The sequence below is a fragment of the Sphaeramia orbicularis genome, chromosome 17 (genome assembly GCF_902148855.1).
Source record: "Sphaeramia orbicularis chromosome 17, fSphaOr1.1, whole genome shotgun sequence".
Classification (NCBI taxonomy): Eukaryota; Metazoa; Chordata; class Actinopteri; order Kurtiformes; family Apogonidae; genus Sphaeramia; species Sphaeramia orbicularis.
This window is the reverse complement of record NC_043973.1, coordinates 36797962-36904447: the sequence shown is the minus strand read 5'-3', so window position 1 is coordinate 36904447 and position 106486 is coordinate 36797962. Positions and strand designations below refer to the sequence as shown.

General features: G+C 37.0%; 5 protein-coding genes across 10 annotated transcripts; 2 read left to right on the top strand and 3 right to left on the bottom strand.

Annotated features, from left to right (window-relative positions):
* Nucleotides 1-7456: 7456 nt before the first annotated feature.
* On the top strand, nucleotides 7457-18099 carry LOC115437702 (histone-binding protein N1/N2-like). The gene is made up of 13 exons (XM_030161013.1): nucleotides 7457-7577; nucleotides 8146-8226; nucleotides 9967-10070; nucleotides 10175-10510; nucleotides 10619-10716; nucleotides 10792-10865; nucleotides 12625-12698; nucleotides 14387-14575; nucleotides 14650-14810; nucleotides 16124-16183; nucleotides 17241-17315; nucleotides 17393-17913; nucleotides 18056-18099. The coding sequence occupies exons 1-13, from the start codon at nucleotides 7474-7476 to the stop codon at nucleotides 18066-18068; spliced, it is 1890 nt and encodes a 629-aa protein (XP_030016873.1). The 5' UTR covers nucleotides 7457-7473; the 3' UTR covers nucleotides 18069-18099.
* Nucleotides 18100-22458: 4359 nt separating this feature from the next.
* Nucleotides 22459-44623, bottom strand: gpbp1l1 (GC-rich promoter binding protein 1-like 1). 4 transcript variants are annotated; one of them, XM_030160266.1, is made up of 12 exons: nucleotides 44505-44623; nucleotides 41273-42663; nucleotides 39327-39441; nucleotides 37061-37187; nucleotides 32827-33155; nucleotides 31485-31560; nucleotides 31169-31365; nucleotides 29984-30127; nucleotides 28828-28983; nucleotides 26406-26530; nucleotides 26221-26323; nucleotides 22459-23092 (listed from the first exon to the last, which is right to left on the bottom strand). In XM_030160266.1, exons 3-12 carry the CDS (start codon nucleotides 39384-39386, stop codon nucleotides 22922-22924), a joined length of 1488 nt encoding a protein of 495 aa, XP_030016126.1. In that variant the 5' UTR covers nucleotides 39387-39441; nucleotides 41273-42663; nucleotides 44505-44623; the 3' UTR covers nucleotides 22459-22921. The 4 variants fall into 4 exon arrangements, with proteins under 4 accessions (XP_030016126.1, XP_030016124.1, XP_030016125.1 ...); XM_030160264.1 differs by lacking the exon at nucleotides 44505-44623 and adding an exon at nucleotides 44235-44498; XM_030160265.1 differs by lacking the exon at nucleotides 44505-44623 and adding an exon at nucleotides 44273-44498.
* Nucleotides 44624-44812: 189 nt separating this feature from the next.
* Nucleotides 44813-46908, top strand: LOC115437657 (transmembrane protein 69-like). 2 transcript variants are annotated; one of them, XM_030160956.1, is made up of 3 exons: nucleotides 44813-45052; nucleotides 45184-45229; nucleotides 46147-46908. In XM_030160956.1, the coding sequence occupies exons 1-3, from the start codon at nucleotides 45033-45035 to the stop codon at nucleotides 46840-46842; spliced, it is 762 nt and encodes a 253-aa protein (XP_030016816.1). In that variant the 5' UTR covers nucleotides 44813-45032; the 3' UTR covers nucleotides 46843-46908. The 2 variants fall into 2 exon arrangements, with proteins under 2 accessions (XP_030016816.1, XP_030016817.1); XM_030160957.1 differs by having other exon boundaries at nucleotides 44814-45000.
* A 1847-nt stretch (nucleotides 46909-48755) lies between these two features.
* On the bottom strand, nucleotides 48756-61337 carry ipp (intracisternal A particle-promoted polypeptide). Of its 2 annotated transcripts, none has more exons than XM_030160953.1 (10): nucleotides 61289-61337; nucleotides 60499-60890; nucleotides 56688-56899; nucleotides 55460-55679; nucleotides 54972-55127; nucleotides 53985-54152; nucleotides 53770-53907; nucleotides 51814-51936; nucleotides 51468-51688; nucleotides 48756-50469 (listed from the first exon to the last, which is right to left on the bottom strand). In XM_030160953.1, exons 2-10 carry the CDS (start codon nucleotides 60839-60841, stop codon nucleotides 50245-50247), a joined length of 1806 nt encoding a protein of 601 aa, XP_030016813.1. In that variant the 5' UTR covers nucleotides 60842-60890; nucleotides 61289-61337; the 3' UTR covers nucleotides 48756-50244. The 2 variants fall into 2 exon arrangements, with proteins under 2 accessions (XP_030016813.1, XP_030016815.1); XM_030160955.1 differs by having other exon boundaries at nucleotides 60499-60885; nucleotides 61289-61326.
* Nucleotides 61338-69373: 8036 nt separating this feature from the next.
* LOC115436749 (phosphatidylinositol 3-kinase regulatory subunit gamma-like) lies at nucleotides 69374-75519 on the bottom strand. Its single transcript, XM_030159669.1, has 10 exons — nucleotides 75141-75519; nucleotides 73206-73317; nucleotides 73001-73099; nucleotides 72715-72895; nucleotides 72479-72595; nucleotides 72243-72385; nucleotides 71943-72119; nucleotides 71735-71809; nucleotides 71462-71632; nucleotides 69374-70988 (listed from the first exon to the last, which is right to left on the bottom strand). The coding sequence occupies exons 1-10, from the start codon at nucleotides 75193-75195 to the stop codon at nucleotides 70715-70717; spliced, it is 1404 nt and encodes a 467-aa protein (XP_030015529.1). The 5' UTR covers nucleotides 75196-75519; the 3' UTR covers nucleotides 69374-70714.
* Between the last annotated feature and the right edge of the window lie 30967 nt (nucleotides 75520-106486).

The following is a 106486-nucleotide window of genomic DNA, read 5'->3' as shown; positions in this document are numbered from 1 at the left end:
TGGTGATAAATCTCTGAAGAAAGCTTAGATATAGAGAAAATTTAGTTTGGTAACTGACACAGAAGTAGTACTGGGTCTTTATGGGTTAACAACATTTCAGCTACTTATCCTATAAATACACTGAAATAATTCAGGTAGAATGCAGTTTTTCAGTTTTTCAGCTTTTCAGCGTCATCAGATATGACCCATTTGGATGTTCAGAGACCCCATACCGAACATGAAAACACAAAACACTGTTATCTTCTGCAGCTCTGACTTAACAATAAAACCCATGTAGTTTGGTGAATGGCAGCGGTTGTAGACTTTACTGAGAGCATCACTTTTTTCTGTTTTATTCTGAGCTTTTATGAACATCTACATGATCAGGAAATTAAATATAGGAAAATAACTGATTTCCACTGAAAAATGCCAAATGTAGACAATAATAGTGCAATAAATGGTGATAAATCACTTAGGAAAAGTACCATTTAGAGAAAAGTTCATTTAGAAATAACTCAGATCAAATAAATCAAATAACTTTAAGGGTTAAGACATGTCATACAAATTATCATTGTTTAATTTTATTTGTTTATTTTATTATTATCATGATTGCTGTATTTTAATATTTTTATATTTATTTATGTATTTATGTATTTATTTATTTATTTATACATATATGTACACAGTTTCATAAGAATATATGTATGTTATTTATATATATATATATATATATTTATATATCATTTGGTGCAAGTCTACGTGGTGCGAATGGGTGTGTGTATGAGTGTTTATGTTGTTTTGATTCATGTTTTTTTTGTAAAACTTAAATACCAATAAAAAATATTGTGTGTGTGTGTGTGGGGGGGGACTTATAGGGTTAAAACTCTACACTCTACACATGATATGAAACTCCAACCAGAGAAACCATCTGAACAGAAAAACAAAGAGGAAGTGAAGCTGCTTTCCACACATGATGTTTTTTTTCTGTCATAATAGTTACTAATAATCTAGTCGATGATCGTGATAGTACTGGTCTTTTTTGGACATTACTCATATGCATATATCTAAAATGAACCACATGTTTATAAAAAATGCTTTAAGTTACATATTTATTATATATTTATCATCACTTAAACAGAAGTAAAATCATTAAAAATCCTACTTTTTATTCATGTGTGTATTAGATTTTATGTCCTCAGTACATGGTAATCAACTTCCACACAAACTACAACCCATAAAATAAAATAAAAAAACTCTAAATATTCTTTAAATATGTTGTGGACCAGATATAGACAAATGACCATGGTTGTCATGTTTTATATTGAATGATTAAATAATATTCTTCACTAAAAAAAAAAAAAAAAAAAAGTACTTTTGCTTCAGCTTCTTCCAAGTTGATAGAACTATCTTTGAATTTACTCTGAGCTGTTACAAGCATCTACATAGTCAGTGAATTAAATGTAGGAATATATGTGCTCTTCACTAATCAGTGTACAATGCAGAGTATAATATCATTATGAATGGTGAGAAAATGTCATTTGGAGGCTCAGTGTAACTTTGTCAAAAACCATATGGAAATGAATAACACGTTTTTTTGTATACATTCTGCCATAGAAAAAAGTGATTCTGATGTTATGCAGGTGTAAAAATACACTCTACTCCAAATTAATTTAAAAAAAAATAGCAATAGTAGCAAAATTAGACTTCTTTTTAATTTTATAACACTGAATGTATTCATCTGTATTCTCCATTGCAACAAAAGCCTTCACTTACCAGTTGATTTTTGCGTCAAGTAAAAATAATGACAAACATCACTGTTTTCTTTAGTTCTGTCATTTCTTTGTAGTTCTGTAAATGCACTGAAACTTTGATTTATTTTCCACATATTCTGTACAAACTAATCCTAAAGAGCTTCTTAAACAGTCACCAGTTTGAGGAAAGGTGGAAGGGTATCTTTTGGCTCCAGACAGTTTCGTTTTTTTTAATTTGTCCTAAAATGGCTGTTTAGATTGCAAAGGTCGCTGACCCATGTTCTCGGTCTGTCACGGTTAACCCTTTCATACTTAATGGTCACTCCAGTGGACAGTTCTTCTCCAGCTGTTCTCTTGTATATTCATGGATTTTGTTGTTTTAGTTCCATATCAGCCGACACAGTGGACACTTATGCACCATCCCATACACTGACATTCAGACCATTACCATAACTTTGCTTCACTTGAAAAACCTGATCTGCAGTGACATGTTTGAGTGTAAATCAATCGCTAATAAAAATTGGGAATATGATAAAATGTGAGAAAACATCAGATTAGCTGCATTAAAAATGTTTTGATTTTATAGTTTTCACACAGTATATCACTTTCTGATATTTGCATTCTTTCCTTCAAAAATTAACCCTTTCATGCATAGTGGTCACTACAGTGGACAGTTATTCTACAGCTGTTTTATTGTATATTCATGGATTTTGTTGTTTTACTTGCATATCAACCAACACAGTGGACACTTATGCAATACCCCATACATTACAATTCACACCATTACTGTTCCTGTTCTTGCTAAACCTGATCTGCAGTAACATATTTGAGTCTAAATCAATTGCTAATTGTTATTAGACTGTAATTTAAATTTCTTTTAAAACAAAAAGTTTTTTTTTTTTTTGTTGCATATTATCTGATTGAGTAGTAACTATTATTATAGTATGTTAAAATGTGAGGAAACATCAGATTCACACCATTAAAAATTATTTTATTTCATAGTTTTCACACAGTATGTCAGTAAATACATGTTTCTTTGCTTCAAAAATTAAATGTATGGTGTCCAGCTGAGGGGACATTTTTGTAACTCCATGAAAAATAGTTTCATAAAGAAATTTCAATGACATTGTTTTTTCATGCCTAAAGAGGAATACAAACATTCAGGAAAAAAATCTTTATTTCAGTAATCGTAATTCATGCATGAAAGGGTTAAACACATGGTGTCCAGCGGAGTGGACATTTTTGGAACTCCACAAAAAATTATGAAGGTAGATTTGTTTCTTTATTGCTTTAACCAAAAAAAAAATTTTTATTAAAAAAAAAAAAATTCAATAAAAAAAAAAAAAAAATCACTTCAGTCAAAGAAAAAAGTGTTCAAATGCAATTTTTTGGGTCATAATTTTTTTTTTCATTCAAACACTTATTTTTATTGACATTTGTTTTAGTTAAAGCAATAAAGAAACAAATATACCTTCATAAAAAACAGGCTTATTTTTAAAAAAAAATCAATTGCATTGTTTTTTCATGCCTAAAGAGGAATAAAAACACTCAGGAAAAAAATCGCGACTACGGTTCTCATAATTCATGCATGAAAGGGTTAAAGTACTAAAGGTTGAGAAAGTGAAAAACACTAAAGGGGAAGCTGAAATCAGTCAAATAAAAATAAATAAATAAATAAAACAGGTAACAGTAATGATTCTAGCAACCAAGACTTTTGTTGTTAAGTGTCTCCATGAGGAATTCTAATTAAATTTTGAGATATAGAATGCCTTTAGTGCAGGAAATGAAGCTGTAAATCTAACGTGTCTTCAAACTAAGAAGCCTGTATTTGTTGTTCAGAGAATATAAGATGGTCTGAGTCTATAACCTGGGAAGACGGAGGCTGTTATCGGCTCAAACATCACCTCCATCATGCCTCCTTTCTGTCGCTAAGCAATGTCTGCTGTTTCCACGGGCAACGTCTGAAGGACCAGATAAGAGGGGAGACGCACAATAACCTCCTGTTAGAAGCTCAGCCGCGGACGGTGATCAAATGCTGCTCTGTGTCCGTCTCCTGTCTCACAATGTGGACATAATTAGTGCATAATGCCTCTGCGCTTAATCCAAAGCAGGTTTGGAAAAAGATATTTGAGGGACCAATCAGCATCTTTTTGTAAAATGGATGATGTGGTGCAGTGAAAGATTGTTGTGAAGCAAGCTTTTAGGATTGGGTTGTAAACTGGTAAACAGAACAGAATATTTATTTATTTGTATGTGCTTTTTGCAACAGAAATACACATACTAAATATGCTTTTTAAATCAGGTAGAATGAGAGAGCTTTAGTCACATGACCAAAATTTATAAATGGCCTAATTTATAAATATCAAGATTTAATGATAAAAAATAACACAAATAAGGTGAAAATTAATATTATATATAAGGTATGAAGTAAATAATCACCATAAATAATGATTTAACATATTTCCCCAGCTTTACCATTAAAATATGTGTTAATATCTTTCTTTTTTTTATCTTGTTGTTTTCTTAACAGTTAAGTTTTCTGATTGGGAGCCATCTTTTGCTCTCTTAAGTGATTCTATTCTGACTCCTACTAACATAAACGTTTTTAGAATAACATAGAATAACACACAGCACCTCTTTAAAGATGATGCAAACACTTTTAATTCAGATTTCATCAAGAACAGAAAGTAAAGTCTTTTCTGGATCAGACAAAACTCTGCTTATACTGAAGAAACATCACGGACTGACAATGAAGATGTACAACATCCTGTTTATTAGTGGGTAAATCTACACAAAAACCTGGTTACTGAGAGGGACTTTGAGTTAATTTTAGGATTTTTTAAAAGAAATTATACCTGTTTGTCAGTGTTGTTTTATTACATATTAAATGGATAATGTATTGTATTTGTTGATTCTGGTTGCATTTATTGAAAGAAAAGAAAAGAAAAGAAAAGAAAAATAAAAGATGAGAAAAGGAAAAAAGAAAAGAACAGCCTACACTCCACTTGTTGCCATTGCTTGAACATCAGCCCATGAATCCCTGCTGCACATGGATAATTGAACGAGTGTGTTGTGGATTTCCCCGTTAGACGACAGCCTTAACGCTGTGTTTCTAATGAAGCTGATTGTCTCAGTGTGAGGTTCGTTGGTTGCCAGGTCCAGACTTGTCTTGATGAAGAGTCAGCAGGAGGTGAATTAGACGATCACCGTCCACACAGCAGGAGATGACAGCTGCCTTTATGCACCGACTGAAACCCACATTCACAGATTCATCATATGGGTCATGTGTATTCACTTATTCATGCTCCTTCATGTTGATTTAAGTGTTAGTAAAACAAAAAACATAGCCTGTAGATTGAAGGATATTGAATCTTTTGGAACGTTTTGATTTAAAGCTGCTGTGATTTTGATCAAAATGATTTGATATTCATTCATTTGAAACACTGCTTATTAATTTAATACGTATTTTAACTAAATTTAACACACTTAGAGTAAAATTCTTTCACATACTTTATAGATACAGATACAGATGAGCTTCACTGATCCCCTGTAGGATATTCACATACTTAATCAGTTCAGCTAAATAAAAAGAAAGAAAAAATGAATCATGATGCTTTATGGACATAAATTTATCACATTTATGTTTAAAGTGAATCTGTTATTTTCTTACATTAAATTCTGTTTTGTGCCAATTTAATTCTCTCACAATTCACAGCATAACACAAAATGAGTATAACTAATAATCATAGCAATGATTAAAAATGACCTTAGAATGCTTATAAGTGCAAAATACAATTAAATCCATTGGTCAAGTACAATATAAGACTAAAATGTGCTTACATGTATTTACAAAATACAATAGGCTAAATGACATTAAAGCCTAGCGCAAAAAGCTTAAAATGTAGAATGGCAGCTGAAAATAGTATTATACAAAGCAGTGAAAATCTCTTGTAAATTTTTTTTTGGTTAATTATTCTTTTCACGTTTTCTTTATATTTCTCTTTTCTCTTTTTCTGTTTTTTCATGTTCTCTTTATATTTCTATTTTTCTGAAGATTTGTGTAATCTTAAGATTGAATAAGGTGCTTTTGAAAACTTTTCCAATAAAACTAAATCTGAATGTAAAAAGACATCAGACTCCATTCTTTTAATTTAGAGCCGTGTACAGTAGTGAAAACAACACAGCAATGCTTCTAGCTTTTGTCACTTTCTTTCATTCTAATAGTTGTTGGGTTTTTTTTAGCACTTCTCATCCTATTTCATCACTTTTTGCACCAAAACTATTTTTTTTAAACAATGATGTAAACAATAAATAAGACACAAGACAAAAATGATGTAAAACAGAGAGGGCAAAAAAAAAAGAAAAAAAAAGAAAAAATTGGATAAAGATCCAACCTGGCAAAAATGGTGTAAAAGATGAAATATGATGAAATCCACATAAAATATAATACATAAAATACATACATAAAAATAGAAATATGGCCATTAACCCTCCGGTATCCCGTCCACTAAGGCCCTTACTAAGCACCAAGTGTGCCTTTTTGGCACACTTGTGGAATAATGTCAAAAAAATTTTCATTCAGTTTGTTTTTAGTTCTTTTACACTTTTTTCTATTTCATCAACTTGAGCTGTAAATAAAAATACCAAATACTCAATAATTCACAAATTTTTTAACCCTTTAAATGCCGTGTTTGTAATATAAATAAACCATTTTTTTGGATGCAAAATACACAAAAAATTATTTTGTTTCAATATACTACATTAAAAGTGGATCACATATTTGATTTTTGCAGCCTGTCTGGCATATGTCAATGATTAACTCCAACACTGGTTAATTTGCATTATTATTTTTGGCGCTAGGTCAAATGTTCAAAAATACCAGCATCTGCCACCAAGTGTGCGTAAAATGCACACCTATAAATCAAACTATTAAATATTATATATTGATTTATTTTTCTGCTCTAATTTGATTTTATTTTTGTAAATCCAGGTCAGCCCTAATCATACATATCAAATGGAAGAAATACTGTGTTTTAGGCACACTTGGCAGACAGATTTGTCAGTCTTGTAATTTTCTTTTGTTTACAATGTGCACATTTTAGTTGGTGGCCAGAATTGTAAAGATCATGTAAAAATGAACAACTTTTGAATTCTAACCTTATTTAAATTGTGAAAAATAATATGAAGTTTTTTAAAACGAAGTGCAAAGTGTGCCTAAAAGGTGCACCCGGATACCAGAGGGTTAATTATGCTTTTTTTTTTTTTTTTTTTTTTTTACTTTAGTTCCTGAAGAGTCACTAACTGTGTCATTTACTGAATTACTGTGTTACATGAATAAGCTGTTACAGAAAAGTCATAAATTAATGCATACAAAAGATAAAATATGACCCTTCAGTGTTTACAGAGGTTTTCCTGGTCTTTCAGTCATCTGACAATAATGTGTCCTGTACCTTTAAATATCTTCCCGCGCTGGCTTCAAAGCGGAAGTACGTCAGAAAAGGTATGAATACTTGGCGCGGAATTGGAAACTCAGAGCAGTGTTTCTGGGCAGCAGCAGAGGGAGGACCAACCTCTGGAAAAGCACCGGATTTCACCTTCTTTTTCTTTTTTTTCTCCTCCACGGTTTGTAAGTATTGAACTCTGACATTAGCTTTTAACGCTATCTTCCAGAAGCTAACCTTTACTAACCAGTGTTATTGGTTTTATTTCTGTTTTTAAGCCATTTTCTTTGGATCCAGTTAACATGGAGGAGGCCAACAAGTTAATTGCCCTGGGTAAGAAACACCTGCAGGAGGAGGAGGAGGTGATGAAGGCGGTGGATGTCCTCCAGGAGGCCTGTAGCATGCTGTGAGTCAAACAAAGACCCCTCCTGTTCTGTCATTTTCACTCAAATCACTGACAGGAAGCAAACACAAGCAGTTTAGAGCTTTCCTCATCTGTGTGTGCAGCTTTTGGCTTCAGCTGTTCCTCTTCTCAGCTGACTTGTGTTAATTGGTTCAATTAACTTCTCTTGCCTCTTTAAAAACCACCATTGTTTGTCACATTTATTATGAAGACTTATTGTCCCATGTCACTTTCATGTTTCAGTTATTTGTACAAGTATGGTTATGCTGTAAATTTGTATTCCAAAATAAAATAAAGGTCAAACCAGTAGCTGAAGGGGAAAAAAAATCACCAATAGTTTCTTCATGGGTGGACTAAAAATGAACATACTACACTTTTAATTTAAAAATGAACATACTACACTTTTAATTTAAAAATGAACATACTACACTTTTAATTTAAAAATGAACATACTACACTTTTAATTTAAAAATGAACATACTACACTTTTAATTTAACACTTAAACGCTTCTTGATGAGATGTTTATTTGTGTATAAAAGAAAATTCCCCTCTTTATTTATTTTTCCCCAGAGCTAAACAGTTTGGTGAAAAAGCAGATGAGTGTGGACAGGCTTACTACTGGTACGCTGTAGCGCTGTTGGAACAGGAACGGTAAGTGCAGTAAAATAAGATTTTTACTTTTTTTTTTTTTTTTCTCCTGATTAAAACTGAAATCACCATGATGCAGGTGAGTCTACAGGCTCACCATGACCAGTATGAGGGTCTCATTAATCCTGACAAAGGATTAATTCTAATTATTTCACTGACTGTAACTGAGGACTGAACAGAACCACAACTGGTGAATCACAGCTCACTTGTCTTTAATTCTAAAGTTTCTTTAACCTCCTAAAACCCAGGAAATGTCAGCAAAGTATCAGCTTTTTTTTTTTTCGTTTTTGTTAAATAAGTGCCTATATTGAAAATATCATGATGCAACAGTTGTTTTTTTTTTTCAGATGCAGTCTTTAAAATTTTTATAGAATGTCCTTTGTGGTGGACAGTTTTTTTTTTGTTTTGTTTTTTTTTTTAATAAAGTTGTGAAACTCTTTGTCCAAATGTGGACAGAAAACCCATAGCCGGGTCTGAGGAGGTTAAATGTCTTAATGTGAGCCACTTGGATTCAGATTGGGTTAAAAAGACAATTTACAAAAACTGAAATCTACAGATACAGAAGGATGAACACAAATTTTATGACTGAAAAATAAATGATGGCAGGAAACGGTACTGGAAACGTCTACCAGTTACTAATGTGTCAAATTTGCAATGCAGACTAGATTTACCCATAAAATTCTGTGTTGACTCAAAGCAAACTTGCTCTGACCAGAAAAGTTTTTGTCCTCCACCAGCACAAACGTCTAACTTTACATTTCACGTCTTCAAAATGTCTGAGCATTCAGTGGGAAACCAGTGGCACTGGATGCTGGAACATGTAGTTGTTGTTTTTTTTTTAAAGCTCTTACAGAAATGCAGCACAATTGCAAGTCATCAATGCCGGTGCGTCTCTTAAATTGTTATGAATTTTTTTTTAAATATTGCATTTCAGTGAAAATGCCTCTACTCCCACTTTCCTTTCACATTTCATCAAATGGAGTAAAATAAAAATCAGTGTGATGACTTAAGTCTGTTTCTGCCAAACTTCATTCATTCCTGGACTGAAATGATGTCCTTGATCGGTTATTTGTTCAGTCTGAAATAACCTATGAAATGCTGGAACACAAGCTGAAGAATGGCTTTTTTTTTCTGAACTTTGGTAGGTTTAAGACTTTATTTCCCTGTTGGAAAAGGCAGCAAAATACTTAAAAAAAAAAAAAAAGACATATGCTACATTTAGACTGGTGTTAAAATGAGCACAAAAACTAGCTTTGAGCCTCATTCCTCCCATAAATGTCCTGACTCTCTTATGGTTGTGGCTCCTGAACTGTCACACATCCAGACCCTCATCAGCTTTTCCTTGACTTTCTACCTGTGATTCAACACAATGATCACTCTTCTTTAGGAAATATGGAGATTTATTTTGTATAAGGTTTATCAGTGTATAATGCATTAGCCTTATAAACAGAGCTGCAATGATTACTTGATCAATCATTTTTTAAGTCTTGCATCAATCTCTAACTATAATTAAGCGGGTTGAGTAGTTTTATAATGTCAAATCTGATAATCCCTGGCTTCTTTACTCTTTTGTAAACAGATTATTTCATTTGTGGACCAAATAAAGTATCTGAAGAAATTTTGAAATGCTGTTAAACATTTAATGCCTTTTTTTTTTTTGACTGCAACAATCTGAGAATAATTCAGTTGCGGTCCTAATCATACAGCAGATTGTCTAGGTAACATTTAACTGGTTGTTTTTAGGATGGAGAACCGTGTCCTGGGTAACGCTCTGGCTGGAATCTGTGTTGAAGTGGATGAGGAGAAAAGTGAAGACTCCATTGTAGAAGGCACAGAAAAACTTGATGGTGAAAAAAAAAAAATCCATTTAATTCTGAGCTTGGTTTTGTTATAAAATATTAACCAGAAGGACAGTTTACACACCTTGTCTAAACTTTCACCTTAATCTTAGAAGAGACCATGGATGAGCTGAGAGCCCAGGTGTACGACGCCATGGCAGAGCGAGAAGGCGAAACTTCAGCACAGAAGAAAGATGACGCCACAGCCGAGAAGGATGAGGACAAAGATGACAACGCAGCAGAAAAGAAAGACGAAGACTCGACAGCAGAGAAGGATCGGGAAAAGGCTGAAGGCAACCAGAGCGACACTGCAGAGAATGATGAACAGAAAACTGTAAAAGAGGAAGATAAAGACAAGGTTAGTGATGGAACAGAACCAAACGGTGAAGAAAAGGAGGAAACGAAGAAAGAGGCAGAAGAACTGGAAGAGGAGTCGAAGGAGGCAGAAGGTGACTTTTCCTTCCCTGTTATTTGAGCTACAGCCTGATTATAATTGGCACTTTATGGTTGTGATGCTGACTTTGTCTCAATGCGGTTTGTTTGTTTTTTTTTGTCAGATGGCGAGGAGGAAGATGAAATGGAGGTTGAGGAAGAGGGCGGTGAAGGGGCAGGGGGTAACGCTGAAGGTCAAGATGGAGAGGACACTGCTGGGAAGGTAGTTGACATTCAGCTCAGCTCGGCCTCAGCTGAAACGGCGTTTGCTGGAGGTAATGAGGTGACTGTTTTTCAGGAGAGTGACGACGAGGTGGAGAATCTGCAGCTGGCCTGGGAGATGTTGGAACTCGCTAAAATCATCTACAAAAGGTGAGGTGGTTCAGTGAGGCTCAACGTACATCAAACTTCTTCTGAAAATAAGTTTTTGTAGCATTGAGATTCCTGTCACCTGAATCACCGTGTGGGGGGGTCATGTAATACTGTCTGAGTATCCTGAATCAGTCTTGACGTCCTCTCAAAATCAAGCTTCATTAAGTTTTTAGCCCCGAGTCTGTTAACCTATAAATCAGGGGTCTCAAACGTGCGGCCCACCAAAGGTTCCAATCCGGCCCCTGGGATGAATTTACAAAGTGCAAAAAATTCCAGTCAAGGCTGTTAAATTCATTTTAGTTCAGGTTCCACATACAGACCAATATTATCTAGTCAAATAATAATGGCATAAAAACCTACGAAAACTAATGACTTCATATTTTCTTCTCGGTTTGTGAAAAAAATTACACTAAGTCTATAAATAATGACAACTTCAAATTTTTCTTAGTGCAAAAAATAACATTAAATTATTAAATAGTTACATTTACAAACTGTAGTGAAATAATAAAATGTGAATAATCTGAATAAATGAACAACCTGTAATGTCTAAAGAGAATTAAGCACAATTTTAACAATTTTCTGCCAGTTACTCAGTGTTTAGTGTCTCTGTGGCAGATATTTCAGGGCAAAAATATCAGACAAGCCACTCCAGGACCCACAAAAACTGAAGTCAAGGTCGTCATCCAGACTGATGGACGAACAGTGTCTTTGTAGATCCGATCCATAATGCACTTGTAGAAATGATAAGTTGAGGCAGAATATTGTTAAAATAGTACTTATTTTTCCAAAGAAATTTCAGTTTTTTTTTCAGGTTTTTTGCATCTTTTTTGTTTGGATAGTTTATAAAAGTATTTTCATAATTTAATGTTTTGGGTTTTTTTTGCACTGAAACAAAGAGAATAATTTGGAGTTGTCATTATTTATAGATATAATTATTTTACTGGTCCGGCCCACTGGAGCTCAAATCGGGCTGAATGTGGCCCCTGAAAGAAAAGCGTTTGAGAGCCCTGCTATAGATGCTCTTTCTGCACTAAAAAGTTGTCAAACATTAGGCGATGGCAGCCCTTGAATCATTTAACAGATTCCACTTCATGCTCTGTAGAGAAGTGATGGGGATGGTACAGACTGAACAGTTTACTCACATGTCTCTTTATTGTAGCTTTAGCGCCCCCTCCAGGCAGGACTGTCACTTAAAGACTTGTATTTACAGAATATCTGGTCTTGGAGTTAAGTCCAAACATCAAATGTGACAAACTCTGAATTTTATCGACTAAATCCTCAAATCTAAGCTTCATCTTCACTCAACAGGAATGTATTAAAGCAACTTAAATCTAAGGAACGCATTTGCAGCAAATAACTTGGATTGTCAAGAACAGAAACTTTTATCAGTGCAGCAGCTAATTTGCTATCCTTTTGGTCTGAAAGTTGTCAAAAATTTCAAAGAAAAAAAACTTAAAGCTTTCAGTGACTACATCAAGCTAATGAACATCTACTAGTCTGCATTCTTTCCAGAATTGAACATTTACAAACATTTCAAATTCACTTTACATCCATATGGAATGTCATATTCTGACATAGATGTGAGCTATATAGAGTTCTGGTTTTGTGAATTCTCTGGGCATACTGTATAGAGTGCATCTATTTATGTTGTGACACATGATGGTGTACTTTAATTGGCCATGTTAACAAGTTATTCTGAATACAGACTTTTTCCAAATTATGGAATGGACTCATCTTTAACTTTTTTCCTCTCTTTAAGGAAAGACACAAAGGAGGATCAGTTGATGCTGTCCCAGATTCACCTGAAATTGGGTGAAGTTTCTGCTGAATCAGGTGCACTATATTAACAAGCTAGTAAATGTTGTGAAATTAACTTACATACTCATGATGGTACTAAGCACCAATTTGGCTGAATTAATCAAACAGTGGTTAAATACACTTGAGTTTCCCAGCTCATCTTTGACTATTGTGATTTATTTCGCTCAAGATTTAACTTAAGCAGCTACTTTAAAGGATAAATTGATTAAAGTTGTTGCAACAGAGCTAAATGTAATCTTTTTTTAATATAAGCTAAACTGGGGTTGAACTCTAATCAGTCTTGAAGTTTGTAGCAAAAGCTGAAGTGAAACTGTTTGTCTACAGTTCAAACAATTTACCAGTAGGTGTAGTAGAGTTTTAAAAAAAACCAACAGACCTAACATTCATGATATGCACGTCTGTGTAATTTAACTGAAAGGGGCATGTTCTAAATAATAGCAGTGTGGAGTACAATTAGTGAAGTCATTTATTCTGTGAAAAATCAGTGAATTGGGTCTTTTTTTTTTTTTTTTTTTTAAGGATGAAGCAGCACATGTATGTACATTTCTCTGAAAACCTGATTAAAAATGGGTCATTCCAGACATTGTTCAGAAGAATGTACTTTGATTAAAATGTTGATTGGAGAGGGGAAAACTTATAAATTAGTGCAGAAAATGATAGGCTGCTCAGTTAAAATTCTCGATTTTTAAAATGGAAACCAAAACCACAGATGTGGAGGAAAATTGAAGACTACCATTGGAATGGATAAAATGGACAAACTGGCAAACATGCAGCCAAGGATCAGATCCAGGGAGACTATTTATTTGTTTATTAATTAGGGACAGTGCATATTAATGAACATCTACAACAACTGCAGCTGTAAATATGACAGATTGTAGCAGCAGTGCTAATTTCAATCTGTAGTCCTTAGGCAGGTGACAGGAAAGACAGCTGACAAAAAGGCAAAACATCATAAAAAGACAGCAGACAAAAAGGTCTGAAGACTGAAGTTACCTGTGCGTACTGACAATTAGAAGATGCCTGTGTGGCACTAATCTAGCAGTAAGAAGCCCCCACAAAGTCCCACTCTTACAAAAGACATGTGCTGAAGAGCATGCAGTTTTCCAAAGCACACGTCAACTGACCTAAAGAGAAATGGAGAAACATTTTGTGGACTGAAAGGAAGATTGTTCTGTCCAAGGACTGCAGAGCTTTTGAGTGACCCCAAACACTGAATTTAAGCCACAGTAAACTGTGATATCAGTGGTGCAAGCATCATGATATGGAGACGTTTCTTACTATGGTGTTGGAAATGTTGTCATATTCATCCTGGGCTGGAATACCCGTTCACAGGTGTCAGAAGTTGGACACAGATGTGAAGCAGTTCTCAGAAACAGTTGTTATAAAACTAATCCTAGTTTAGTGATTCACAGGAATGCTGAATCCTAAAAATTTTCAGTTTAGAAATATTTGAGTTTGTAAAGAAAAATGCAAACAGCTTATTTTTTTTTGAACAGCCCAATATTGATTTTTCTTCAGTAAAGTAATAAAAAAATTTCTTGTGATTTAGAATTTAATGTGCTGTGTTCCTAATGCAAGGAAATAAAAAATATCTGGATTTTGAGCTTTACTCATGTTTTTAAAACACACTGCTACTTTGAAATCAACTGTAGATGTGAAATGCCCGTTTTCTCTTTTTTTTTTTTTTTTTTGTTTTTAAAAAGGAAACTGCAAAGATGCAAAGGAGGATTTCAATGAGTGTCTGAACCTGCAATTGAAGCACCTGGAACCCGACAGCCGCCTGCTGGCTGAGACCTACTACAACTTGGGTCTGCTCTACACCAACATCAGTCTGCACGAAGATGCCGCAGAGTCATTGAGCCGCTCCATCGCCATCATAAACACCAGGCTTGGTAAATGACAGCAGCGGTTTCACATGAGACTACGACGTCTGACTGTTTCATACTAACATCATCTTTGTCTCCAGAAAACCTGCAGAAACTGATCGATAATGCTGCAGGTCCAGAGGATCTGCCCGACGAGAGGCAGGAGATGGCGAACCTGCAGTCTCTGCTGCCGGACATAAAGACAAAAGAGGCGGAAGCCATTCACAACGCAAAGATGGCCAAGATGGCACAAGAGCCACGCGTGAGTGGGCAGAGGATGGGTTCTGCACTGAAGTAGAATGCTAGACTTAAAAAAAAGCCTGAGTTCAGATCATGCTTTCACATAGGATTCTTGTTCTAGAGCAGGAATGTCAAACTCATGTTAGTTCAGTTCCATGTTCAGCTAAACTTGATCTGCAGTGGGCCGAACCAGTAAAATAACATAATATATAAATAGAGTCAACTCCAAACTTTTCTGTTTTTACAGGGGAAAAAAATTAAACAATGAAAATGTTTACATCTACAAACTGTCCTTTCAATGTGAACTACTTGAACAAACTGAAAGAATAAGTGTAATTTTAACAATATTGATGCTTCAGTTTATCATTTCCACATGTTCATTATAACGTACAGATCACAGTGGATTTACAAACATTTAATATCAGGCAAAATGTTGTTAAAATTACACTTATTTTTCTTAAGACATTTCAGGTTCTTCACATTTTTTCAGATTATCCATATTTTTTGTGAAGTTGTACTTCGTTTTAGTGTAAATGCATGAAAATATTTACATTTACAAAGAGAAAAATTGGCAGTTGTGAGTATTTATAGATTATGATAGTATTTTACTGGTCTGACCCACTGGAGATTGAATTGGTCTGCATGTGGAACCTGAACTAAAATGATTAATTTCTTAATATCTATTTTTGCATTTCACAAATTCATCCTAAGGGCCAGACTGGAACCTTTGGTGGGCCAGATTTGGCCCCCGGGCCACATGTTTGACACCTGTGTTCTAGAGTCTCAGAACCTTGGTGGTCTGAATCAGTCCATGTCAACATCAGTCTAAGTGGAACAGTGCAACTCTGCATGCCTCTGATTTATGCTTCTACTTGCCTCTTGGCTTCACACCTTCTGGCATGGTTCATGCAGAACAACAAACTTTTTTTTGTTCTAGCAGAGTACCAATGTTTCAGGTTCTAGTGTGAACTCACTGGTTCAGGAACTGTCAGAGCCCTGCCAGTGTGACAGTACTAGGAGTAGCAGGGAAAGGACATGCATTATTGAGCTGTTTCCTCTTCAAGGTGACTTCATTAATACCCGTAGGTAGATTTGTTCTGCAGTCTATACTCATTGTCTGATGGCTTTAGTTTCCAGATGTCATCTTTGGGTTTTTATGGTAGATTACAAGTCATCAAATAAAAATGTGATTTTGCAGCCACTTGTAAATACTATTGTCTCGTATAAAATGTCCCACTACATAAACGCATTCGTCAGAGGGTGAGTTCAGGGAGCAGCTACTTGAACTACAGCACAGTCTGGAAAACCTTAATTCAAGAACTCTTTCCTTGTTAGGATGAAGGTTCCTCTTCCTCGGCTGGTCCCGCTACACAGAACAGAGAATCAACATCAATGGTAAATTTGAATATTTGGTGTACGAACTGTTTATACAGGATAAAATGAGTATTCAGCCTGTGCTGTGAGGGATGTTTTCACTCTAACAGCAGTTAAATGAATGATTCTACCCTGACTGAAACGATGCAGGGTTTAGTCTTGGGGCGGCTGTGGCTCAGGTGGTAGAGCGGGTTGTCCAGTAACTGAAGGGTTGGCGGTTCAAAACCCACTCTGTCCTAGTCAGTCTGTTGTGTCCTTGGGCAAGACACTTCACCTGCCTCCAGTGTCACCCACACTTGGTGGTGGGAGGGGGCCATAGGCGCAAATTGGCAGCCATGCTTCTGTCAGTCTGCCCCAGGACAGCTGTGGATACAAATGTAGTTTACACCAGCAGAGTGTGAATGTGAGAGCGAATGAATAATGGGTCAGTAATGTAAAGCGCTTTGGATGTCTAGAAAAGCGCTATATAAATCCAATCCATTATAGTCTTAAGGCCTTAATTATCCTTAATGTGTATTAATCCTTAAATTAGACACTCAAAAGCCTTTAAAGTTCCAGACATGATAAATGACTTTGCTAGATCTGCTTTGGACATCTTTACAAAATTTATCACATTTGTAATTGGTGACTTTTCTCTTAATGGAGGGAATGAGTAGAACCTCTGACACTCATTCATGGGTGAGAACTCGAATGTCAGTAGCAGAAACATTAATCATAGACCAATAGAAATATAACATCAGCTGGACTGAAACATGGTCTAGTTTAAGATGAAGCCATAAATGTGTCTTCATCAAACGTGCAGATACTGTATAGTCTGAGTTCAGTAGAAAAGTGTACTTCAATTTCCCTGCTTGTCCAAGAAGATCACTACTGTCCAAAAGTCTGAAGTTTAGATCATTCTGTGGCACTGTACTGCACAAGGCTGTTAAAGTTTAACAGGTTTGGAGAAATCTGACCTTAATTTTATGTTTTCAATCTGTTACCAAACATGACACAATATGCATCTTTAAACTTTCCACACTTCATGTAATGTCAGTTTCAATATTCATCATTATGTACTCTTGGTTTCATCGTACAGGTAAATGGTTCGTCAGCTGATGAAAATCCCTCTGAGACCCAGGCCACAGACATCTCCCACCTGGTCCGAAAGAAGGTGAGGTCAAATGAATCTGAAGTTCTGTTCTGTGATTGTATTAAAATGCAGAGCTAATGGTTACCTGTGAATTTCAGAGGAAACCAGAGAGTCCAAAGCAGTGTGTGGGCAAAAAGGCGAAACAGGATGAAACCCACGAAGACGAGGAGCCTCACACCAGCGGGACGCAGGGACAGAGCAGCGGAACCCAGGGACAGAACCAGACCCAAAGCAGCGACGCCCAAAGCAACGGGCCCGAGGGACAAAGCGGCGACACCCAGAACAGTGGGACTCAGGGACAGGGTAGCGGGACCCAAAACGACGATACTCAGGGACAGGGTAGTGGGACCCAAAGCAACGGGACTGAGGGACAGAACAGTGGGACCGAAAACAGTGAGACCCAGAGCGGCGGGGCCTGCAACGAGACCCAGGGACAGAGCAGCGGAACCACCCACGAACAGAGTAACGGACCCCTCAGCGGACCTCACGGGCAGAGCAACGGAACTCACGGACAGGGCAACGGACCCCTCAATGAACCTCAAGGGCAGAGCAACGGAACTCAAAACCAGAGCAACGGACCCCATAACGGAGCTCACGGACAGAGCAGCAGCGTGGAGGGGTAAGGCGTAGTGTTTAAAGTCTTAGAATTGGCACCAAGCTACGGAAAAGTCCCATAAATCTTTCTGTTAAATGAGGCAGCGACGTGTCTGTGCTTTTATGGATCATGTACAATGTTTCCTCAAACTTCTCTCCTCTTCCAGGGAGGGAAACTGATTCCCAGTTAAACTTCACCAGAAGGATTCACCCATCTGCCTATTAAGTTTTTGCACTTTACAGTTTGTAAATGTTCATCCTTGTTCACATGTTTAATCTAAATAAAGATCTATTTGATAAAGCTTTGTATGAAAAGGTTGTCAGTTCTGTATCTGGTCATTATCATAGGTGTGGTGGACCGAACTGTTCTCCCATTCAGGGGTGTCGATCATTTTCTTTGAGGGGCCACATACAGCCTGATGTGGTTGGATTGCTAAATAACCTATAGACAACTCGATCTGTGTTTCAGTGCAAAAAGTTAAATTAATGTCAACATTCACAAACGCTTCACAAAAAATGAATAACCAGAAATTCAAGGAAGCTCACTTAATGTTATGCCTCAGCTTATTTACACTTACAACTTGCAGATCAGTGGGTCTGTAAGGGTGTTTAGTAACAGGCATAACATTAAAAACTAGAAAAGCACTCGGAGAGCGCAGACCTCTGCCAAGGCAGATCAGTGCCCCGATTACCACCAAAATTTAGTCATTTGTTCCTTGTGCCAGTATCAACATTTCCTGAAATTTTCATCCAAATCCATCCACAACTTTGAGTTACCTTGCACACAGATAAACCAACGCTGGCAAAAACAGAACCTCCTCAGCGGCGGTAAAATTGGAACAAAAATGAGTTTGATGCCCTTGACTGTTAAAACTTCAGTGTAATTTTTGGACTTTGCCAATCCCCCCCCCCAGGCCACACATGGACCATATGTCTGACATCCCTGGAGTGGTTTGATGCATGTTAAATGGTCCTGTTTGAGATTCCTTAACCTTTAAAAATCTGCAGCTCAAACCACAGGCTGAAGCAGAAATAAAGTCCCACTGTTCATTCAGTCTGATTTCCTGGTAAATCTGAGGGTTTTGGGCATCATAACTGGAAAAGTGTGAGGATATTGAGGCCACTTCTCTTAAGTTAACACTATGAAGCTGATGGAATTACCCACAATTCATTGTTATGACACTCAAACTTGGGGTTATGGGAAAGCCTGAAGCGCTGAAGAAACAGGATGTGCTGGAATGCTCAAATTTACTATGAAACACCACTTCAGCATGGATTTAAGACCGACACTTTTTACAAAAATAGGACCAATGGCCCTGTAGCTTACCGGCCAAATTCAAAGCTTTGGGAAATGTATCCAGACGGCATTTATTATCACCCAGTTCTGTGTATTTATTCTATTACAGAAATAGCCCATGTTTTGGTCATATTCCAATCAGATCTGTAAAAAATTTAAATTCCAACTTGATATCATTGATACTGATTTATTGGATCAATCCACTTCCTATCTGTTATAATGGGAAAATTTTTCAAAGTTGCACCAAATCCAGAATCAGATCCGGATCGAAATAATTTCAATCCCTTGTGTTGACATCATCATTCAGAAGCTGTATACCAAGTTTGAAGTCAATCGGAATCGTAGTTTCGAAGAAGACGATTGAAATTTTTGTAACGGACAACAGACGACGACGACAGATGCCGCATGACGACAATAGCTTACGGCCAGTCGGCTGGTAAGCTAAAAACTAGTAAACTGCTCAGTTAATTTAGATGTTCTAAACTCCCATTTTTTGGATATAAGTGCAGTTACTTTTCATTTTGCTGGTGTAATTTGAGCTATAGCCTATGTTTGTCTTTTCATGATGGGATTGTCATTTTTCCATCCCTGATTTGTTTTGCATGCTGTGAAGTTCTGTTCCATTCCCTCTGGATCATTTCAAACTGTTAGACACTACACGGCCCAGGTGACCTCCGTCCATGAGGGTTTAGTGATCAGGGCTGCTCAGAAGAGTTGTATTGCATGACAGTTGAACTGACCAGTGACATAAAGCCCCCCAAAGGCTGATTTATACTGTATGTTAAAGGAGTGTTTATCTTTTTTTTAAAAATAGAATTATGTATTTTAAAACATTTCCCTGTGGTCTCCATAAACTGTAAATGCTATGCTTGGGTCTGAATTCTTCATTCATTCAACTCCACAGGTCCATCTCCATGAGTAATGACACCAGAGAGGTCATTTTGAGCGCTGGCCCTTTAAATGCAAATGAGCCACTTCAGGCCCCGCCCCCTCCAGAGTTGTTGGCTGTGCTGCTCTGTCCAGTTCAACCAATAACTGAACATTTTCGGTAACTGGCTAGAAGTTTGGACCTATTTTCAGTATGGACTACAACCGCTGCCACTGATAAACAATTATGTCGTACTCAGAGAAATGTTCGTCGGAAGTCTTGACCTTATATGTGCAAATGTTGTGACGTAACAAATGAAGCCTGAATTAAAACGGGTCGTAGTCCTGGCCTGGAAGGCATTACATCATTATCAGGCTTCTGCAGAGCTTGATGATGAGCTGATCATTAATTGAACCAGGTGTGGTGGAAGAGGGAAATATCTAAAACCTGGAGGATACCACCCCTCGAGGACCGGAGTTTGACACCTGTGGGTTAACTGGATCTCAAATTTTACCTGTAAAATATCTGAACTGTTAAAAATCTCCTAGAAAGTCCACACTTACTGTTGCAGTGAGTGTTTTTAGTAGAGACACAACCATGTTTTTCATCTGAAAAAATCTTAATTTACCAGAATTCAAAGCTAAACTGTCATATTTAACCCTCTGGTATCCCATCCAGCAAGGCCCTTACTGAGCACCAGTGGTGGAGAATCCCAGCTCCATAAAGTAAAAGTCCTGCCATGTACCGGTATTGGTTCTACCTGTTCACTTAACACAGGTGATTCCACTGATTATCCCACCTACCTGGATGAGGAGTTGTGCTCATCGAAATGGGCTGGTTCAGTGAATGGTTGGAACAAATACAAGGCAGGACTTTTACTTTATGGAGCTGGGATTCTCCACCACTGCTAAGCACCAAGTGTGCCTTTTTGGCACACTTGTGGAATAATGTCAAAAAAAATTTCATACAGTTTGTTTTTAATTCTTTTACACTTTTTTCTATTTCATCAACTTGAGCCATAAATAAAAATACCAAATACTCAATAATTGTCACATTTTTTTAACCCTTTAAATGCCGTGTTTGTAATGTAAACAAACCACTTTTGTGGATGCAAAAAACTCAATTTTTTTTTTTTTTTTTTTCAATATACTACATAAAAAGTGGATCACATATTATTTGATTTTTTCATCCTGGCATATGTCAATGATTAACTCCAGCACTGGTTAATTTGCATTATTATTTTTGGCACTAGGTCAAATGTTCAAAAATACTAGCATCTGTCACCAAGTGTGCGTAAAATGCACACCTATAAATCAAACTATTAAAAATTATATTTTGATTTATTTTTCTGCTCTAATTTGATTTTATTTTTGTAAATCAAGGTCAGCCCTAATCATATCAAATGGAAGAAATAGTGTGTTTTAGGCACACTTGGCAGACAGATGCTAGTCTTGTCATTTTCTTTTGTTTACAATGTGCACATTTTAGTTGGTGGCCAGAATTGTAAAGATCATGTAAAAATGAACAACTTTTGAATTCTAACCTTATTTAAATTATGAAAAATAATATGAAGTTTTTTAAAACGAAGTGCAAAGTGTGCCTAAAAGGTGCACCCGGATACCAGAGGGTTAATACAAATCATGTTTAGTGTAAGATTAAAGGCTTGAAGTTGTCGTTCCACATAATCTAATTTTACCTGTCCAATCTAAACCTTTATCATTTGGTTGAATCAGCAAGAAACTAAAAACACCTTGAGTAAGACTTACATTTCTGTGACACCAGCAAAATATTGTCCTTTTTATTCATTTTTCACTGCTGTAATTTCCCAGTTTGGGATAAAGTACATCTATTTTCTACCACCATAATTCCTCGTCACTTTAAAACTGTTATAAAACTGATTTAAACGTCAGACATGACAAAGATAAAAACCATCAAATGTTTAAAGAATCAGAAAACTCCTACACGGCATTTTTCTGCTGTAAAATCCTAAAAACTGCAGTATTTTGTGGGAAACGCCAAAGAATGTGCTGGTGATTAAAATCTCTCCAACTTCACACAAATAAACAATATTTCAGCTGTTTAGATTTACTTTAGGTTATTTCCTCTTATATTTCTATTTTAGGGCCGTTTTTGCTCAAACAGTGAAATTAAACTTGTGTATTTGCTTATTTCCAGCATAAATCAATAATATCTTGGAGGCAGAAGCAGCTCTGATTCTTGGCATAGTTTGAGATGCAGCAGTGGCTGTAAAAACTGCACAGTAAGATGTTGGATCTGTATAAAATGCAGCGTTTTAGCTCAAATTAATTAGTATCTTGCCATCTGATGAGGATCAATATTTCATCTCCAGTGTGGACTTAAGGAAACTGACCTGTACGCTGAAGTCAAACACCACAGTAGCCAGATTCATATTGAAACATATCAGCTTGTCAGGAACCAATTTTTATTAATATCATTAATAATGTGTCATCAGCATCATCAATGAAATGAGTTAGTCTGTTTAAAGCAGAATCAAGTGTGCATTCATTGCCCTTCTTTTCTTGATGAACACTTCAGTTCCACAAAGCGAGGAAGAAAAAGGAAGAAGGGGAGTGGGGGTTTGGGGTGGGGGGCGGGTCAAAGGGCAGGGACTGCAGTGAAGGAGGAAACGCAGGGAAAACGACGTCTGGCGGAGCAGGAATCTCCCCCTTCACTGGGATATGATTGGTTTTTCCCTTGTGCAAGAACGACAACAAAAAAATCAAAACAAAAAGAAATTCAAAATGGTGCTCTAAAAACAAAGATGAGAGAGGAAGAGGGGGATTTGCTTGCTGGGATGTGGTGTTGGCTGTTGTGTTGGTGGGGTTTTTTTTGTTCCGTAAAGCCACGTTAGGATTTGATGCAGTCGTCGTCGTCAGAGGTCTGGCTGCTGCTACTGGTTTCGGACTCGGAGCCCTCTTCGACGTGCGCCTCCGCCACACTCCTCCAGGGGGTGAAGTGGAGGGTCACACCCCGAGCCCTCGGAAGAACCCCATTCCTCTGCAGACCGTTCCTCTTCAGCTGCCAACAGAAACACAACATGCGGTTTTGGTTTTTTTTTTTCAAAATTATATTTATTGTCATTTTTGTTTTATATACACACTCACAAAATGACAATAAACAAAACAAAGAACATATCAACAGAACAACTAAACAAAAACAAAACAAAACTTGGCCCATAAAAATTATGTTTTCATTTCAAAATACAAATGCCCTTTTAACAATTGTCGAGGCCTCCAGTCCCATATAGGTAAGAAAAAGTTCCCAAGTCTTTAGAAAGACATCATCCTTATGGTGTAATTGACATGTGAGATAGTCAAGGGAAACAATTAAACACTGTCTTATGCCATTGTGTCCGGGTGGGAATCTGATCTGAGATCCAGTTTACAAGCAAACATTTTGTGGCACAAAAAATAAGCATTCAATATAGTTTTTTGTGATATTTGTTGGCAACAACAGGATCAGTTAACCCAAGCAAAAGAAACAGAGAACACAACATGCTGTTATCACAGGGGCCCAACAGTCTCAGACCAGGGGGGTCAAACATACGGCCTGTGGGTCAAAAACCATCCTGCCAACAGGGTCCAATCAGGCCCATGGGAGGTGAAAAAAATTACACTTAAGATATAAACAGTCAAGAGTGTTGAAGTCATCCCAAGTCCAATGTGATCTCAAGTAAAAAAAACAGCATAATAACCTTATAATGACAACTCCAAATTTTCTTCTTGGTTTAATGTGTAAAATTACAAACTATCATAATAAAATGTGAAAAACCTGAACCACTTGAATTGTCGTAAGAAAAATAAGTGCAATTTTAACGATATAATGCCTGTTACTGAATGTTTTGTGCCTTTGTAGATCCACTGTGATCTGTAAGTTGTGTTAACCCTCAAAGACCCAAACAGCCGCTCGCAAACAAAATCATCCACTCATGTAAAATATTTAATACCTGTTGAACCACTAATAGTATCACTACATGTAAATAAGTCAGATAAAATGCAGTTTATCAGCTTTTCTTAGTCATCACATATGATCAGTTTGGACGTTCAGAGGCTCCGTAGTGAACGTGGAAACACCGTCATCTTCTGCAACACTGATTCACCAGTAAAACCCATGGAGTTGGATCAACTACACTTGTTTTTACGCAGTTATTCTTTGCTGAAAATGTCACTTTTTCTCCAGTTTTCTGTGTTTCATGTAATATCCCTCAACTTCACTCATGAACGTGTACTTAATCAGTAAATTACATATTGGGAAATACCTGATTTTCACTGAATAATGGAAAAAACAAGATAATGTAATAACAACTGCTGATAAATCAGTTAAGAAAGGCTAAATAAAGAGGAAAATTCATCGGAGAATTGCCACAAAAGTAGCAATGGGTCAAAATCGCACTTACTCTTAAGAAATTTCAACATGTGTGTTGCTCAGGTTAATCATTTTAATAATGTAATTTTACTTTTTTCACACTAAAACAAAGAGAAAAATTTTGATTATTATTTATAATTTGTCATGTTATTATTGTACTGGTCTGACCCACTTGAGATCACATTGAGGTGTGTGTGTGTCCCCTGAACTAAAATGAGTTTAACACCCCTGATTTAAGAAACTTTATTAAATCAGGGCATGGAATAAACGAAAAAAAAAACAAAAAAAAAAACCAGATGCAAAACACATTTACTTATAGAACTAAAAAAAAGTTGAAAGAGCAGTCAAATAAGATGCCCCAGAAGTGCACAGTGTAAAAAACAGCTGTCATACATGAAGTAATAAAGGATAGATATTGTATAAGTCAACATGTTTAACATTCGTCAGATTATGATAGGCGCAGGTTTCTTTTCTTTCTTTAACGTTTTTAGTTCGATCAGGTCTGACCTAGATAAGCAGCTGATTTTTAACAAACCTTATGTTTTTGAGTTCTATCATAACATTTTTTTATCAGTTATTAAACATGTTTGCCTGTTTTTATTGTAACAAAACATTCTGTAAGATTTTTAATATAACATCATATCACATTTTTCAATATTGTTTAACATCACATGATCTAAAATGATGCTGCTTATCATTGGAAAAATGAGTTTTTATTAGTTTTTATTTCTTTATTAAATTTCCATACTAAGACATTCATGTGTCTTTTGCTGGATTCATTTATATAAAACCCTGATGTTTGTATGTTAATTGTTTGGTCTTTATTCTATATATTAAATGTGTGAAGCTAAATACGGACATTACAGGGCTACTTTGAGATATATTGCAATATCAGAAAAAAAAAATTACAATTATAATACTGTAAATGTATTATTTTACACATTTTAACACCAAAGGCCTTATCGTTAGCTGTCTTTGAGCTTTTCTGCCACAGTTCAGTTTCTTTTCCAGACCAGAGCCAAAATGAATGACTACACCACACCTGGAGGTTGGTTTTATTGGTCAGATGTGTCTGAGGCAGGAAAAAAGAAACTGAATCCAGAAACGTCTGCTTTTCTGAACTAGAAACATTTTGCAGCTCGTTGCCTCTGTTGTTACAGTCTGAAGGCTCCATCTGGCTACAGGGATCGATTAGTTCAACTGAGTCAGATCGATGTTGGATCATATTAACAATCCAATGAACTGAGCGTCATCTAAACAGTCCAGGTGCATTTATAGTATTCATTTGTGCAGCACCAAGGACTGAAACAGATTACAGGCTGAAATCACCCAAAGACTTGGTCATCTGTGGGAACCTTGCCTAATCTTCTCACTTCCTTTTTAGAAGAAAAGAAAAACCTCTCAGATCTCAGAAAATCCTGTTTTATTTGCTGCATCTGCAAACTAGAACAGTCCTCAGAAAAAAAAAGGTTGAATCATTTATTAACTTGATGTTTCACTGTTCTGGGTTTATTTGATTTTCTACCTTACATTTCAACTCCTCCTTAATTTACTGTTTTACTGAATGTATACTGTTGATCCAGGCTCTAGTGATTCCTTCCATTTTTCTTGAGGTTTCACTGTTTTGATCTTTTTTATTATTCTTAACTACTACTAAACACTACTGTAAATGACACTTCTACTTCTACAGTTTGGTTGGCTGAATGCAGAAAAACATCAAATATTACTGAAGATTGCAATGTGTTCCTTTCAGTTTAACTTGCTGATCCCTCAGTTCTCACCTGTTCAGTTTTCGTCTGGAACTCTCTCAGCTCGTCTTCTGTCAGAGGCAGGAAGTTGTCATCGTTTTCTGGGTACTCCTGCCAGCCCATGGCCTTCAGCAACCTTGAAAAGTATCCATCATGTTCTGCTTAGTCAACTGCGAGGTTGTGTTTGTGTGCGTCTGACAGTGTGAGCGGCGTCCTACCTGTGCTCTGCCTCCAGGGAGCTGGACAGGTGTTCGGTGTCTGAGTCACTGAGGGAGTAGGACAGACCGTTCTCGTGGCAGACCTCCTCGCTGTAGGCTTTGGGCTCTGGGGTGCTGCTTTCACCCTGCGAGGAAATTCAGACAAGATGACGTGTTACATAGTTTCAGCGATCTGGGGTCGAGTCCAAGACGCCACGGCTGTTCCAGCATAAAACACAGACACCTCCTTTCTACATCTAGTCAAATATAGAACCAAACAAACAACTAAAATGAACAGTCAGTACGGTTACATGCACAGCTCAGTCGAGCCGCAGTTAGGGGTGGGAATTGATAGGATTTTATCAATTTCAATGCCATTGGCGATTCTGCTTACCAGTCCAATTCCTTATCAATTCTCCTATTGATTCTTGAGAGGTTTTTTGAGTGGGGGGAAAAAAGTAGTTCAACAGGTCATAGTGGAGCTTGTTTGACCAGCAACATTAACACTTGTACGCAGATGGTCAAACACATTCCTGGAATTCAATTCCATGTCGGGTCGACAAATGCTTGAGCATGTTGCTGGTATTTGCACCCTGACATGAAATTACAGCATTACACTGATTACACACGACATTATTCTTGTCTCTTCTGGTGAAATGTAGCCAAGCTTTGGATCACTTTTTCGTAATTACATAATGTACCATGACGTAACGCAGGGAAAACCAGAAATCATGGTGCTGGGAAATGAGAGAATCATTAACAAGAATTGATAACGCTGGAGGTGTACAACTCCGATGCAACTGATCAATTGGAACCGGTTGTAAGTCAGAACCGGTTTTTGATTCCCACCCTTAGTGGGTTGTAGTCGGTTGTAGCTCGACTAAAATAATCTTTTTAAGACTGTCATTATAAGAGGCTGCCTAGGTGTCTTCATGTTTTCTTTGCAAAATAAGTGTCAAAAAATGTCGTCTTTGCCAATTCTTTTGCACCTTTGTTTTCAGGAAGAATGTAACTTTCAATATCTGGCCATTAATTATCATTATTATAAACAATAAATGGTTAAAACAGTATGTTTTAGTAAAAAAAAGAAAAAAAAAACGGCCTTGAAGTTTTTAGCATATTTATGATCACAACCTTTTTGAGATTGCAGAAATAAACTTTCAACTATTTTACATCTGCTCAAACATGCTTTGTGGTCTTCAACATTCAGTGTCCATATTATGGCTTCATATTTTTTGTTATTTCCAGGCATTTTTTTAGCCTGTGTGGAAGTCTCTGAAACAGTTCCTCTACTTATAACAGAGTCCCACATTGCTGCCGTAAAGTGTTAGTGTCAGAAAGCTCTCAAATGCCGTTTGAATTTAATGGATTATGCATATCGTTCAGGAGTTACAGTAATTTGAATCTGTATGTAAACTGGGACAAAGACAAAAGTGTGATTGATTTATTGTTGAAATCATGTCGCCTCCACAACAATATGCACTTTCAAATTAACCTACGTCGTCACAGACCACAACAACAGTCAATAGTGAGCTACCAAGTCATCAGCCCAGAGGTAAACTGACGTGATCGTGGACAATGTTGCAAATATGTGCATAGTGTACTTTCTGTTTGCTCTTTTTGTGTGGATGAAATACATGATGCTCAACTTCCAGGTCAGGATGTGGCGTAGAACACCTCATCCCATTCCAGTCCAACTGGTCTGTTTACATGCTGGAATAGATCGACTTTCAATGGCATTATATGAGTATGTTAATCAGACTATTAGATTTTGATTTCAGTCAAGCTAAGGTGTTTACATGTACTTTAATTCCAGTTTTATGCAACAATTATTTTTAAGTGTCATGTAAATCTACTGTATTTAGATCTTCTGTCCTTCATGAGTCAAGGTGAAGACCTAACACAGGGTTCCTTCTGATGCGACTCTATTGCCTTTACAGAGGTGACGTCCTGCCATGGGACCTTATTTCATAAGAACAGGGTTCCTACAGCTTTCTACAAGTTAAATTTAAGACTTTTTAAGACCATTTTAAACTACATAGAAGAGAATTTAATATCCATTTCACAGCCTATTTCATGGTCATACTGGCAAAAATTTGTGGCCCCTAGAATTTAGGAAAATGTATTTATTTACTCAAACGCCTTCATTCCCACCGTTCCAAATCATTTCTTGCCAATCTGTCTCCTTTAGTCTTCAGGCGGGTTCTTGGTATGTCTATAAACAGGCGATTTGAGGATGATATATGGGAGCAAAAAATAACTTTTCTTTTGGAATGCAATTACTCTCTTTCTCATGAATGAATCAAATCATATTTTAAGTCTTGTCAGAATAGTATTCAGGACATTTTTAAGGCCTGAAGTTCAGGTAACTGTTTGGACCTGTTGTACTGTCATGACCTGTGACTCTTGTGTTGTGTCCTCTGTGACACAATGATCCACCTACCTCCCCTGATGTTCCGGGGCTGCTGCTTGTTGTCAGTTCTCCAGTGCCCTCATCCTTCAGAGCTCGCAGGAACTCACTCTTACGATCCGGACCACGGCGCATCAGCTTCAGCCTCGACGGGGCGATGTCTATGGGAGGAGTCGTGCTGGAAGGGTGCTGCAGACGGAGATAAGGAGGATCTAACTTAAAACGGTCTCTTTTTTTGTTTGATTTATCCTACCAATGATGGGAGTTTTTTTTGCCACATCTCAGTGTTCTCAATTAAATGAATAAGAACTTTCAGCATAAAAACCTGAACTTTGATCAAGTGGTATGGACAAGTAGTAGAATATTTAATGAAACCCACAGGACTCAGCTGGGTTTAGTCTGTCAGTTTATTCAAGAAACTTGATAATTTTGCATCTTTTTTGAGCCTGTCTCATAAGTACAGGCACCTTTAAAGTTAAACCTCCACAAGTACAAAGTTAACCCTTTAGGTGTCTGGAGTTGTTTTTTTTTTTTTTAAATATTCAATTTTGATATCAACATTTCAAAAAGTCTGTTTCATTCGATTATGTTGATTGTTACAATATTGCGACCTTGGCATTTAAAGGGTTAATACTGGATATTATTTAAGTTTGGTGCAACAGAATTAATCTATTGATGCAGGATTACACTAAAAACTGAGTCTGAACTGAGTCTAAAAGTCTGAGCTTTAAGCGGAATACTTTTTTAAGCTTAATGCAACATAATTTAAAGTTAAACCAATTTACTCAAATGTAAAATAAGATTCCAATAACATTTACTATTAGTTAACAGAAATGAAGCTTTGTACACTCATTGCCCACTATTGTGTTGAACTGAATTTTTAAGTTTACAACCATAGGCTACAACATTTTTATCCACTGAATCGTAGACAGAGTTCAGGCTTGTGCAAAAGAAAACTTCACTAGGACATGTGGGCAGGCATTTTAGTCACAAACCACACAGACGCATAATTACTATGTTTAGATAAAACCTGTGATTTACTTACACAGGGAGAGATCAGCTAAACATGTCCTACACGCAGCCATCAGAACATTCAGTGTTAGGCTCTTTTTTACTGTTTCATTTGATCCCCAGATGTTTGCCCCACCTGACGGACATGACAGATTCCCGTCTTTGTCCACGTCCTCACCTCTTTTGTGGTGTTGTGCTGTGGTGCACTGACTGGGGTGCTGGGTTTGGCTGCAGAGACGGGGCTGGTGAAGACCGAGTCTCGGCCTGGCATGTGAAGGCCGGGCTTCGCGATCTCTCTTCCACCGGATTTCCACTGGGTGCTCTGTGAAGAACCAAAGACCAGGGCCGTCAGCATCATAAAGTTTTAGTTGATGATTAATTGGCACAGGAATAAGCGTGATGAATGATTTAATGGCCTTTTTATGGCACCAGTCTAGCATTACAATCTATACACATACAGTACAAGAAGAAGAGCAGTTTCCTGGCACTGAAAGCTGGGACACAAACGCTGCATTTCTGTTTGTCATTTAGGATTTGTAGAAGTTAAAAATATACAAAAAAACCTCATTATTATAAAATTAGTATCCAACAAGGCTCCGTACAGTTATATTTTACTCACTCTAGAGCTGTGGCAATTAATCAAATAAATGATTAGATGTCAACTATTAAAATTAATCAACAACATTTTGATGACAGATAAGCAGTTGGAGTGTTTTTTTTTGTTTTTTTTAAGAAAATGAAGTGTAAATTATCTGATTACAGCTTTGTTTCCTTTCTCTTCTGTGCCAAACTGAGAATTCTTCAGCTTTGGATAAAACATCCTTTTTTCCACCATTTTCAACATTTTACATGCCAAACATAATTGAGAGAATGATCAGCAGATTATAACATAATTGCTCCATAACTACTATAGCCCACAATTAAAATTTTTCTGATGGTCAATTTTTTTTTTAATGTAATACAAATGTTCAAAATCCAGTTAAGGGCATCTGTCATAAACATGTTTGTCAAGTTGAAGTAATTTACATGTACTCATTAAAGATCTGATCTAAGTTTGCTACTTGTTTCAGGCTCTATTTCACAAATACAGCCAGGACAATGGTCTAAAAACAACATGAAATAAATTTCACTTTTTTCTAACTGCATAAAAACCGTAGCGTGCACCATCACCACACAAACCCATCCCAAATAATCCTGGTGAAAATGATGGTGAAATAGTGATGGAAATATGGGATTTTTGAGTTTTTATACAGGTGAATGCAGCCAATTGTACAAAATTAACTGTAACTAGCTTCATGGCTGCTTCATCTAATCTCATATCTTTGCTGAATGTCATTATTTTGCTCATCGTATTGAATCCTACTTTGGTGGGAGCCACAGCTGGCTTTGGGACCAAGTTCTTGTAGACGCTGGAGCCTGCGATGGGAGCTTTGCTGCCGTTGGTGGGCAGGGCACTAGCCGTGGCGAAACCTGCAGAGAAGGCTGTGCTGGGGTCCTCCTTGGAAACCTTCTTGATAACCAGCATCTTGGAAACCATCTGTTTTCCACTCGGGGGGTTTTCTGGAACAAAATCAGGACCGTCGTGTAAGAAGAAGGGCTTAACTGATGGGATCTAAATGGCTAAGCTGCTTCTAGTTTTTTTATTTAGTTTAACTCCAGTGTGGCCTGGATGCTCTTACCCCACACTCCAGCATGGGGAGCTACTGCTCGCATCTGAGTCCCAGGCTTTCCAGTTGTTTCAGGGTTGAGGGAAGGCTAAAGAGACAAATATACCAACTTACTGTTAAGGTCATATTGTGTAATATTATGTTCTGATAACATTTAAGTAACATGACGTGTCTGATGAAATAAATATTTGTGAGAATTCAAGCAATTTTGTGAATGTTTCTAACAATAATACTACTTAACTCATCACTCATATTTCTAAGAGGAAATCTGTATTTTGTTATTATGTGCAATATGACAAAATAATCATTATTTCACATTATTTATTTTGTTTATTATTCATTATGTTTATTACCTATACATCATTTTATATGAATTCTTTTTTTTTGTTAATTTTGTTGTGTTAGAAATCAGTCTTTACTGGGGCTGGGCTTTTGATATTAGTTCTGATACTGGTTCATTAAACAATATATATTTTAATGTCTTTAAGATCTTCAGTTTTATTTCTCAGTTTTTTTGGATTTTTTTTTTAGATTCAAGGCTGTTAAAAATAAACCTTTTTACTACAATGTCCAAGTTTTCTATTAAAAAAGCATTACTATTAAAAGTGTAAAAAAGCCAGCAGAAGGTATTGTATGCACTGACAACGGGGAAATTAGCTGCTTCAGCTTGGAAATTTCATACATAACATTGTACAATATTCAACAGTGTCAAAGGAATTCAGTCAAGTTTGGTCTCATCCCTACCGTTTACAGCAATATTTTCAGATACTTTCTGCATGCAGTTTGGGTGCTGGAGTGTCTTGTTCACTTATTATACTTTTTTATAATATGACTTTTAATTTGTTGTATAGTTTAATACTGACAGTGTTTCATGTTTCCATTTGATAATTTACTTACCAATATTTATGTTAGGCCCGTAGGCATTTGAACAGTTCTACTGAAGAGTATTATATGTGGGGGTTTCATACTTCAAACCATATTCATATTTTAGGTATGTATTTGTAAATGTAATTTCTATGTATATTTTCATTTACACATTGACATTTAATGTTTTGTGACAAGTTTAACAAAAAATTTCCCTAAAAGGTTCTCAAGAAAAGGAGAAAAAGAAAAATATGATGAAGTGGCTTCTATTCGTCAAGTATATAATCCAAAATGTAATAAGAAATCTGCAGTTTTGTGGTAATTTTATAACCGCTATTCATTGAAGCCAAAAGTTCATGGCTCACCATTACATTTAGAATTCATATTTTCAGCATTACCTTCAGTATCTTATCTCTGAAAGGAGGCTTATGAAAGAATAACTATGTCAGGGTCTGCCTACATGCTTTCAGAACAGATCTGAGCTACTCACAAAGTCCTCTTCCACAAACTTCAGCTTGTCGTCCTTGGTGTCTTTGCGTTCCTCGTTAGGGAACTTGTCCTGATACGAGGCGCCCTTGCGGGGATGGAAGTTGCCGTTGCGCTGCCGGTGCCCCCCCTGCCTGTCCCTTTCGCCTCCTCCCCGTTTGGGGTGACGTCCCTGGTGGTGGTGGCCATCCTGGGCACCCCGCGGAGCTCCATGCCAGCTGGGTGTCTCCTTCCAACATGAGCCCCCTGCCAGACCACCGTGACCACCTTTGGCCACCCCAGAATCCACCGAGTCATGCCTCAGAAGCAGAGAGGGCTGCTGCCATCCGTCACCTTGAAACAGAGCAAAAACACACAATAATGAAGTAAGTATGAAAAATGGCTTTAACACATAAATCATTTATGTCATTTACCCTTTAACTTAAGTGTCATAATCAAGAAATTCGGTTGACAATCAAGTGTCCCACAAATAAATGTGATTTGTCTTACTGTGTTGATTTTTTATGCCACTACTATGAATTTAATGTTATTTTTTTATTAACATGATTTTCCTAAAATTCTAAGACATAAGCGCAGCATTGTGGTTTTCGTTTGGTTAATATGTTGTGGAAAGACATATATATATATGAAGAACTGCTTCACAACATCAAGCCGATCTACAACCTGTGATGTGTTTGTAAGAAATATACAGTGTCGTCTTAGAATGACATATGTGGACAAAGGAGCCAGATTCCAACGTCACAAATGGTGCTAACTATGATCTAGTGCAGGGCTATTCAACAGGTGGCCCCTCTACCCACAAATAGTAAATAAATAGTTAGCAGCCACTAAACCATACATATAGCTATTTGTGACACTTGCCATTTACTTTAGTTTACTGTATCGTAGACAATCCCAATTAATTAACTGTATCAATAACAGTAAAAAGGGGAACTATAGCCAACATGGCTAGTATCCTGCTGTAGTCCCCAGCCTGATGACAATAGGCATCCTAAAAAAACAATATATTACAGCACATTAATTAAAAAGAGAGAGTTAAGACAGCTAAGAGACAAGATAAATCAATAAATAGAAAAGAGAACCCAGTTTTGTGTTACTTTAACGGAGAATGATAACTGACCAAATGAGCTTTTCCTGAGTGGGGCCGATAAGTCACCCCGTGTGGTGCTTCTGGTGATCTGACAAGTATTTTGCCTCACTTTAAGCCATTTTGTGACACTTGGTGTCATTTTGCAGCACTGCCACTGTTTATGGAAGGCCAGAGAGGCTGGCTTCAATATGAAAACACCGTAGCTACATTCAACAGAGAAGAGGTGCAAAGTTGATAATGAACATAGAAAATTTCACAAAATTTGATCTGTCTTGATCACAGACCAAGCAATATTCATGATCATAAGTTGTTTTAGATGTTATGTTTACATTTCCTACTTGCACTAAAAGCAAGCAGTTACTGTGATGGTATGTATTATATTAAAATTTAACACAAGTTAACAGTTAAATAAAAATGTTGAAAATGCGATGGCAATATTAGAGTAACACTACAGGGGTCCGCCCCACAGTCCATAGCATTCCGACAATTTGGCTCATGGGAAAATACAATTGAATAGTCCTGATCTGGTGTGTAGCTTTTACAACTATAATGTGGAAATTTGAAGTCTTCATTGATGGGGACTTAGAGAATAGGAAACATCTGGTATCCAGCAGATAAACTTGAGTCAACATTTTGCATTTTTAAAGATTCTGGTTTCTTCAAAGAAGAACCCAGAGGCAATGAGGCCAAACAAAACAAAAAACAAACATATCAAACTACAGGGTGTTTCATTAGGTTTTGTTGACTTGTATTCCCAGGAGACGAAAACAGGCGCTGAACCAGGCAAACAGGAGGCAGAGAAAACTGATCGCACCAGACATTAAACACTGTCTGCATCTCAATCAATTTAGGAGATTATCCCAATGACTGATCACTTTTTCACTGGCAGAGAAGGAACATCACCAATAATCAATAACATATTTTAGAGATGCTGCACCTCAACACCTCCAAGCATCAGTTTCACAGAGGAAAAGTGTACAGAGAGAAATTGGCGATGCTGTTTGTGAGCAGTGAGGAGTCGAACAAATCTGTCCACTTGTGAAAATAATGTATACATATATATTACAGGAGGAATAAAGCGTGAAAGGTCATATTGTGCACGTCGCGCATAAAATAAATCATAGCTGAATATGAGACAGGATGACAAAACCATCCGTCTGCGGCGACAACATCCCAGCCCTCATCTTGTCTACTGTACAGGTGGCCTCAATTATGTCTTTTCCAGCACAGTGCCTTGAATCCCATTGTCTTTCACTTGACATCCAGTGAACCATTTCATTAGCCTTGACATTATGAAATTGGAAGCAAAATGTCATCCTCAATGATTGAAAAGGCAAGGAGCGTTAATGAATCTCCAACAGAGGAGCGATGATTAATCAACTACTGTCAACTACTGAATTAATAGCCAAGTTAATAATGGCTGTGATTATCACAATATAAAAGTTCTTTGTCTTGATGGTTTACTTTGTTTTAATAGAGAAAATAAACCTTTTCTAGGTCTTCCACATCTGGTTTCATCTTGTTACCTCACATATCGTTTTGCCTTATTCCTTTTTCATCTTGTTATGTTTTTTATTTTAATTTAAAACCTCTTCGCTTTCTTTAAAGAGGTTATTTGCAGTGTTGATATCACAAAATCTCAACAACAGGAGAAAGTCAAAATGCACTCACAGCTACCAAAACAACCAATGAATCAACATCATGTATCCACAAACTGTACCACTCACTGAATAAAGTATAAGGCTCATTGTTTACACACATCTGTATCAAGTTTTCTTCAAATAAACCTCATAGCTCTGCTATCTTAGCTCTGTTTTGAGACAGAAAACAGCCACAGTAAATCCACAAAACACCTCTGTTTTCTGTACGGTTTGTGTTGTCAATAGCTGCACTACAGATCTGTTTGGAATCGTACAAACAAGGTCAGAACTGTCACAGTTTAGTCTGAAACAGGGATCAACCAAGGGCATCTCAGCAAAGATAATAACATCACATAATAACTTTATACCTTCATGTTAAAGTAATGCTGCCATTTCAGTATTAAACTCCATTTTTCTCATTTAGAGCCGTGTCCAGTTGTGAAAACAACAGTGCTTGTAGCTTTCATCACTTTCAGTCTAAAAGTTGTTTCTTATGCCGCGTTTCCACTACGTGGTACCACCTCAACTCAACTCAACCTTTCTGCATTTCCATTAAGTAAAAGGACCTGCAATCTGGTACCCGGTACTAGTTTTTTGGTATCTGCTCCACCGAGGTTCCAAAATGGGGGAAGAGATACTAAAAGGTGATGTATAAATACTGCAGACCACTTATTGGTCAGAGAGTAGTGTCTGCATCATTGCATCATCAATGTGCGAACCGCTATTTAAAAAAAACAGATTCATTTACAGTAAATATACCAGTAGGCTAATCCACATGATGGCAGCCCACAAAACTACACCATGGTCGGTCGAGGAGGTTCAGACATTTCTGTCCTTGGTGGCTGACGGAAAAATTCAGCGTGAGCTTGACGGGACACTACGCAACAAGCGAGTTTATCAGCAACTCTCTGGGGAGACGTCACGGAAGTTACGCGCTGCGTCCCTATGACGTCCAGGTACTCTAAAGTCGGTAGTATCCTGTAATGGAAATGGTCTCCAGGAATACTATCTAGTACCTGAGTCGAGTCAAGCTGAGCCAGTTCAACGTAGTGGAAACGTGGCATTAGGGCTTCTCATCCCATGTGGTCACTTTCTGATGCTTTGGCAAAAGGCCCTGTGTAAATAAATTCAGCTCATATCTCAACCATCCATCCCATCAGCATCTTCGACATAACTTCAGAGTTCTTTAATAACTGAAAATAGAAATACTACATATAGCTCCTTTAAAATTAATATTTATAAATAAGTAAACCAAATTCCTATTTCCTTTCTATTCATTCTTCATACAAACTCTTTTGTCATAAGCTGTCTTCTTCACCACAACCAACAAAAGGAGAATGTGCAGTATCTATTTTTGTGATTATACACCTGTCTCTCCGCTAAGTCAAGGAAGTCAGACACAGAGTGATGAAACTAAATGAAACGGCCAGCGGCAGCAGCAGCAGCCTTTATTCAACAGATGTCAGTCATATGCTGTAATAGTAAAGTAATTGTTGTGTGGCGTTTACCTGCTGGAGCACGCAGGGAGCCGTTGTTGAAGAACCCATCAGAGGAGTTGTGGCGGCGGCGGCTCACAGAGGTTCTGCCGTCTCTGTGGAGGGGCTCACCTTGTTTCTCAAGGTTGGCAGCAGGGGACTGGAGGAGCATGAAAAGACAGAATTTTAGAACTCAAGGACTCAACACATAAGCTACAAAAACAAAACTTACCCTTATACATTTTTTCAGTACATTGTGTTTTTCTCTACCTTATCTCTGTCCTTGCAAAGACACATCAACAAGCTCCTTCAAATACTCAATACAAGTTCTTCTCACAGAATCTAAATAACTGAGTGAAAATGTCAGTGTGGGATCTATTCTTAGACCGAACAAAGACGCACATCTCAGGCACTAAAAACAATCTTGGAATGTTTCATCATAAAAAAAAAAAATGTGGCAACTGCTTTGGGAGCAAAAATGATCAAAAACACACTGAAGAGGCTTCTTGCGATTAAAAACAGTTGCATTTGGTAACTTTATGCACAAATGCTTGGATCCCCTTAAACAACATCAGTATCATCACTTGATTTGATTGATAGTTGATCAAAAACTGAGACTAAGACTCGCAGTGAAATAATCTGTCAGTTCCTTACGTTGCTAATTTTGACACTTCAAACACATTGGCATCTAGGGCTAAATGTTCACCTGCTGCTTCCTGCATCCAACCTACTGACAGGTCCCACTGTAATAAGATAATCAACATTAATACCACTTCAGAGTGTTATGGCTGATCGGTGTAGGTTTCTTTACTTAAGTGAAATGCCATATATGTGAAATATCAATAAACGACGACAGTAACAAAAGGCACCTGTCATGAAGGTGCTGATGTGCAATATTCATCAAAAACAAAAAATTTTTTAATAAAGCCTCACTGACAGGTACTGAATACACAGATCTCCAAAGGAAGCAATAAATGCACATTTTCTCAGATAGCAAAGCACAAGCCTTGACTGAATTATTTGATCTATTTCCCTACGTTATTCAAATTATTCGAAGACAAAATCCTTAGAGCATAAAATGTAGCTGTGACACTGACAAGACTGTGAGCACTGAAGCCTGCAGGAAAGTGACAATGAGGTGAGGTCTTGTGTCAGCAGGACAGTGACTGTGCACTTGTTTCTCTGTCTTGACTCTCGATTTTGCAGACAGGACACTCAAGCTGGGAAACTTCCTGACACACAGATTAGCCTCAGACAGGAGCAGGACAGTCACAGTCTCACTCAGCAGGACACTAAGACAGTCAACACAACCTCAAACCAATCAACCCAAACTGCCAACTAAATCCACTGTTGTACATGTGCAGTTTCACCACAGCTTTGTTTTAAAGCAACATCATTCTGGACATTAAGAATGGAGATAAACATAATTACCATCTGGTCTAACTACAACAACATCATGGTATGTGTTCAGACGAGTTCACACACACTAAATTAATTAGGCTAGTTCAATAAAGACACAGTGAGAAAAAAAAATGCATTTCAGTAGCTTTGAATAAGTTAACTTTAAGATTTGTAAAGATGAATATGAACGTCATTTGATACCCATTTCACATTGTACATCTGAACTAATGGGCCCTTCATTTTTGAAGTCTCCATATAAATCTGTATCCAGTCATGTAATGAAAACATCTTTTCCCTTCCACACTTGTCAGCATCAGCGAACATCTGAAGCGGTTCACTTTTGCCAGTGTGTGTGAAATGCATCTCCACTTCAGCATTAGCATAGATTGAACCATCTTCGACTTTAATAAAACTGGATAACTTGTAATTGAGATCAGACTCAAAGTAATGACTGAATAAAGCAGGACAAGAACATCAAACTAGCAGTGGCTCTGATTTTTGTTTTGAGCTTTTATTCTCCAGTAGAGGAACCAAGGAGCCATGTTCTGTTGATATTAAGTGCACTAGAGAAAAAAAAAAAAAACACACAATATTACTGTTGGAAAAATTATCTGACCTTGACTAAGTTAGAATTTCTCCAGCATTTAAGGATTTTCAACATGTAAAAAAACCTAATCTTCCAAACTTTTTGTGTATTTGTGGGCTGTGACAGTTCCTCAGTGTACGAACCAACAGTAATCACCATCGTGTTTGATTTGAAGCCCCGTGGCACCTGGAGTACCTGGTTCTGGGATTTGTTGTTTGAGTCACTCAGATGAAAAGTAAGTTCATTAACTGCATCATTTGTCATGCAGCTTTTTAGCAAGGAAATCTTACAACGAAATTCATGCATGCTCACCTTGGCAGGCTGGGGCGTGGAGAAGTTAAGCCAGGCAGGGACAAAGTCATGCTGCGCCATTTAGGTCCAGTGTTTCCGGTCAGTGGATCGAGGCATCAAACCTCATGGCCAGGATCTAACAGAGGAAACAGATGTTAGGAATCACAACATACTGGTAATTCTGAGCATGAGAACATGCATTTCAAGGCACAAAGTGTTCATCTACTGTTAACCTTTGATGTCATATATAAAGTGATCAACCGAAAGTCACTGTACCCACTACAGGACAAGATAAAAGTGTCCTATTCTTGGAGTTAATAAGGCTCGACTTGCTGCAGAAGTGGCTCTGATGTAAATAAGTGCTTGACAGACTGAAAGAAAAATGTCTTGTGCAGCATAATAGCAATTCCAAATATAAATTTGCTATGTCTGTATGTGGTAAATGTATGCAGTGCGTTATGTTAAATTAAAATAAACTTTCTAATTGGATTTTAAATCATTCAATGTGTATAAGGTCGAAAAAACACAGATGCCTAAAATATGTGAGAAAACAACTAGGATGTGGCCTGGAAAAAGATTATTTTTTGATTAAAATAAATTATCTTGTATTGTTTTTTTAATATATACTTTTTCCTGGGGGTGAGTAGAGCTGTTAGTGAATTAGTTCCTAGTTGAGGACTGTTAGCCGTTTTAAATAAACGGTACGTTAATACTGCTTGGCTAAATAAAACTATATCTTCTTAATGTAAACACTATCATGTTTAATAATGCATCAGTTTAGCTGGCTGCTGGTACAACTTCCATTTTAGTGAGAATAGTTTTTCATACCCAAACAAAATTGGTATTTTAACTGGAGTTTGGCAAAGAATTGTTTAGCATCATTTGAGTATAAATTTAGTGGAATAAATCTCATCTGTATCAGTGAAGGCAACATGCACACATGGTTCCCAAACATTTTTACAGATAACATTGCCATGACTCTTCAGGGGCTGATAATATAATTTCTATGACAATTCACAACCTTTAAGTAGATGACCAGAAGTGTTATTTACTTAATTATTGTATGAGGCAAATGGCAACCTTTTTTCCCTTCTCCAGTTGTCCTTATTTTCATAGACAAAGCAAATGCACAGAAAAGCTACAAGGTTAATGAGCAATTTTCTACAGACTGTAATAATAGTTTAAAAAGTATGCAAATGTATTGCTTTTAGTCAAATACTGCCAACAAATTTATCACGACACCTTTATGAATTAATGTGGTCCAAATTTCACATTGTTTTATTAAAGGCAATCTGCAGCATGGACAGTATATCCACATTTACTTCCTTAATATTGCTTAACTTGTGTTTCTACTTATGTGATCATACTGTTGACAATAATCAGAATACTTGATTAATCACTGGGAAATTATTGGAGCAACTGAAACAGGCTGCATGCCAGCTGATGCATGCACACTTTTAGACATCACATAAGTAAAAGAGCAGTTTTTCCTTGTATCTACACAAATCTCATTAGGTCACCTACTTGATCTCAAGATGATCAAGATGACTGACTCCCCCCAAAAGATGAGGTATTTGCATCCTTAAAAGTGACTTTTCCTGAACTGTTGATTTGATTAGTGATACTACAATAACAGTCAAACTGTTTGTTGTAAAATTGGGCTGAAAACTAAAACTGAATATTTGTACAGAGATAAGAAATGTAATTTTTAATATGTTAAAATAGGAAATTGACATTAAAAAAGGTTTTGGAAAGAGTGTTGAAGCCAGGATTTCATAGTGGAAAAATTCTGAAAGATTTTCTGCTCTAATTGCAACTGGACTTTCTCTAACTGAATCCAAAACGAAATCAAATTAGGACCGTGTGAATCAGAAAACAGCGATGACACTCAGCCCTACAGCAGTTCATTTCATGCCTCCTAACCGCATGTTCCTAGCATAGTTAGTGAGGTGGGACTTTATTATTACCCCAGAGTCTGTAGCTCTGAAGTCCTCTGCCTCCTTTCTCGGTCCGGCTGGGTTCGAGTCCTCAGGCCTGTTGGCACTGATCACAGTGTGTGTGCACTGACGGATGGGGAGCAGCACACTGAAAACCTCCTCTCCACCTCCACCAGGACAGCACAGCCCCTTTCCCCAGAGGCAGACCCCTTCGTCCAGGGTGAAACAGACAGACTGATCAAAATGTTGCAGGAATTAGTCTGGAACGACAATCCAGATCCAGGCGGAAGAAAGGAAGAAGTCGATTTTGAATTGGAGGTTTCAGAAGAACAGATTTTTCTTTTTTGAACCAGATTCCCAAGCAGCTCCTGTCCCGGTCACGTCTCTGAAGATTTCTGATTAGTGCTACTGTTCTGAGTCCGGGTAACTTGGTTATCCAGGCAGACTGATTCTTCACTAGTTCATTTGAACCATTAGCTCTTATTGTCTAGACTAAAACTCAAAACCTGATTGGACTTTGAGCTGATTGGCAAAATGAACTGATTCGTCAGGTGATTTGTCCCAGTGGTGAGGAAGAGCCAGGCTGTCTTTGTTAAAATACGGAAGGAGTTTGTGAAAGATGTCGGTCCTGGAACATGGACAGCAGTCTGTAAAGCAGTTCCACTTTGACAACAGATGACGTGGAAAAACACAGGTGTTGTCCTGCCACACTGTGCCAGAATTTCTTTGTGGTGACTTATCTTTTACCGAATCATTTTAAGATCTACTGAAATGCATGCAAAAAGAAAAATGAGTTCAGAGACAGTCTTTAATTGGCAATGGAGGTCACTGAAAACCACTGCTCACCTCATTAAACTGGTGAAAAGACTGTCTGCGTGTGAAGAAAATAATACTCAGATTCAAAGTCACATGACAATGAAGGACGTAAAGCCCTATGTTACATTGCTGGCATTTTCAGTTTTTGTTAGTGAATGTGAGATGCTGCTGAATGATGCATTATAATGCCGTATTTTTCGTTATGTGTTTTAGTTTCACATTTGTAAGATGCCCATTTAATTATCCGCGGTTTTCCAATTAAAGCAGATATAGGATATACCTCTGTTTTCATAGATATGCAAGTTTAAAAGCAAAATAAATTTATCCACACATCAAAGGCCTTCGTTTAGTATGATGCACAACAGTCCTTTTGCTACAATGAAATGTCTCCAAAAAGTTTCAATTCAGCAAAATCAACTTCTTTTTCTTCGGAGGAAAAAAAAAAGAGACGTTGGTTGAAAAAAATACACGCGTCCAAATTCTGCTGCAAAGTGGTTCTGTCCGTTTCTTCTAGAATTATTTTTTTCCTCACACAGGAAGCTTCAGTGCAGTTTGTTTCTTTCTTGCTGGGAGTTCATGTGTATCTGCACAGGAACAGACTGGATCTGCATTAATCAGAAACAAAATTGCTTAGAATTCAACACAGTTTCAAAATTACACAGATACCTAGATCAATTCTGTGGGTTCTGATGAAATCTATTCCATTTTACTGTTTTAGTATGAAGTCCTCCCAAATTTGTTTAGGTTGATCAAAATTAATGGAATATTACAACACATTGGGTACAAGATAACCTATAGTTGAATTTTAAAGGCTGGTATGATTACAAAACTATGTTCCAAGAAAAAGCAAAGAGAGTCATACATAGTAATATGCACCCTTGATAAATAAATGAATCAAGTAAATAAATCTGGATCAGTGAGCATCTGAATCAGGGTAATGACTTAACAAATCTGAAGCTGAATATCAAACTGCCAAAAATCTAAGTGACGACAATGTTGATTTTTCTCTTTTGAGTAAAAAGTGCTCTTGTATTACAATGTGGTGCACCAAATAATTAGGAGACAGCAAATATTTGGCTTCTGAAATTGTTCAATCCATAATGAATCGAAATTTTCCCATTTGTTCCTTTATTTTTGAGGCAACTAATGACTTTGTTGCCCAATATTATGAGAGACTTCTTCTCTAAATTTACTTTTTCAGCCTAAAATAGCTTTCGAATCAGAAGAAAATGCTGCTTAGACACTTCAAATGCATTCTCAGACGTATGAGGGGGAAAATCATGACTCAGGCATTTCAAAAACCACTTCATGCTGAAAGCTGGCCCTTTCAAAATGAGTCGACTTTGGTAAATGAAATATTTATATCAATGTAAAAATAACTTGAACACTTTCAGTACTTCTCTGCAGTCTGCTCCGCATCTCAACGTGAGTGTCAGTGTGTTGCGTTGAATGAAACTGGGTGACAATGTAAACAGCAGAGGTCTACAAGGAATATTTTTTAAGTACTCAATCCTATACATGTTTCCGACCCGCGTTTATGACGAACCTTAGCTCCCAAACAAAAATAAACCATTTATTCACAAACAGCTACTGTGGGCTGAACTATTACGTAACAGCTCAGCATCAATGAGTTTGCCACGGACACGGGCTTCCGTGGGCAGCGCAGACATGTAGTCAAAGTGAAACAAAACCTTATAACAACTGATAACGACAGAGGTGCATTTGTACCAGAGCCATTTTACACATCATGGGATTTTCGTATGTCCACAAATACTGCAGCACACCAATTAAGACACAGTACATGCACGTTTCACCTAGCTAACTAGCAAAGTAATACTGTGTTTTGAAGTGCATCGATGTAAATTCAGACATTTAAGAAACAGCGGGGGTGTTTAACAAATAATTCACAATAAGCACAAGTTAATAACGTTATCAGTTCTTTCGTAACTCTGCTGCTAGCTAACCCTGCTTAGTTAACTAACGTAAGCGCAGCAATTGTTAGCCAATAGCTGGCGTTACCTAGCCTGTTTATTACAGCACGAAAACAGGTTGGCAGTTTAAATGAATTATAACTGTTGGAAGGTTTAGCGACATAAAAACACGTTTAACATACACAGAACAACTAAAAATCCCTATTTAAATAGCTGTCATGAGTATACTATAGAGGTAAACAGACCTGGCTTCGTTGAAACAACACAGTTTCAAAATGGCTACCTTAGCAGCGGCAGCACACATTCATCAGCTTGCTAAATGCTAGCGTGCTAACTTGCAGTGTTTCATGACGATACCGTGTAGCTTCTCCTGAGCAACATAGTCTACGATGGAGAATTATCCGAAGGTGTGCAAAAAACCCCTGAAAACTCCAATGAGATTATTCTTTCTCGCAGCGCAAAACCTCGTGAATAATACGACTAGAAGTGTTTGTTTGGGTTTTCGGAGCGCTTACCACTGGCGCTGGCACTGAGGGATTCGAACAGTCTCTATGAAGCTACATTCAAGACCCACCGTGGTTATGCAACCTGCTGAGGTTCTGCAGTGTTTTTAAAGCTGAAACCACCTCAGAGTGCCACACATAGAAAACGCTCTTCCGTATAATTAACCCAATGTATTCTTATCTGAGAGAAGAACTGTTCACTGTTATTGGATTTCCATTATATTTTCTGGACATGGTGTTGGTATCAGTTATGGTGTGATTTTGATAACTTGAACATAACTTCATACCTCCCCCGCCGCTGACAGCCAAATCAATCGATACCAGAAACAGTCGCGTTTAGCTAGTTGGAGAACATCAGACAGGCAGGCATTTAATTGATCATCGATAGAAACCAGTCAACGACCTCTAGTGAAGCTAGTTAAAACCACAACGTTTATCTGCGTGTTATTGTCTTTTGTGTGTCCGTGGCAGACACTCGAATGACACACTAGTAAAGGCAGACTCTTCGGTAATACCTGCAGGCTCACAGATGACAGTGGAATGGCTCAGTATTGCATCATGTAAATGCAGTTACAGTGTTAACCTAGCAAGAACATTAGCATGTGTTGGTTGTATCTAAGTTCAAACTGTTGAGTGCATGTATTATAAGAGTGCAGTATTTTAATTCTAATAAGAAATGTGTTCTTTGCAGATTGAAAATGTTTAGAATTGCATCAACAAGAAGCATAATTTCTGAGGTAAGAGAGAAAAAACGGTTTGTCGTTTAGCTTGGTTGCAAATAACTACAGTTTAAACAGGTTTATGTCAAATATGGATTTATTTTATTCTTAAACATTGTATTTCACCTCTCTACTGGTTATTTCAGGGTGGCAAAAACTTCATGTTTATTTTCATTACTGAAAATATTTCAAGATTTTTCAATATGGTCATGATAGTTTTTCATAGGTGATATGATTAAAAAAAAAAAAAAGTTGAACTTCGGTTTTGTTACTTTTTCTGATTCTGATTTGAATTGATAAAGCACTTTGTGACTCTGTCTGTGAAAAGTGCTCTATAAATAAAATTTACTTTACTTACTTTTACTCATACTGAAACCTAATCATGATTCAGAAATGCCTTACTCAATGCAGTATTTGTTAAAAAATAAATAATTAATTAATTGGAAATGAAATAAAACAAATCAGCATAGGTACGAAGTGACAGATGATAAATATCCACAAAGAATGTACAAAAAAAATATGTATTTTCAGTTTTTGTCTGATCATAAAGGAAGGACTTATGCTGATTTTTGCAGTTAGTCTCTTTTTTTAATGACTGTTTGTTGAGTTGGGTTATTTTTTTCATCAACTAGGCCTGGATGATGTGATCAAAATTTTCATCTCGATTTTGTTCCATGTCATGGACGATTAGAATTTTTATTTTTCCATGAATTTCAATTTCGACCAGCTGTATATGTAAAGTGTCATGAGGTAACTTTTATTATGATTTGGCACTATGTAAGTAAAATTTGATTGATTGATTGATTGATGAATGCAAAACTAAGTATGATTCAAAAATATTTTTGCTTTACTCTATGCAGTATTTGTTAAATATAATAATTAAAACACTAATTCACTTATGTGTGTTTTAATCTCTTTTAATGACTGTTTTCCAGGTTGCAGCTTGGAGGTGTCTTCAGCGGACAACCACTGCACCGAACTACTCAACAAAACCTCAGCTGTGGTTTCGTTCTCCCTCACTGTCATTCAGATCTACTTCCACCAACAGTTTTTTGAGGCTCAGACCCGTCAGCTGGCTTCCCTCATGTCTCTGCCATGGGACTTCACAGGGCACTTCAGACAGAGATGAGAGTAAGAAGGGCTTTAGTTTGGGGGCTCTCTCCAAGGCTCCGAAGCCAGCCCTGTACCTCGGTTTCTCAGGGCTCATCCCTTTCCTGGCGGCCCCTGTGCTCATGGCTGCCACACAGTCCTTCTACCCTGAAGTGGCTTATGCTCAGATGGTTTACGGAGCCTCCATCGTCTCCTTCCTCGGAGGTGCCCGCTGGGGTTTCGCCATCCCTGAAGGTAGTCCTGCTAAGCCTGATTGGATGAACTTGGGGAACAGTGTGGTGCCGTCTCTTTTGGCCTGGGTCGCACTGCTCTGTAGGGACAACATCGCAGAGGGGGCTCTGGTGGTCATCATGGGTCTGGGTCTGTCTCTGCACTACGACCTCACGCTGCTGCCCGGTTACCCCGCCTGGTTCAAGGCAATGAGGACTGTCCTCACTCTGGTCGCCACTTTCTCTCTTGTAGCAACACTGACACTTAAGAAATTCTGCCCTGAGAAGAGACTCAAAGAACTTCAGAAGTGATTGAGGAGAAGAGTTTTAACTATGAGCTTTGTAGATACGAATAAAGCAGATTTATATCAACATGTGCCAACAGGTCTCTTCTACTTCTGTTTCTTTAAGTTAGAGTTGATGTTGGAATTTTATATTTAAAGATTGGTTTATTTACAAACCTTAGAAAAGTTGTGACATCTAAAAATCTGACATTATGTCATTTAAATATTTGATTCATATTTGCGAGGTATTTTTCCTGACCAACTAAACTGTACTTCATAAATAAAACAAAATTTGATTTGTGCAACACACATAAAATTAGGAGAGACTTGTATACTAGTGTGTTACATCACATTTACCTTTTATTATGGTTTTATTACATTTTTCAATTGCATGGAAACACCAATGTGTTGCTGTTCTTATTTTAAAATACAGGGCAACATCTCCTAATTTTGATGAAAATTAAGTTTATGTGTTCCCACTGTTCAGTCAGACAAACCGCTTTGAATAGATACTGATACAGATGAACTTCACTGATTGACAAATTCACAAAGAATCTAAAAATGAAAACCACAAGCAAGCAAAATTCACCTGCTTGTGGCTTGACTACTTTTCTACAAGTTTCATTCCCTTTTGTATTTATTTAAAGTTGTTTTTTTCACAGTGGTTCCTTAAATTCCCCAAAAAAGGGAATAAAATGTAGAACTTCACAGCTGTTTAGAGGAAATTTGTTGAATAATTTATTGGTTTAGATGAAAAGCTTGAAATAGGGCTGTGAAATACATCACTTCAGCCTGCTTATCACTATATATGCATGCACAGTAGCTAAACAATCCACAACCTGAAAATGAAAACAACAAAAAAAAAGATGCAATAAGAAGAGTAAAATGAGACAAAAAGGGAATTATTTCAGCAATAGAAAAGAGGAACTAAAACAGCACTTTATTAATAGTTCCTTCATAACGAAACTAAAATGTGAAAGAAATGTGTTTACATTAAAATTCAACAAAATCTGGTTCACTACAATAAATGCAATGCAATTTTTAAGTTTTAATGATCATTATTTTCTTTGCAGATGCTCTTTTAGTAAGTCCCCTCACTGTTCATGTCCTCTGGTGAAAATACTTTGATTTTTTTTTTTTCCATATTTCAATATTATATTTCTGAAAAAACACTGCAATCTCATTTCCTCCCAATACTGTGGAGACCTGCGTTGAAATGTGTTTGAGCAAATTATTCAAATATACCAATTTTACTTGTGCAAATTTGAGACGTGCAGGTCATTTGTATACTGTGTCTTCAGACCATCGTCCAATGAAATTGAAACCACAGCTCAATAAACACATGCACTTATAAATCCCTGATTATATTTTACTCACATCCTTTGCTGTTTTATCATTAATCATTTTATTAGTTTCTTTCTAAAGCACTTATCTTCTTTGTTTTAAATGTGCTCTATAAATCAAGATTTATATACTAGTATTAGTGTCTCCATAGCACTGGGATTGAGGTCAAAGTGTGTGACAATGGCAGAAATGTGTGTTTTTATTGCCTGAAAGTAACATCTTATGAAATGGAAATAATTAACCAGGGCCAATTATAAATTTGGTTCATGAATACTAATCCATTATTATGATGTTTAGCAAAAAAGGAAATACAAAGTTGCAGAGTATAGATAGTACAGTCGATGAAAAGAGGAGCAAAAGATGGAAATTAGACACCAGTTCTGAATAGCTTTATAATCTGAGGAACCATTAATCCACTGAAATGTGTGGCTGTATTTGCTGTATTTTGTGTTGATTCTTTACAAAAACCACTGAAATGTGCTATTTAGTGAAAACACAGTTTTACAATACATCATCTCAGTTCACTTACCAGATTCTAATCATTACGAATAAGAAAAAGACAAAGGCTTTAAGTAAAAAAAAAAAATCCAAGACAAACAGGTTTATGAGCAATTTATTAACTCTGCGAAGCACTCACAAGTGCTGTAACCTTGTGTTGTTTTCAAAGGGATAAAAGTACATGATAAGGAGTACTATGTATGTGTAACAGCTCCACTCAGCTAGCTGACATACTCAACTGTATCCACAGGAAACATAAGATAATAAGTAACATAATGTAAACACAGGAATGACTGTTTTTTTGATTACTGTGTTTTATTATTTCTGTGGTGAAGGTTGAAATGTGAATGGAATGCAAATTCAGGTTGTTTCAGTGTCACTGGTTAATAATCACAACACTATTTACTTGTTTGGATTCAAGTGTAAGTAATGACTAAGGCTGCGTTCACTGCAGGCAAAAGTGCTCTGAATCTGATTTTTTTGCAATGTGATCTCAGTCTGGACAGTTATATCAGAATCCATGAAACATTTCATTGGCCTCGTTTTTGGCTAAATGTTTTTGGTAAGTCATGTTTTTTGCCAAATTGTGAAATCAGCGTAATTTTACTCTCCTAACACCGCTGCTCCATTTTATGCAGATATCACATTTTGTCCAAAAATATGACTTAGGCAATTATGCTATGAGGCGATGTGCATCTCTATATCATCTCCTGTGCTGTGTATGAAGTTTATTATTGTTCCATTGTTTATGTTTGTCAGTTCAGGACTACGATGACACTGGAATCTGATTTTTGTCATTAAAAAATGTGAGCAGCCTAGCAAAAGAAAGTCAGATTTAAGCAATAAATATGAAATATGCACTAAGACCTACAGAGTGAACGCAGCCTAAGAGGCACTAGTATTTACAGTATCATACTGAAAATGTCTCCAGTGAAAACTGAGTGGTAAGTGCAGCGAAGTAACGAGTTGTGTACTGTTCAAGTTTATAATTATCTACAGAAAATCCCTTCACTCATCAAGTCTCCATTATTAAATAGGCTCAAGTGGTTTGAAAAATCTTCCAAGTAGCAATGCACACACCTCAAACATGTCTTTTAAAAGAAATTTTACCTAAAAAAAAAAAAAAAAAAAAAAAAGCAGTGCTTTGCGCATCAATACCAAGAACAATCTCACAGTCCTTAGAAAAGCTCTCTGGTCCATCAAAAATAGAAAACTTCTGCTGTGAAAAAGTCTCTCTCTTCACAAGAATTGCTTTTCATTCCAACAAACAAGACAGTTAATTAGTGAATCAAAAATCACTAGAGAGATGATGAGTCATTCACTGGAACATTTAGGTGGAAGCAGGTTTGGCAGTTTCCAGTTGCAGATCTGGTGATATTTTCACATCAGATATGCAATGTTCATTCAATGCTGTGGACACTTAGAAAAGAAAACACACGTCCAATCTATTTTTAAATAACAAACAGGCTAAAGTCAAAGACAACTGGAGACAGAGACACACTCCGGTGTCTCCTAAGGTGCAGCTTTTCCAGTTTGGGGATGATTTGGTGCCAACGTGGTCACAGTTTGAGTCTGGCTCTCGTCTGTATCAGAGTACAGCGAGTCCGCCGTCACAGCGACTTGTGATCATGTTGCCCACTTCAGTCCAGGTGTCCAGGTGAGGGTCGTAGATCTCCACAGAGTCCACAGTCACTGGTGCTGAGAAGTCTCTGCTGCCAGCTCTGCCTCCGACGGCGTAAAGCAGCCCGTTCACCGCCGACACCGACACTCCTGCACGAGCTGTCGACATTGAGGCGACTTCCACCCATTTCTCCTGTGGACGGACAAGGACAAAAACAAACAAATATTACAGATCAGTACACAACCACCTCTGTTTTTACTACAATTTTGAATTTTTGGATTTCTCTGTCTTTTGCCCTATGGTTGTAAGGCATTGGTTTATATATGTGTGAATATAACATGGATGTTTGTATACTTTAATCAAGATATCCAACTTAAATTTAGGTGAAGGATGATGTGCAGTGTAAGTATGTATGTGTAGAACAAGTGATGTTTACATTATCTGTTGAATGTGTTCTAAAAGTGTCAAAATCCAACTGAGTTGAAAAAAAATGTGAAATTTTAATTTGTTTTATTCAGTCTTTCAGATTGTTTTTTGATTTCAGTGTAGTTTTAATTATTTTTGTTTACTTAGATTTATTTTGGGTAATTTAGCTAGTTTTAGTTCATTTATATTTAGTTTTAGTGTCAGATTTTCAGGCATTAGGAGGACAAAAGAAAGGCAGGTGAAATCAAACATGACTTACAAAAACATTATTAATTAAATGCTCAGTATTGTGCAAAATCATTTGATTTTTATGAACCACTGTGATTTTTTTCATTTCAGTTTCTATTACATCGTCTACTGTAGTTTCATTTAGTGGTTAGTGTTTTTGTAAACTTTTGAAAATTTCTGCTTATGATCAACTTTTTCCCATTGATAGTTTTTGTTTTAGTCTTAAGATAAGATAAGATAAGCAGCAAATACAAAAATAAAGTGCAGAGAAAACAGAAAAAAAGTAAATATACACTTGTGAAACATAAAAAATAATGAGAAAAAGAAATTTGTATTGTATGAATTAAGATTTAAATGTAAATAATACATACATATTAACAATGCATATATAGCATATAATCAAATGTCATCTAAAGTTGCCAAAATTGTAAACTCTACTGCACAAACACAGAACCAGTGCTGTGATGACCCCCTCTGTACAACCAATAGTTCAAGCTTTCATCTGTGACAATGCCCCATAATAACCCCGCTCTTACCTCTTCAGGACAGTACTTCTCCACTGTCTCCAGTGCTCCCAATGCCTCATTCCATCCTCCCACCGCATAAATGCAGTTATTGAGGCAGGCGACGCCCACATAAGCTCGACGTGTGACCATGACGGGTAAGGCGCTCCATCTGCGGGAGATGGGGTCGTACACCTCAGCTGAACGCAGCTCCATCCCCTCATCACTGATCCCCCCGATCACATAAATGAAACCTGGAAGGAGACGACAGCAGCGTCATCGTTGGATAAAAAAGACGAGTAAACAGAAACATAGTGTTGAAATCTGTCACATGAGGATTGCACTTTATTCCATAGATATTAAAAAGAAGACGGGAAACCTTGTAGTTCACAGCAGCCGAAGTAGTAGCGAGGAACCGCCATGCTTCCGATGACCTCCCACTTGTTCTCCTCTGGGTCGTAACGCTCCATAGTTTTCCCGATCTCAGAGCCAATCCAGCCACCTTAAGGATCAGAGTGGAACCTCAATGTCCATGTAAGTATCCATTTAGTCATATTTACTGACTTATTTATTATTATTTTATTTTTTACCAGGTTCCTCTGAACACATTCCCCCAAAATCTGCTCCAATTAAACATCTCATTGTTGGCTCTACAAAGATAAAACTATGACGCTTAGATATAAGAAATAGTAATATAATGTTGCGCAAAACTGTTTACTTATTGAATATGTTTTGAGCTGGACTCATTTGCTTTGAATTGTGGGTAAAGGAGTTCTTTTGTCCAACTATAAATCACGGGTGACTGTTTCACCACTTCAATCCTCTCATCTCAGTTTGTTCCAACCGTAAACTTTTTTTTCTCATGGGAAGTTAAATTTTACAACTAGAAGATGTTTTTCATTCATTTATCCATTTTCTGAACCCGCTTTATCCTCACTAGGGTCGCTGTAGCCTATCCCAGCTACCTATGGGTGAAGGCCTGGTAAATCCTGGACATGTCGCTAATTCATCGCAGGGCTGACATATAGGGACAAACAATCAGTCTCACATTCACACCTATGGGCAATTTAGATTAACTGATTAACCTATTAGTGCATGTGTTTGGATAGAAGATTTTTTTAACTGATAAAATTCAGATACTGTATGAATTATAAACATAATCTGAAATGAATCATCCAAATTCATGTGGTTTATCTTGCATATCGTCTCTTCATTCGCTCTCAGTCCGTTACCTTTGAATAAATAATTGAGAATCTCCTCATTGTTTTATATTTCTTGCCATTACTGTATGAACTTAAAGGTGCTGGAGACTTTTGTGACCAATTTTTCATCAGATCTGTCAAACCTCAGTCATATCCTCAGTATCATGAATCTGTTCGTCTTTCTGTCATTACTCACCTGAATCTCTTGCATTACGGTGAACTGTTTCTTAGTGCCATCCGCCATAAACAGTCCATTTGTTTACAAACTGACCCAGGACGTCACTCGGGCATCTTCGGAATTTTATCGCAACATGCATTGTGGGAAGCGAAGGTTCGCGCAGCCACCTGACAGCAGCGGCTGGAACAGACACAATCGGAAACGGCAGGAACTCCCTTCCTTCTATGCATATTCCTCCAGCCGTTTCTGCATTTCCACGTGTTTGTTTCATCCATATAATACCATATGGCCGCGCTGCCGCTGCTGCTGTCAGGCGGCTGTGTGAACCTCCGTTTCCCACAATGCACGTCGCGACAAAATTCCGAAGATGCCTGAGTGATGTCCCGGGTCAGTTTGTAAACACACGGTTTGTTTATGGTGGATGGCACTTCGAAATTGTTCACCGTAATGCAAGAGATTCAGGTGAATAATGACAGAAAGACTTACAGGTTCATGATACTGAGGATATGACTGAGGTTTGACAGATTTGATGAAAAATTGGTCACGAAAGTCTCCTGCACCTTTACTAAGGTTTTCTCATTTCAAGGAATATTATTAAACCATATGCACACAACACAATTATGTTCTTTGTTTTCATCATTTAAGTCTATATACAAGTTTAAGACACCTTCATAAAACTGTTTCCTATTTATATTTATTCATTATTAAGTGTTCTGGCATTGAAACTTTGCTTGCTTTAACAAATACATAGTTTTTGAGGTTCTTTTTTATCTTAAACAGTAAATTTTGAAGGCAGTGCTAACTTAGTGACTATTTAACTTTAATATAATTAGCTAAAGCCCTAGAGTAGTAAAATCCATTATGGTTCACTGTATGTCCTCTCACTGAACCTTTAACTGTGCTTGATTTGCTGTATTTTGATGACACCTTATGCTGGTACTTTCGTGGACTTTACCAAGTGCATACAGAGCTCCATGACAGGGACAAACCCCGACTCCACAGCGAGGGAAGTTCAACGATGCCACAGCGGCCCACTGCTTCGTCACGGGGTCGTATCTCTCTGTGCAGTCGAAAATCATCGAGTCTTTCTCCCCTGGTGAAGGAAACATTCAGTGTCAGATTGAAAGTAGATTTTTTTTTTGAAGAAACACAAACAGACGACTCTCTTACCTCCCACTACGTAGATCATTCCCTCCAGTACAGCAACCCCCAACCCACTGCGGGCCTGGTGGAGGGAGGACACGGTCGTCCAGTACTGGTTAAAGGTGTCAAAGCGTTCCACACAACTCAAGGCCCGACTGTCACTCCATCGACCGCCCTGCAGCCGAGTGTAGCCTCCTGGGGAAGATTTTCATAGTCAACAACAACTAAAGCTAGCAGTGGAAAAAAAAAATTTGTATTAATTGAGATAAAAACAAAAACAACAGTCTCCAAAGAACAATAAAATTAAATACTAGTGCAATTAAAAATCATTATACCCTGTAATTTCAAAATGTAACATAATTGATTCATTTTTTTCCATTCTTTGTTTATTCAGAAAAGCAGGTCTTACAAAACTTCCCCATCGAGTACAATTCAATGTCCACACCTTAAATATGAACAAAGACGCCAATCCTACTTTTTTAGAATATAAAACAAAACAAAAAAAAAAGGGGGGGGGGGGGGGGGGGGGCTTGCTTCGCTTCTTCATCAACAAGGGAGGACACAATAGGGAGTGTATGTTTTACACTAACCTAAAGAGAAATGTATATCATATAAATGTTTTCACCACATATGTAGCATAATTCTTAATAAGATACTTCTGGACAATATGGGACCAAATTTAATCAAATTTTTCCATCCCACCTTTTCAGCTTCTATAAATCATGGCTTTCCTCTATTACCTGAACAGTTTGAAACTATATAAAAGCCCTATTCACTTACTCAAAATAAAAAATAAAATGATTTACTTGCTCATAAACCTAAACAATCAAAACTAAAAGACTGAATGAAAATAAAACTAACAAACATAAAAAAACAGCCCATGGTTTATGTCTGGTTTTACTTTTTCCAAAAGGAAAACTTCAATTTTAAGGCAACCATAAACTTTCCCACAAGTCCCCGCATGTCAGAATATAAATTATATAATATTCTAAAATAAGACATGAGAAACCGAACCTATAGCGTAGAGGTATTTCCTTGCTTTTCTTCTGGGTCTCATCTTGGCCGGTTGTAGCTGACTGTAGATCTTATTTTCTTTGGGAGACTTTGTGACTTCAGTGTATTCCTTCAGCAGAGTCTGCAGCGCCACCCGCAGGCTGAAGTCACTAATGCCTGGTCCAAGAAACAAAGACAAAACGAGGCTGAAAATGATCCCCATGTATATGACTTCATATTGTATAGTGTGTACATATTAGAATTCCAGTGGCTGGAGAGAAGAAATTCACAAGAAAATAATAAATACGTGTCAGACATTATGTGGCTTTAAGCATATCGCATATGTACAGACCACAAAATAATTTTATAGGAATATTTTTAAGCTACATGTTAAACTTTTATTTATTTTCACATTGTACAATGCAAGGCCCAAAGTAATTTTCAAGGTGACGACTCAATTATACTTTTAACCACATCTTGATGAATTATTAACATGGAATATCTCTCACCTTCTATGTATTTGAAAAGTCTTTGCGGGGACAGTAAAGGGAAGCGAACCGGTTCTAACACCTCGACAATGTGTTTTTTCCTCTTAGCCACATCTTGAAGAACCCAGTCCATCGCTGCAGTGAAAACCTGGTACTCGTCCTCTATTCTCAGCTCTTCACTCCTCAGCAGCCTCACCAGCTGATCTTTCAACAGGCCCCTAAACTCATCAGTAACACACACCTGAAGGGAAGCAATGACACAATACGTAAATGTGTAAACTACATGGTGAAATGAATTACAATCAATGGCAAAAATGCAGTTATGATGTAATGCTATAAACATTTATAAAAGCATAAATGTTTGGTTTTTTTTTACACCTGAACTGGAATCAGTTTTGAGACTAAAATGTTGGGCATTTCTCTCTAATGTGGGCTAGTGAACACCTACATTTGAATAAATTGTTTATCTATCATAATTACATTTCATGATGTTTATTTAAAATAGAGATTAAACTGGAATTAAATTTGTATTAGAGGATCAAGCACTTTTCTACACAATGCACAATTAAAAATCCTTCATTAAAACTTTAAACCATGAGTAAAAATACAAACATCAGTATCAAAATCCAGGTATGTACCAAAAGTAAAAGCACAGAATGACCCATTTCTGAATAAAATAATTTCATATTTTAAAGTATTTTCTGTGACCACCTTTTTTTTTTTTTTTTTTTTTTTAACATTTTTATTTATCATTTTTCCATAACAATTACATCCTTAAGGCATGTCTTATACAATTTGTGAACTCGCCACCCCCCCATCCAGGTGGCCTGTGACCAACTTTTTAACATTTTTATATCTTAAATGTTACAAATGGTAAAGATGGGGCTCATTATATATACTGTTGTGTATCTTATGTTATAATAGTACACCACCATTTATTTGCTGATTTTTATTTCATGGAAGATAATATTCATATGCGGATTATCTAGTATCTGCAGTTACTTATAATAAATATCATGGAGTAAAAAGCACAATACTTGTTTCCACAATGTCTGGTAATAAAAGTGTAACATGACAGAAAATGGAAATTCTCAAGCAGAGAAGAGGTACATCAAAATTGTACCTTAGTAAAATAAAGTTATCGTCCAGCACTATCAATTTGTGCATTAACCAGGGTAAAATTCAAGTGCTAAACAACAATCTAGCCAGAGAAATGCAATCTGAAACATGTATTTGTATCGAATCTTACCTCCAGGAAGTGAACATGGATATAGTTCTCAGTGAATTCCAACATGTCCATGCAGGCGATCTGTTCCAGGAACTGAAAAATCCCCACACAGTTGGACGGGTCCATGTGACCTTTAAGAAACTCTCCACAGATAGAAACAACTTCATTCAGCTGTAGCATGTCTGCTGCCACCATCAGCTCCTGGACATTTTCCACAGTCACACTGATCACTCCTGAGAGGAAGGAAACACGATCTACGATTAGACTTTATGGAGTAAGATAAGACAGTGGTGAAATGAAATCTGAGGTACTTGTACTTTACACGACTGCTATCCTTTTATGCAACTTTATACTTCCACTCCACTGTATCCCCAAGAGACTTTCCTCTCCAAAACCTGTCCTGTGACAAACTAAAAGGTAAAATGTGTTCCTCCCTCTGAGCCTAACTAAACTCCTTAAAGCATTCTTAGATTCAACTGAATGCCCATTGTGACAAAACTGAAAAAAGATTAGTTTGTTGTTGTTTTGGAGAAACATAGTTCTTACTGGAGAACAATTCTTCAAAATGCGTGATGATCTTATGGATTGTGATGCATTGCTTATTAAACTACTCAACTGTACATGAACGCTTAAAGATCTATACAGCCACCAGTAACCAAAAACATCTACTAATCTAAAATGTTTAGTAATTTTGGAACCATTAACCATATCAACAGTTTTAAATAATTCAGAATGCATCAGATGTGTCTTTTTTGGATGATCAGAGGCCCCAAAATGAATGTGGAGACACTCTCATTTTCTGCAACACAGAGTCAACAGGAAAGCCTGTGTAGTTTGACAAATGGCAGTGGTTGTGGTTGTACTTGTTTTTACATTTAGTTAATGATATATTTTGCTGAAAGTTGTCCATGTTTTGATATAATAACCTTTGCATTTACTGTGAATTTTTATAAACATCTACATGATCAGTAAATTAAATATAAGAAACTACCAGATTTTCACTGAAAATTAAAAAAAAAAAAAAAAAAAAATCAACACCATAGTAAATAGTCGTAAATCACTAAAGAAAGGTGATGTAGTTAAGTCAGAACCAAAAATAGTTCAATGTCTTTAAGGCAGTGTTTCCCAACCTTGGGGTTGGAACCCCACGTGGGGTTGCCTGGAATTCAAATGGGGTCATCTAAAATTTCTAGTACTTGATACAAATAAAAAGTTACTAATAAAAATATGTAATGAGTTGAGAGAGACAATCACAAAACATAAAAGACATGAAAAACTGTGAAGCTGAAACTGAAGCTCTGTGGTTCTGTTTATCTTTCAAATGTTCACTGTGGTCAGTTTCAGATGCTGCAGCTCTTTCATAATTCATAGTTTGAGTTATTGTTTGTTCAGTATTAATTGTCAGCCTTGTAAATCCAAGCTGGACTGACTGTACATATCCTGACCAAGGAAAATAAAATTCTCCCTTTGTGCAGTAATCTACACCTGGCTTTTCTGCCTCCGTCCATAATGATATACATTATATAGACTAAATGTTGTCTAAAATTAACGTTTATTTGCAACATAGTATAGCAAACTACTAGAAATTAGTTTTAGCAAAAAACAGTCTCCGTTTTAAATGTCTGGGGTCACCAGAAATTTGTGATGTTAAAATGGGGTCACGAGCCAAAATACGTTGGGAACCACTGGTCTAAGCGATAAATATCTATAGATTTATGTGCTACATCTTATATCATAAAAGGGAAGTGGACTCTGTGTGTGTGTGTGTGTGTGTGTGTCTCAGGAATCATACAAAATCCGTAAAAAGTTGACTGCTGCAGTTTGGCATACTTATGTATTTTTGGTCAAGGAAGAGACAGCAAGTTGATTGGACCAATAGTTTGGGAGTTACTACTAATTTTGGAATACAATAACCTTACAGTATCCTTGCTCAGAGTCATAGAATCATAGAACTGAAGTGGGTTACCTTGCAACAGATAAACAATAGGGCCATGTTGCCATGGGGTCAAATTTCATGTGCAGAAATAGGCATGCTAGCTGAGAGGTCAACTGAAAATGCCAGTGGAATTTACCAAGAAAGTAAAGGAATGAACTGTACCAGAGGATCTAGAATGTGCTAGAACACACTAATGTAGCAGTAACCCAAAAATATCCTAAAAATATCGTATCATATATTACAGTAAATCACCTACAGGGATTTTACTGCACAATGGTTAATTTTCACACTTTAAGCACATTCTCATTACAATACTTTTACATAGGCTAAGTAAGATGTTGGACTTTGTTATAGCTACTTTTATTTAAGTAATGTATCTCGGCTAAAATTTACTTAGCGGGTCAAATGAGTGGCCATTTTTGTCAAAAAAAAAAAAAAAAGTTGTAAGAAACACATAGAACTGTGTTGACATAATGCTAATCCATTTGTGCACAGACTACTGATATTCTTTGACAGTGGAAGCTCTATTTTCATAAATATTGGATTTGGAATAGCACGTGTATGTGAAAACTTTTGCTGGTGGACGGACATGACATTACCCATGATACTCTGGTCAGTACCAGTACTTCATTAGGAATAAACTTATAGACTTACTATTGATAATTCTTCTCTTATTCATAAATGTTAGTATTGTGGATCTAAAACAATACCAGCTGACACAAAAACACTAAATGTGTCAGTGGACGGATGTGACATGGTTGTTGTGGATCCCATCATACTGATGCTCTGCAGCCATGTCACCGTTAACACTAATGATCCCTGTGCAAAAACTAGGATCAGAATTATTTATTGGATAGTTTATCAACAGACTAAAGAAGAAAGAACAATATAGAATTGCTATTTCTTAAAAAAAAAAAAAAAAAAAAGGTTATTATTAGAAAACTGTTGATTTAAAAAGTGCCGTGTGCCATTCTTCATGTATGTATTGGTGTAACATAAGCAGGATGGATCAGCACCATACTCTAGATTGAACCTGTACAAATAAAACATGTGATATGTAGGAGAGAATCTGGGAAGAAAAACTGGGGAATCTAAAAGAATAGAATATTTGTTTTTCAGGTAAATTCAGTTCAAATAGAACTTGGCCATTTGTGACATGAAAATATAGCATTAATGGTGATGAAATTGGACATTTTTGAGCTGAAAACATAGTTCATATGAGCATCAACATGTTGAACAGAACTGAAATCCTGTACATTTGCAGAACTTGCATTTACCAACACAAAGTTCCTTTGGGGATTCACTTAGATTGATTTCACTGGTCTACAAGTTTTTAAAAATTATTTGCTTCAGAGATTAAATGTGCTAAATGTTTCGTATTTTAATAAGATTAATTGGAAAATGTATGACAAAAGTGCTGGTTTGCTGATGTTTTCAAGGTATATGATAAAGTGTTATTACACACATATATTGATTTATGTACATTTATATAATAGTTTTATAAATCTTCCACTAAATAGAACCTGTAAAGTGAATGCATTCTGATGTGCAGACAGTGTTTTGAAGTAGATCTTGTAGCTCTGAGACAAATATTCCTTTTGAGTCAAACCCATTCTCTGGTTAATTCTTGAGTTTCACATTTTGACCCAAGGCTGTATCTTGGAAAGTTCAGCCAACCAGCATTTTTGACTTGATTTTTCTTTATCAGTGACTCTCATGTGGTAAAATGTCATTACTTTTATTCTGGAAGCATTTTCCTTGTAGACCAGTGTTTCTTATGCACAAAGACAAAACTAAGACCTCTAAGCACATTTTAGCCGATCTGAATACTTCATCTACCACTGTGTAAAGTACTTTCTGGAGTAGAATTAAATAATTCTAAGGATGGACCAGAACCTGTGTAAATGAAGTCCAGCAGAACCTCAAAGACCTCAGTCTCTACTCCCAGGATCTGCACTTCCTCTTTCTCTGCCTCGCTCATCCCCCCGGAGAACAGGGCAGAGAAATACGGGCTGCTGGCAGCTAGGACCAGCCGGTGGACCCTGAAGACCCGGCCTCCGACCCTCAGACCCACGTCGCAGAAGTCCGTCCGCAGCCGCATCTTGTTCATCTGAGCCAGGATGAGTCTAGCGTAGCGGTCCGAAGCCAGGAGAGCCTGATCGGACGCTGGGGTTGCCATGGCAGCCGCTGCATCACCACCACCATAACCCACGGCCGTCGACGCAGAGCTTAAGGACATGGCACCTGAGCCAAGTCTGTGTTACCATGGAGACGTCAAACCCACTGCTCTACGGCATCACAAGATAAAACCACACAGTCAATGGAGAATCTTGTGTAACACCACAACACGGCAGCTTTAACGACAAAATAATACGCAACAAACTGAAAACACTTGGGTTTTTGACTGTCGATCGATAAAACACACAGAAGCACCCGTACATAAATAACTGTCAATCTTATCTTTGCAATAATAATATGAAAACACACCTGACGCCGATGCTAGCTACACATGCTAGCAAACAGCTAAGGCGAATAAAATCATCATGTTTTGCAGTACAATAGTCACCTGAAATGAGTTAAATGAAATGCCTGCCAAGTCAAAGCTTAGACTGCAAGTTCATTCAAAATTAATGACACGTATCAAACCACAAATGTCAAATTTATGCTTATTTTAGCCGTGACTCACCCATAAGTTTTACTGGTGGATGCCCTGCAGACTGTCAATCCATGTTTCTGGGTCGACTACTCTGGTCTAGCAGATGATCTCAGGCGTGGCTAATCAATAGAAGAATCGAAATTGTTTGGGGTATTTTTGTGATTTATTATTATTATTATTTTTAGAAGTTCTCATAGTGGCTTGTGTTGTCATTCCCTGGGAATATAAGTTAAAATTAAACAAGTATAAAATCGGGTATGTTTCATTTTTATTCATTTCTCTCGTATGTTTACAATGTATAGTCAGTTCACTATATCGACACTGCAGGTTTGTTATCACACTAAACACCAGATGGCAGAGTTGCCTTTTTGCAAACTGCAAAACAAATGGAAGTCCTTGACAACAAGCCACAAAAACATACCATGTAAATTACCATAATGTGCTTACCATGTCAGCCCCCAGCACTATGGTAATTTTAGATGAATCTCTCCTCCAGTCTGTTGGCTGTAATCTTTTCTTTACAGACTTGACCATGCCTACAAACTGTGCATCAGTCTGTGGCAATGAGTAGTCCAGTTTGTTTTAATAAGCACTCTAGCATCCCAGTAGTTTAACTATTATGTTGGAAGTCTGTTATTACTCCGCCTGAGTTCTTTTCTGCTCTGGTAACTTTAGGTTAAAAAGCGTGGACAACTGTGTGAAATATGTGGGGTAATAATCCAGCTGGATTATCTTTCACACAGTTGAAATACAAGTTCTGTAACATCTGTCACTGGGCTTGTATTTCCAGCATTTTTAATGTGTCTGTCAGAATTACACCCAGTGATGTAGGCTACTAAGAATATCAGGTGGCACCAGCAGCAGCCAATTAAAACTCAAGGTTAGCCGTGTGCCAACCTGGCCACCCATTCAGCTACACCCTCGGTTGAGTTGCCCTGTATTGTTAAATTTCCAGTGTGTCCTGTTTCTCTAAAGGGCATCCAGCATGGCTATTATATTAACTGAACAATTAGCTCATTGGATACAGCTTAAACGTTCTCATAAGCCAATAAGGTCAAGCTCACCCTCTGAACTTTGTGGGTTTTGAAGAAACCCACACACACTCCTCATCACTTTTATGTTTTTTGTCCTTAAAGCAACAAGAATTTGTGCCATGAAATGTTGCATGTCTGTCTCGAGAGATTACATCTATTTTATTATTGACTATAAATATATTTTGATGTTTTTCCTGGAAACTAATTCATCTGGGTTTTAACTTTTCACTCCTCAGACAGACTGTTAAACTTTAGCGAGCAAAACAAATATTAAAAATCTGAAAGATATTTTTGACACTTTCATCCCTTAAGGAGGTTTTTTTTTTTTTTTTTTTTTTATCTCAATCGCAGTATCATTGTTGTCCCTTTCCACCCAAGCCTGAAATATGTGTTAATCAGATTATTTTTAGCATATTGAGGTGATCAGTGCTGCTTTGCAATTCAAGAGCCTATCTGGTGTTTCCTTGAGGCGTGACAACAATCTCCATTCGATCAACAGATGACATATGCTGGCAAGGGTTGTACATGTTCCATGAAAGTTCAACATGTAAATAGGTCACTCAGCTGAGGTTCATATGTCTGATATAAGTTCAAGTTCAGATTCTTGTTTCATGTCATAGCTGCTGTGGTCTTTGCCGGAGGCAAATATATGGCCCATAAAAATTTAATTAATGACTGAATTTATGCATTATTTTGTCTGGTTAGACATTATGTGTCTCATCTTGTACAATGAAAACAGTTTTTTCACTTTACCTTTTGTCTTTATGCTGTTGTCTGGGCAGGTGTCTCTTGTAAAACAGGTTTTGATGGGTAGGTGAGGTGCTGAAATGAACTTGAATATGTTGACACAGTCTTATTTTGGTGAACATTTTTCTGATGTACTGTAATATACTTTTGTTTCTATATGGAAACAGTTTTGCTGTTCTTGAACTCAGTTCAAGGGTCATCATATGGAAAGCAGTCCCCATAATTACCACTCTGTTTAAAGCACAGGGTATGTCTGAGTCTTTCATTGGGGCGTTTCTTCCACCAGAAAAGGAAAACATCACGAGATGAAACTGACAGATTAAGTGAGGGTTCTTATGGGAGAAGGTGGAGTTTGGAGTTATGATTAACATTAAATCATACCAGACAAAGCAAAGCAATTAATCAAAGAGATGTTTTTATGAGAATTTTTTTATGATCAATCAAACTGCAAAAATAAATGTTGTATTGATGGAATATTTTGTGTGCTTTTCTACAAGGAATGCAAACACATTTTCAGTTACATATCTCCTTTAAATGTTTGCACTGCTATTGCTTTGCATAGTGCCTGTCCTCAGCGGACAGGACCCGTGAACTACATTACCTCTCTTTATCTTTGCTTGGCTTGAGTTCCCCACCTACTGTGTACATATAGTGTCAAGGTAAAGTGTGTTTCTGATTTGAACTCTGAAGCCTCACTTCCATCAGTCCTGTGCCACATTGGCTTGCTGGCCTCGTGCCTGCTGGTTCTTTTTTAATCTATTTGAGAGCTGAAGTCTTGCAATGAGATTGTCCTGAGAGCTCTAGGGGCACTGAGGTACTTCATTTATTACGACTGAAGTCATTAGTGAGGATTTTTTTCTTCAAAGGTAGGCTTAAGAAATGTCATGCAAAATGTTTAGCAGAAAGGAAAGTTGTGTAGCTGTCATGTTCTACCTATTTCAAGCAGCTAGGACCGCCTCTCATCCATGCAAAAAAAAAAACTGGCATCTGCAAATCTCATTTAGTAGTAGATCACAGGATGGATCTCTGTGGGATGTTTTATCAGCAAACAGTAGCATGTCATCCCTTTATAGAAGCTGGCTCAGATTTATCTCACACTTCAGTGCAATCTGAATCTCTACCTCAATCACTATTCCAGACATCTTGATTAAAAAGAAACCAATTTCTTGTATAATTTTGGGCACAAAAAGGTTTTCTGCAAGTCACAAAGCCTCATTGCACCACAATCATTTTACTAATTTTAAAATAACAAAATACACCTGTCATGTTACTTTGAATACAGATTGTTGTATAGATAATAAACTGATGGTTAGAATTGGTGACCAAATTTTTTTTTAAACAATATCTTATAGTACACAATTAACAATATACTCAACATCAAGCAAACAATAAGCAACATATTCCCCCCAAATAAATAAATGAATGACAGCAAAAATAAAAAAATAAAAAAATAAATAAATATAAAATAAAATAAAATAAAATAAGCATAAATAAACAGCATACAGCTCCATAAATCAGCACCATTGTTAAAATTAATTGGTCTCATAACATCTGAGAAACTCAATTAAAGGTGACCGTATTTTCACAAAATCCCCTCCCTTTCCTTTAACAATAAAAGTGAGTCGTTCCAGTACAATACAAGATGCCATCTCCCTCACCCACATATGTACTGAAGGTATGTCCATTTTCTTCCAGTATAAAGATATCATCCTCCTGGCCTGCAGGAGTCCAAAGTCAATGAGTGTTGACTGACTTGAAGTAAAAACACAGCTGTCTGGAAATATACCACACACACGTCTTTGCTTGAAAAGGCACCATCACACCCACAATTTTGGACAAAGTTTGTATAACTGATTTGGTGACCAAATTAAATTTGATTGCTTAGATTCAGTGTTTTTTTTTTTTCCTGGCTACCATGAGAACATGCATATGGCTCAACAGTCCTGAGGCGTTTATTGTACAACAGGCCTATTTTCTGTAGCACTGTCCGACTGCAGCCTGCATTCAGACATTTTATCCTTTAGCCTATTCTTATAAAGGATTGCCATCTACGAGAATTAAATCTGAAATGAAAAATAGAACAGTTTACCTGCTGATATTAGATTTGCTCCAATACCAAAAACAAACTCATGTTGTTTCATCAGTGTAGGTTTTTTATTTGTTTTAACCCTAATAGGTCCAGGAAAGTTTAGCTTTACTATTTAGTTTTTTTCAGTTCTGTAGTACCAATAAGCATCACATGTCAAACATTTGATTGAGGATGTCATCAAGATTCATCTGGTTCATTCAGTGTTTCAATTTCACATTTGCTTTGTTTGAGGATGTACACATTTACCAGAAATGTTTCCAAAAGAACTTCAATAAAAATTTTGTGTTTCATGGAACATTTAAGGAAGTCAGAGCAAATTATTGGCTAAAATTAAGAGATTACGATTAATGAATTCTACAGAGTTTTGGGGCTTGAACACAGTGATGCCTGTGTATGAGCAAAAAGGATATATGTGATACCACTGGCAAGGTGAGAAACTCCATTTTGCCTAACTTTTTAAAGAATATGAGCAGGATAAATTATTCAGAAGTTATTGAACATTTCTGAGAAATAACCATTTTAGCCATGATGTTCTTGATCTTGGATTGTTAAACTGTATGAGATGGTGCTATACAAATGACTTGAATGAAATTGCAAAGCAGCACTTATCACCTCAATACTGCTAAAAATAATCACATATCTCAGGCCATAGATGGTGCAGCTTGAGTGGAAAGACCCAATAATCATGTCACGATTGAGATAAAAAGCTTATTAAGTAATGGAAATTCAGAAAGAGAAGAGAAACCCTTGCAAAACCATGTAGAAACTTTTTAAGGATTATATTAATGTAATTTGTAGCCTGCAAAATTGTAAATATAATTAGATATAATGCAGAAATACACTTGGCCTAGATGCGTGTATATATTTTTCAGAGGTACAGGGATGAGGGAGGGCTTGGGGATCACTGGGTGTTATAAAGATGTACAAGTATGTGGTATGTGTGTGTATATGTATACATAGGTGTGTATGTATATATGTAGGTGTATATGTGTTTATATTTAAGGGGTGGCTATGGCTCAGGTGGTAGGGCGGGTCGTCCAATAACCGAAGGGTTGGCGGTTCGAATCCCGCTCTATTCTAGTCGGTCCATTGTGTCCTTGGGCAAAATACTTCACCCTCCTTGCCTCCAGTGCCACTCACATTGGTGTATGAATGCGTATGAATGTTCGGCGGTGGTCAGAGGCGTGAATTGGCAGCCATACTCCTGTCAGTCTGCCCCAGGGCAACTGTGGATACATATGTAGTTTACCACCACCAGAGGGGGAATGTGAGAGCGAATGAATGAAAGCGCTTTGGGTATCTAGAAAATGATAAAAATCCATTATTATTACTATTAATAATAATAATGGATTAGATTTGTATAGTGCTTTTCTAGACACCCAAAGAGCTTTACATTATTGACCCATTATTCATTCGCTCTCGCATTCACACTCTGGTGGTGGTAAACTACATATGTATCCACAGTTGCCCTGGGGCAGACTGACAGAAGTGTGGCTAACAATTTGCGCCTACGGCCCCTCTGACCACCACCAAACATTCATACACCAGTGTGGTTGACACTGGAGGCAGGGAGGGTGAAGTGTCTTGCCCAAGGACACAACGGACTGACTAGGACAGAGGGGGATTCGAACCGCCAACCCTTCAGTTATTGGATGACCCACTCTACCACCTGAGCCACAGCCACCCCTAGTATTATTATTATTATTATTATTATTATTATAGATCTGTGTATGAATATGCATTTACATATATGTGTTATTGTATTATGTGATTATGTAAATCATATTATATTTGTTCATAATTCAATAATACAATAATACAAAGCCAGAAACCTAATTATTTACAAGTAAGTATCAGTCATATTATGGCATAGTGTATAGATATGATTAGACTAGGAAGGTTATTATTGTTATTAATTATATAAGGAGAAGGGGTGGGAGTTTATAAGTTGTACTTCTTCTCACTCCTTTTCGAATATGTATTATATGTCTTATGTTTAAGTGTTTTGTTTATTTACTTTTTTCTGTTTGTAAATACATCAATCAATCAATCAATCAATCAAATAAAAACACATGCATACAAGGCTGACAAACTGTTATGCTTCTGGATGTGGTGATACTGGGGAAGCTTCAGTGAATGTGGAACTGTGTGTTTAAGTGGTTCTGCCTCCATGCAGTTTGGCAGGCAACAGGATCTCTTGTCTTCAGCCTATAAGCCAGCTATAATGTGCTAGTAAAAAAGAGCAGGGCAAAAAATCCCTCTCTTATCGATTCTGCCTCCAACATAGCAACTGGACGCTGATTGGGTGGAGCGGGGCACGTTCGCCGTCTCCCATTGGCTGACCGTGCAGCGTGAAACCGTTGAATCGGACGGAGACAGAGCAGAGGAAGGATCTGATTGGCTGGGGCCAAACTGAAAGCAAAAACCCTTTTTCCCTGAAAGCCTGCGAGACAGTTGATGGTGTGTGTATTTTAGGCGTGACTCCAAAGGTAATTCGTCCTGCTACCCCCGCCCCCGCCCCCCTTTTCCCTTTCCTTCCAGCCAAGACGTAGTTAAATTGAGAACTATAAAGCAAAAATGACTATGAATTTAAACGAGCCACTTCTAGGACTAGGTTGTGCTGACAGGGAAAGAGAAAGGAGAAAAGAAAAGAAGTGTGGGGGCAGGGATTTTTCAGATTAAGCTAACAGGAGGAAACTAGCACTGGAGAGGGTAAGCTAGCTAACTCTTAGATTTAGCCATGATTCATGTGTTAGAAAAGTAGTAAAGACCCAACTTGACCTTTCCAGACTTCATTTCTGTATCGCCCTAGTTAACACATGCACTTTTACTCTTTCTTCTTTTATTTCTGTCTTCTCTCTGAGTTCCCCACACTTTATCTACCCACTCTCTCCCAGTGTTTCTGACACACTTGCAGCCTGAGGGGGTGACTCAGCGTTGGTACGGCCTGTCCTATCTATCTCCAGTGCATCTGGTCCATCCTAGCAGAGCACGCATGCTGCCTCTCTCCACCAGTTCTCAATGCTGACACAGGTAAGAAGGAGTAATCCGTGGCCTGGAACTGAGGCTGTCCACGGTACATCCCTGCCTTCTGCATCTCATTAATCCCAGGCTAACACAGACCTTATGTGATGGTTGAAATAGGCCACCTGTTGTGTGTGCCGGTCACGAAGGGCCAGTGGTGGTGTTATCTAGGTTCATAGTCATCATCACCAGTGGCTGATGTGTGTCTCTGATGGTTCTAGGGGTAAGTTTGGAAAACCTCAGAGCTCACAGTGGTGTGATAAAACTTCAGGAAGCTGCTCTCAAGCTGGCTGGTACCAAATGTTTACAGTTGAGCTGCATTCCTTTTACAGGAGACTTTTGTGCAGGCCAAAAATGTTGCCTGCATATCCCAAGCAATGTAGGGTCTACATTTTTTAGTGACTCTACAAGACAGGCAGACAGAGCAGGGAAATGGCTCACACATATCCTGCTATTGTGTTTATCACTTCCTTTCTCTTCCATCTGTCTAGTGTGTCCTCCAGTGCCCCCACCACTGACCCAAAGATAAGCTCATCAGACTACAGTGGCTATACTGGAGACAGATGGTAAATTTCAGACAAGTATTTATCACACAATGTGATTCTGAGCTTTGTTTTTGTCAGTTCCTCCTTGGATGTCATGGAAAATCCCACAAAAGTCAGGAGGTAAAAACTCCTAAAATCATTTTAAATCAGAAAACATAAGGGATTTCTATCATATTTCATTGCAGATGGTATGAAGACATTTAATTTGTAGTTTGGGAACTTGTTCCTGGAATTTGTGGATGTAACTATGTATTATAATACTCAAGAGACCATGTGGTTCTATGATTTTTTGGATAAATCATGGTGTTTGGTGCAGGAGTGTCATTGTTTTAAGAGTTTCAGTGATTTTTTTTTTTTTTTCCCCCCACACATTTGGAGGCAAATTGGAGTTTCTTAGCCTATTTTTGCTCCTCATTGCTAGTTCTAAGCCTTACTGTCCCAACTTTTTTGAAATACATTGCAGTAATTAATGTATATTTTTAAATTACATGATTGGATAACACATTAAATATCTTTTCTTTAATCTGTATTCAATGAAAGTTAAAGTATTCTGATTTATTTTTTATGTGCATTTTCCATATTGTCCCAGCTTTTTCTGATTTGGCATTGTACATGTTATTATCAAATGAAATTGGTACTGTTAATTGCAACAGACATTGAAAAAAACTGGATCACATAAGTTGACAAAACCCTCATCAGTTTATTGTCTTTCAGCAAGAAAAAGGTCAGGATCTCACATTGCTTAGCTTCACCCGAGGAGTTTTCTCAATCCCCCAGTGGAGTTATTTTATAAGAGGCTAAATCACCCTCCTTCCATAAACCAACCTCCAAAATACATTTTACAGTTTCTCTGTACAGAGTATCTATTGTCCTCAAACTTGAAAAATGTGCCAAGTTCAACATGGATTCCTTTCCTCTTAAGCTATGTAGGCTGCATGTCATGAAAAACATTCATAGCTCGAGCAATGCCACAGTTCAAGTAATGGAGGCAGGATACTTCCGGACCTCTGGCAGTTCACACAAACATAGGAGGCCACATCATACCAACACCACCAAAGAGAGTGCATTTTTGTGGCAAATGTCAACCTCTCATAACAGCGTCACCTTCACCACCACCATCATCATCATACATTGCAACATTAGAAATACTGTTGGATTGCACTTTCTTCAAGCTTTCATCTTGTGGCATGTTTATAGAAAAAATATATATAGAATACAAAAAGCTTATACTTCTTTGAGTAACAGAATATAACATACAGTACTTCAGATTATGTTTTGATCAGCACATCAGCAGGTGTACATAAATTGCCCTCCTCTTGCCCGAATGCAGTTTCCGAAATAAATAGGGATGTATTTTTGCTCACTATTAAGTGCTTTGGTCACTGGGTATAACTTTAAGTATTTTAAGAGTTTACAATGGTATTCTCAAGGATTGCAATGCTACATAATTATCCACTGTATATAAATGTCTATTAAGAAAGGGGAAAATTGTCAAGATGCACCACAACTTTTCATATATTCACATGTACGTAGTATTTAGGCCAAAAAATGGTTTGGTCGATCAAATCAATATGACATAATCAGCCTGTTTACAGCACCATTTTTCCCCCCTCACAGATGCACAACAGAATAAATTTTCACCTACGGAAATGGACACTTCTAAAAACATCAACTCTGGTTTAATAAGTCAAATGAAGGTGCAGCACCTGATGTCAGTGAGCAAATTTGTGGTTGTCAACATCCCTATCAAAAAGGTGTCCATTAAACAAACGGCAATATATGAAGTACAAAAAAAAAATCCAAAGCTTAAACAGTCTCTTGTAAAAAAAAAAAAAAAAAAAAAAAATTAAAAAAAAAAAGTTTAAGCTGACATTCAAGTTCCGGTCCCACTTCAATCTGTGAATTTCCATTCACAAAAACTGATGGAATCACTGTAGTGCAAAATTTTACACAATGCACCTCGATGCAGTCGTTCTTGCAGGATACAGTAAACATGTCCTTTTGTCTCTCCATTGGTTTACATTTCAGGAGCAGCCGGCGGGAGCCCCGCTGTGTGTTTTGGAGTCTGTAAGAGTTTGTGTTCCTCCGCATGTTGAGAGGGTGTGGCTGGAGCTTTGGCGTGTACTGGATGCGACAGCCGAACATCCAGGGCGTCATTGTGTTGCGCTAAGGAGTGCAGGCGATAGTGCAGGACAAGGTCTTTGAGTGAGCAGTGGACGTCATAGGGTTCGGCAAAACCATATCCGTGTGGTGTGCTGTAGATCATGCAATGCTTCACTTCTTCATTTACACTGTAATAAATAGAGAAAATAGTCACATTAGTGCCTGAAATATACAGCATATCAACTAGGGGTCGACTGAAAGTTGATTTTTAAAGGCTGATATAATAACGATAGTATGGGGCAAGGAAAAGGTAATGATAATCAGCTGAGAGTATACTTGCTCCATCCTAAAGAATTTTGACACATGCATCTTTGACTTTCTTAGAAACACAATAATGATTGAACTAAACATTTACATCTGAGTAATAACTACCTAAAAAATCAAAGATCTGAATCACTTAGTCAGAGTAAATCATCAATAGATGTAGAACTGTCAGACTAAACCTCTGAAAAAAATCTTGTTACAAGTTATTTATATTTTACAGACAATTATTTTCCCGGTTTAGAAGTCATAATGTTAACCATCAGCCACTATTGGCACCAACTTCTGCTCTATCTGCGGCACAACCAATTAATCTATAACGTCAACGAGCTGTACTCACACAACAGAGCAAGCGTAGCATCCCTGTTTGCTGCTTTCACGGATTAGGAACGTTCCCGAAGCTTTACCCTGAAGCATCTCCTCAGCCTGTGTCCGACTAAGTTCACCCACAAACCAACTCGTCTCATCCTGATGTGGCAAATTCTTCTCGTCGCCCTTCAACACGTATGTGCTGAAACACAAAAGTCATATTGTTACACATGTGCAGCCATTCGGGGCCTTTTTAGCAGTGGAAATATTAAAAGTAAATTCTTGAAAAATTCAGATAACTTACTCATCAAGGCTGTCACTTTGTACCCCCAGCCATTCATTTATGCGTTTCTGCCGTACACCTTTGTGATTAAGCCAGCTGCAGAAAGGAGAGGTGCAATGAAAGGTTTAGTCTGGACATAAAATAATAGTCACAGAGCAGCCACAGATCTTCTTTTATGGGCTTGCAGTAATTTACCATAAACGTCACAAACTATTCAGACGGTACTTACTTTAGATACTGGTCTCTGATGTTGCGTAGCTGGATGAGGTCAGGTCGCAAGCTGTTCATCTTCCTATCTGTCTCTCTGTAGTCCTCAACCTGGGTTCTCAAGTCTTCCTCCAGATGGATTTTGCTGTCATAGATCTCCCCAAGACGGCACTTCAGCTTCTCATAATTTATCAGAAAGCTGTAGAGGAAACGCAAAGGTCACAGGTCAGAACATGGTGGGAGGACAGGGGTTACAAGCACCTGAATCTGAAAGCATTTGGGAAAACTTGCTGTATTTTTGGATAGTGACATTATGAATTACTTTTCCAGATCGTTGTCGGCTCCCTCTGACTGATTGTTCCGTTCGAACTCCTCTCCGTAGCGCTCCTGTTCGCGGCACTGCTCCTCAAAGATCAGCATTGTCTCGTTAAATGCTTCAATCGCAGTTCGCTTCATCTGGATCTCCTGCATTGCATAGATTAGATAAAATCAGACCAGTAAACCACGCTCTTGGGAAACATGTTGATACTTCTCTCTATGCACAGAGCGTGTATTTACCTGTGAGGTCTTAGTGAATGTCTCATATAGACGATCAAACTCCTTGGATTTCTCTTGATACTGACAGTGAACCTCCTTGAGTTTTCTTCCTGCGACATCGACTGTGTCTTCCTTCACCTGATGTAAAAAAAAATAAAAAAAATAATGAACTTCATTAAATGCTCCTCAATTTTTTTTTCTGTAATAACATTTAGCAGTTTCAAGTTTCTGGTGGACTGTCCTAAGAGCTCACTAACCTGCTGGAAGCGAGACACAGGATGGGTGAGCATCAGATCCAGTGTGGCGTTGTATTCAACTAACGGATGGTGCTGGTAGTGCCAAATGAGCTCCACCACCGAGCTGAACGTGAGGGGGTCTGAGAAGCCGTACTTCCCATCACGGTGGTAAATTTTAATGAGCTTGTTGTGCCCATCTTTCCTGCAAAGGAGAGCCAACAAAGTACAAAGTTAGATTTTCAATGTTAAATATAACTAATGTTTGTGCATGCGCTCCATTGGGATAATTCGCTTTTTGTCTGCGTACCTTAATGTTAGCGTAAAGTCGCCTTGCAGCTTTGTGGATGCATCACGCACCAGGAAGGAGCCGTCAGGTGTGTCTCGAAGTTTCTCGTTTACTTCATCCCTGAGGGCAAGTCAGTTAACATTAATGATGAAACGTACACATACATGACATGATGAAACAACACTTGAGAGACAGATGGGAAGAAGAAGATGTAAAGACACTTTACCTTGTTATGTCTCCCCAGTACCATTCAGCGTCTTGTAGCGAGTACGCAGGTGGCGCAAGGCAGTTGTTGTTGATGGTGGAAGACACTGGCTTTGTTGACCTGGGTGGGAGAGCTGCAAGTAAAACAGACACAACAAAAAAAAAAACGTAAGTACGGCATGACACTTTCTTATCTATTAATTCCTCAGTAAGGATTCATCTATAGTGAAGAACTGCAAACAAGACAGCTGTAACCGTATGAACTTTGCTGTCAAGGATGTGTGTGCACGTAATGTAAATGAAATACTGTGTCACACCCTCTCACCCCACCACCCCCTCCATGAGAGAGTCTGCCATGTTCCATGAACAAGCCCAGACATGTATCCAACAGGTATCACTTGCTAGATCATTATCAAGATAACTAAGTGTGATCAGCAATTAGGGAGGAAATGTTGCAGTTAGTGGAGCATGTAACATGTTGTTCATTATTATTCAGAATGTTCTCAGAGTTAAGTTTTTAATCACATGCAGCTGTTTCAAAGTAGACAAAAGTCAAATCTGTAAACTTTGCACCCGCCTTTGGCAATGTCCTGAATGTGAGTTGTATTAAAAGCATTAAGTACACCATAAATTATTTTTTTTAAGGTTCTTGGACCACTGCTGCAATTTTATAATCATTGCACTTTTACAGGTCCTCATAAGTTTTCCATCAACGTTACAGGAAAAAAAAAGTCTGGCCTGAAGACTAAGCGTTTTCCTAAAAATGAAAAAGAAGGGCAAACCGCATCAAGAGGAGGTAAAGGCGATATATTTCACTGCAGGACAAAAGTGCCTTTCATGAGGCAGTTAGGGAGAATACAAGAGCACCCTCAGAGAGGAGAAAATGTGGGTTTCTCCCACCATCCGCTCTCCTCTTTTTCTGACCTTAAAATAAACAAAAGGCAGGTGCAGCAGCAGCAGTGGCAGGCATACACGAAAAGCTGCGGCTCCTGAACTCAGCAAAATTAAATCTGCACACCTTCCTCTGCTTTCTGCCTGCTGCCAAGAAACTACTGGCTTCCAAAAACACATATGCACATACCACAACAGAGAGGGGCCACAGAATTTAGTATCAAAATAACAACAATAATAAAGAATGTCAAAGGTGGAGGTGGAGTTTTCTAATTGCATCTGAATTGATATTAAAGGTGAATTGCAGAGTCTATAATATTAGTTTAATTATAACATGCAGTTCTGTGCCATTCCAATGAGCTAATACAATGGGATAGTCACTTAGATGAGACAATAGCCTGCGAGCGTTCGACTGTTACGACAATGTAATAACGCCTCGGTCAAATGACAAATGTAAATAAAAAGATGGGACTGTTCGTGAGTTGCCGGAGTTAAGTCATGAGACGAGCTGTCTAGTCTGGTTGCCTCTAGCCTACTTTCAGAGCTAGCGCACAAATTACGCACGGCTGGCTGCAGAGGAGAACAAAGCGGTCGTTTCATGCGGCTGTTCATTAACGTACTCTCCGCTGCGTTCCCTGCAAAAAAGAAAAAAGAAAAAACCCCTCCGACTGACATACACTTTCACTTCATCTGTAAATGCCCTTCGATCAAAAGCAAGGAAAAAAAAACTATATATTTTGCGTCCAAGTTTGTGCGAATGTGCGCTGGGACAAAAGAAAGCAGCCGAGCCTCTGCGCCGCTTCACCGAAAAGTATTACGTAATTGGCAAGTGAATTGCGCTATGCATGCCTGGGCAATGCCACAGGGGGAGCGCAGCGCCCAAGACCTGTCCATTAGAAGGCTTTACTGACACCTGCACGGCTTTTATAACATGTCAACCTCTTTATACACATCAATGAAGAGATGCCAAAAGAAATAAAAAAGGATCAAATGGATAAAACGTTGCCTGCACACCCCCCACCCCCCAACACAGATCAGACAATGGCTGTCTTTAACCCTAACTTACCTGGCGGTGCTTGATCCATTTCGATGTAGAATAAACCTTCGGGAGGATAAACCATTCCTGTTTCAAAAGAGTAGTCCAGGTTGCTCTTTTTGCGCGTTATTGGAATTAAAAAAAAAAAAAAAGCACGATTCTTTTTTGCTGCAATTGAACCTAATTTTAGGCTACTTCAGTGCAGGCGCAGACGCCACGTCCTACATAGATTTGGACAAAAAGAAAACTGTCTTGCTTGCGACTCCATAAAATATCCCCAAGTCCGATTGTATTCTGATAACATAGCCTGTCTAGCTGTGACTTTTCGGAGGAATAGATTGTCTGTCCATGTCCTCTTTCTTGGTGTGCGGTGGAGCTCTACTTTACTTCATCTCGGAAGTGGAGCGACTTTAAAGGGCTGTTCGTAACATCATCTTGGTTGCGTCCAACTGGCAGCCACAGAGGGGTGTTTGTTTTACTGAAACGGATCATAGCATCTTCCACATCGCTTATGTAATTTGACACCACCTTTTTATTAAATAGAAAACCTTCGAGTAATATATTAAGAAGATTGTACCATTTATTGAATTTTCTTTTTAGGATGAATTTACCGTGTGATATTTTTCTGACCCCTAAATTGTAATGGCTCCTTCCTGAACGTTTCATTCAGTTCTCCTCAAGCTACACTGTAACAGCTGAAAAATTCCTTTCAGGCCATGAATGGAAAAGAAAAACCTAGACTGTTAGCTTGAATCATTTATTAGCTTTTTTTTTCATAGCGATGTTTATATTGTTTATGTTTTTTATGGATTAAACTTCTTCTGTCTTTGTCTTAAATCACAGGCGAATGAGCAAGACTAGGACACAATGAGATGAGCTGTTACAGGTTTTATGAGAATGAAACCAGTCTTCAGCTGTTCGGCATTCATTGTGTCTGACTAGTGACAGGGTAGCTTGCCTTTTTGGCAAGTGCGTATTATGTTCTTGTTGAGCTTGTCAAACACGTTCACCAGCAAAAAATGGCATCTTGAGTGTCACTGCTTGGAATAATTGCAGCACTGAGATCATCGTTTTCAAGACAGATGAATGATAGTTGGTCTGTTACACCTGTATAAATAGCTGAATTTATTTTAAAAAATGCAGAATAATTATACTAGGATGACACATTTAGCTGCTTCTGTTTCATATTACTGAAAAAAGAGTCGAAGTATTATTATCTCCTTCTGTGTTTCAGTGAATACATGCATTGTTCCAGACACAGAATGACATTGTTCTGTACATTTAAACAACCAGGGCCTCTTCCACCAGCTGACATTTGTGGCTGCAGGGAGAGTGAAACAAGGTCTGCATGGTCAGAGGTCTGTCTCTGTTGGTGTCCAGGCGTTTATGGCCGATCCCCTTTTGACCCAAGGACAGGGAGTCAGGGAGGTAATTGCCTCCAGCATTCCTTTTTCCCATCACGTCTTTCCTGTGTCCAGTCTGTCCAAGACACCTCCTAAAATAATGGACACAATACATAAAATGGCTGGTTCCAACATAATATTCTGCTTCGATACTGTAAACTGAAGGATATGTCTCTGTATTAAGTAAAATAACAGTCATTTTATTTTGGGGAATGAATTGATTTTGTTAAACTAATCATCTGTGACACGTTTGATGATTGGCCGGAAATTGGAGTTTCCGCTTTTCTTAATTTCCTTTTGTGTGAAAGTTGACTTTCCCTTTGTACGCCTGGGTAGTGTATCCAATTAATTTGATCAACTGACTTTTAGCTTTTTAATCAAATTGTTATGTGAGAATAGTGTGTTCTCTCTTGCATGGTAAAAAAAAATCTTAATGAACCCTTTTTGTTGTAGTATTTTCATCATGAATAAGGTTCTTCTGTGTTGATATTGCGCATATACAGTGTATAGATTTATTATAGAAAGCTACTTTTAAGTCATGTTTTAGCTTGAAGAAAAAAAAAAATTAATGACAGGTGTAATATTTTTTGGCCATAATGCCCAGTGCTTTCACTTTGCTTTTTGTAGAAATAGACTGATAAATTGTTTGTTAAACTGTTTTGTTTGACTTTATGTTGAAGGCTCGAAGTTGAAATGCATTGAAGTTTTTTTTTAAGGTCTATAAATGACCATGCCATGAGAATGAAGGTATTTTAATGCTTAATGAGAGTGCCTTGGAGCTTTCTTCCTGTTTGTCATCTACTTTATGAATACCCTTTTCCAAAGAGCACCTCAAACAAACTCTGTTTTTGTGTCCTAGAAGCATTCCTTCCCATGATTTTTTAGACCGATAAAACGTTTTGGCCGATTAATCTGTGGTTTTTGATAGAATTTCAGTTTGATACAGGCCGATGGATAAATGATCATACTGAATATTGACTTTGAGGGAGAATTAAAGATCTAAAAGTAGAGTATATATTTTTTAAAGTATATTCTAAGTATATTGATGAATTACTTTGAGTGCGATGCTCAGTAATACAGATTCATGTGGACCATTAATTGTTTACCAGTTTTCTTCCTGCTTCAAACTATTATTATTATTATGTTGGCCTTTAAAAGTCCATTATTGGTCAAGTTGTGGATGAAAAAAAAAGAAGTCAAAATTAGGTATTAAAATTTACTGTTTAATAATTAACAGACTTTAAAAAAAAGAGAAAATGGTTGCTAAATGGTAGTCATGGGACTTTGTCAGCATCCTTTAAGTGATTAGATGCACCATTTGACAGGTATGTAATCATGTGGGAGAGTGTATACATTGGGTGAATGTACTCACGTGTGTGTATTTGTGGGTGAGTGTTTGCTTGTGTGCTCTCTGTGCGTTCCTACTTTAAGAAGCCTTGAAGCCTGTCACGGCATGTCACTTGGCTGTTACCCAATCCCCCACCTCCCTCCTTTCTCCTGGAGTTTGAGGAGCACAGAATTTGCCCCCGTAACTTCTTGGTCTGACCTCTGTGATACATTTCACTGCCACAGCTCTCTTGATAGAGCATCAGGCCTCCACATACATCAGTAGGGGACACTTGGGCTCATACGTATGTTGAACATGTGTGATGTGTGATTTGAGGTTTTTCTGTGATTATTGTTATTAAAAACCTAAACATTGTAATTCAGGAAATATACCGATCTTTTTTCTTGAGTAAGAGTTTAAAAGTATGCTGTTACTAGCAAATGTATAAAATATTACCTCAAAATATACTAAAATGAACAAAAACAAAAGTGCATAACAGTCAGTTTCAGAATAATAGACAAAATCAGTGACATATTAAAGGAATAAAATCTTGAAGTCTTTTAGTGTGGCCTGTTTGTTGGAGACACTGGCCATCAGCTTTATCCTTTCATTTATCTTTGATAGTGTTGCATTAAAATTAGATTCAGATCAGATGGATGAAGTACACAGATCTTTTACACACAATGTAAAACTCCTAAAGGTTTTGCATTCAAAACCTTAAACTTTGAGTAAAAACACAAAAGTACTATCATCAAAATGTAGTTAAAGTACCAAAAGTAAATGTGCCAAATACAATATTTCAGAATAATCTGCATTACTGGGTTGTAGTCCTTGAGAAATGAGTGTGTACATCTTCAGAATTACAGCCAGTAAAGGTAGCATAATCTGCAAAACTAAATCATAATTTATTACCTTTTCAAGCATTTTATATTAATTTATATTCATCTTATTATTAAACCGAATGCACATACTAAGTAAAGTTATTTGCAATAAGTGTAGTGGAGGAAAAAAAATGACTATATTTGCCTCTAAAAAGTAGTTGGCCAAAACTGGAATTATTCAAAGAACAAGTATCTCAAACTTGTATTTGAGTGAAAGTATTGCATCTTAACACTGATAATAGATAATGGACATAATTGTAGTTTGTACATGTTTACATTGTAAGTAAACAGAGTGAAACATTTCCTGTACTGTATACACACTACATCACTATATACACATTGCGTGCCTGTATACAGTAGTATACTATCTTAATGCCTCATCGGATGAAAAAACAGACACTATAAATAACAGGAACAAATATATTTTAACATAAAAAAGGAAATGTTTAAGTAAAGTACCTCAAAACTGTAGGTGACTAAAAGTACTTTTGTTGGTGTCACATTCCACCACTGCCCAGATAGTGTGGATGTGCTGTGTTGTACTTGTGTGCGTGTAGTGGTCAGGATGAGGGAGGGCTGACTTGTGGGATAAACCTTTAGGCTCTGCACCCCAGATCTAGGCAGTCCTGATGGGATCAGTGAAGGCTAATCGTAAGATTAAGGGGATAGGCTGATAGTGCAAGCCTGCCAGCTGCCTGCTAGTTGATGTGACTCATCTTGACATCCACCACCGCAATATGCCACTGAACTGTGGGAGTGCTGGGAAACTGTGGACATGTTTTAAATCACTAGACAGATGTTCTTCTGCGTTCAATGTAGATAACACTTAACCTTTATTTCTGTTGGAACTGCAATTTGTGACGCTACTCTGACAAGCGACTTACGTAAGAATTCTGTTAACACTGTAATGTCAGGAAGGGAAATACAAATATTCAGCAGTGGACCTAACCAACTAAGTACTTTTATTTGTGCTTAAAATTTGACCCACTGGCACTTAGCTTTAGTTTTTCTTTTCTCAGGAAATATATACATGTACCTTACTGTCTAAAAGGCAAATAATGTACTTTTCACCCAACTACTGCTTCATTTCTCTCACAGATTACACATATCTCCAAATGTGCTGATTTAGATTTTTGGTGATAAAATGAAGGATTAAGTCTTCCTCTCCTCCTTCTTAAACTAAATAAACTGTGAAAACTCTCTTGGATTAGTCAGGAAATGCATTGGCACAAAGTTGAAGACAGATCTGTTTTTCCGAGCTCATGAAAACTTAATTTTAGATATGTGGTTCACTACAAACTATTATGATTTCAGAAATGGTGATACATTGCTGCAGATGAAACTACCCAATATTATATAAAGTACATAGAGTATAATGATCTCTATCTTAAACAGCAGAAAAATGAATAAAAAACATGACAAGAACCAACAATAACTTTGATTTTTCATAGTTTAAATAGAGTTTGCAGGTAATATTTACATCCTTTTGCTTTGGTAGTGGAGTATCTTCACAGTGTGTTATCAGTAAACTTTTTCCATCACTGCAAATAATAATAATTCCCGAGACAAGCAAACAGAATTGATTTTGTGTTTTATGAGGTTATTAGGTCAGTGTGGTTTGATGTACTGGGAACTCTGTGGTGACATTATAAAAAGTGCATTAATCCACATATTTAAGAGCATTAAACATGTAGGCCTCCTGCTGTGAGTCACACAGTTGCACAAAAAAAGCCCCCAAAACAATATTTCACAGAGAGAAATATTCAAATTATTTTTTTAGTTGTGTTTTTTTGTTTGTTTGTTTTTTTAAATAATCCCTGTTTGGAGTTAGCTCAGTAACAGTGTTGAGGAACATCACTCAACAGTTTTCATATTTCTTTTGTAGGGCACTGTTTTATCTTAGTTTGTTTTGTTTGTTGTCCATCAGAAAAACCTCAAAGACACAACACTGAGAAGCCATGTCAGGGATTAGTTCAGTTCACCAACGTTGGTATCTGTGTCATGGTCTTGCATTGTAGCCCTGGGTGAATTGCACATCTCTCAAATCTTCTGTACTGTAGTGTGCTGCTATTCACCGCCATTGAAGGGATGCATAATGGTCTTGGCAGGGTGTTCGACATTCACTATGGAGAGACTGTGGGGTTTCCCTGATCGGCGGCCAGAACCAGCACACAAAGCATGCAGTGGTCTTGCCAGAGGCAACTCAACTGCGGGCAGAGTGTAGGGCAGCTATGGTCTGGCCCCCAGGACCCTGCCATTGTGGATATGTAAGTGGGGACAGTGTCTGAACGGCTTGAGTTGGAACAGAAAACTTTGGATGACCAAAACTATGAGCTTCAAATAGCTGGGCCCTGGGAAACATAGCTTGTTCTTTTAAGGAGGTCAAAGAGAAGCCAAAAAGAGGAAAAAAAAACAGAAAACCAATGTTTGGTGGAGGGAATGTCAAATTGGAGGCTACTGTTACTATAGACATCAGCAGAACTGACATACCATTTTTCCAAACTCTCCAGGGACTGTCTGTCTGCCTCTTTGCCTGTCAAGCCTCTCCATCCCCTGCATTCGTGTAGCGCCCGGTGGTCATACCCACCACTCATCATCTGTCACTCCGTTCTGCCAGAGCCTAATCTTACTAACAGAGGTGACAACTGAGGTACTCGTGGCATGCCACCACATAACATTTACCAGCTGAGTGTCTGAGTTATGCTGAGGATGATGATCCTGCGGTATCACCGGCCTCTGTTTCTCTGGAGGCCTTCACTGTCTGTGCTTAAGTGGAGTGCCAAAATTAAGACCTGACCGTGAGGAGTGCATGCTGAATATATCCACGGATTGTGCATGGATCAAAATAGACAAACAGGTTTAAAATACTCCATAAACAATGTAAAATGCCCCTCACAATTTCCCAGAGCCTGTGATCTCTTCTTCACATAGTTGTTTGGTCTAAATACCAGTACAAATCCTAAAGGTACCAGTAAAAAGCAACCAATTGTCACATTTCAGAAGTTGGCACCAATAAATTTATGACTTTATAACAGGATTTCTACATATCTCATTGTCATTTCTCATTCTATGCTTGAACATGGTTGGATGGCAGATGGTAGATTTACAAAATCCAGAACTTAGCCACTAGAGACTGGAGTTCACATTCTGACTCATGTAAGTATGTTTTAGTTTACACAATAAAAGTGCTCAGTTATGGTTAGGAAAAGTTCACGGTTTGCTTTAAATATTAATAAATACACTGTGTCATTTTTAAAGTAATAAAAACACTCTGGTTAACATTATGAAAGCACTGTGGTTTGGTTTTAATATTAATAATGAAAACAATGCGAGTCTTTTCAATTATGGGCTTCTTGTTGTGTTGAACCAAGCCATGCTATCATTCACTAACTGTAACCAAGTCCTGTCATTGCCTAAACCTGACTGTAAAAAGTTTTAATGCTGTCATAATAACTAGCCGATATTGTAAATCGGGTTGGCAGTTTTTCAAGTGGAAAATAAGCAGTGGAAACACTATAACATTGATATATTGCATTTTTATTTTCTTTCTTTCTTTCTTTCTTTTTGACAGGGACATTGTACAGTTACATGATTACACCAGAGTTTGCTAAGACCTAATTTGCATCTGCAGTCCCTGGGCAGGTAAACAGACAACAGTTAATACAAAATATAAAAACAAGACATTACATAAACCAGTTGACAGATATTTATAAATGTCAGTATCAGATTTATAAGGTTAGTTTTGGGGTATTTTTCATTTTTATTTGAGATAGAAATGGGAAATATGGCGAGTGACAAGCAGCAAAGAACCAGGGACTCAGTGCTCAGGGCATATTCACAAATGTGGGTTGCCTCATGACATATGTTTTTGGTTCAGAATACGCATATTTTACATTGTGACTGTCATTTGCAGAAACATGCAGTGCCAATACTTTATTCTGGCAAATGGGTTGTGTCACTTTAAAAAAAAAAAAATTACATAACTCATGTATAGATATAACACCATTTCATAAGTGAGAAGAAAAATGAAAGGTTTGAAAATAGAAAAGTCATGTTTCAGTCAGCCCACCTGCGCATTGAAATCAGCTGAACTTCTGTGATGCATTGACTGTGAGTCTTAACAGAGGGGGAGTCATGTGTGCATGGCAGATTCATGGCTGTGAGCTCAGTGAAGTTAAGCTGGTAACCTCGCTTTCTCTCACACACACACACACACACACACACACAAATGCACACACACAATCCCAGCCTTTCATGCAAAGTAAAATTGAGAAGCTGAGACCTCTTTCAACCTCCTCGGCTGTTGCCCCCTTTATATAAAAGGACACTACTCTCCTCGGCTACACAGCCATCACATCAGCACTATAACTCTATTAGGCACAGCTCCAGGACACACTAAGCAACCCATAGCCCACAATGGCATCATTGTCAGTGGGGATTGCAGCCATTGTCGTCCATGCTACAGGATTTATTCCCCTCCTCCCGTATTGTGACCTTCACCTCTGACCCTGCCTGCCATCTCACATGCTCTGAGACTGAGAGCTTGTGAGGCTTTATGCCTTCCAGGTTTTTAAACGCTCCTTTACAATAACCCAACTCTGCTAAGTGGCTTCTCTCTACAGCAGCAGTGTTGGGATGATTCAGGTTAGTGTCAGGACTGGGATAGAGAGCGGGGGGGGGGTCGGGGATGGAGTTGTGGTTGGACTAACTGACCCTTAGTAAAGGTCATTTGGAAGCCATGAGAGGAGAGGAGCTGCCTAAATGGCTCTTTTCTCTCCCTTTTCTCCCCCTGGCCAGGGCAGAGACTCTGTATGGTTATTTATGAGTGTGTGGGAGAGCGAGAGGGGCTGCGGTGAAACCCACCAGCCTCTTTGTTGCGAAGGCTGGGCTGGGGTGCCTGTCATTGGTTCGGTTCTGTCATATATACATGCACTTGCACATGCACAGACTCACACACTGTTAAGAACCCCTCCCAGAGCTGCAAGGACAGAGGGGAGGACTGTTGCAAGGCAGATTTGGAAAATGAGGTGTGCTCCACACAATAGCTGTCAGCAGTTTGATAGATGCCTCTCAGACATCTGACCCCCATGAAACTTGTAGAAGCTGAAGCCTTTACATTATTCGTAACCAAATCCCACAGATATTGTGGTGTTTTTTGTTTTTTTTATCAATGTAATTAAATTACTGCATTGTCTGTGTGGTGTTCAGCTGTTTCACTTTTCTGTGTGCATTTTAATTGTATAATAATCACTTTTGGTAATATGAAATTTCTGCCACCAGGGGTCTTAATCAAAACAAAAAATTAAAGCCATATCTTGTCGTCATATACTACTGTAGGATCATGGGAGTTGCTTTCAGCACCCGTTCCATTTCACTCCATTGAAATCACTACAAGTTAAAGGTTCAATATGTAACATTTTTGCACATTCGTGTGCTTGTGTTAGTTTCGGTTTTGTGTTTGCTTGTTAACATTAGCTAACTCCATGTCTATGCTAACAGGAGTCTTGGTTGCCTGCATCAACACTAACGGCCTGATTTTTACGCAGAGGATTTGGATGTTGTTTTCTGATAAAATCCTTCGACTTTAAACATTGACATTACTAAACTGGACATGACACCACCGACAACTTATTGTTTTTCTCTGGATTTCAGCATTTTTAGAAATATCTGATATAGTGCGGGTTCACAAGTCAACCAAAAATAGGTCAAATTGTTTTCAGATATTTTAATACATGTATTATAATATAATAATTTAAAATAATTAAACAATAAAATGTACAATACAAAAAAGTAGTTATGTTTTTAATATTTTCAGTACATAATATCCTAAAAATAAGGGTATTTGAGTTTTTCTTACCTTAGAATTGAGCTTCCCAAACTTAAGCTCACTAATTGACAGGATACTTTATAGTAAAATTATTAGTGAATCAATTTTTTTCAGGTAAACTGCAAAAGGAGTGTTCTTGGGAATAGTTTATAAATGTTGTCTTCACTGAAGCCAGATTAAATGCAGAGGAGAGGTGTTTGTTATAAAAGATATAACAAAACTTAAATTAAAGACATAATTTGTCCAAAAAATATATAAACCAGGCTAAAGTATGTAATAAGACACAAAAAAAATTACAGAAGGTGTGACAAGACAAAAATGATGTAAAAGTAGTAAATTAAATTCATGTGACAAATGCAGTGAGACAAAATATTATATGAAATATACATCAAGACCACAAGATGTAATAAAAGACTGGACAGTATTAAAATAATGAAAAGACACAAAAAGCTAAAAATTACATTAAAAAAAGACCTGCGCTGACAGTGAAGAACTGGTAAAATGTAGATCTATGGCAATCCATGAAATACGAAGAAACTAAAATGTCTCTCTTCAGTCTGGAAATGAAAACATTTCTACAGTAACACAAAGGCCAAGCTAAACATTGAAAAAACAGAATTTCATGTTTTTTTCCTTTATTTTACAAGTGGATTGTAGATTCTTCAACCAATTTAGAGGGAGGGTTTTCAGTTAGCTGTAATCTGCAATCTCTATAATAGATGTCACTAAATTATACACAGTGTTACACAATCTTTTGGCTTCTGACAGTATATTAAGTATATTGAGAATATGTTTGCTTAATGATATACTGCATGTAGTTTTCGGTTTTGTAATGACTTTGTTATCCATAACACTGAAAAAAAAAAAAAATCTATATTGAGCCCAGATTACACGTAAAGTCCTGCATTCAAAAGTAAAAGTGTCAGAGTATTAGCATCAAGCATTAGCAAAAGTGAAGAATAATAATCTGCAATCTACAATCCAGTTTAATATTGGATTATAATTACTGACACTGATGAGGTCATTTGTGATGTTGTAGGTGGTAATGATGTGGCTCATTGTAATCATTGCACTGTACTACAATCTATAATAATACATCAAGATTCATTCAGTGATTGTTATTTTTTATCAATGAAATAAATCTGCAAAATATAAGTAAAGTTAGGATAACTGTAGGGGATTAAAATGTACATTTTAGTCCAAACTAAAGGAATGTAAGAATATAGCAATGGAAAAATACACATAACTAAAGTGCAAAGACCTTAAATTTGTTCTTATTTCCAGTACTTGAGTACATGCGCTTAGATTCCACAGTGGGTTACATGTACAGGGATAATGAGTTAAAATATGACTTAAGTGTATTTTGTCAGTATTGTCCAGATCATTGTACATCCTCAGTTGAATTATTTCGTACAGTAAATCTGAGATGAGTGATATTGTCATGACTCACATATTCCCCATGAAGTTTGATATTGTCGAGAATAAATTAGCTGTGCCTTCTCAGAAGTGCATAAAGTTACTGTTCACACCACTGCAGCACTCTGCCAATGTAACACACACCACTTTTCTTTTTTTCCCCTTGACAAAGTTAAATTAAGCTTGAATTTCATGCTGAAGTCAAATGGTCATGATGTCATGGTTTGAGGACAGAATGACTCGGTTTGTCTGTTGACTGAGAAGGCCTATTCTTGCATGTTTGGGTGGGAGCGTAGCATATAATTGCAGAGCGGGATAGCAAGAGGGAATGGGGGAGGGAAAGAGTTAGCACGCAACAAGCTGGTGTGGGTGCCAAACTTGTCCAGAGGGCTGCTGTGTATATCTACGTGCGAGGTTAGCTCTGCTCTGCCTGGAGGCTTGCACTGTTCCAAGACACATCTTTCATTTGCACACGCTGAAAAGCATAGAGGAGCCCAGGGCCGTTTGGACTGAGGATGGATCTGGCTTTTTGGGGGGATATTGGGTGGTTGCCTGGATGTGCGAGTGTGTGTTTGTGAATTTAAGAGTGGCTGAATCTTTTCTGGGCATGCGAAATTCTTCCGAGTGTCCCCTTTCAATAAGAACCATTGCATTGTTTAGTTGTCAAGTTAGTTGTTAGGGAGCAACCAAACCGCTGTACATGTGTTTCAGCCATTGAGGATTACACTGATCCAAAAATCTGACAGTAAAAGAAGAGAATGGAAAGCTTTGTCGGTCTTTTCATATCCTCTCTGTGGGAGGTAAAAGGCAAGACCTCCAGACCTGGGTTAGTGGTGGTGGGTGTTAATGGGGGGGTGTGAGTTCTCAACTGCCAACCAGATGGACAACCAAGCCCTGTGTATTTAGGGAGATCATATGGGATAACCTTGCAAAGACAGATTGACATTTTGCTGACAAAACAAACCACCCAGTTCCACACTCAAGCAGCCCCCTTCCCTTTTGCCCACACACACATGCGCACTATCATGTACGGCACAAATACTTTAAGTGGTATTTGCTTACATAGGTCTTAAGGAAGTTATTTCAGCGTGTGTTAAGCAGCCGGTCAGGAGCCATAACAATAAGGGGATAGGACAAAAGAATCTAGGATTACACAACTCCTGCATGAACAATAGTGGCATCAGTGACCTGTGTAAATGAGACAACCTTGAGCTATGAGCTGAGCCAGTCAACTCATTTTCTGCATCATATGTTAGGATTCACCTCGGTGCTTTGAGGCCACGGGGTGAGATGTATGGACCAGAAGGTTAAGACCATCATCATCATCTGTTTGACTTAACTTTGTGTTCTGATTGTCTATCGCACCATAAATGCAGAGATCAAGGATTATTTGTCGGCACCAGAGATTGCATCATAGTTTCTATAGTCAGATTATAGCTTTGGCCAAATTTTCACAAAAGCAAATGAGTGCCTTCACTGCAAAAATCAAAATCTTACCAAGTGTATTTTTCTCATTTCTAGTCAAAATATTTCATCACATTTAAAATAAGACATAATCACCTAAAGCGTAATTTGTAAGTGAGATATAAGAACTTATTTTTAGCCAACAGATCTTGAAAATCTTATCTCAAGAAATCTTACCAAGATAATTTTCACTTGTTCCATTGGCAGATTTTTTTTTGCTTAATTCAAGATTTTTTTTTTTCCTTAATTCAAGTAAAAAAATCTGCCAATGGAACAAGTGAAATTTATTTTGGTAAGATTTCTTGAAATAAGATTTTTTAGATCTATTGTCTAAAAATAAGTTCTTAAATCTCACTGAAAAGTTACTCTTTTGGTGATTATGTCTTATTTTAAGTGTGATGAAGTATTTTGACTACAAAATGAGAAAAATACGCTTGGTAAGATTTAGATTTTTGTGGTATTTATAATAGAGAAAAAGATGACCCAAAAAAGAGACACTTTTGTCGAAAAAATCCGTAGAAAAAGCAGTTATAGTTACTTTGGTGTTTGATTTCAGGTTTGTTTTTTGTAGTTTTACTTCTTTATTATTATTATTATTATTTTTTTTTTTTTTTTAGTTTTTAGGGCATGTTCACACCCACTTCATTTGGTCCAGATTTTCAGTTTGACCCCAAGCAAATTTTCAGGTGTGAAACCTCCCCCAGACTTCAATGCACACCAAACAGACGGTCTGTGGTTCATTTAAAGTGTGAACAAAAGTCACTTTTTCAATAGCTCAGACTTTTGGATCAGTTACAAGACATTATGCAACGCTTTTGTCACAGAAAACAATAGAAGAAAGAAACAAATGGAAGATGGAAGAAGTTAAAAATGAGGTGAAATAACACGTTGATGTCAGAGTCACCTGTTGACTTGACTATTAACCAACTGATGTCATATACACGATATAGACAAAAGTATTTGAACACATTGAATTCAGGTATTTCATTGCTAACGGGGTGGGCTATAAAACAATAATGATTGTGATAATTTATTTACATTGTCAACATATGGTTACAAAATACTTTCGGGTTTGTTTCTACTGCATTTTATTCATATTTTGACCATAAATAAATGATTTTAAACAATTATCCATCTGTTTTCTTCAACTCACACCCAGTAGAAAATCAGCCTTTAAACCCATAAGAAATATCCATTTGACATTCATCATGATGATTATTGACAAAAAGTGACATTAACTTTGCTTATCATCATAATGTTTGGAATCAACAGGAATAGGGAGTCCTAGAAGTTGTAGCTATAATGTGACCCAATATTTTTGTCCATATATTGTGCAGTATATACTGTGTATGATACAAAGTTATTTAGTCTAGCCCACATGTTCACAATGTAAAAAAAAACCCATGGACCTAGTTTTCATGTGTGAATTAGCTTCAGTTTGTCTAGTATTCTGAGCATCACTATCATTTATAGAGTTTTCTAAAGCTCATGAGATCAGATCTAATTTATAAAACCATTATCTCTTAAAGTCCTGTGTTGTAAATTGTATTCATCTACAATATGCACCATTTAAATTAAGGGAACGTGAAACTTTGTTTGTTTATTGTCCTCTATTTTACTTTTCAATTTCATTTTATTGATTCAGTGCTTATTTTAGCTTTTGTTTAACCCATAAAAACCCAGTGCTACTTTTGTGCCAATTCCCCAATCAATTTTTCTCTATATTTAAGCTTTCTTATGCGATTTCTCACCATTTATTGCAATATCATCCTATATATTTTGTCTTTTTCCAGTAAAAATCAGGCATTTTTCTATATTTAATTCACTGATCATGTAGATGTTCAGAAAAACTCAGATTAAAATTGAGGGTTATAATATCAAAAACAGAGAAAACTGAAGAAAAAGTGAATTTTTTAGTAAAATATATCAATAACTGAAAATATAAACAAACACTGTCATTGATCCAAGTCAATGGATTTTGCTGGTGAATCAATGTTGTAGAAGATGACGGTGTTTCCATGGTAACTACGGAGCCTCTGAACATCCAAATGGGTCATATCTGATGACCATGAAAAGATGACAAACTGTATTTTACATCAGTTATTTGCATTTATTGATGGGGTTAGTGGATCAAAAGTTGATAAATATTTACAGTGGGTGTTTGGGACTTTATGGGTTAATATAATAACGCTGTTCAAACTAAATTTCCAAAGTGTCTAAATCAGAGCCGGAAGTTATCAGATCATTGTGTGTTACCATTTTTGTCCTCTGTTGTAGTCAAAATAGTTCCCTCTGTAGTGACACAAGAGCAAAATGTTCTCTACATAAAACAGAATACATGAAATTATCAAAAGTCACTTCGCTCTGTTCTCCAAAACCTCTAATCATCTGTACAACAACCAGAATCCAACCCGGACCCCTGCTTTACCCCCAACAAATGCATCACTCATTTACATTATTAACACAGCTTGTTCCAACGCTCAGTGTTCCAAAATAATGATTACGCTATCGCACCATTTAACAGAAGTCACTGACTGTCATCTTTCCACTCACACCTGCACTCTGAGGCTTATTCTGTAACATCGGCGAACTCAGAATAAGTGAGAGATGACTGTATTGTCAAATTGCTGACTGCGCAGTAGGATTTGTCATGCTGACCGAAGAAAATCAGAGATCACTTGTACCTTGTGACGTTTTCTGGGAAGACTTTTTTTTTTTCTGAACAAAAGTTCTGCTAAAATTATCCTTATATAATTATCATTATATGCATGACCATAAAAAGGGTTCAGGGAAGGTAAAATGCCAAGTCAGGATAGTACACCTTAAAATAAGAACAAAGAAGAAGAAAAATGCACATAGTTTTTTCCAGAGATGATAAAAATAGAAGTGAATTTTCCTCTTCACTTAAACACTTAAGTCTCTGATTCTGAATGATAACTGCTAATAAATAAAACAGGCTTAGTTAGTTATTTTTAAAAACATTAATGCGCAGTAGTGTTCACATGATTATACTAGTGATAAAATATTCTTACAAGTTAAATTTTTCTGCATTCGGTAAGTTAGTTCATATACATTTTTATTAAATTCAGAAAATATCTCATCACTGTTCATTTTATGTAGTATTTACACACTGCCCTTAGTGAAAAAGTATTAAAAGAGGTAAAAATTTGTCACAAGTCTAGTCATGTTATTGTAACATGAGACAGTTATGATAATGCCACTTCCACAATGTTCAGATGTGTACTCCTTCAGTTTATGTATTTTCACAATCTGACAAATATCATATATGTAAATGATGGAATAATCCAAACAGGATCAACAATAATATTGACTGTAATACAGTTTTTTTTTTCCCCCAAAGGATCCCATGGGGTACAGTCGGAGGAGACAAAACTTCACCTCTCTATTGGCAAAATGTAAGGCTAATCTTTTTATTATTATTATTATTATTATTATTATTATTATTATTATTATTATTATTTATTTAAGGATTTTCAACAGCATAACATGGATGTATCATACAATGTGTGTATTTTTTCTGTCCTTCTTAACATAAAACCCCACCCCCAACTTAGAGATAAACATAAACATGTAAATATATACACCAAAAGACATCATGAATATGAATAGGAGGCACATAGTATTTGCGCAAATTCTAGATATGAAAATATAGCAAAAATTAATAAAATAAATAAATAAATAAATAAAATAAAATAACATGAAATAGATAACAATTATGTATACATACATATATATATATATATATATATATATATATATATATATATATATATATATATATATATATATATATATAAAGAAGAAGAAATAACAGAATGTAAAGCTAATCTAAACATTGACCAAGCTGTTAAGTGGACTGTCTTATGTATGTCACCTCAGAGTACATCCAGTTGACATATAAAACTGTAAAAAAAAAAAAAAAAAAAAAGAAAAGAAAGAACAAAGCAATTAAATTGTCCAGTGTGTGACCATCGACTTACTTTATCTAAGTCAGAATGGGCCTCTTGAAAAACAGTTTCTTCCCTGGTTCATACTTAGTTTCTTAATCTATAGTAATACATCATAATTTATGTGTTAATTTTTTATATTAATAATCATATGAATTTGCAAAGTAATTAATAATTTAAGTTACTTTTATGAAATTAAGAAGAGTAGAAGTTCATGGTCTGACTGAAAAAAAGTCCCACGCTCTAGTATTTCTTTGGTCTGCTTTAGTGTTTTTGATTTATGCCACACGACACTTATTCAATGTAACAACATTTATTTTCATCAGAGCTGCATTAAGTTTTCAACAAGATCTTGTATTGATGGCGGAGAGTCAGTCCATTGCATAAAGTCTTTTTCATCACATCCCAAAGATTCTCAGTGGGGTTCAGGTCTGGACTCTGTGGAGGCCAATGCATATGTGGAAATGATGTTTCATGAACCAGTCTTTAATAATGTGATCCTGATGAATCCTGGCGTTGTCATGGAATATCTCTGTGTCATTAAGGAAAAAAAAATACACTGGAAAAATCAGGTCATTTGGTATATTCTGATTGGTTTTGTGGACACATATTGTTACTGAATCAACCACAGATCATAACACTGCCCCCACAGGCTTGTACTGTAGACACTAAGCATGATGGGTAATCACTTCATCCACCTCTCTTGTCACTCTGGAACAGGGTCACTTTGGACTCATCAGATCACATGACCTTTTTCCAATACAGTTCAATCTTTATGTTATCTGTCAAACTCATGGTAGCTTAAAAAATGAGACTCTACTCTCTGTATTAGTTAAAGGGTTAAAGAACTTGTTGCAGGTTTAATTATCTAAAGGAAGAATCTGAACAATTTGCTTAGGTAAATCCAGGTGCCAACATTTTTGTGGTTTTGTCCCGCCACAACGTATGTATGCAAATAGGGTAATAGAAAATGAAAGGCATAAAGCTTAGTAGTACGGTGCAGCATGTATGTGTTGTATAAATAAAAGACAAAAATCAGTATGGACCCATGGAAACTAACTAGAGCTGAAACCTTTAATTCAGGGGTGTCAAAGTCATTTTTTCCAGGGGCCTCATTCAGCCCAATTGGATCACAAGTGATTTCTCTCTTTAGTGCAATAAAAAAACATTACATTATGAAAATATTTACATTTACAAACTATCCTTTAACAAAAAACATGTGAATAACCTGAAAAAACTGAAATTTGTAAGAAAAATAAGTGCAGTTTTAACAGTATTATGCCTCAACTTATCATTTATACATGTGCATTATGCACAATGTTACACAAACTTTTGGTTTCAAGCATAATATTAAAAAATTGGAATTTGGAACTAAAGAACAATTTCTCATTTGCCTAGGTCATTGTTCTTCTTAGTAGCTCTTCGAGGTTCAACTAGTTTTGCTTCAGAAGGGCAAAACTAGTCCAGTTGAACCTAGAAAAATGGAGTTGTCACTGTTTATAGGTTATGATGCTATTATTTTACTTTCAATCATATTGGTGTGTATGTGGAACCTGAACTAAAATGAGTTAGACACCCTTGACTGTTAATATCTTCAGTGTAATTTTTGCCAAATTCATCCCGTGGGCCAGATTGGACCTTTTGGCAGGCCAGTTTTGGCCCCCGGGCCACATGTTTGAGACCCCTGCTTTACAAACCTCTTAAGACCCAGGAAATGTCAGCAAAGTACAAGCTTTTTTTGTTTTTTATTAAGTAAGTGCCTATATTGGAAACATCATGATGCAACAGTTTTTTTCAGATGCAGTTTTTTAAATTTTTATGGAATGTCCTTTGCGGTGGACAATTTTCTTTTCTTTCTTTTTTTTTTTTTTTTTTTTTTTTTTAATAAAGTTGTGAAACTCATGACCACAAATGTGGACAGAAACCCATAGCTGGGTCTGAGGAGGTTAATCCATTAGTGAAGTATTACATTGATCAACAAATGTTTCAATACTAGTTTTAGTGTGTTTTTCTGATTCCAGCTTCATAGATATGAATGTTGTCTGGTTTCATTCCCTTGCTGTGACAGTAAACTGGATAAATTTGGATTTTGGGACTGAACAAGACATTCAATTACATCACATAGTTGACATTTTTCACCATTATCTGACATTTTATAGCCTCAATAATCAACTTAGTAATTAATCAACATAGAAATTTGCCCTAAAGCTAACTATCTTTTGCTGTTGAATGCCTTTAGTGAGGTTTTTGGACAATTTTTCTACACAGATATGGCAATAATAAGGGCACAGCCTTAAGTGAAATGATTAATTCCTCATTAGAGTTGAACATTTTGTTGTGGCAGTACTCTAAACCTTCCAACTCCAGCTTAGGTTTTACACAAACTTAGGGAAAACACTGCACAAAACCTTGACAGTACTAGTGCTTCAACTTGTGCTTGAGTTAATGTACTTAGTTGTATTCCATCACCACTATATTCCACAGGTGGCTAGATCAGGTCCTGCAAGTTTACAATCCCAGTGTAAAATAAAAAAAGAGTGAAGACACATTTCTAAACTGTTTTCACTCTACTGCCACATTATTAAACTGTGCAATATACTACATTAAAAGCCCAACTTTATTATGAAGAACTTTATGGTGGTGAAAGGTTCTATATAAATTGAACTTATTTAAAAAAGCGCATATGACAGGATCAGACATGGTTTCACATTTAACTGTAATGTTAATTGTGACAACCATAAAATAAAGCAGATGGTAAAAGATATTTTATTGACGTCTGGCACAATTTAATGAAGAAAGTAATTGGGGGAAGTTGGTTAAGAAAGCCCAGTTATCTCACACTTTCTACCAGCCTACTGTGTGTTTTTATGTCCCACCACAACGCTGCATACGTGGGACATGTGTGTGTGTGTCGACTCAGCATTGTTAACAGCCGCAAAGTGGATGGTTTGATGGAAATGGAGACATAATTATGAATGAGGGAAAATTCAGAGTTTTAAAAAAGCTGAATGCTGCTTGGTTTTATGTACTTAATCTTTGTTTAATCAGGCAGTCGTGCTGAGATTAAAACTGAGAAGAAGAAGGAGACAGAAACACAGAAAAGAAATACAGTCTAATATTCAATTATCTTGATTTAATTGAAGAAATCTGACAGTCTGGAAAAAAGAAATTTGTCTTCTGAAAAATACAGCTAAAAATTAGCATGTTGTGCCTATTGTAAGGACTAAAAACTATATTTTTTTAGTGGAAGGTTGGGTGGCTAATTTCAGATTTAAGTCATAAATTTATGAAGAAAAAAACAAAGATAAGTTTTCTACAATGGTGCATTAGTGTCACTTTGGGTAAAACATTTTTGAGCTGGAGGATAAGGGGTGAATTTTCAAGAAACAAAGAAAGTCATAAATATATATAAGAATAAATGTGAAGGTTCTCTGAGACTAAAATGTTAAATTTATGAGAAATATAACACAAACTTATAAGAAAAAACAATATTTTAGGTGATTATAAAGTTCAACAATTGGAATCAAACACCCTATTTTGTAGAATATCACAAAATTTACAAGAAAAAATCTTAAATTATCAGTAGTAAAAATGTGCAACTTTCTCTTTCAAATGTAGTACTTTATTCTCAGAAAGTCCAAGTTTTTCTGGTAAATTTATGGATTTAATCTTTAAAATTGTATTTTTTTCCCTCTGGAAGTATCACCCTTTACCTCCAGATTAAAAAAGCTGCTGAAGTGACCCTAATGCTCATTCGAACCCTTTATTTTTAAACTTGTTACCAGTTAAATATAGCTTATTAAGGTAAAGTTAGATCCATTTTATTAAGTTAGTTAAGTTAGATTACTTTTTTAATGAACAAGATATGAAATACTTTATTTCTTCATTAAAATTAACTCTAACATTAAAACTGTCAGTTTTTAATAAATGTTTACCTTCATGTATAATGTTCATTTCACTCATGACCTTCCCTTTGTTTTCCAGAACCTTTCCACGTTTTCCTCAGACATTTACACTGTGAGGCCTTTCATTTTTTGTTCTGATATTCACTGAAATATTGAGGACCATCTCTTGGACAAACTGCCCTCTATTTCAATCCAAATTTCTTGAGAAAATGAAAATTTTAGTGTCTCATATATTTTACATGTGTTGTATCTCAACTTTTAAGTATTAGGTCTATTTAAGTTTCTGTATTTTTTCTTTCTTTCTGATGTTACACTGATGCTTGTATTTGGATTCATCTCTGGGATTTTTATATGATTTTCATGATTTTCTTTTTTTTTTTTTTTTTAAAGGGAGGCATTTTTAACCTCTAACTTCTAAACTCTACTGCACAATTATCCAATGAACTAAACTAAAAACAACACAACTGATATAGGAAATTATCAGGGAAACCTATTATAAAATCAGCTGCATTATTGTATTGAGATGACTGGTTAAGTTACAGATATCATAATGAGCTGTGGTTATTAGGTGGCTCAGAAGTGCTTTGTTCCTCCTGTAAAACCCCCTGGAGTCAAGACAAAGACGAGCTTAGTGAATGGATTCAATCCTGTTTGGTCATCTAACAAGGATAGAGCGCGGCGCTTGAAGGTCAAAGGCCTCTTAAGCCTTATGACCACCTTTCTTTGACAATTACACTCGTCAGAGAGTGTTAGCTTTCATCAACACTGCAAATGTCACAAGGTAAGCAGGTCACTGACATCCTTTTTGTGTTCGTTAACTGCAGAGACGTAGTAGTGTAATGGGATGTTCTGGGAAATGCAGAGACAGCCAGATAAACAAACCAACCAATCAACCAACCAACCAACCAGCACAGAGGCGAACACACAGCTGTGACAAAGGAATCCTCAACATCACATGGCCACGGAGATAGTTTATGTCGCATGTCAAACCCCTCTCAGTTTGATTACACTCATCATGCTCAAATTTATGTTACCCACAAAGATTCTTGCTTGTGCTATTTTGGTAAAGGCCGTTGCTTGGGCTTGTCTCTGACGATCCGGCTCGGTCTTGCACTCTCTCTCTCTCTCTCTCTCTCTCTCTCTCTCTCTCTCTCTCTCTCTCTCTCTCTCTCTCTCTCTATCTCTCTCTCTCTCTCTCTCTCTCTCTCTCTCTCTCTCTCTTTTTCTGCCACTGTCTGTCTGTCTTTCCCTCCCTACCGCTGTAGCCACATTGCCACACTCAGTTTTCCATGGCCTCTCATTCTCTGCAAACTAAGTAAATGAACGACACAATCCGGAAATAGTGTTCCAGCCGGAGATGGTGGGAAGGAAAATCCCTTGACTGGTGTTGGCAGGAGGGTGGGAGAAAGAGGGAAATAGTACTGCAGCCTTTCGCACTTCAGACAAAGATTCTTCGCAGGACTTTTTCCTGAACTCTTTGTGTAGTTTCCCTGTTAAACCAAACCCGGGGCTGACTTTCAGCGGTGGAAAAAGTATTCAGATGCTTTAGTTACATAAACGCGCACTGTGAAAATAAAAGAGGAAATGTCGGTCTGTGTCCAAAGGAAAGCAGTCATAAGCATACATTCTGACATTAGGTCAACAAGCGTTAGCTATTTGTATTCACATAGTTAGGACTGCCTTTATAAACTTCAGTGTTAAAAAATTGCCTTTCTAAGTTATTCTTTTGGGTGTGTTCTGTATACCGCAGAAATAATCACAAGTATTCAGAGCCTCTACCTCAGCAAATTTACTAGTACTACAAAGTGAAGGTTCTTTATTTAAAGGGGTCATATTTTGCTAAACCCACTTCTATTAGTCTTTGGTTCATTTATTTGTGTATTTGGACCCTAATAGTTCATACAGTTTGAATTTGAACCCTCCAGGTGCTGCAAGGCTATCTTTATATTCATTCTGGCAAAAATCGAGTGGATTTCTACAACCTGTTTTAATTCCTTCTTAATTTGTTAAATTTTAGAAGTAGTTACATTTATAAGTAGTTACATTTGCACATATAAGGACTTCTGATGAACATTTCTCCGAGTACAACGTAATTGTTTATCAGCAGCAGCGGTTGTAGTAAAAACTGAAAATATGTCCAACCATCGAGCTGATTACGTAAAATGTTCAGTTGTTGGTTGTATAAAGGAACACAAGTGGCTGAACGGGACAAAAAGCACGGTCAACAACCTGGAGGGGGTGGGGCGTGAAGTGGGTCATTTGCATTTAAAGGGCCAGCGCTCAAAACCACCTTTCTGGTGTCATTACTCAGAAATAGGGTTGAAGATGGACCTGTGGAGTTGAATTAATGAAGCATTCAGACCCAAGCAGAGCATTTACAGTTTATGTAGACCACAGGGAAATGTTTTAAAATACGTAATTCTATTTTAAAAAGCCAAATATCACTCCTTTAAAGCCTTATCCAAGTAAGAGTATGTAAGTACTGTCGACAAAAAGCATTTAAAGTATGAATATTAGAGTAGTCATTGTGCAGTGAAATAGTCTCTGTCAGAGTTTTACTATTAAATATAATGTTACTGATGTTATTGATGTAAATGTTATTAAAAAGACGGAGGGACCTCTACTCCGAAATTAACCCAATGTGGAAGTATGATAAACTTGTAATACCACTGATGGCCACTGGGGGTTGCTCCCAAAATACCCCCACTGACGTACATTGAGCTAATCTCTAAAAAATACTCAGTCATTTTTTCCTCAGTCATTCAGTTTTCACTTGATCTGGGCATCTTTAAACCCCCCCCCCCCCTTTTATTAGATCTTAGGTCAAATTTAAGGGTGTGAGTCCACCATGCTCGACTTTGAAACAGCAACAGTCGTTTTACTGCAGAATATAAGATAACTTTGTTTCTAAATGCTTGTTGAAGTTTACTATTTTACCAGGTCAGGAAGCTAGTGTTTAACATTAGCTCATCCATTACCCCTCGAAGATGACTTGCAGTCCTATAGCTCTGCCCCTATTTGTTCAAATATGGTCACTTCTGTCTCCAAAAAGCCAACATGGCGATGGCCAAAATGTAAAGTGCTTCACACAGCAGTTTAGAAACCAATGGATGACGTCACAGTTGCTCTGTCTACTAATTATATACAGTCTACGGTTTTTGGATTCATATTACAGCTGCATGTTGCATTTTACTGCTGTACATGCAGAAGGTTTAACGTATTTGAACTCCTTAATATAGTGCTAGTGGTCTAATCTACAGCAATGCATCATATTTTAAGAGAACTACATACAGAAGTATCTCTAAACCATCAACTTTTCACAATCTTAGAAAAACAGGCCTATTTTTCAGCTTTTTGACCATGCACTTAATAATCCAGTAGGTCTCTTAAATAGTTTATTTGTCTCAAGAAGGAGAACAACATTAAATTCGACCCAGTGAGGATAATTTAATTATTGAGTTTATCACAAACATTTGGAGACAAATATTAATTACTGGAAAGGAGGAGGAGGAAATCCGCAAACCATAAAGTAACCAAAGCTGTCAGACAAATGTAGTGGAGTAGAAAGTGAAATATTGGGAGTACAAGTATAAACTAACTACCTGAAATTTAATGTGAAATTTAGTACACTACTTTAACTGAAAGTGTATCGTTAGATTACAGGGTTTTCCTTTGATTTCCCTTGGTTTTCAGAGGCCTTGGGTGCTGTTTGGGTTTTAGTATTTCCCCTGATTTTGTGGAAGATTGTGGTCCACAGTCCTGCAAGATCATTTTACATTTTGGATCAGTTTTATTAAAATGCATGAGTACAAAGCCTCCAAGAACCTGTCAATGCATTTGAGGCCATATACAATCATTAGATCTGGGAAAAGTCATTGCAATTAGTTTTGATGGTTTGCACATTTATTTTTCTTGAATTTGGTTTAGGTGGTGCCCAAAATGACTCAAGTGCTGCACCTAAAACTTATAACGTTATAATGGTAGGGGAAACCCTGCTGCTTTTCCAATGCTTCTTTCTGCTCAGCTGTCCTGCACATGTGCGCTAAAAAAACAGCATTACAAGAGAACATGTTTCTTGCTTCATGACATGGTAGTAAAGGTTAACTTATCTTTAGCCTACGGGGTCAGAGGTCAGTATTAAAAACAGGCAGATGTTCCTGTGGAGGTTGGTGAGCAGGCCTTGAGCACAAGGCACAGGGTAAATGTTGTCAGGATTGGTCTCGTAGTTTGCCGGGGGGATGGGGGTGAAGACAGGAGGTGTGCCAGCAGGTTAAAAGCGGGGTCAACTCTATAACCAGGGTGTTATCTGGATACCTCTCCACAGCTGCCAATCACAGTGCAGCAGCAACCCCGAGTAACTGCCGGGGTCGGCCGGAGGCTCGTCATACACACTCAGGAAATGTCCTGTCCCTCTTGAAACGCTTGTGCGACAGTCGTTTGGTCATGGTGGTAAAATGTTCCTCCTGCCTTTGACGGAGGATGTGGTCGACTCTCAGACGAAAAGCCCGAGTGAGTGAAACAGCGATGCAGCATCATCTGTCATTGGAGCTCAGCTGCACTTTAAAATTAGTTAAATAAGTAAATGTTCTTTTAAAGCGTTACCCTGTGCCTGTTTGGTGCTTGTTAAATCCAAATGCCTAGCTCGTTTTTACAAGGGGACGATGGTCTGCGTGAGTACGTCTCACTATAACAGTCAGTAACATGAGATGGGGAACCACACAACCGCTAAATCAGTAAAATGGGAACCCAGAGTCACTGTAATTTGGGAGAGAGCTGGTTAACCACTCCTCATAATGGATGGTGTTTCTGTTTAGCCTAAGGCGTTGGAGCTGAGGTCATATGCAAACAAGGCAGATCCTTGGCCTCAGCTTTTATACAGTGCAAAATGTTTTGCACCGTGCATTTGCGAATTTGCAGACGTATGAATTTTGCACATTAGCCTGACATGCTTTTAGAGAGAAGATCACCAAATATGCTCTATAACTAAGTCTATTTAAGAATCACATTTCAAAGCCTAGAAGTACTGTACCACACCCTTAACCTGCTTTATGTGAAACAGCCAATTAACTGCTACAGGCTGCATTTTTGATTATTTGCATAATATAAAACTGTTTCCCCTCTGGCTCTGTTGAATTTCAACTTTGAATTTTCTTTAAAAGCAATGATATATCACCTAACAGTTATTCTTATTTTATAGAAATAGATTTATTCCAAGTGTCTTGCATGTAACTTTGTGGGTGCTGTACACAGATACTCATTAGTTCTTACTTTCCTGCTCCCAATAATGTTGCTAGAATGAGAACATCCATCTAAGATGAGAGCAGAGATGCTGTAAAAAAGCAGAAAATCTGTTCATCAGGTCAAGTGAAGTTTGTTTATATGGCACGTTTCTTATGACAAGCTGGGATATAAAAGCAAAAATACAAAACAAGACAACATATAAGAGAGGAATATGTATAAAAACAGGAATATATTCTAAGTCTGGATATGCCTTTAACAAAAAGGACGCTTTGATCATTTTCTCACTGACCTTGTCTTAAGTGTCCATTATGTTCATATTTGCAGCTGCATTTTTCCGTTATAGAGTCACAGACATTAGCATCTACACACCCACGACCAGAAATATGAATATACTGTATGCTCTGGCTGTCTCAGCTCCACCATAACCTTGTGTCCATTGTAGCCAATTTTATGGGATTACATCATCCTCTTTGCTCCTTTTTTTCACATTCTCTGTGTTCAGCCTTTTCTGCCCAGAGACAATTGGTTCATTCACCGGTGTAAAACACTGCCACCTCCTGACATCTCTTTCAGAAGCTCCTGTAGGTAGCCACGATACCTGACATCATCCCCTCAACCGTTTCTAAAAGCGAACACACAAGAGGGTCGAACCTCAACACTGTGGGCTTCACTGTCAGTGTTCAGACATATGTGAAGAACATATAGAAGAAAAGTGGTTCATGTTCAGCCATGTCTTAGAAAAAGGTGAGATGCAGATGGTGGGTTTAGTTAAGTGCTGCTGTGCCATCTAGTGGCAAAGTCAGAGAAAAGTCAAATTAGACTTTCTGCAGAAAAAAGGAAGAAAAGTAATCTTGTCAGGCATTTAGAAAAGTTTATCTAACTTTAATATCATTTATCCCTAATGGCAAAAAACATCGTCTTCCCAAAAATTGTTGTAAGAATAATATAGATTTATGTTTTTTCCACTTTAAACTACACAGTCTTTTAAAACTACTTCAGCCTGAAATATACACATCAATTTTTAAGTATAAATTTGGGATTTTAACCCTTTAAAGGTCAGTATGTTTATATACTTCCACTCTGTTTTTATAAAAAATTAAAAACAGAGTAAAATAATTTCCATAAAAGACATTTCAAGGTGTGTTTGATTATTATTATTATTATTAGGCCCTGAAATGGGTGAATGATTGGCAGCAACATTGACTCTGATGCATTGTTATTTTTTCTTTTGCAGTGTCAGATTTAAGAAAAAAAAAACAAACATTCGAGGTCCTAGGACAAAACATTTTCAACTTCCCAAAATCTGCTGTAAAAATATTATCTATTGATATTTTTATCCTCTTTAAATGAGTTTTTCAAAATTTTAACTCAGAAAATTTGTCCAGCTGATTTATCATATGATATCCCAGCAGCTGAATATAAATATTGAATAACTGCGTTTTAGTTGCTCACATGAACTATTTTTTTTTCTTAATTTTTCTCTTTAACTTTAGTTTTGAGACAGATTTTTTTCACCACATTGGCAGATTTATTTTAGTTGAATCAAGACAAACTGATTATATTTAATGCATGTAACCAAAGCGGCATTTATTAATTTAAAATATTTATGTTAATATAATAAAAATATTAAGCCTTTCTTACATAACATTGCCTGTAATAACTGCAGCTTGCTTCATTTTACACGCAGATGATTGCTTCTAAATTTTTGACTCGAATAATTATTTGTCTTTTTTGTAAATATCCAGTCATAGCATTTATAAATTTGTAGTGTACAAAAGTTGTTTGTTTGTTCTTACTTTATTCTATTTTGAGTTTAGTTTTAACATTTATTATTATCTTTTAGTTACAACACAGTTTTTACAGTTTTAAGAAATCTGCATACCTTTTTTTTTCCTTTTGCTTATTACAAGACAGTTTCATACATTTAAGATTATTTTCCATTTTTCTGTTGGTAGGGATATTGTCATAGTGTACTATTAACACTCATGTTTATCGTCCATTTTATGTAAATACAACAGCAAATCATCTATTGATTAAATGTTAGGCTTATCTTTATGTGGCGCTCAGAAGGACGAGGTCAGCTGACATCCACGAGTCTGTGACTTTAAGAGATGTCGTGATTTCACCAACACTAAATGACTTTTTGTTTGTAGCTCTATAAAAGCAGGAGCCTGAGGGGGAATATTTCAGTACACTGATGTCTTAGAGCTGAATGTTTTCTTTCATAGGGAGTGAATAATAATCAGTTGTGTGGTTGTTTTTGGTCACGCTTTCATTCTGTACAGTTGTTCAGAATATACAATATTATACAACAGCTGTGAATAACTCTTATATTTATGCAGCTCAGTGATGGGATGTAAATGATTTAAATGTACTCATGAACAGTTTTGACATTTTTCAGCTCTGCACAACATTATACTTTATACTCCATAGTAGTTTACATGCAAAATAATGTACTTTACTCAACTATATTTGTTTGTAACTTGTTACTGTTTACATAAACCACATACTGTAAATGCCTATACTGCAACGTATGATGCAGTTCCCAATACAGTTTTTACAACTGGTTCCACTTTGAAGAACCAACATTAAAACGCTTATTTAATTGACTGATTACAGAACCCAGAATGTTGGAAGGACTGAATAATGTAAATATAGTGTCATGTAGTGTACCCAAGCAAGGTTTGTTTGTTTGTTTTTTGTTGTTTTTGGTGACTATGTATTTATAAAATTTCAATGTAAATTTAAGTGAAAAAAAAGAAGCTTATTTAAACTATGGTTGCAACTAATGAGCATTTTCATTGTTGATGATTCACTTTGGCCACTGCCCAAATATATTCACTTTAAAGCAGCATATGACTTTCATCACAAATTTTTTTTTTTCAAATGTATAAAACCCAAGTGATAGCGTAATTATCACTAATCCATTAGTCTTCCCATGCTTGCGTATCTGAATCACTTCCTTCACGGTGAAAAACTTTGAAGATGACTCCATCATAAACACAGTTCGCTTGTTTACATAACAAACCGAAACGCCACTCAGGCCTTTTCGGAAATTTTGTCGTGAAGTGCATTGTGGGAATGGGAATTCCACCTAGCAGCAATTTCGCTGTCTCTTCATGAGTGCTGAACCCAAATGTCACCTTTACCTCCATCCACCGACTGTACCAGTGGTTCCCAACCTTTTTTGGCTCGTGACCCCAATTTAACATCACAAATTTCTGGCGACCCCAGACATTCAAAACAGAGACATTTTCTAGCTGAAATGTATTTGTTTTTGATCAAGTATGTATATAATGCACCTTTTTGGTGTCTGTCTCTCAGTTTCTCTTGGAGATGTCTTAGCGGGCAGGTGAAGAAATCTTTCCATTCTCCGTTCGGTCTGGTTTTCTGACTGCGACTGTGTTCTGGCAGGTTGAAGTGTAGTAATGCACGAAATCACCTGATCGTGTCACTCAAGACATGCCATCTCAGATATTATATCCTGCATTTTATTTGAACTTGATTTTTTTTAGGAAAAGTGTGTGGTGTTTTAATTATAATGTATATATTGATAAAATATATATCGAATCATTAAAAGACATTTCTTATTACTAATTTTATTTTATTTTTTTATCTATTACTAGAAATTTCAGGCGACCCCATTGGAATTCCAGGTGACCCCATGTGGTGTCACGAACCACAAGCTTGAAAAACACTGGACTATTCTCATTCTTTAAAAGAACCCTGGTGGACTGTATCATTTAATGTCGTAGCTTGCCAAATTCTTCCCACAATGCACTTCACACCAAAATTTCCAAAAAGGCCAGAGTGACATTTCGGTCGGTTATGTAAACAAGAAGACTGTGTTTATGATGGAGTCACCTTCAAAGTTGATCACCGTGAAGGAAGTGATTCAGGTGTGTAAGCACAGAAAGACTAATGGATTAGTGATAATTAGGTTATCACTGGGGTTTTACAAATTTGAGAAAAAAAATTGTGATGAAAGTCATACGCTGCTTTAAAGTCATAAATGTTGAAAGAAACCAGATAATACTTAAGAAATTGGAATCTTTTTCTTGGGAAGGAATAAGTTGGTGATTATTTTTATAGTCTGTAACAACTAATTGATTAATGATGGATGCAATGCTAACTTTAACAAAAATAATCCATTTGTTAATAATATTTTGACTATATTTCAGAATGCATTTTGCTGATGATACTGTACAGTTAAATGAGGATCTCTACTTTTTTAAAAAAATTAATGTAGCTTAATTTGCTGCATGCTTAAAACATAGAAAACAGTATAAAGGGAAATCACTTTGACTTGAAAAAGAAAGTTTGCGTCAGTCCTTGTTCTCTCCAGTATGACCTCTTACCAATACTGGACCCAGAACTGTTAAACAGTGATTAAATTAAGTTTTTCTTTCACAACAAATTACATTTCTGATATCTGCAGAGTCAAAAATAAAACAAAGTCTATTGTAAAATGAATCATATTGGTTGATTGACTCACCACTTAGCTGCTACAGGCTGAAAATAGACAGTTTTTGGCAGCTGCTTGATATTATTTGACATTTTTAGTCTTTTAAAAAGGTTAGAAGATACATAGTAAAATAGATGTAAATAGATGTCAAACACTTAAATATTGTTTTTTGGAACTGATCCTTGGTTCAGGGACCGAGTGGTGGCAAGGTTACAGCAGCTCCCCATAGCTGACAGCACAAACATGACCTACATTGATGCTGTCACCCTGTCAACCCTGGAGGAGTCATGCAGCCGTGACACTCAGACGATGGACAACAATAATCACACACGGACAAGGACGAAAACAGCCTCCGTTGCTAAGATACTGACAAAGGCAGCCGTTCAAGTGTACATGCTTGTTGTTAACTCGCATACACAAATCTGTCCTGTTTTTCTGGCTGGCTTCTGTCAGCAGCACTCGAGTGTCATATGGTACTCTGAGGACTTTGATTTCCTACAGCTGTAGCTATAAATTTCTGCCTTATTATCATGATTCTGAGGGGAAACAGGAAGAAGCTGAAATGGTTATTCATGACTAAAGTGGTTGCTAGAAAAAGAGAGCCCATACAAAAATGTACAGGCATCATACAGCAGGTGGCAGTGTTGAGCTGCACAGAAGTTAAGGATTGACAGTGGAAAGTAATCCTGTGGCATCTTAGGAAGTCTTCATCTTATGTAGCACTAGGGATGTAACTATTACCAGTATAATGATAAACTGCGGTAAAATTGTCAACGGTTAGTATTACCGTTTAAATTCAAATTATCATGATAACCGTGTTTGATTACCGCACTTTTAGGGGAAAAAACCCTATGTAAAGAAATGCTTTTATGTCAAATATTTGAGTATAGTTTCAATTTATTACAATTTGAATTTTCTATACCTAATATTTGGAACCAATATTCACTTTTAAAGTCTTTGAAAGGGTTCGTTAAACATCTGTGTGTTATTTATGCAATAAATTATATACATTTTTCAAATTGGATTTTATATATTTTTTGTGTTTTCTGTCCTTTTATGTTTTTATAGTCGGTCAAAGAGAAAAAAATAATAGACAGATGATATAAATGAAGTTGTGCTGAAAAAACTGATCCCAAACATGGGCAAACATTTGTTTATATAGTATATAAAGGCAAAATCAAAAGGACTGAAAAACAGACAAAATAGGCTCAGACCACTAAGGGTTAATATTTGAATGTTTCTGCAACAGAAGGTACATTGTACCAATTATTTTATTTGTGTTTTTTTGTTTGTTTGTTTTTTCCAAGTACAACTTTGTTAAATTATTTCACTGTGTGTATTAGTACTTTTTGAACATGTTGAGCACAATTTCAGTAATACCACAATAATAATGATAACTGATAATTTTGGTCACAATAACCATGATATGAAATTTTCATATCGTTACATCCCTATGTAGCACTGAATATACTTTATTTG

Excerpts from the sequence above, each read along its gene's own strand:
- LOC115437702 (XM_030161013.1), top strand. The coding sequence starts at position 7,474 with ATGGAGGAGGCCAACAAGTTAATTGCCCTGGGTAAGAAACACCTGCAG. Across the intron at positions 10,071-10,174 it reads AGGCACAGAAAAACTTGATG|AAGAGACCATGGATGAGCTG; the intron begins GTGAAAAAAAAA and ends CCTTAATCTTAG. Across the intron at positions 14,811-16,123 it reads AGATGGCACAAGAGCCACGC|GATGAAGGTTCCTCTTCCTC; the intron begins GTGAGTGGGCAG and ends TTTCCTTGTTAG.
- gpbp1l1 (XM_030160266.1), bottom strand. The coding sequence starts at position 39,386 with ATGGCGCAGCATGACTTTGTCCCTGCCTGGCTTAACTTCTCCACGCCC. Across the intron at positions 37,188-39,326 it reads CCACGCCCCAGCCTGCCAAG|TCCCCTGCTGCCAACCTTGA; the intron begins GTGAGCATGCAT and ends ATGCTCCTCCAG. Across the intron at positions 28,984-29,983 it reads AGCACAACACCACAAAAGAG|CACCCTTCCAGCACGACTCC; the intron begins GTGAGGACGTGG and ends CTCCGTCTGCAG.
- LOC115437657 (XM_030160956.1), top strand. The coding sequence starts at position 45,033 with ATGGCTCAGTATTGCATCAT. Across the intron at positions 45,053-45,183 it reads ATGGCTCAGTATTGCATCAT|ATTGAAAATGTTTAGAATTG; the intron begins GTAAATGCAGTT and ends TGTTCTTTGCAG. Across the intron at positions 45,230-46,146 it reads CAAGAAGCATAATTTCTGAG|GTTGCAGCTTGGAGGTGTCT; the intron begins GTAAGAGAGAAA and ends ACTGTTTTCCAG.
- ipp (XM_030160953.1), bottom strand. The coding sequence starts at position 60,841 with ATGTCCTTAAGCTCTGCGTCGACGGCCGTGGGTTATGGTGGTGGTGAT. Across the intron at positions 54,153-54,971 it reads GAAATACCTCTACGCTATAG|GAGGCTACACTCGGCTGCAG; the intron begins GTTCGGTTTCTC and ends AATCTTCCCCAG. Across the intron at positions 50,470-51,467 it reads AGAAGTACTGTCCTGAAGAG|GAGAAATGGGTGGAAGTCGC; the intron begins GTAAGAGCGGGG and ends GTCCGTCCACAG.
- LOC115436749 (XM_030159669.1), bottom strand. The coding sequence starts at position 75,195 with ATGGTTTATCCTCCCGAAGGTTTATTCTACATCGAAATGGATCAAGCA. Across the intron at positions 72,386-72,478 it reads CATTCACTAAGACCTCACAG|GAGATCCAGATGAAGCGAAC; the intron begins GTAAATACACGC and ends TATGCAATGCAG. Across the intron at positions 71,810-71,942 it reads ATCAGAGACCAGTATCTAAA|CTGGCTTAATCACAAAGGTG; the intron begins GTAAGTACCGTC and ends TCCTTTCTGCAG.